The 106,830-nt window shown below is 41.2% G+C and overlaps 1 protein-coding gene across 3 annotated transcripts; it reads left to right on the top strand.

The window, feature by feature from the left end:
* Nucleotides 1-10,543: 10,543 nt before the first annotated feature.
* On the top strand, nt 10,544-105,876 carry MCUB (mitochondrial calcium uniporter dominant negative subunit beta). Of its 3 annotated transcripts, XM_024993090.2 has the most exons (9): nt 10,823-11,309; nt 22,560-22,676; nt 85,536-85,611; nt 86,128-86,298; nt 90,150-90,254; nt 98,215-98,375; nt 103,292-103,495; nt 104,154-104,270; nt 105,649-105,876. In XM_024993090.2, the coding sequence occupies exons 2-9, from the start codon at nt 22,674-22,676 to the stop codon at nt 105,724-105,726; spliced, it is 915 nt and encodes a 304-aa protein (XP_024848858.1). In that variant the 5' UTR covers nt 10,823-11,309; nt 22,560-22,673; the 3' UTR covers nt 105,727-105,876.
* Nucleotides 105,877-106,830: the final 954 nt, after the last annotated feature.

Below are 106,830 nucleotides of genomic sequence, written 5' to 3'. Positions count from 1 at the left end.
GAGACCAGAGGGAATGAACTGGAAAGACAGGAAGTGGCGGTCAGGATATGGGATGCTTGAAATTGAGGTTTGGGGAAGTTTAATCTAGATGTCTACAAATGCGCGGAGAGATGCCTACCTGGGGTTTGAGATCAAAAAGAGCCACCTTGAAAAGCCTTGTCCTCTAAAGGCAGCCAGACTTCAGTCAGAGAATGAAGATTGACATCAGTGGGAACATAGGTGAGGAGGTGAGGAGGTTGATCCTAATGGGCTGTAGACAGATTATCTATCATCCTCACTCCCTCCTATGGGACAAGTCTCTGGCCATTTGTTTTCTGAGGAGGGGAGTGATGAGAGAAAGGGGCATGCTCACCAGGAGTTCTCTGAGCCCCGTTTCACCAAATTGAAACTGTCATTAAAGTTAACAGTTTAGGGGTATCCCAGGTGATGTGAACGTCTGCTAATCTGCTATTCAAACCATTGATTCATAGGAACATACAATTTGATTTATAGTTTACACACTACTCTTAAGGAATATATCCTAGCACAAATTGAGTGCATTGATGGAAAAATAATTCTATTTTTCATTTATACATTAATGTATATTTGTGTGCTAAAAACTATTTGAAATCTGTTTATAGATAGGAATCTGTTGTAGTCAACCTGTGAGGCTATGAAATGCATATATTAATAGCAAAGTGTTAAAGAAAAGCATGACTCCTCTGTTCAAAGTAACTTTTGAAGACACTGAAAATACTTTTAAAGGCCAAAAAAGATGAAAATTAACGAGACTGAAAGCAGCACTGCAGGTATTATTTAGGTGGAATCTCTACTGAAGACATGGTGGAATAATTACTGAAGACAGTTTAAAATTAAAAAAAAAAAAAATCTTTGGCACATGAAACAAAGACCTCCTGAAAAATAAAAATAATAGATACTTCATGAATCACTCACCTTTTATCTCTAAATTCACAGATGGGATCTGTGTCAAACAGAAAACTGGGCATCCTCCTCCTCTGCCTTCTTAGGATCCCTCCGAGAGGCAGAGAAGTGAGCCATGATTAGGGGACACAGAGGCTTTTAACCCATTGCCTTCTCATGCATCTTGAGTGGAGCCAAAAATGAAAGCCCTTTCTTTAGTTCCCATTAGTTAACAAGGCACAGTTTTGTAGATTTTCATTTCAATTTTGGGGCTGAAAAGCATTGCTTACCAACAACCCACGAAATGAGTTTGCTGAAGATTGCTAAGTTTGTAGTCAAGTGAAAATCAGTTTTTATTAGAGATTACTCCTAAGAAACCTGGTTCCTGTGCAAGTTTGTCATTTTGCAAAAACTCCCCAAAGTGCACGTATGCAGATTCTGGGTTGCAACCTTAGAAGCTTCTTGGGTAGAATCTGGAACACACCCTCACATGTGCAGAGGACAGGAGAAGTGGAAGGAAGAGGCTGCTCCAGATGGGTGGGTGGCAGTTTTCATAAACAAAAACACGGCTTGTCTTGGGTGGCCGTAGTCACGCATCCAGTCCTCAAGACCACACTTCTATTTCAAGGCTAGATCCTTGGAACAGCTTCTGGCAGTAGGGCAGGCAAGCAGGATCCAAGGACTGGGAGTGAGTGGGTTTGAGAGTTTCCAGCTTTTAGGTCAATGGCCTGTCAGACAATTGACAGAAACTACCCTATAGTCAGTGACGGGCCAGTTTTTTATGACTGCATCATCACTGCTCAGAGATGTTCATGGTTTTTACTGCTGTTTTTGCTTTTCAGGTACATATTATTTTAGCTTATTAGCCAACTAATTTGTTGATTATTGGATTAGTGTGTAGTGACGCATATGCTTAGATTTACACTATAATTTTCTAAAACTAGATTTTAGAATGCATTTTGGGTAGACATAAAATGATTATACTGTCATTGTTAAAACAGAAATATATGTAACCTGCACTTCTGCCTTGCTTGTAAACTGTACTGATGATGTAGCTGGTACATATGTACGAATTTAAGTAATTTGTAAATAGAATTAAGGTAAGTGCAAAATAATTACTGGGTTCTTTTAAAGGTAGTAGGCAATGACTTTATAATATTAACTCATGTTGTCTTTAGAAATAATAATAAACAATTATCATGTTTCTCTCAGTTCTTTATTACATAGAAATTTACTTTAAATCAGGGTATTATTTAGTCTTTTTAGTACTCTCAACTACATATTAACCTTTCTTACAATGGAGGAATTTCAGAATGACCCTTGGAAAAGCTGTGAAACATTGTACCAGTTTGGAAAGCTGGTACCAGTTTAGAAAGTACCAGTTTGGAAATTTTAATGAAAATTTTACAGAAACTTTTTCTGTATTTCAGTTTCAAATTCTGCTCCTTTGGGACTTAATGTTTTATGATTTGCATAGTAACAATAGGAAAGGCCTGTTAGTATGTGCTTCCTATTGAAACCTGAGTAATTCTACTAGAATGAAAGGTACCTTCTATTATCGGAAACTGATAAGTAATTTTTAGAGTTAAGAATAACAGGGAGACAGAAAGATGAAAGAATTCGATGTTTAAGCAAGAAAGATCAAAGCTTAAAGCCGTCAAAGGGCATTGAACAGAGGGGTGATGTGATCTGACCCCAAAAGGTGACATCTAGCCAGCCTACCATCGGAGGCTGAAGAAGGGAAGGGAGGACACGGTGAACAAACAGCCCCCAAGCCTGGTTTAGATGGGGCGTGTTTGGATTAAGAGAACGTGAAATTTGGAGATTGACCTTGGCAGCTTGGATGAATTTTTACTTGATCATTCTTTTGTTACACTGCTGGGTTCCATTTGCTAATACTTCATTTAGGATCTTTTATTTACTTTAGAAGACTGGTCTGTGACTTGCTTTTACAGTGTGTACTTTAGTTTTGATATCTGCATTATGCTAGTTTTGTTAAATGAATTGGATAGCTTCCCATCTGTTTTGAGGTTTTGGAACAGTTTGTAAAGAAGTTAGCTAAAGTCTAGGTATGTAAGATAGGTATTATTTATTCTGGAACTTTTGGTTGAAATTGCTCAGTAATCTCTGGGCTTGGGGCATTTTTCCAGGTGTATTATTAACCACTGTTACAATCTGTGACCGTTGATCTCTTCAGGTTCTCTTTGTTGAGCCAAGGTTAGTTTTTATAGTTTTAACTTGATTGATACAAGCAAGTATCTGGGGCTAGTTTTTATATCCTTTCTGTTACGTTTATGTATTCCTTCTTTCTCTTAATCATTCTTGTTTCAGGTTTGTCGGTCTTGGTGCCTTTAAAAAAAGAACCTACTTTTGGTTTTATTGACTCACTATTTCTGAGAGAGGTTGCGTTGGAACAGACAGGAAGTTTGATTCGTTTTCTGATTTTACCTTTATCGTTTTCTTCCCACTACATCCTCTAGGTTTATTTTTGCTGCTCTTTTTATAGCTTCTTAGATTGTAAGCTTACTTTCAGACTTCCCTGTTTTCTAATAAATGCATTTAAGACTATACATTTTCCTGAATAGTGAAGATCTTAATGTCAAGTGCTTTCATTGCTGTGTAGTTTAAAAATAGCTCTCAACTTCTACTTATTTTCCACTTAATCTATGAATATTTATAAGTTTGTTATTCAAATTACAGTGGTAATGATGCTTTCTCTTTTTGTTAATTTCTAATTTCATAAACAGAGCTTATATGTTTGCAAGTTAAAAAAAATTTTTTTTGAGATTTCCTCTGAGGCCTCAATTATGGTCATTACATTGTGACTCTTCCATATGAGCTTGAAAATAATATGTATTCTTATTGGGCACAAAGTCCTTTGTGACTCTTAATTGTTGAAAGCCAAAGCCTTGGGCCTGGAGGCAGAATAGGGAAGAGGAGTATTCTCAGGTCACTACTAGAATTCCATCAGTGTGGAGGCCTCTAAATGACGTACTTGAGGGGACCTAGTCTCAGGGATCTGCCAGTCTGCTCTGCAAGCCAGTGCTGTGAGCATCTGCAGAGGATGTGGTGAAGCTGCTCCGTTCAGAGGATTTTACAAGACCAGGTGACATAAATACAAAACTTTCTGTGGAAATTAACTTTCCTTCCACCTTGACCGAAGCTAACTCCTTTGCCAGTGGCTGGCAAGCGGTCCCATCAATAGATAATCCAATATTATTATTGGTCAACTTATCTGTGAAGAACTGAGTTCTCAAACGGTAGTTTGAGGACGTAAGTGAATAAACTGCAAAGACAGATGGTATGAAAGTCAATGGATGAAATTTGGGTCCTGCCTTCATTAGAAGTTAAAGCATGAAGTGGATGTTCACATCTTCATTCAGCGTGTCACACCAGGCTAAAAGTAGGACATGTCCAGGGCACCAAATACATCACAAAATTCAGCCATTGAGATAACATTTTAATGTAATATTTTTTAAATCACAATTAATGGAAAAAATCCATGAACAGAGTATCAAATGTTAAAGAAAGAAAGGATTTGACTCTGCAGCTGATTCACCTCACACGCTGACCCCAGCTATATCTATGAGAAGGTCGGTGGTTAAGTGATGTCAGAAGAGACAGGCAATGTAAGGTCAAGGTTATCTTGGGGTCTTGGAGTGGAAAACATGGTGTCATAGCTACATGGTTCCAGGCTTGAATTCTGACTGTGTGTGTGCTTAGTCACTCAGTTGTGTCCAACCCTTTGTGACCGTATGGACTGTAGCCTACCAGGCTTCTCTGTCCATGGGGATTCTCCAGGCAAGAATACTGGAGTGGGTTGCCAAGCCATTCTCGAGGGGATCTTCCCAAACCAGAGATCGAACCCAGGTCTCCTGCATTGTAGGCGGATTCTTTACCAGCTGAGCCACAAGGGAAGCCCGAATTCTGACTGTATGATTTTAAATAAGTTACTTAACCTATTAGCTACTTTCTTCACCTGTAATGGGGATCTAATAACAGGTATCCCATAAGGCTTTTATAATGACTAAACAAGATAACACAAAATGCTTATGCCTGACCCACAGAGGCAGATCCAAGTTTTGTGGAGCCTGAGGTTATATAATTTGGGAGAACTTCTTTTAAGAAAAATACTAAAAAATTAGCAATGCAAAGTTGGCATGGTAAGGAATACTTAAGAGTGTATGAATGCTTAAGTGTAATGCTTAAGTGTAATGAATACTTAAGAGTGTATAAGATAAATAACAAACTTTTTAAAAGCACAACCCCCGCCACAATAATTTTTTAAAAATTAGTTGCCGCTCACATTACTGTAACACCCTTTTTTCCCATGACAGTTTTTTGGTTATGTTTCCTATAATTGCCTTTTCCTAGGGCAGCAATTTTATAATGTTTTCTATAGAGAGAACAGAAAAGATCATCTTCTCTAGCGTGTTGTTTTCTCATCATTTTAGTTTAGAAAAGTGTCTCTGAACTTTATAACTCAGCACTGATAATGTCATGTCAATTCTTGAAGTGTTTTTCATATGTGAGCTGTAACATTTGAAGAATATTCCACAGGCCGGTGTCTGGGCATTCATGTCGCATGTTGCTTCTTTTTACTGGCCACACAGTAACTAGTAACTTGGGGAGCCGGCAAAGTGAGAGAGCTCTGGACGCTGCAGATAGACAGGCTCCCGGGCTGTCCTGTCCACACAATGGCTCATGTGCACAACACACTTCACCACCATGTGTGGGAATCTTGGTGAGACTGAACGATTACTCACAGCTAGTTCATTAACACTACTGACACATTACAACCTCTTCGCACTTGAATCTTAGTTTTCCCTTTTCAGAAAAAAAAACCTTAAACAGCTGTATTGCTATCATTTATATATCATAAATTTCACTCAAAAGTGTACAGATGATTATTAGCAAATATTTAAAGACTTAAACAACAATAACCACAATCCAACTTAGGTCATTTCCAGCACCCCCAAAATATTCCTCATGCTCATTTATTTGCCTCACTCCCAATTCTACCTTCAGCTCCAGGCAACTACTAATCTACTTTCCATCTCCATGAATTTTCCCCTTCTGGACATCTTATATAAATAGAATCACCTTGTGGCTTTAAAGGTCCTTCCTGTACCTGTCTTACCCTTCGTTAGTTCTGAGGTCTCTGGTCCTCACCCTCCAGCACTTGCAGGGCACTTCCTTCTCTGAATATTGTTATCCATAGCACCCAAACCTTTCCTCCGTGGCATCTGTCTTAAGTTCTTGCAATTTATCTTCCTGCCCTTTAGCAGTTTCATCCGTTCCTCACTGATTGAGTGTCTAATTTAAAGCAAGTCTTGTGCTAGGCACTCTGACGCAGCACCTGCCCTGCTGCTGCTGCTGCTGCTAAGTCGCTTCAGTCGTGTCCGACTCTGTGTGACCCCAAAGACGGCAGCCCACCAGGCTCCCCCATCCCTGGGATTCTCCAGGCAAGAACACTGGAGTGGGTTGCCATTTCCTTCTCCAATACATGAAAGTGAAAAGTGAAAGGGAAGTCGCTCAGTCGTGTCCGACTCTTCGTGACCCCATGGACTGCAGCCCACCAGGCTCCTCCATTCATGGGACTTTCCAGGCAAGAGTACTGGAGTGGGGTGCCATCGCCTTCTCTGCAGCACCTGCCCCCTGCATTTCTAATCTAGCTGTAGAGTTAACTCATAGTTAACTATGAGTGTAACTAAATAGTGTGACAAGTTCTATAAACTATGCAGGCGCTAAGTGCTATGGAATGATTTGGAGTAATAACATGTTTTGAGGACTTAAAAGTCAGTCAGTCAGTCATGTCTAACTCTTTGCAAGACCATGGACTGTAGCCCGCCAAGCTCCTCTGTCCATGGAATTCTCCAGGCAAGAATACTGGAGTGGGTAGCCATTGCCTTCTCCAGGGGATCTTCTCAACCCAGGGACTGAACCCACATCTCTTGGGTCTCTTGTGTCTCCTGCATTGCAAGCAGATTTCTTTGCCACTGAGCCACCAGGGGATCCCTTTTGAGGACTTAGGTGTCAGCAAACTTGATTTAGCTTAAACTTCAGGGGTCTTCACTTGCATAAACCCTTCCCAAGTCCCCTGTGGGGGGCAAGCCCTAGTGATGCATTCACTTGGTGATGTGTTTCTTAATATTTGTAAAATATTTTAACTGGAAAAAGACCACTGTCACTTTCCTATCCAATCACCCTTCTGTCGTATGTTCCCTTGTGCTAGGTGGCTGAGTGGCCATGGCCATTTTCAAAATCCAACAAAAACTGAGTTGAAAATACATTTAGTTTGGGTTTAGTGGGATAGTTGTATGTGGCTCACCATCATTTCCAAATATTATTAAATATCATGAGCCATGCCCTTGTAGGCATGACTTCCAAGAATACTGTCCCCTACTGTTGTGACAGAAGTGCAGGACCAGAGAGTGCACTGAACTATGAACGTTCCCTGCAGTGCCACGTGACCAGTGTGTGTGGCTAGTAAAAAAGAAATGATGCTTGGAATCAGTGGACTCAGAAGCTAGTCTGCGAACTATGCTTCCAACTGTTAATAGCTCAGGTATGAAAAACACTGGATAGAAACTTTTCCAAATTAAAAAACAATCATAAGAATTTTCATGACATTACCAATAGTGAATTGTAATGCTTAAAGACTTTTCTAAACTATTAATGATATGTAAAAACAAATTAATGTGCTAGAGAGAAGACGATTATCTTTTCTATTTTCTCCAGAGAAAATATTACAAAATTGTTGTCCCATAAAAAGGCAACTGAAGGGAATGTAGCCCCAAAAAACCTGTAGAAAAAAGAGTATTACAGTGATATAGCAGCAGAATCTGTGCTCAAAATGAACATTTTCTCCTCTTCTCCATTTCCCTCCAAATAAAATTCTTTTTTTCTCCCCATCCCCAGCTCTACTGAGGTATAATTAACTGACAAATAAAAAGTGTATATATTAACTTGAACAAAGTGATGGTTTGATATCTGTATACATTGTGAATAATAACCACAATTAAATTGATTAACACATTCATCACCTCATAAAGTTGTTTTTTTTTGGTGTGGTTAGTCCAGTTAGGGAGAAGGCAATGGCAACTCACTCCAGTACTCTTGCCTGGAAAATCCCATGGACGGAAGAGCTTGGTAGGCTGCAGTCCATGGGGTCGCTAAGAGTCAGACACGACTGAAGCGACACAGCAACAGCAAGCAAGGAAGTCCAGTTAAGAACTGCTGAGTCACTTCAGTCGTGTCCGACTCTGTGTGACCGCATAGATGGCAGCTCACCAGACTCCCCCGTCCCTGGGATTCTCCAGGCAAGAACACTGGAGTGGGTTGCCAGTTCCTTCTCCAATGCATGAAAGTGAAAAGTGAAAGTGAAGTCGCTCAGTCCTGTCTGACTCTTTGAGACCCCATGGACTGCAGCCTACCAGGTTCCTCCATCCATGGGATTTTTCAGGCAAGAGTACTGGAGTGGGGCGCCATTGTCTTCTCCGAGTTAAGAGCTGCTCTTAGCAAAATTTCAAGTACTACTAACTATAGTCACCGCACTGTACATTAGATCATCAGAACTTATTCATATTATAACTGAAAGTAAGTTTTGACCAACATCTCCCCACTTTCCCCATCTCCCAGTCTCTGGAAACTACTGTTCTACTCTAGTTCTGTGGATTTAACTTTTTTAGGTTCCATATATTAGTGAGATCATATAGTATTTGTCTTTCTCTGACATTTCATTTAGCATAATGTTCTCTCCGTTTATCTATATTGTCCATATGGCAGAATTTCCTTCTATTTTATAGGTGACTTATATCCCATTATGAATATATGTATGTCATCTATATATAATTTTCTTTGGTCATCCCTTGGACCTGTTGAATTATTTCCATATCTAGGCTACTGGAGAAAAGGGAACCCTTGTACACTGCTGGTGGGAATGTAAATCGGTACAGCCATTATGGAAATCAGTATGAGTTTCCTCAAAAAATTAAAATAGAATTACCACAGATCCAGCAATCCCATTACTAGATAAATATCCAAAAGAAATGAAATAAGTATCTCAAAAACATATCTGCACTTGCTCATTTATTGCAACATTATTCACAGTAGACAAGCTAAATCTCTCATTGGGAGTACTAGCAAATACTAGCAAATTTCCTTCTAGGACTCAGGTAAAGTAAATTACTTCCCATGCGGACTTATTGTTTAATGTGTCACTCTCAGTGAAGAGCAATGGTATTTTGAAATGCAGATGCTCATTAACACATATGAATAAGCCTTGACTGATGACAGTTTTTGCTATCATAGAAACTTACCTTTTTTTTCAGTAAAGAAAGGAGATAGTCATCAGGTGAGATTTGCCACTTGTTGGATTGTTTGCCAACTAATTCATTATTCAAGCCTCTTGCAGATTTAGCACATAAAAATGGGGCATGCCCAGTTAAATCTGAATTACAGAAAAGTAATAAATAATTTAGTATAAGTACGTCCCAAATATTCTAGGAAAAAAGAATGTGTGACCCATGCAATACTTGGGCCATGTTTATACTAAAAAAGGGCTTCCTCATAGCTCGATTGGTAAAGAATCCGCCTACAATGCAGGAAACCTGGATTTGATTCCTGGGTGGGGAAGATCCACTGGAGAAGGGATAGACTACCCACTCCAGTATTCTTGGGCTTCTCTGTGGTTCAGCTGGTAAAGAATCCGCCTGCAATGCAGTAAACCTGGGTTCGATCCCTGGTTTGGGAAAAGCCCCTAGAGAAGGAAAAGGCTACCCACTCCAGTAAACTGGCCTAGAGAACTGCATGGAGTGTATAGTCCATAGGGTCGCAAAGAGTCGGACACCACTGAGCGAATTTCACTATACTAAAAAAAATTATGTTGTGTATCGGAGAATCATATTTAACTGGGCATCCTGTGTTTTGAAAGTTGGACTAGGCTCCTTTTAGATGGTTTGTGTTTGTTTTTACAAACAAAATGTCTCCAAGTCAAACATGAGATCTCCCAATCACAGGGAAGACTAAGAACTTTCACCTCCTTCAGTTAAACCCGTGCTTCAAAGAAGAAGCCACTTGGGCTGTGGGAAAGACTGTCCCAAAGAGCTCTGGGTGGGTCACCATTTTAGTGAACCGCAAACCTCTGGGGCCTGGGACGACCGCAGCCCAACGCCTTAAGCCAACTGAGAGGCGGCGCCTCGGTGGACCTGCTTGTCTTCCTCCTCTCTGCTCAGTCCACGAGGGAAACTTCCACAGAGCCCCCGCCTCTCCCCAGATGGCCGTGGCTCTTCTCCGCTCACCCCGCCTCGCGGGCTGGAATGGAGCAGACGGCCCCTAGGGCACCGAGGACCCAGATTTACTCGCGAGTTTTGAAATCAGCCCGCAAGGTGCAAGGGGGCCGGCCGCCTTCATTCCAGAAAGGGCTTACGCGGCAAGGAGGCCGGCCCAGCATCCGCGCTCCCCCTCGAAACCCGAGATGTGGAGGGCGGCTCCCTCGCGCTTCATTTCCACCCCTCCCTCACCAGCTTTTCAAATTTTGGTCGGAGGAGAGAAAACAGCCTCGCGCCAGGGTGCGCGCGAAGACGAGCCGAGGGGAGACGGACACACCCTCCGGTCAGCCCTCCCCGCGCTGCCTGGCGCCAGGAGGCGGGGGCCTGGCGAGGCTGCGCGGACGGATAACGTCGGCTCCCAGCGGCAAGGCGCCGACGATGGCCCGTTGACTGGAGCAGGAGCGCTGCGCCCGGCGGGATGATGCTCCGGAGGGGCCCCTGGCCCTGGCGCGCGCGGCTGCTGCCGACCCCCGGAACCCAAGGCCATGCGCACCCGCGGCCGCCGATGCCCCAGGTAAGCCCAAGCCCGGGGCGAGGCAGGCGACCGGAAAACTTTGCGTGGGGCAAGTTCGGCGGGCGCGAAAGCCCGGCGGAGGGACAGTCCCTGCGTTTTGCTGGCCCCTCCACCCGGCTCCGCGCGCGGGAGGACCCCCCGGCAAGTGGTCGCCCGGGCTGCGGACGCGGGCCGGGTGTCCACAACCGGAGTCACCCCCGGGAGCCCAGGGCGGCGGGGACGTGCGCCGGCGCATCACCTCGGTTAAGTTGGGGTGCAGGGACCGTGAGGCTGCGGCCCGGGGGTGGGGGGCAGCACAGATACCCCGGGAGGCAGTTTGTCCGCGTCTAGACTGCTGTCTGGAATAAGTTTTCAGAGCCGTTCTGCTGTCGGCTGGATCATCGGTGCCGAAGGGAGCTAAGGAAGCGGTAGGGCGAGCTGGAGTACTGCCCCGAGTGAGCACTGTGGTAGGAAAGCGAAATGTCCATCCTGAAAACCAGCAGCACCTCCCTTTCGAAGGAGGGAAGAAAGACTCGCGTTTTGTTCCGAGACTCGAGAGACGGGTGAATCATGAGTGTGTGCTGGTGAGTAACAGTTGGCCTGACACGGTTGTATGTGGTCTGTGTGGAACCGTCGCTTGGAGGAGGAGGGGCGAATGGATGTGCCCTAAAAGAGGCAAGGAAGACGGGGAGACAGTGCTGGTAGTAACTGGGATTGCGGCGGAGCGGATAGGAGCTCAGGTGCCCTAACTCCGAGCCTCATGAGGAAAGACAGACTTTTTAAATCGAGCCTCCCAGGTGTGTGCGGTTGGGGAGCGCGTGGTTTGAGTTTGAGTTCCTAACAGCGCCTCCCCACCTCATAAATCAGTTTCAGATTGTTAACGAGAAAAAGATGTGTTTTTTCCCTTCGGTTGTGCACTGTAAAAGAAAAGCGAAAAGTGATGCCGTAACCATTTTCTTGTCACTTTCACTTCCTGTTCATTTTTTTCTTTTTTCTTTTCCTCTCCAAGTCTCTCAGGGCTTAGAATGATGAAAAAAAAAAAAATCTTTAAATGCATTTTTAAATGCCTTCCCTGAAAGTTTGAAAGAGAATGAGGAAGGACATTTTGTTCCTTATAACTAGGAAAGGGGCAAACTTCTTAAGATGTGAATTGGTAGACTTAATTGGAGAGAGGCTTTTTTTCATTTTGTGAAATTTGTGTCTTAGTATAAATGTTGTACTTTACAGTCAAAAATATACCAAATAGTAAAGCAACCCAGTACAAGGACCGCCCCCCACTTCATTATATACCATTTAAATTTAAATAACTGAGTCAGTTTTCTGTTAAATCCATTTAACATTTTGAGTAGAATGTTTATGGGTCCTCAGACTGGCTGCTGTCTCTCAGATTGTCAACTCTAAGCGTTTTTCTCCATGTTTCCCACCTGATGCTATCCAAGGAGTGCCATTGCATTCCCCAGCAGGAATTGGGTGCTCTTTTAAAGAGGTCGAAAATGATACCGTGGGGCTTACTTGGCTTAATTATAGGAGAACTCTGGTTAGCACTTTGCCTCTGTGTAATCATCTGAAGAAGCCTTATGTTTGTTTCTAATTTGCAGATTTTTAAGTCTTCACTGTGCTGTTAAGTCAATTTGCTGAACTTTAGAAATGGAAATGCTTCCATCGTTTTACTTGTCTAATTGAAGACCCCCAAAGAATAAAGAGAAGTTTTGGGTGTACTTCTTTATATGCTCTTCGAAATGTTACCTTGAAGAAACTGACAGAAATATCTTGGCTTCCTGGAGTTTTAGTTAGGGCTACTAAACCATTTTCTGTAAATCAAATTAACTGATTGTGAAGGACATATTTCATTCTAAGATCTCACTGATTTGTGATTGCCCCATTTGATATGAAAAGTCCTGTGACTAAAGACAAGCATTATTTCTCTTTATATCTTGTTGTAAACATTCAGATCCCTAGAGCCTCTGAAAGCAGCAGGAAAAAAAAAAAGTGATGTATGTGACCTGACAGCTCATAAAATCCTAGCTTGCAAGGACTTGTCATTAATAGTATCTCAAGTAAGCATTCCCAATTATATTTGGCCTTTTCTGAAAGTATGAATGTGCCTTACAGGAGCATTTGGTGACTAGAAAAATAGTTTATATGTTTCACATGGTAGGTGAGTAATTGTAAGTATTTGGGGGGTAGAAAGAAAGTTTGTCAACATGAGTATGTTTAGTATAGCTGAATTGCTTTTTAAAGGACACATTTAGTCTGAGGCATAAGAGAGCCAGAGCATGCTGTGTTGCCTTTGGCTGGGCATGGCCTAGCATCCACAGTCATGTTCCGGGGGTTGGGGGGAATGGGAGGGTGTCCCACATCTCTGCTTGTCTCCTGCGCTGGCCGAGTGGTTGTCGGGGCAGCCCACGGCTCCTGCTGGCCTTTCTGTTTTCTTCGAGGACACAGCTTCGAGTGATCATGCTGCCTAATGAATTAATCACTAAACAGAAAGTGCCTGCCTTATTGTGCCTTCCTTAATTTGGGTCTTCTGTTACTTAGCTGAAGAGATTCCCTGATGTGATTTCAAGCCACCAGCACTGTATGTGGGTCTCTACATAAGCTACGTTTAAAATTTTAAAAATCAAGTGTACTTTGCAGAGGAGTTAAGTATTGCCTATGCTTCCCCCCCCCCAACCCCTAGAAACAAAGCATAAACATGTTTCAACTCAGTTGTGTCCAACTCTTTGTAGACCCCATGGATTGTAGCCCACTAGGCTCCTCTGTCCATGGAATTCTCAAGGCAAGAATACTGGAGTGGATAGCCATTCCCTTCTCCAGGGAATCTTCCCGATCCAGGGATCAAACCCTGGTCTGCAGTATTACAGGCAGATTCTTTACCATCTGAGGCACCAGGGAAGCCTTTAATGCCACCAGCAAATGTCAATTTAGAAGTTGTTTTCATCTTTAATAAACGTGTCATTCTTTTGATACTTTCCTCTGATTCTCTGTCACGTGTTTGTAATTGGCAAGTTATAGTGTATAATCCTGATTTCAGAGCTGTCTCCTGGTGACTGTACTTACACTGTGGAAAAGACATGGATGCTTTGGTCTCAAAGTAATTCTAGACCAATTTGCCTATTAAATGTTAAACATTGCTATTTTCCCCACGCTTAGGTATTAGTGCTGGGTTTTATTTTTTTTTTTATTTTACTGTTTATTGCAAGGTAACAGGATTCTGTTTTACAGCAAGTTCTAAGTTGAAAAATCATTTTGTAGCTTGACAGATAAATATTCAATATTTGTTGAATGCGGTCCTTATGAAACTGCAGTAGAAAACCAGAGGCTAAATATTGGTTGATCAGTAGCTGTGTCAACGAAATGTGTTTACTTCATAGAATAAAAATGAGCAGCTAATTTCGTTGGTGTTAAGCAGTTGGAGCGTTTGACGGTCAACCCGGCCCTGCTGCCACTTAGCTCCTGACCTTAGCCAAGTCATTCAGCCTACATGAGCCTGTTTCACTCCCTTTTCAAAACAAGATTTGTCTAAGTGGTCTCAAAAGCCTTTTTCATCTCTCAAATTGCCATTTTATTATTTTTACCGCGGGTTGTAAATACACTGTTGAGTAAAATATTGTCAGTGTCAGAATGTCTTAGTGGTTGCAAATCCTCTTTTATGATCTTAGGCAGTCAGTAAAGTGGCAGTTTTAACTAATGATTTTAATAACTGTTTTCCCCTTTAAAAAGAAACTGGAATTTATTTGACACGGAGTGAGCATGGCATAGTAGTATTAGGAATTATGATTTGTCGTGTTCTAATACTTAATTCTGTCATTGCTAGTGATTTCATCTGTGAAATGTTGTTTTTCAAGAGAATCTAGCTTTAGAACCGTAAACCCATTATATAATAGACAACTTGGCCTAACCTACAGGCTATAAACCAATAGATATTAATAATAAAATAGCATTATCTGTGCTGTATTCGAGAAGTATTTGATTTTTGATCCCATTTAACTTACCACGGTATTAATTTTCCTGGTTTTTAAAACAAATGCCAGCTGTTTTTTCTGAACTACGTGTTTAGACTGCATGGTGTGGGATCCACCACCCAAATATTTTACTCAACTTTCTTCACTGGCATACCTTTTAAGAAACAGCACTGTAAAATGTGGTGGTCAGTTAAGAGGCGCCTTTTCCAAGGACCTAGGGAAGATCCTACTGTCTAGCCTTAGTCTTAGAATTGGGTTTCCCCTGAGCTGATTTGGGGTTTATTATGCACTCAGTGAAGTATATAGCCAGGGGTGTTCATGCTATGCTCTGGCTGCCAGAAAGCCTTGAGTCAGATTTTCAATCCACCTTCTGCTGCTGCTGTTGCTAAGTCGCTTCAGTCGTATCCGACTCTGTGCAACCCCATAGATTGCAGCCCACCAGGCTCCCCCGTCCCTGGGATTCTCCAGGCAAGAACACTGGAGTGGGTTGCCATTTCCTTCTCCAACGCATGACAGTGAAAAGTGAAAGTGAAGTCACTCAGTTGTGTCCGACTCTTAGCGACCCCATGGACTGCAGCCTACCAGGCTCCTCCGTCCATGGGATTTTCCAGGCAAGAGTACTGGAGTGGGGTGCCATTGCCTTCTCCAATCCACCTTCTAACAGATGTTAAAGATCTTATGACGTGCCTGCCTTTTATGTATTTACCATACTCATTTACTATACTCAGAGAGGTTTCATCATCTCTGCCTTCATTTTTCCTTCCATTCATATCTTAACCCATTTTTCTATAATTAACTTTTAATGGGGAAAAGTGGTACATAAAGAAGGCTTTATTAAATTTTAAAAATCAGCTCTTTGGTGTTTTAAACAAATATGTTCAAAGGCTTCGCTGATGGCTCAGTGGGTGAAGAATCCACCTGCATTGCAGGAGACGTAGACAGTCCCTGGATCTGACCCCACAGGTTTGATCCCTAGGATGGGAAGATTCCCCTGGGGGAGAAAATGGCAATCCATTCAGTATTCTTGCCTGGAAAATCTCATGGACTGAGAAGCCTGGTGGGCTACAGTCCAAAGGGTTGCCAAGAGTCAGACCCGACTGAGCGACTGAGCACAGCACCATTGATGACAGAAGCATGGCAGATCAGTCTGCTGTGCAGTCTCCTTGGTGCTTCACCCATAGAAAGTGCACCGCACATATTGATTGTATTGAGTTGCCTTAAGGATCTACTTTTGATGCCATGGTTCTCTTTTTTGTTTTGAAACATAATTGACAAGTGTGATTGTCTCTTAAAGGCAATGGTACTGAGGTTGTTGACTCTCGTCTCACCTTTTTGCTTCTTACTGCCCTTACCTGTCCTAAATCTTCCTAGCTCCTTCTTACCTCCACTGGGTAAGCCTCACCTGGGTAAAAAATAGAGTTTGGGTCAACTCTTTATTCTGAGTTTCCTTTTTAACTCATAAATGGTGCCATTTGATTTTACATCGTTTTTACCTTCGTTTACAGGAACAGAAAGCGTGCAGTCCAGGCATTTGTTCAGCAGCTTTTTGGGGGACAATTAGAGCTCTATCTAGGATTCATCAGCTCGATGCTGATGGGAAGTGATGTGTGAAACCTGCACTGTCAACAGAGTCCATTGAAGAGACTTCTCTAAATAGATTTGAGGGCAGGAAATAGGGAACAGTGGAAAGAGAGGCAAGAAATGGAGCAAGAGTTGAAATCGCAATAGCCTGTGCGCAGAATCAAGAAGTGGCATGAAACATTGAACCTCATATCAGGAAACTGACAGATGCACAGTTTATTGTGGCAAACTTAAGGGCAGAAAAAGTCTTCAAGATTGACCAGGGTCACAATGAGTCTGGCTTTTCTACCCTAGGTTCTTATTACCTGATTGAGTAAGGTGGTTTGGTTTATAAAACTGCTGTGGACACAGGTGGTAATTTTAGTATATTTAACTCCACTGGGAACTCGCAGTTATTTTGTTGTTGTAGGAGTGTTTTTATACTGAATGTGCTGCTTAAATTACATTTCTGAGACTAAAGGATGAATTCTCTTATCTTAAAGCCATTAGGTATGACAGTAAAAATAAATGCCCTTAGCCTGATTGGAGGAAAGAAGTTATACATTTTCTTGACAAATCCTTGTTATTTTTCTGACTGCATGTTTATTGTGTGTGTGTGTGTTCATGTGTGGCTGTCTCTTTGTGTCAGATATTTTGTTTGTTTTGGTATGAGTTTCACTGGTAGCTCAGTTCAGTTGCTTAGTCACGTTTGACTCTTTGCGACCCTATGGACTGCAACACGCCAGGCCTCCCTGTCTATCACCAACTCCTGGAGTTTACTCAGATTTATGTCCATTGAGTTGGTGATGCCATCCAACCATCTCATCCTCTGTCGTTCACTTCTCCTCCTGCCTTCAATCTTTCCTAGCATCAGAGTCTTTTCCAATGGAGGCCAAAGTATTGGAGTTTCAGCTTCAGCATCAGTCCTTCCAGTGAATATTCAGGACTGATTTTCTTTAGGATGGACTGATTGGATCTCCTTGTAGTCCAGGGGACTCTCAAGAGTCTTCTCCAACAGCACAGTTCAAAAGCATCAATTCTTTGGCACTCAGCTTTCTTTATAGTCCAACTCTCACATCCATACATGAGTACTGGAAAAACCATAGCTTTGACTAGATGGACTTTTGTTGGCAAAGAAATGTCTCTGCTTTTTAATATGCTGTCTAGGTTGGATATAACTTTTCTTCCAAGGAGCAGGTGTCTTTTAATTTCATGGCTGCAGTCACCATCTGCAGTGATTTTGGAGCCCCCCCAAAATAAAGACAGCCACTGTTGCCACTGTTTCCCCATCTATTTGCCATGAAGTGATGGGATCAGATGCCATGATCTTAGTTTTCTGAATGTTGAGTTTTAAGCCAACTTTTTCACTCTCCTTTCACTTTCACCAAGAGGCTCTTTAGTTCTTCTTTGCTTTCTGCCATAAGGGAATCTGTAGAAAATCTGCAATCATCTGCATATCTGAGGTTATTGATATTTTTCCCAGCAGTCTTGATTCCAGCTTGTGCTTCATCCAGCCCAGCATTTCTTATGATGTATTTTGCATATAAGTTACACAAGCAGGGTGACAATATACAGCCTTAACATACTCCTTTCCCGATTTGGAACCAGTCTGTTGTTTCATGTCCAGTTCTAACTGTTGCTTCCTGACCTGCATACAGATTTCTCAGGAGGAAAGTAAGGTGGTCTGGTATTCTCATCTCTTTAAGAATTTTCTACAGTTTGTTTTGATTCACACAGTCAAAGGCTTTCGCATAGTCAATAAAGCAGAAGTAGATGTTTTTCTGGAACTCTCTTGCTTTTTCGATGATCCAATGGATGTTGGCAATTTGATCAATGGCTCCTCTACCTTTTCGAAATCCAGCTTGAACACTAGTAGATGAATGGGATATTTGAAGAGGGGATTTTTAAAAGCTGTTGATGAAAACTGCTTTTTCAGCCAGTAATGTAGCTGAAATACAAGTGTGCATTTTTATTAGAGAGACTGACAGTAATGTGACCATAAACCTGAAATTTTGTTTTAGAAACTGTGTGCAAACAGAACAGCCTAGTGCTGGCTGTCTAAGCCCTTGCTTGAGGATGTTTGTCCTGGCGTTTTACAGTCTGATGACTCATTTCTGTAACTCTGCTTTGGGAATGTTTCAGAGAATGTACCATGTATCAGTTTTCATTTTTTCAGGCGAATGTATGGTTTACTTTGTAATATTTATTTACTATGTAATACGTATTTACTATGTAAATACGCTTTTGTGGGTTTGCTGTTAGTGAAACCAAGGTAAGCAAGCTTTGAACATAAGCTACAGTTGACCCAGAAATCATGTGTTTTCATCTCTCCAGTCCCAGTTTCTACTGCATGCTCTGCAAGGCCCACATCAGCCACAAGGGACTCCTACCTCTTCTTGTCGCTTGTCCCTGTGGCCTTTATGACGTTCCTCTGGCAACATTGCCCCTGATCACTCTCTCTTTCACCTTTTTGAAGTCTCATCCTCCAAGGCTGAGTTCCAGTACCCGCCCACCCTACCCCAGTCTTTATGCAGTCTCTGTAGGTCTCTGCCAGCAGAATTAATTACACTTCCTTTTCACTCCCATAGTACCTGCTGTACTGGAGAAGGGAATGGCAAACCACTTCAGTGTTCTTGCCTTGAGAACCCCATGAACAGTATGAAAAGACTTCACTCTAAACTGCATTAGCATTAGTTGGGTTCATATGATTTTCCCATGTGGATTCTCTCAGCCCTTTGTGGTCAGAACTGTTTCTCCTGATCTCTGGCTTCTGCCCTGTCACAGTAGGTACATAATAAATGCTTATTGGGTAGAGGAATGAAGGGCTGAATGATAAAGAACTCAATATTATGTAGGTTACCTTCATGGTACATTCTCTCCAGATCTGACCTTCTCAATTTCCTCTTCCCCACTGACTCCAGCCAGGGAGACACCTAAAGTATTCTTACCTACCTCTTGAGATTTGACCCTTGAATGTTGAAGATTGTTTTAAGGTTAATCAAAATAATCTTCATATATTATATTTATATTAAAGCTGTGGTTTTCAAGTAGATTTTGGTTCATTGTTTTGTTTCAGATATGCTTTCATGTTAGGCTTTTTAAAGGAAAGTCAACATGCTTTAATGAAACATAAATTTTGTCAGGATAGCCTGGCGTGTGTTTTCTTGGCTGTTCTGTAAGTGTGGTGGTGATTTTGGGTGATTCCTTACATTAGGGAAGGCAGCGCTTTTCTCTACTGATGAGGATGTTCGTAAATGGAATTCTTAGCGCATTAAATCATATTGGTTTTTGTTTTGTGACATGCTATTTTGTGATTGCCCAAAATTATTAGTGTTGATACTAAAAGCTTTGGAGAAGAAAATGGCAACCCACTCTAGTATTCTTGCCTGGAAAATTCCATGGACAGAGGAACCTGGAGGGCTACAGTCCATGGGGTTGCAAAGAGTCAGCCACGACTGAGCACATCAGCACTAAAAACTTAATCATTAAAACTTCAATATTTTAAAATGATAATCCCCTTAAAATCCATTATGAAGTGGGAGTTGTGGTTCGTGCTAGGTCTGAAAGCTTGCAAAAAAGATCCTTAAAAATTACATGGAAGACAACGTAGCTATACATAAAAGAGATACATGTTGATTCACCATTTGGCTTACGAGAGTCAAATATCAGAGACAGTAAATACTGGAAGAATTCAGAGAAGAAACAGCATTAGAAATTGAAGAGATGAAAAGAGGTGAGATTTCAACTAAGCTCTGAGAGCAGGGGGTGAGGAAGAGGTTAGCAGACACATCTAGAGTAGGAAGAAGGGGTATAAGCACAGAGAGTTGGACTCTCAGAGGAACTGGGGGTCTAGTAGGCCCTCTGATCAGGTGGCAGGAAGCTTTCTCTGTGAAGTATGGTCCTTGATTTGACTTGGACTAGAGTTTTAGATGCCTATGTTAAAACCTTGTAGAAATTATGTTTATTAAATTAAAGTGTATCACAAACTGATATCCTGTAGTTGGACATTGATTCCTAAGGTGTTAATAGATGATATAGAAGAAACAAATTGCCTGCTCTTTTAAGTCTGAAGAATTCTGGGCTAAGCCATACCAAGTTAGACGTGTTCCTTCGCTACACACCTTTGCTGTTGGGCATCAGAACAATCTGAGAGTGGGAAGGAAGTTGATCACAGCCCTCTGTTACTCCATAGCATTCCTAATAGCTTCTCTCAGAAGAGTGGTCTGTAGGACACAATTTGGGGAACACTGCACTAAAAAATTCGATTGGGGATGGAATATGTTGGAAAAAACAGGTGAAATCCTCCTAGGTCCTAGCCTGCTTCCTCTGGCATCACTGTCTTGGCACTCTGGCTCTAGTGTATTGGACCATTCTGAAATGTGATGTTCTTCAGCCTTCTTTGCAGCCAGCACATGACTAAGTTCTGGATAGCCCACATGGCATAAATGTGTAATTTCTGGTCTACATCCTTAGTTGGGAGACTGATTTCTGTTCTTTGTTCTACGTTTTTCTCCCTCCCATGGGCTGGAATGTGGATGTGGAAGGGATGGGCCAGCTGGACCCTGTGGAGGCACATCACCCTCTAGGTGATGGTGGAACAACTAGATAGAAGGAACCTGGATCCCTGGAAGGCATTAATGTCCTCTTTCCCTCCACTGCCTACCTACCAGAAAAGGAAACATTTCTGGAGCCCCATGTGCTTTTCAGTCTCTTTGTTACAATAGCTTAGCTTGTGCCTTATCTTGTCCAGTGGAAGAGCAGCCCGGCTGGAAGTCTCTGAATGGAGAGATTAAAGCAGAAGAGAGAGAAAAATGGGGAGACGAGCCAGAGAAGTTATGAAGCGGATGCTGTTGGAGGCTCTCAGAAAGCAGTACTCCAGATGCCCAAAGCATCGTTGCCAGTGAAACCTGAAGTTGAAAAACAATATACGGATGGAATATGTTTTATAGACTGTAACAGTTTACCTTGTGCTGCCTTCATCTGCTATGCAGCCGCTCCATTCCTGGTTAAAAGTCTTCCTTTGGCTTCATCATTTTCATAAAACCTGTCGTGATTACTAGATGGAAATCACCTTTCCTCCTTTTTTTGAAATTGAGATATATTTGATCTATAACATTACATTAGTTTTAGGTGTATAACATAATATGATATTTGTATGTATTATGAAAAGATCATCACAGTAAGTCCAGTTAACATCCATCACCATGCATAGTTACAAGTGTTTCTTCACATAATGAGAATTTTTAGGAGTTACTGTTAACAACTTTCAAATTCACAATGCAGCATTATTAACTGTAGTCACCATGCTGTGCATCACATGCCCAGGACTTATTTATTATATAGCTAGAAGTTTGTACCTTTTGGTCTCCTTCATTCATTTTACCTACCCCTCAAAGAGCAGTACTTCCTTCTTTTTATGGCCAAATAATATTCCATTGCAGTGTCATTATCCATTCATCCACTGATGGACAGTAAGCTTATTTCCATGTCTTGGCTACTGTAAATAATGCTGCAGTGAGCATAGAGGTGTAGATAACTTTTCTAATTGGTGTTTTCAAATTGCTGGATCATAGGGTAGTTCTATTTTTAATTTTTTGAGGGCCCACCATACTGTTTTCTGTATTGACCGCACCAATTTATGTGCCCACTGACAGTGCACAAGGGTTCCCTTTTCCTTACATCCTCTCCAATACTTATTTCTTGTCTTTTTGAATGGAGTCATTCTAATAGGCGAGGCTTCCCTGGTGGCACAGTGATAAAGAATCCCCCTACCAATGCAGGAGACTCAAGAGATCCGGGTTCAATCCCTGGGTTGGGAAGATCCTCTGGTGTAGGAAATGGCAACCCATTCCAGTATTCTTGCCTAAAAAATTCTAGGGACAGAGGAGCCTGGTGGGCTATAGCCCATGGGATTGCCAAGAGTTGAACATGATTGAGCATGCATGCGTGCAGGCACCATTCTAACAGGTTGAGGTGATTCTTTGTTGTAGTTTTGATTTCCATTTCTCTAATGATTAGTGATGTTGAGCACCTTTTCATGTCCATATTAGCCATCTGTATATCTTCTTTGGGAAAATGTATATTCAGATCCTCTGCCCATTTTTTCCCTATCTTTCCTTCCTGTGTCTGCCTAGTTGACTCATTTTACTACTCATTAGGGCTTTTTGTGTATATATCTTACCAGCATGAGTACTCATTTTCTATGTACACTAATAACTCCTGAAGAGTAAGTAGCATATCTTTTATATCCTTGGTAACATGTATATACATGTATATGTTTGTTTATCTTTGGTTTTCTTATTCTGCTAGTTCGGGTGCTTGTAATGGTGCTAAATGAATGAGGCATAAGAAGATAACTGCCATTGTCTTTATGAGAAATGATGTTGGCCTGTACCAGCTGTTGGTAAACTTGTAAAGGTCCAGATGGTAAGTATTTTAGTCTTTGCAGCCTGTGATGTCACAGCTACTCAGTGTTGCCATTGCAGTACAAAAGCTGTGTAATAGGGCATGGCCATGTTCCAATAAACTTTATTTACAAAAATGGCAATAGGCCAGATTTGGCCCATAGACCATAATTTGCCAGTACCTAATCGGTAGCCCCCATTTTTGGCAGTAGTCATAGAGATGCTATTCTAGGCGATGAATCTGGATTTAGCAACCCAGTATATGTATAATGGGATGAGACCAGTGACTTCATTAGTAAGGAACAACCACAAAGTCCTGGTCACTGTACATGGAGCTAAAATAACAGGAACTGGTAGAACGGACAAACAAGAGGAAGAATATGGAAACATGTAGGAATTCCAGCAGTTTTCCGTGATTAGGCTGGTACCTAACCATGAAGCCATGTGTCTGGCACTTGAGAGCAGGGAAAGAATCCATGGCTGGGACTAAGATGATGAGCTGCCATCTGAAGCCAAAGGAAGAATCACAGTTCTGGGGTGAGTTCTCATTCCTGTGGGAGATGTGGCATGATGGGTGAGAAGGTGAAGATGTGGCTGAGTGATGTTCAAGAGGCAGTGCCCTGGCTCAGGGTTTATTCCAGTAGGTTATTTCCCTTTGGGATTATTAAACCACGGACGCCACTTATTTTTTGTCTGAACCCAGTGTTAGAGTTTGCAGTCATTATGTATGTTTCTCCTCACTTTTCCTTTCGCAGAAGGTTTGATGCAGGATACAGGAAGCTTGGGGCTGGTGCGCTGGGATGACACAGAGGGATGGTACGGGGAGGGAGGTGGGAGGGAGGTTCAGGATGGGGAGCACGTGTACACCCGTGGCGGATTCATGTTGATGTATGGCAAAACCAATACAATATTGTACAGTAATTAGCCTCCAATTAAAATAAATAAATTTATATTTTAAAAAACCCAACAAATTACAAAAAAAAAGGAATTTTCTGTTACCTAAGCTGTTCTGCTGAAACAAAAGACCCAACAGTCCATGAACTTCTGTATGCTTTAAGTCACTCTTCCCTCTCTCAGGAAATGCATCTGCAGTAAGCTTTGCAGGTCAGCAGTAACTGCTCCATGTAGTTGCTCAGGGACCCTAACCTGACCAGTCCCTCTGCCGTCTTCAGAATGTGGCTTCCAAACTCAAAAGAGCGTGGAAGGGTTTTTTCAAGGCGTTACAGGCTGGGCCTGGCAATGCCACATAATGCTGGTGCTCATGTTCCATTGAATATTTCATTGAATGGGTCAGATGCCACCCTGAGCTGCCAGGGGGGCTGAGAGATGTGCTGGGTGGGAACCACATTCCAGCGAACACATGAAAAGCGTGGAAAAAGGGAGATTGAATTTTAGTGGGCGTTTAGCTTTTTGGCTGCAGTCCCCCTTGGCCAGAAACAGGACAGTTTTGCTTTTTTGTGGGCGCTGAATTGTCAAGGCTCTATTCTGCCTTGTTTGTATGGTATTCTTCAGCAGCAGAGATTTTCAGAGAAACTTTATTTCCCCCTGGAAAACTTAAAAAGGAAATGCTGGAAATGGAGCATTTTTAATTTGGGTTAGAGCAGGAACATTTGACACCTGGTCAGCTTCATATGAGCTGCCCTCAGGGCTGCAAGTCAATAGGAAAGGGTGTGGTCTCACTTATACTTGTTAAACTAAGGAAAAGAGAAAAGTAAATTCTAATGGTTCAATTAGGATTTGAAGCCAAGTTTGTGCAGTGACACCTGATGAGGAAAAGAGGTGAAGATGCTGACAATGTAAGTCTCGGGGAAGGACTTACTGTAGAGGAATTATGGTCATTAATAGATAAAGGAGCTGTAGTGAAAGTTATGAAGTATCGTGCATATCTAATATTTGAGTTTAGTGGCACTTTGTGGGCTAACCTATTATAAATATGGTCTAAAACAGGGAAATCTTAAATAGATGCGTGTGTGTGTTAATCAGTCATGTCCGACTCTTTGTGACCTCATGGACTATAAGCCACTAGGCTCCTCTGTCCATGGAATTCTCCAGGCAAGAATACTGGAGTGGGTTGCCATTTCCTTCTCCAGGGGATCTTCCCAACCCAGGGATTGAACCTGGGTCTCCGGCATTGGGGGCAGACTCTTTACTGACTGAGCCACCAGGGAAATAGATGCTTAGGATAGTTGAAAGATGGCAACTGAGTCTTAGAGTAAAATGTATCTTAGTATATAACATAATGGCTTCCCAGGTGGCTCAGTAGTAAAGAATTGGCCTGCCAAGTTGGAGATGGAGGTTCGATCCCTGGGTCAGGAAGATTCCCTAGAGGAGGGCATGGCAACCCACTCCAGTATTATTGCCCGGAGAATCCTAGGGACAGAGGAGCCTGGAGGGACTGCAGTCCATGGGGTCACAGAGTCGGACATAACTTAGCGACTAAACAACAACAACAATATAACATAATACTGAGACTAATCTACCATAGGTCAGGACATATTCAAAAAGAGTTATTCATAGGACCTTGTATAATGTCTCCTCACCACATTATTTACTGAATCACATCTTTGTAATCACAGACTTTTAAATTTTAATTTGTCAGGTTTAGTGATACCACTGCTAAGTCACTTCAGTTGTGTCCGACTCTGTGCGACCCCAGAGACGGCAGCCCACCAGGCTCCCCCGTCCCCGGGATTCTCCAGGCAAGAACGCTGGAGTGGGTTGCCATTTCCTTCTCCAATGCATGAAAGTGAAAAGGGAAAGGGAAGTCGCTCAGTCGTGTCTGACTCTTAGCAACTCCATGGACTGCAGCCCACCAGGCTCTTCCATCCATGGGATTCTCCAGGCAAGAGTGCTGGAGTGGGATGCCATTGCCCAGTGATACCACTGTGGAAAGTAAAGTGTTAGTCGCTTAGTCGTGTCTGGCTCTTTGAGACCCCATGGACTGTAGCCCTCGGGGCTCCTCTGTCCATGGAATTCTCCAGGCAAGAATGCTGGAATGGGTTCACATTTCCTTCTCCAGGGGATCTTCCTGACCTAGGGATCGAACCTGGGTCTTCTGCAGTGGCATGCAGTTTCTTTACCATCTGAGCACCAGCGAAGCCCAATAGCACTATTGATCAACCTTAAATGCAAAACTTTGACTTTGGAATATTAGAAATGTTTCACTTTCTCATTGCTTTTCATGCATTTCAACACAGTTATTGCTTTATATAATGAAGGACAAGATTTTCATAGATTCCTATACATTCCTTGAACTTGGACAATATATTGTCCATGAAACAGTAAATGAGACTTTAATGAAAGAGTTGTTCAAAGGGCTATTTTGGGAGCCAGAGAATTTATGCCTTTGAACTCTGGTGTTGGAGAAGACTCTAGAGAGTCCCTTGGACTGCAAGGAGATCAAACCAGTCAATCCTAAAGGAAGTCAACCCTGAATTTTCATCGGAAGGACTGATGATGAAGCTGAAGCTCCAGTACTTTGGCCACCATTGGAAAAGACCCTGATGGAAAGACCCTGGAAAGCTTGAAGGCAGGAGGAGAAGGGGATGACAGAGGATGAGATGGTTGGATGATATCACCAACTAGATGGACATGAGTTCGAGCAAGCTCCTGGAGATGGTGATGGTCAGGGAAGCCTGATATGCTGCAGTCCATGGGGTTGCAAAGAGTCAGACATGACTGAACAACTAAGCATAGCACACAGCACATTGCTTTAAGAATAGTAGGGGAAAAAAACAATTTAGCAGTGCTAGAAGAAAGCAGTCTCTCTCTTGATGGGGGAGAAGGAAGCATACGATCAGTAAATCCTACTTGATAGTTGTGTGCAGAGATCTGGGCGTTTCAGTTGACCCGCAAGCCACCTTTGAACACTGAATTTCCAGAATGCTAGTGTGGCTCCTAACTCATTGAAGGGAGATGCAGAGTGTTAACCACAAGCAATGGTCCTGTTACACTGCACCAGGCTGTCAGACCATAGGAGGAATTATGTTTTGTTACTGGGGCAGGGCTTTGGAAGGGATGCTGCCAAGCTGGTGGGAGGGAGGTGCATCCAGAAGGCGGTTAAGATGATAAGGATTTATATCAGAGATGATTAAAGGGACTAGATGTGCTTAATCTGGTGAAAAGAAGGTAAAGCAGAAGCAAAATCTTTGTTTTCAAACATTGGAGAAGGTATGTGAAAGATTTGTCATTCTGTGTTGCTTCAGAGCAAGGAAATCACTCCTAAGATTGGGCAGAAATGGTGGGCAGAGTTCAGCTTAGTTTAAGAAATCACATATATTCTGCCTGTTCACTGCTTTTAATTGAAGTGTAGTTGATTTACAATCTTATGTTTGAGATGATTTGGTATTTTTATATACTCCATTCAGAGTTATTATAAAATGTTGGGAATATAAAATATATTCCCTGTACTGTACATCTTTATATCTTATTTTAGACCTATTAGCTTATACCTCTCAGTCCCCTTCACTTACCTTGCCCCTCCCCTAACCCCTCTCCTCACTGGTAACCACTAGTCTGTTTTCTGTATCTGTGAGCCTGTTTTTGTTATATTCATTGTTTTATTTTTTGGATTCCACATATAAATGAAAAGACAGTATTTGTTTTTCTCTGACTCATTTCGCTAAACATAATACTCTCCAGGTCCATCCATTTTGTTACAAATGGAAAGTTTTCTTTCTTTTTTATGGCTGAGTAATGGTCTATTATATATTTATGTGCTGCATCTTCTTCACCCATTCATCTGTTGATACACTCTGAGGTTGCTTCCATATCTTAGCAACTATAAATAATGCTGCTGTGAACATTGGAGTGCATATGTTTTCAAACTAGTGTTTTCATTTTCTTCTGATTTATACCAGGAAGTGGAATTGCTAGATTATGTAATAGTTCTGCTTTTAACTTTTTTTGAGATCCTCCATACTGTTCTCCATAGTGGCTATTCCAATTTACATTTCTACCAACAGTGTACTAGGGTTCCCTTTTTCCATATTCTCACCTGCATTTATTTTTGTTGTCTTTTTGATAATAGTCATTCTGACAGGGGCAAGATGATACAGCTCATTGTGGTTTTGATTTTCGTTTCCGTGATTAGTGATGTTGTTGAGCATCTTTTCATGTGCCTGTTGGCCATTTGTATGTCTTCCCTGGAAATATGTCCATTCGGGTCCTCTGTCCATTTTTAAATCAGATTGCTTTTTTTAATATTGAGTTGTAGGAGCTCTTTGTATAGTTGGGATATTAGTGCGTAATCAAACATCATTTTCAAATATATTCTCTCGCAGTAGGATGTCTTTTTGTTTCCGTTGATGCGTGATGTCTGATTAGATCCCACTTGTTCATTTTTGTTTTTGTTTTCCTTTCCCAAGGAGACAAAGTCAAAAAATATTGCTGGGACTTATGTCAAAGAATGTACTGTATATGTTTTCTTCTGGGATTTTTGTGGTCTTAGACCTTTAATCCATTTTGAGGTTATTTTTGTTTATGGAGTGAGAAAATGTTCTAATTTCCTTGTTTTACACGTGCCTGTTTTCTCAGCATCTCCTATTGAAGAGACTGGGTAGACTGCTCTTTGAATTATCAGACAAACCTCAAGCGGAAGCTAGAGAGCACTGGAGGAGCCTCTGGTGCTGCAGGAGCCTGCTCAGTGCGAACACCGGGAACAGGAAGCAAAACTCCTTTTCCTCCGACAGTGCCTCTTCAGCACCTCCCACTCACAGAACTTGAGGGCCAACCATCAAAGGAAAAACAGTGAAAGAACTCAGGTTCATGTTCATAGAGCAGTGAAAGAGGGTGAATCTGGAGCTTACAGGCGTGAGCGTCTGGCCGTCACAGGCGGGGCAAGGCAACGCCTGTGCAGTGCTTGCAGTGCTTGCAGTGCGGCCGCACTCGTCGGGCAGGCCAAGGTGCGCTGGGAGACAGGCCAGGCTGCGGTTGGCGTGGGTAAAGCAGTGGTCGCTTTGATTACAGTGCGATCGCCTAGACCAGGAATCGGGGAACTTAACTGTTTTAGGAACAGAGAGTGCGATCCAAATGAGAGCAGGTAAGGCAGAGAGAGATTAAAAAAAAAAGTATGAGACGTGTAAGTGCAGGGGGCAGTTAGACTGATAGATAGGACGGCAAGGGGTGAACGGTGGAGAAACCTAGAAGTAGGCTGAAGTGGGGGTGGTTAAAACCTGAGTGGGGTCCAGGTCAAAATGGGAGGTCAGCTGAGGTGAACTCTGAGGTTCCTTTCATATCTATTGTTCTGTGTGTCTCAGGTCCACAGCCTCTGATATTCGTCACAGAGTCAGAAACTGCTGTAGCCTGAGGGTTGATAAACCCAAACATTTAGCTAAATATTGGTCCACTGCTGTATATCCCTTGCTGACCACCCCTGCCATCGGCCTTCCCCACCAAGAAGCTTCGGATTGCTGATAGTGTATTAACTACTTAGCTGAGGTGGTTTGTGTTTTGACTTTTTATGTAAATGATATTAATCTTTCTGTGAAGGCTTGGGTTTATGTTTGCTGTGAGGTTTTGCTGGAAGTGACCCGGGTGTGCTGTTGACAACTGGTGTCCACTGAAGCTTTAGGCGGGGATGCTCTTCTAACAGGCTGTAACAGTTTTTCACATGCAAAATTCACTTTATAATGAATCTAGGCAGTTTCATTTAATTAGTTATTCTACTTAGTGGGATTGTGCCTCCATTTAATTAGTGAAGTCTGAATTTGTGGCAGTGACTAAGCTTTGTAATCAACAGTTGTTTTGATGCCTTGCAGTTATGTGGAAACATCCAAGTGTAACCTCTCTTGCAGAGTAATTATATCACCTGAATGTATCTTTGGAACAGAATTAGGATGAAATATGTTATTATTTTTAATTATCCTGCTTACTGAAAGCTGTTAGATCTTAGAAAAGGTTTCATAGGCACAGCAGTGATTGTTAAAACTACCAGTATTATATTTTAGCATAGTAATGGTCTTGGTTTTGAAATTTTAGGAACCGCTTTTGTGGTCTCAGCTAGTCAGCTTGCTTTCTCTGGAAATTTCCTTGCTCTTAAATACATGGTTATAACAGAATTGGTCATCTTAGTAGAACAAGGCTTTCACTCAGTTGGTCACCTGACTGAGGAAAGTGGCTTGCGTGCAGGATTACCATCTCTGCTGCTGCTCCTTTGAATATGGAGTTACACACTTGGAGCTGCTCGGTAATGATCGTTTTCTATCATGTGTACCTGGAAGCAGTGCAGAGCATTTTGTAGTGATAAAGCAGAATGACACTGACATGCAGAGAAAAGGAGGAATGAAACATGGATCAAGAGGACTTCCTAATCTCAGTGTGACACTCCAGTCCCTAGTTCTAGTCCATTCCCAAGGCTCAGCTGAATCCTTAATTTAGGCCACATGAGAGACTGCAGCCATGAAATTAAAAGACTTAATTTAAGAAAAGCTATGACCAACCTAAACAGAACGCTAAAAAGCAGAGACATTACTTTGCCAACAAAGGTCTGTCTAGTCAAAGCTATAGTATTTCCAGTAGTCATGCATGGATGTGAGAGTTGGACCATAAAGATGGCTGAGCATCGAAGAATTGTTGATTTTAAACTGTGGTGTTGGAGAAGACTCTTGAGAGTCCCTTGGACTGCAAGGAGATCCAACCAGTCTATCCTAAAGGAAGTCAGTCCTGAATTCACTGGAAGGACTCATGCTGAAGCTGAAACTCCAATACTTTGGCCACCTGACTCAAAGAAGTGACTCATTGGAAAAGACCCTGATGCAGGAGGAGGAGGGGATGAGAGAGGGTGAGATGGTTGGATTGTATTACCGACTCAATGGACATGAGTTTGAGCAAGCTTCGGGGAGTTGGTGATAGACAGGGAAGCCTGGTGTGCTGCAGTTCCTCGGGTTGCAAAGAGTCGGACGTGACTGGGTGAGTGAACTGAATAAATGTATGAAAAACAGTAAATGTAGAAGTGTTAGTCACTCACTTGTGTCCAACTCTTTGGAACCCCATAGATTGTAGCCCACCAGGCTCCTCTGTACATGGAATTCTCCAGGCAAGAATACTGGAGTGGTTTGCCATTCCCTTCTGCAGGGCATTTTCCAGACCCAGGGATTGAACCCAGGTCTCCTGTGTTGCAAGCACATTCTTTACCATTTAAGCTTCCAGAGAAGCCCCAAAAAATGATAGTCAAAAAATACAAAAACAAGAAATAGCAGAGAAAAACAGATACTCAAAGCGTAAAACATGTCATGATGCTGGAACTCTTCTGTACTGTTAGTGTGTGCAGTGATTGTATAATTTAGTCCCAACAGGAAACAGATGGCTCAGTTAGATAAGGCTAATTAGAGGAGGATTTATACATAGAGGGCTGTTCACAGCATTTGGGGTACAGGGGAACCACAAGGGCTGGTGCAGTAATCCTGGGATGGTGGTGGTGGAGGTTGGGGTGAGGTGGAACCAAGGCCACCTCAAGGGGTGTAGTGGCCCTGAATTGAAGGGCCCAGCCAGATAGTCACTCAAATTATTTTCTTATTGGACCTTTAAGTATTAACATTCATTAAAGCTAAAATTGCAAAATTCTCAATGTTACTGGTCCAGCTTAAGACTTACTGTGTTTTATTAACTCATTTTTAATGAAGAAGCTGGCTTCCCTGGTGGTTTAGATGGTAAAGATGCAATGCAGGAGACCCATTTTGATCCTTGGATTGGGGAGATCCCCTGGAGAAGGGCATGGCAACCCACTCCAGTGTTCTTGCCTGGAGAATTCCATGGACAGAGGAGCCTGGCAATCTATAAGTCCATGGGGTTGCAAAGAGTCAGACAGGACTGAGTGACTAACACTTTCCTTCTAAGTCAAACCTCTAGGTATCGTTTTCCCTCTTTGACACTAGTGGCAGTGGAAGTCAGCACTGCTTTCGTTCGATGCATACTGTACGTGACACTGGCTCAGGGCAGGGCAGGGCGCTGGTGTCGGCTCTCTCCCTGCCTTAACTCACAGACGTTCCTTGAAGTCCTATGGGATGGTGCCCAGATTACCCACCATTCATCATCGAAGGTAGCAACTTAGGTGCTTAGAAATTCACAGTGTGGGGGTTGATTTCTGGTTCTCTTCAATAGCATATTTTATTTGTTGGATTGATTAAACCTCACATTTAAATAAACCTCACATTTAAATAAAAGCGGGGCTACCATGTAGAGTTATGTAGGCTCTGTATTATTCAAGGGAACACGTCTGAGTGGTGACATTTTATCATAGACATTGTGATGTCAGTTACGATGCTTTTCTGATAAATGGTCATAAATGTATCTGAGCAAGGGGAAGAGAGTTTTAAATTAATTCATAGGTAACTATGGGTCAGTGCAGAACTTCTCACCACTGCCACATAGAAGAGATTTATGTATTGTTGTTATTCAGTCACTCAGTCGTGTCTGACTCTTTGCAACCCCACGGACTGCAGCACGCCAGGCTTCCCTGGCCTTCACCATCTCCCAGAGCTTGCTCAAACTCATCTCCATAGAGTCGGTAAAGCCATCCAACCATCTCATCCTCTGTCGTCCCCTTCTACTCCTCCTGCCTTCAATCTTTCCCAGCATCAGGGTCTTTTCTATGTATTATATTCAACTTTAAATTCATCCAGAGGTTGAGTCAAAACAAAAATATTTGAAGCCTGACTGAAAATGACAATTAGATGGAAGGAGAAATAACCAAATCCCTGTAACAGAACAAAAAACTTTTGGAAAATTACTTTTACAACAACCTTGAAACAAAAGTTTATGGAACTCAGAGTATTCTCTTAAAAGAGTTCTAGGTTTTAATAAGAAACAGTGACTAAATGACTAGTTATAAAACCATATTTTAAGTGTTCCATCATTATTGAGATCATAACATTTTTTGAAGACCTTGTTATTGTTGGTTAGTCATTAAGTTGTGTCCTACTCTTTTGTGACCCCAAGGACTATAGCCTACAAGGATCCCCTGTCCATGGGATTTCCCAGGCAAGAATACTGAGTGGGTAGCCATTTCCTTCTCCAGGGGATCTTCCCAAGCCAGGTATCAAACCCGAGTCTCCTACATTGCAGTCAGATTGTTTGCCACTGAACCACCAGAGAAACCCCTTTCTAAGACCTGGGCACATATGAAAACACATAGAAGCCTATGCTGGAAGCTTTATAAATGAATTAATTTCCAAAGTATTTATTTCTTTTCTCAGACATTTTAAGTAGTAATTTTGCTGCCTTTGTTGTACTGGAAAAATTATCACAGTAGAATTGAAAACTTGTTAACTATTTCAGTTGATATATTTGAAATAATTAGAAGCAAAATCCTAAATGGTTAATAGCTATGATATCTAAAAATCAGAAACTTGAAAGAGCTACATCCAGTACCTAAGGGACAGATATTAAAAGGTTCATTTGTTTGTCACGTAAGAAGTTAGTTTTTTTTTTTTTTTTAATCAGTAATCTTCAGTTTATATTCATAGAAGCCAAACCACAACTTTCACCTTAATGTCCCAGCTGAAGGGCCAGGTAGAATTGTGACTGAACTGGCAAGAATACATCTTACAGAATATATCACCTGTTTCTCATAGGCATAGAACTTTCAAGTACCTGGAGCTTCAATAAGTATCTTCCTTCCTGCTGCAAACATGGATGCCATGCTGGATAGCTTAGTTTCACCCCCACCCCCCATTTGCTTTAGGTGAAAGCAGTAAAGAGAACCCTTCAGTTAGGCGTCTTGGGCAAAGTTATACAAATAACCTTCATTTCAGTCACCTTCATTCCTATAGGAATATGGAAATTGAGATGTAGACAGACTTTCTTTTATGGAATTGTCTTTTCAGTGGTCTTAAGATTAATCCCTGGGTGAATGTTAATCACTTTTCTCATGGTATTTTTCTTTCTTTCAGTTCTGCTGATCAGGGGTCATGTTCATTTCGTATCCCCAGGGCCTGGAGTAGTGCCTGGAGTAGTACCTAGCACATTACAGGTGTGCAGTGCCCTTGGCACTCTTTCCGCATGCTAGCAAGGTTATGCTCAAAATCCTTCAAGCTAGGCTTCAGCAGTATGTGAACTGAGAACTTCCAGATGTACAAGCTGGGTTTCAAAGAGGCAGAGGAACTAGAGATCAAATTACCAACATTCGTTGGATCATAGAGAAAGCAAGGACATTTCAGAAAAACATCTACTTCTGCTTCATTGACTATGCTAAAGCCTTTGTCTGTGTGGATCACAACAAACTGTGCAGTGTTCTTTAAGAGACCACCTTACTTGTCTCCTAAGAAACCTGTATGCAGGTCAAGAAGCAACAGTTAGAACAAGACATGGAACAACTGACTGGTTCCAAATTGGGAAAGGAGTACGTCAAGGCTGTATATTGTCACCCTGCTTATTTAACTTCTATGCAGGGTACATCATATGAAATCCCGGACTGGATGAATCACAAGCTGGAGTCAAGATTGCTGGGAGAAATATCAACAACCTCAAATATACAGATGATACCACTCTAATGGCTGACAGTGAAAAGGAACTAAAGACTGTCTTGATGAGAGTGAAAAAGCTAGCTTGAAACTCAACATTCAAAAAAACTAAAATTATGTCATTTGGTCCCATCATTTCATGGCAAATAGAAGGGGAAAAACACACAAGCAGTGACAGATTTTCCTTTCTTGGGCTCTAAAATCACTGCAGATGATGACTGCAGCCATGAAATGAAAAGATGCTTATCCCTTGGAAGGAAAGCTATGACAAACCTAGTCAGTGTATTAAAAAGCAGAGACATCACTTTGCCAACAAAGGTCCATATAGTCAAGGCTATGTTTTTTCCAATAGTCATGTATGGATGTGAAAATTGGACCATAAAGACGGCTGAGTGCTGAAGAATTGATGCTTTCAAGCTGTGGTGCTGGAGAAGACTCTTGAGAGTCCCTTGGACTGCAAGGAGAACAAACTAGTCAATCCTAAAGGGAATCAACCCTGAATGTTCCTTGATAAGACTGATGCTGAAGCTGAAGCTCCAATTCTTTGGCCACCTGATGGGAAGAGCCGACTCATTGGAAAAGCCCAAGGCTGGGAAAGATTGAAGGCAAAAGAAGGGGGCGGCAGAAGAAGAGATGGTTGGATAGCATCGCAGACTCAATAGACATGAATTTGAACAAACTCTGGGAGATAGTGGAGGATAGAGGAGCCTGCTGAGCCACAGTCTGTGAGGTCACAGAGTCAGATATGACTTAGCAACTGAATAACAGCAACAATATGTTACTTTGCTGTCTGACTTTTGTCTATCTGCCTAATCATGTAGGAATCCTACTATTTCTTAGACACAGAGCTGCGTTATCATAGGACTATTTTGTGTTTCTTCACTCTAGTTGATACGGGTGCAAAAAAATTACCATTGACGATTTATCTGGTAGTAAGCTCCCTACATTGTTTCTTTTCTTTTTTTTTTTTTAACTAGGAAGACATTCACCTCAAGAGACAAATTTTCATCAGTTATCTTTTTGTTTTTGTCATTTAGCAAGGAGGGAATATCCTTTTTTGTAACAGGTTTTTAAATTGAAGTATAGTTGATTTACATTATTGTGCCAGTCTCTGCTATACAGCAAATAGAGTCAGTTCAGTTCAATTCAGTTCAGTCTCTCAGTCGTGTCCGACTCTTTGCGACCCCATGAATCACAACACGCCAGGCCTCCCTGTCCATCAGCAACTCCCGGAGTTCACTCAGACTCCTGTCCATCGAGTCAGTGATGCCATCCAGCCATCTCATCCTCTGTCGTCCCCTTCTCCTCCTGCCCCCAATCCCTCCCAGCATCAGAGTCTTTCCCAATGAGTCAACTCTTCACATGAGGTGGCCAAAGTGTTGGAGTTTCAGCTTCAGCATCAGTCCCCATATATACATTATTTTTTATATTCTTTTCCATTATGGTTTAATCATAGGATATTGAATGTAGTTCCCTGTGCTATACATGATGACCTTTTTGTTTATCCATTCTAAATGTAGTAATAATTTGCACCTACCAACCTCAGATTCCCAGTCCATCCCTCTCCCTCCCCACATCCCCCTTGGCAACCACAAATCTGTTCTCTATGTTTATGGGTCTGTTTCTGTTTTGTGGACAGGTTCATTTGTGCCATATTTTAGATTCCATATAAAAGTGATAGCATATGGTATTTTTTTCTCTTTCTGGTTTATTTCACTTCGTATGATAATCTCTATTTGCATCCATTTTGCTGCAAATGGCATTATTTCATTCTTTCTTATGGCTGAGGAACATGCCATTGTATGCATGCACCACTTGCTGCATTCATCTGCTGATGGACATCTCGGTTGTCTCCATGTCTTGGCTATTGTGAATAGTGCTACTATGAGCATAGGGGTGCATGTATATTTTTGAATCATAGTTCTGTCCAGGTATAATCCCACGAGTGGGATTGCTGGATCATATGGTAGCTCTATTTTTAGTTTTCTGCGGAACCTCCATGCTGTTTCCCATAGTGGCTGCACCAACTTACCTTCCCACCAACAGGGTAGGAGGGTTCGAGGAAGGAACATTCTTAAATTTTTTTCTACTAGAAGGCTGCTAGAATTATGCTAAGAGTAATATCATAAGTCTGCTTTCTCTTAGTTCTTAGGGTAAGTTAGTAACTTTCTGATCCCCAGTTTCTCCATCTTTGGGTATGTCTATGAATACAGGTATGTTTGGAAGTATTCTGCTAACAGTAAGGTGCTTGCAATGTTGTCATTGGTCTGTACCTGACTTCCTTTTGCTTTTGTTTGCTTATAGTTTGCATCCTTTCTAATCTAGTTTTTAAATATTGTTTGATCAGAATAGTGAAAAGTACATCTAATGTGGTCTCATCTTATCTATCTGTTCTATGAGATTTTAAAATTGAATTTCTTGGAAAGGCTGTTTAAAAAAAAAGGGTAAATAAAAAAACCAATTTTTAAAACTTAGTTTTTATTTTTATTGTGTTTATATGTGCAGTCATTAGAAGTCAGATAGTTATACAAGTTGCTGTGAAAAATATTACTTCCTAAAAGCAGACACTTAGACTTTTTAACTCATAAGTTTCATTTACCATCATGGCTGTGAAATCATTCACAAATGCTTGTGTTGCTCTCCTTGGATATTTCAGTTTGAGGCATTTCCTGTTGACTTCTGTGGAAGATGAGAATTCAGCTGTCCACAGTTATACGTGGCTCAGTGTTCAGGGCTTACTTTTCCTTTTCTGTCCAGGATTTGTCTTGTCTGAAGTTACCAATTGCTGGTCTAAATGCATGTGTGCACACACACTTGTGCTGAATTTTCTTCCTACTCCTCAGTAATTCAGTCTCAGACCTCCCTTTGGTTGGGTGAATCTCCTCTCATTGTGTGGACGCTCATTAGAGGTGCTTCCAGTTGTATCTTCCTGCAGAGCTCTTTCTGAGACTTCTGCCTGCAGCTGCCCTCCTGATCGTCCCTTGCTGTCTTCCTCTTGCATGTTGGAGAGCTTTCTTGGTTTGTTCAGTCAATTTGGTAGAGCAGCTCTTCCAGTGGATTTGTACATATGTGAATGATAAATGTGTTAAAGACTTTACATTGAGTAGTTTGCTTGCATTGGCTGTGTGTTAAACTCTGGATCCAGAGCACTTTCCTTGAAATTTTGGAGGCATTTCTCCATTATATTTTAACTTCCAGTGTGTTAAATCCACTGTCATTCTGCTTCTTGGTTCTTAGTATGCAATCTTTTTTTTTTTTTTTTTAACCTTTGGAAACTTATGGGGCCTTTTCTTTGCCCTAAAAGAAATTTCACATTCAGAAATTTCATAAAGATGGGCCTGTGGCGGATAGCTTCATCATTGTGCTGTCAACTGTTCATTTCCCTTCAGTTCAGCTGCTCAGTCATGTCCGATTCTTTACGATCCCATGGACTGCAGCACCCAAGACTTCCCTGTCCATCACCAACTCCGGGAGTTTGCTCAGACTCATGTTGAGTCGGTGATGCCAGCCAACCATCTCATCCTCTGTCATCCCCTTCTCCTCCTTCCTTCAATCTTTCCCAGCATTAGGGTCTTTTCTAATGAGTCAGTTCTTTCCCTCAGGTGGCCAGAGTATTGGAGCTTCAGCTTCAGTCCTTCCAATGAATATTCAGGACTGATTTCCTTTAGGATTGACTGATTTGATCTCCTTGCAGCCCAAGGGACTCTCAAGAGTCTTCTCCAGGGGAATTCCCTGGTGGTCCAATGGTTGAGACTCTGTGCTTCCAATGCAGGGGGTGTAGGTTTGATCCCTGGTTAGGGAACTAGGATCCCACATGCTGGGAGGCATAAAAATTAAAAAAAAAAAAAAATAGAAAAAAAAGTCTTTTCCAAAAAGCATCAATTGTTAGGCCCTTTGAATCTGGAAATTGTATCCTTGAGCTCAGGGAGTTTTTTAATTGGTAGGTTCTCAGATTCTGGGTGCTGCTTCAGCTTGTAGTGTAGAAAGATGTTCTAGGGTGTTCTAGGTTGTATTTTTGTTGCCATAACCTTGGACTAGCTTTTTCTCCAAAGAATCCGGGTTTCTTTCGGTTCAGTTCAGTTCAGTCGCTCAGTTGTGTCTCTCTTTGCGACCCCATGGACTGCGGCATGCCAGGCCTCCCTGTGCATCAGCAACTCCTGGAGTCTACCCAAACTCATGTCCATTGAGTCAGTGATGCCATCCAACCATCTCATCCTTTGTTGTTCCCTTCTCCTCCTGCCCTCAATCTTTCCCAGCATCAGGGTCTTTTCAAATGAGTCAGCTCTTTGCATCAGGTGGCCAAAGTGTTGGAGCTTCAGCTTCAACATCAGTCCTTCCAATGAACACCTAGGACTGATCTGCTTCAGGATGGACTGGTTGGATCTCCTTGCAGTCCAAGGGACTCACAAGAGTCTTCTCCAACACCACAGTTCAAAAGCATCAATTCTTTGGCACTCAGCTTTTATGCAGTCCAACTCTTACATCCATACATGACCACTGGAAAAACCATACCCTTGACTAGATGGACGTTTGTTCGCAAAGTAATGTCTCTGCTTTTGAATATGCTGTGTAGGTTGGTCATAACTTTCCTTCCAAGGAGTAAGCGTCTTTTAATTTCATGGCTGCAGTCACCATCTGCAGTGATTTTGGAGCCCCCCAAAATAAAGTCAGCCATTGTTTCCCCATCTATTTACCATGAAGTGATGGAACCAGATGCCATGATCTTAGTTTTCTGAATGTTGACCTGTAAGCCAGCTTTTTCACTCTCCTCTTTCACTTTCATCAAGAGGCTGTTTAGTTCCCCTTCACTTTCTGCCATAAGGGTGGTGTCATCTGCATATCTGAGGTTATTGATATTTCTCCCAGCAATCTTGATTCCAACTTGTGCTTCATTCAGCCCAGCGTTTCTCATGATGTACTCTGCATATTGAGTTAAATAAGCAGGGTGACAGTATACAGCCTTGACATACTCCTTTTCCTATTTGGAACCAGTTTGTTGTTCCATGTCCTTTGGTGGCTAATGGTAATTTAAACACCAAGATCTGGTGGCTATGTGTCTTCCTTCCTGCCAATTGAAGACCAAGCTAGTAAGAAAAATAATAAGTGAGTGTATGTATATTATTCCTGTATATTTTATAAGTATTTTATATAACACACAACACACACACACACACACACATACCGTAAGTTCATATTTGATACCAACAATTGCAGTCTAACACCAGAAGTTGCATATTTAACAGTGAGGAAACTTTCTGCCTCATTTCAGTTTATTTAATCATTTGTTCAAGCCTTGAATACACATAAAAATAGAAGTTCTAAAATAAGCATTCTGTGCCACTGCTTAGAAAATCTAATCCCTAGAGTTCAGTATCTGTTTATAGTTCTTTTTTAGGTAAAATATACATCCAGTAATATACACACATCCTCTGTGCACAACTTATGAGTTTTGACAGGACACAGATCTGTGTAACCTGTCCCTCTATAAAGCTGAGAATATTTTCGTCACAGCTGAAAGTTCCCTTAGGCTTTTTCCTCCATTAGTCATGAGAAGAATATAAAAGCAGTAATGTCCACATGGAGATACTGGAAGTAAGAGAGCCAGAAAAAACATTAAGGTATGTTCTGTGTTACACATTCAGTCTGTTTTAGACACTTACTTGGGAGATTCCACTCATTATTTAATGTTTGCTTTATTATTTGCAGACAGCAGACTAATGTTTCTTTCAATGCTGAAACGTGTCAGTCTCGCTTCAGTGCCAGAGCATGTGGCTCTGTATATGTGTGCAAGTATAAATACACACATCTTATTTCATATTGAAAATTCAGTATGAAAAATTTCATACCAAAAATTCATATCAGCATTTTCCTACATAATTAAGAAAAATAGGTGCTTTCACTAAAGATTGGGGCAGTGTGCAGGGAATCACTAGAGTGATATGACACACTCAAATCCAGCCTTTTGTTGAAAAAGACTTGAGAAAAGTACCAAACTCTCTTAATTTCCAGTTTTCTCATGAAGTTGGGTAAAGCAGCTGTTGGAACTTGAAGAGTCATCTGCTGCAGCCCTCTTGCTTTTCAAGTACATGTAAGGCAGAGGCTGAATGATTATCTAGGGTCACTTCTGATGGCAACCCTCTCCAATAAGCTTGCCTGGAAGATCCCATGGACGGAGGAGCCTGGCAGGTACAGTCCGTGGGGTTGCCAAGAGTCGGACATGACTGAGCGACTTCACTTTCCCTTTCCCTGGGCTTTCTGGGAAGTGTGTCCCATTCCTTTCTGTGTTCTCGTGTAATAATAATCAGGTAAAGTGTCCAAAGTATGAAATGATAGTTTTTAGTAGAATTTATTTAGAACACCAAGGTGAATCTTCTTATTCAGAATGACGGAAAAGACTTCTGGTGAACAGACCCTGTAATTGAGAGACCTTGGTTCAGATTGTTAGTGTATTATACACTTAAATCTCCTACTTTGCATCTGGTCATAAAGTGAGCTAGTGATACCACAGTAGCAGTTTTAGCCATTTTAAATTTTTCTGTAATTTGTCATCTTCAGTAAATATATTTTCTGGATCATTTAGTCCAGTTATTCCCTGGCATTTACCAGAGAGATGCAGTTAGGGAGGCAGAACTTAAGTCTGCCTAATCTTCCCTGGCATTGCCTGTCTGCCTTTTGAACAGTGTAGTCAGTGCAGGGGTGATGTCAGCCCTCCGGAAGTACTTGTCAACTTATCCCCAGATGCAGTTACTGGCCAAGTGTTGCTTGTCTCACTGGAGGAGAAAAAGCCTGAGGGAAGAGATGTAGCCTTCTTCCATTTTCATTTGATGACGCCTGCTGCCACTTCTAAATTCAGCAGATTGTTGAGAATTTCTGCAACAGGGCACTTAACATGGCGTGCAGCCTGTGTGAATTTTGGGCACTCAGTAAATATCTGCCTAAAAATCACTTCATGGATTCTCTGCAGGTTGTGTGAGTATGGTTCTGTTGTGAGGGTTACAGTGGGGACCAGTTTGTGTGTGTGCTTCAGGAAGGCCACAGCAGTTTACCTGCCGGCCTATTTGCCTGAGATTTCTCAGCTTTCTGGGAGCACCGTGATGGGCACCATGGGGCATATATCAGGTTACTAGACTCGGGCATTAAAGAGAGGGAGGGAAAGGCAGCTGTCTCGCTAGTCCCTGGAGAGAATGCCTTACAAAGACATGGCAGCTCAGCCTGCAGTGGGGATGGAAGGGGCGACCAGAAGTGTCCCAGGCTGGGACAGAGAAACACTGGGGAGGACCTGTGAGCCAGGGTCTTCCGGGTGAGCTTAAACTTGGGAACACTGGGCCAGCTTCTCTTTTACTTACAGTCTGGGGCCTTGATTTTTCATATTGGCAGTGAGGCTTGATTAAAAAGAAAAGAATTTGTCTGAGAACTTAAAGCTAAGACTTCTTTCATTTAACTCCTTTTAAAGTACATATATGCAGTTGTCTTTCCATAGTCAAATGGTGAATGTTGTTTTGTTCTCTAAATTGGCATCAAAAGAAATAAATTGTGAATGTATTTCAATATGCCAATTTATGTCCAGCTATTCAGAATATAGTCAGTCAGTGATTCTATGTTAGCCAAATGTTGTGTCAGAATAAATAGGGTGGACATTTATCATCTCTGAACAGTGCTTAAATTTTAACTTTTGGATAAAAAGGATTGAATATCCATGACATTTAATATATTTAAAAAAAATCCAATCGGCTGTCACTTCATTTGGAGAAAAAAAGGTGAAAGTGGAGAAGGTAGAAGGTATTCTTAATCGGGCTTCCCTGGTGGCTCAGACGGTAAAGAATCTGCCTGCAATGCGGGAGATCCTTGGGTACTTCATTTGCAGAAAAGCGAAAGTGGAAGAATAGAATTGGATATCATGGCTTACAGTAGCATTCGAAGCCTTACTTAATTAAGTACTGAGCTTTACTGGGATTGAATGTCAAGTCAAGTGAAACCTGTAATACATCATTTTCACTGAGGACTCCCTTCCACCCCTCCCAGAGTTGTGTGATTCTCATGGACCTCACTGTATATCTTGTATGAGAGAGAAAGTCTCAGAAGCTATGGCCAACACCAGAACTACTGGAAACAACTTTTCAGTTTTTACTTCCTTTTTTGATCTTAAATATTTTTAGCCCCAAAGTCTGTGTTTAGAGTATCTGAAGTCTTTACAGCACTGTTGAGGCAAAGGAGAAGGGAAAAGGGAAAGATACCCAACTGAATGCAGAGTTACAGAGAATAGCAAGGAGAGATAAGAAACCCTTAAGTGAATAATGCAAAGAAATGGAGGAAAACAATAGAATGGAAAAGACTATAGATCTCTTTTAAGAAAATTTGAGATAACAAGGGAACATTTCATGCAAAGATAGGCACAATAAAGGACAAAAATGGCAAGGACCTAACAGAAGCAGAATAGGTTAAGAAAAGGTGGCACAGAACTGTACAAAAAAGCTCTTAATGACCCAGATAACCACAGTAGTGGGTCACTCACCTAGAACCAGACATCCTGAAGTGTGAAGTCAAGGGCCTTAGGACGCATTACTACCAACAAAGCTAGTGGAGGTGATGGAATTCCAGCTGAGCTATTTCAAATCCTAAAAGGTGATGCTGTTAACGTGTTGCACTTATTATGCCAACAAATTTGGAAAACTCAGCAGTGGCCACAGGACCGGAAAAGGTCAGTTTTTATTCTAATTCCAAAGAAAGGCAATGCCAAAGAATGTTCAAACTACTGTATAACTGCACACATGCTAGCAAGATTATGCTCAAAATCCATCAAGACAGGCTTCAGCAGTATGTGAACTGAGAGCTTCCAGATGTACAAGCTGGATTTTGAAAAGGCAGAAGAACCAGAGATCAAATTGCCAACATATGCTGGATCATTGAAAAAAACAAGGGAATTCCAGGAAAAATCTACTTCTGCTTCATTTACTATGCTAAAGCCTTTGACTGTGTGGATCACAACAAACTGTGGAATATTCTTCAAGAGATGAAAATACCAGACCACCTTACCTGCCTCCTAAGAAATCTGTATGCAGGGCAAGAAACAACAGTTAGAACTGGACATGGAACAATGGAATAATTCAAAATTGGGAAAGGAATACATTAAGTGTGTATATTGTCACCCTGCTTGTTTAACTTATATGCAGAGTACATCATAGAAAATGCTGGGCTGGATGAAGCACAAGCTGGAAGCAAGATTTCTGGAGAAATATCAACAACCCCAGATAGGCAGATGATAGACACCATTTTAATGGCAGAAAGTGAAGAGAAACTAAAGAGCCTCTTGATGAAGGTGAAAGAGGAGAGTGAAAAAGCTGACTTACAACTCAGCATTGAAAAAATGAAGATCATGGAATCCAGTCCCATCACTTCATGGCAAATAGATGGGGAAAAAGTGGAAACAGTGTCAGATTTCATTTTCTTGGGCTTCAAAATCAATTCAGATGGTGACTGCAACCACGGGAATTAAAAGACACTTGGTCGCTGGAAGAATAGCTATAGCAAACCTAGACAGTGTATTGAAAGCAGAGATATCACTTGCTTTGCCAACAAAGGTTCATACAGTCCAAGCTATAGTTTTGCCAGTAGTCATGTATGGTTGTACAAGTTGAACCATGAAGAAGACTGAGTGCCAAAGAATTGATGCTTTTGAACTGTGGTGTTGGAGAAGATTCTTCAGAGTCCCTTGGACTTCAAGGAAATCAAACCAATGAATCCTAAAGGAAATCAACCCTGAATATTCATTGGAAGGACTATTGCTGAAGCTGAAGCTCCACTATTTTGGCCACCTGATGGGAAGAGCCAACTCCTTGGAAAAGACCCCCGTGCTGGGAAAGATTTTAAGGCCAAGAGGAGAAGGGGGCGAAAGAGGATGAGATGGTTGGATGGCATCACCAATTCAATGGATATGAGTTTGAGCAAACTCCGAGAAGTAGTGAAGGACAGGGAAGCCTGGCATGCTGCAGTCCATAGTGTCACAGAGAGTCAGGCATGACTTAGTGACTGAACAACAAATTGAGCAAAGACTGTCTAGAAGGTCCTTGGAGGTGACTCTGCCTTAGACTGTTCTTCTCTACAGGATCCTATGAGAGGTCTCAAGTTGTCAAAAACCTTGGTTTTATCCGTTCCCTGGGCTGGTCCAGTTCCAGTAAGAAGTGAGCTGTACTGACCTCTTATTAAAGCCATGGAACATGACTTGGTAGTTAGAAATGCTGTATGTCAGATGTGCGACAGTGTAGTATTGAGGTACCTTGGAGGTACCAGCCAATCAAGAGGTTGCTCTTTGGACAAAGGCTTAAGGGCTGTATTGTCCAGGTTGTGATGAACAATTCATTTCCACTATAGGAAATGCACCTTTTTAATGATTAAATAGCAAATTACTTTATTGTGATTCAAGAGACCTGGGTTCCTTTCGGCCTTAGCACCATCTTCTGAGAAACTTCTGCACCTTGAGAGGGAAGTGGAGAAAGAAGTGAATGTGCAAGCTGAAGATCAAAAGAAGAAAGATGAGGCCCAAGTAAACTTGTGCACCCATGGAAGCCACAGGAGCAGAAACAAGGGGAGCCAGAGGCCAGGGACATTGATACAAATTGTTGGACTATATTCCTGCTGTTTAGAATTTGTCTCAGTGGATCTAGGACATCTGTGGCCATTGTGATCACCTCAGCCACCTTTGAGAGACCCACCTTGCTCTTTCAAAATGGTTCCATTTGGTCCTTTGCCCTGGACCTGTGACATTCTGGACTAGGTCTCAGTTGCAGCTGTATGTAGCACATGTATGATAAATCATCTCTTGTTGCCTTAGCTGAAGGGGAAACAAGAAAAAAGACCTGGGTTCTAGTTGTAATTTTGCCACTACCTTTATGACCTTTGGCATGTGCATTCTCAGTGGTGTCTGACTCATTGTGACCCCACGAACTGTAGCCTGCCAGACTTCTCTGTCCATGGGTTCTCCAGGGAAGAATATTGGAGTAAGCTGCCATTTCGTATTTCAGGGGATCTTCCTGACCCAGGGATCAATCCTGCATCTTCTTCCTTGGCAGGTGGGTTCTTTACCACTGAGCCACCAGGGAAGCCCACCTGTATGATTTTAGCAGTCCTGTTACCTTTTGGGGTCCTAATGCCCTTGTCTGAAAAAGAAGGGATGGAATTCAGATGGCTGGAGTCTGAGCCTTCACAGTTCAGACGCAGCATTTGCCTTGCCTCTAATAAGAGCTTGATGCTTGTAATAAATTCCAACTCTCATCCAGATGCCAAGAGTAGCCTACATTTCCCTCCTTCTGCTCTTTTGGTGCTTATGGTAATAAAATGGTTGACTCATAGATTAAAAGCTGTTTTAAAGATCAGTCCAGCACAGTCATCCATCTGATGCTTGGGGAAGCCCACAGTGACTTCAGAGCGATCAGCTCTTTGGGTCTGAAACACTGCACTAGATGCTTAGACTTCCCTGGGGCCCTCCCAGCTAGTGGTTAGAGTAGATCTGAGAGGGGATTGGAAAAATCCTGGTTCCTGAACTTAGCTTGGAGAACAAGGACTACTTAGAATGGGGTAGAATTGAGACCCATGGCCCTTCCATGGGGAATCTTGGAGGGGTTGAGACATATTTTTAATATCTTGTTTAATTCCATGATCCTATATGACACTCTTACCTTTGAGGAGGCTTTTTCTGGGAGATTTAATGTAAAATATATTGAGGGAATCTCTTTTGCTTCCTAGTGGGTATTCCTTTTCTAACTTGCTTGCTTGCTCTTAGGTTTGTTAACCTGGACTGTTAAGAACTATAAAAGGTTTGAGACACTAGCTTACTGGTGTAGTTATGTGACGTGTGTGTGTGTGTGTGTGTGTGTGTGTGTGTGTGAAGATGGGGCATCTGGGTCAGGAAAGAGAGTTCTTTATTGACACAACCAGATCCACAATCAGAGTACCATTGCTCTGCTGGTCCCCCATAACTAGACCCACAGGCAGCACATGAGAGCTCATGGAATTTCTCTAAGTAGGTGGAAGGTTTCACCCCACTGATTTGAGACAGAGAACACTATTTTCTTCATTTAGAGGCAGTTCCTCCCCTCCCCTCCTCCCCCTAAAAGAGAGAGGAAGACCTTTGCTCCTTTGAGATAGATGAAAGGGTCCTGGGTTCTGACTCTAAACTTCTATTAATAGAATGTAAATGCGTCTTTGTGAGGGCAGGTTAAGCATTCCTGTCTGCACATTCTTATGACCAGGAGATGTCTCAAAGTCCTCGGCTTCTGTAAGAACCTAGAGAGATAGGGATAGCTGTCTGGAGATAGCTCTCCAGTCTTCCTGGCAGTTTGGGAGCTCAGCCAGTGGACCTAGTCTGGAATGTCACCATTTGGCTTCTTGTGGAGATAAAAGAAGTTTTATCATCCCTTTCAGAAGAGAGCAATTAACTAGACTGATTGCTATAGATCGAATCCTCAGGGTATGTGAAAAGTAAAATGGTTCTAAGGATGAGAGCAAGCGTTCGTTATCTTTATATTGTGTGTATTTCTGTGTCTCAGGGAGCTGGGGCCTTTTACAGGAGCACTGAGAAATCCAGGGATATTTTATTTCCCCACATCCACTGATGATGCTTACATGAGTCTGGCATTCCTTTTTTGCTTTTTAAATAGAAACTTAAAAGAGAAGTAAAAGAGAGTAATTCAATTGCTTCTGTATCATATGAGTGGAGATTTCTGGAAATTAGGGCCAAATCTCACTGTGATTCAAATAGAATCCATAGTCTAGGCATGTATTTCTTTTTCTCTGGAAAAAGGGCGGATGTTTGAAGACTATTTCTTTTTACTGGTTTTGCTCTTGCTGGAGAAAATGAAGCAGATGGCAAACTGGGGCATTTTAAATTCCACTGCTGGCTAAAACTATAAGGACATAAAGCCCTCTGATTTGCTACATTGATCAAATGATTAAAATGGAAAAACTCATTTTGTAACAGAATTCTCATCTTCCGTACTAGACTTACGATGTGAAAATTTTAGAATAAAATGACTGTCATTTAAAAGAGACTGCTTGTTAATTTGTCTCATTAATTTTGTCGGTCTCATGGTATCTTAGCATTCCAGGCCGCCATGACAAAATACCACTGACTGGGCGGTCTGAACAACAGTCGTTTATTTCTCAGAGTCCTTGAGACTGGAAGTCCAAGATTAAGGTGCTGAAAGATTTGGTTCCGGGTGAGAATCCTCTTCTTGGCTAGCCTACGGCTGCCTTCTTACATGGCAGAGAGAGAAAGTTCTAGTGTCTCTTCCTCTTCTAAGGGCACTGGTCCCATCATGGGGGCTCCACCCTCAAGATTTCATCTAAATCTAAAGAAAAGAAAGAAAATGAAGTCGCTCAGTTGTGTCCGACTCTTCGCGACCCTATGGATTATAGCCTACCAGCTCCCCTGTCCATGGGATTTTCCAGGCAAGAATACTGGACTGGGTTGCCATTTCCTTCTCCAGGGGATCTTCCCGACTCAGGGATGGAACCTGGGTCTCCCGCATTGTAGGCAGATGCTTTTACCGTCTGAGCCATCAGGGAGAATCATCTAAATCTAATTGCTTCCCAAAGTACCACCACCTTTAGGGTTAGGGCCTCAACATACGAATCTGGGAGCAGGGGAACACAATTAGTTTTTAACAAGATTTGAGAGTGACTTGCAGTAAAAAATGGCAGGTTCAACAAATACATAATGGTTTCCTTCCTGTAACACTAAGAAAGGAAGAATACGGGAATAAAAAAGAGATACAAACCCACAAGGATAAAGAAATGAAGCAACAAAATACTGGAGCCAGAAAGAGGAATTAAAAAAATAAGAAGGCTGTATTAGTTATCTGTCATTATATAGCAAAATATGTCAAAAGTTAGTGGCTTAAAGGTACACACTTTTTTCTGTGGGTCAGGAGTCCATGCACGTTTCAGGGTCTCTCAGGGTGAAGTCGGGTGTCTGCTGGAGCTGAGTCACCTTGGGGCTTCCAAGCTTACTCCCTGGCTGTTGGCAGAGTTCAGTTCCTCACAGGGGAATGGGCTTCAGGCTTCATGTCTCGCTGTCTCTTGGCCAGAGGTCACCCTCAGTTCCTTGCCCTGTGGCCTCTCTCAGGGACCTTCATAAAAGTGTGCAAGCTAAGGGACTGTGCAGTAGACAGAGTCAGTCTTTTGAAACCTAATCATAGAAGTAACTAGCTCAGTCCGTAAAGAATCTGCCTACAATGCAGGAGACCCGGGTTTTATTCCTGGGTTGGGAAGATCCCCTGGAGAAGGAAATGGCAACCCACTCCAGTCTTCTTGCCTGCAGAATCCCATGGACAGAGGAGCCTGGTAGGTTCCCAGTCCATGGGGTCACAAGAGTTGAACATGACTTAGTGACTAAACCACCACCACTTTTGCTGTGTTGCATTCATTAGAAGCACATCACTGGGTCCCTCTCACACTCAAGAGGAAGGGAATATGCAGGGCTGGGGATACCCAGGAATGGGATCTCAGACGGTTGTCTTTGTCTTTTTAATTGAAATATTTATTGAGATATTTGCAGATTCACAGGGAGTTGTTAAGAAATCATACAGAGAGATCTGGTGTGCGCTGCACCCCGTCTCCCCAAAGGTGTCATTTTGTAAATGTAGTATAATAGCACAGCCAGGATGTCGTTACTGTTGTTCAGTCGTCACTCGTGTCCGTGTCCGACTCTTTGCAACCCCATGGACTGCAGCACGCCAGCCTTCTCTGTCCTTCACCAACTCCCAGAACTTGCTCAAACTCATGCCCATTGAGTTGGTGATGCCATCCAACCATCTCATCCTCTGTCGTCCCCTTCTCCTGCCTTCAATCTTTCCCAGCACCAGGGTCTTTTCCCATGAGTCAGCTCTTTGCATCAGGTGGCCAAAGTATTGGAGCATCAGTCCTTCCAATGAATATTCAGGACTGATTTCCTTCAGGATTGACTGGTTTGATCTCCTTGCAGTCCAAGGGACTCTCAAGTCTTGTTATATCTTAACAGTGATACAATCTACCAGTCTTATTCACATTTCCCCGTTTTCCTTGTCCTCATTTGTGTGTTTAGTTCCATACAAGTTTGTATGGTTTTGTTTCACGTGGAGGTTTGTACATTCTCCCCCACAGGGTGGGATTCCTCATGTTGGAGGACCATATTGCAAACCGTGTACCACTGTCCACCTGATGATTCACATCCTTCCAACGTGCAAACATAACTTCACCTCCAGCCAAGGCCCCAAAAGTGTCATCCCGTCCCAGCATCAGTTCAGAGTCCAGGATCGTGTGGTCTGGGTCAGGCCAGGCCTTTAAGAACAGCTCCATGAGCACAGTGCCTCTCCCTCCGCAGACCCATGAAGCTAAAGAGACAGGTTATTGGCCCCAACTTTTGTTGCTGAGCCGATGACACCTCGCTGGTGTGAAGCAGCAGCTGGACCTGGACCTGCTCCATCTCCCCCTGGGTGCTCCTTAGTGTCTCTGGCTCCCAGGCCAGTCGTGTGTGTTTCCCCCTCTGAGGGAGGGCTCCGGCTTCTGCAGAGAACCCTTGTCACCAAGGTCAGAGCAGCAGGAAATGATACAGGTTTTGAGAATGATACAGATTTCACAGGCTCCAGGTTGTGCTGTGGTTTTTAGCTTTTCTCTCCCCAACTTGCCTCCATCTTCCTTGACTGCCTGCTTGCTCTGTGGATCTTAATACTGGAGTGGGTAGCCTTTCCCTTCTCCAGGGTATCTTCCCAACCCAGGGATCAAACCCAGGTCTCCCGCATTGCAGGCAGATTCTTTAGCAGCTGAGCCACACACACAAACACACACACACACACACACACACACACACACTCACACACACACACAGAGACACTCTCACACACACACACAGTGGTTTGCTTCTTTGGTTGAACTCCAACTGATAGTCATTCCAGAAAGCTTATCTTTAGGCTATGGCAGGAAAGGCAACCCTCAACCAGACTTAAGTCAATGCTGCAACCTCCTGTGTTCCAGATGGAGAATCCTGGGAGATATTTAAAATGCTTCTCATGGGTCCTGGCAGAATCCATCCCCTATTGTCTCTAGCAGTGAGTTCAGTAATGCTCATAGTTTCAGCTTTTCTTCCTTCCCTGTCTCATACCTCCCCTCTCTCACTCCTGCTTCATAGGATCCCCTCCAAAATAAATGAATACATCCACATCCTTGTCATAGGCTCTGCTTCAGAGAAACCCAAACAAATTCTCATAGAATCATTGACTTTTTTGGTTACTATGTTTATTAAATTATTGCATTTTTACCTAACCAAATGGCAACTGAGGAAACAGCCTAGCAACAAATTAAAATTAGCAAAGATACAGAAACACTAGGCCGGAGTCAAGTAGGAATGGTAGAAGTAAAATAATCATATGGCCTGACTGAGGGTATGATTTTTCTAGTAAATGTCGTTAGTCTTTAAATAGTTACATTGTCTAAAATGTACTTAATTTTTTTCCATGCGCTCTTTCTTGCTTATGAGTTGCATGCAGCAAAGAAAATTATCAACTGAATAAGTTTCTTAAAGGATGTGCTTACTACCCTCCCTAAACCGGTGTCTGATATGCCAGCCATCCCGGTTGATTTCAAGTCCATTATTGATCTCTTTCTGTGTTGTGCTCTTCTTCCTGAAATTAACAAGGGCTTTTAGGTTATCAGTGGAGTTTGCCCATAATTGTGTTTTGGGGTCATGTTGCTTCTGCCTGAGAGCTTACAATCGTAATAACGAGTCATGGTGGTGATGTTGGACTGACTGAGTGCTCAGGTACTTTACACACCTGCTCAGCTTTAATGCTTATGCAAACCCCAAGAGGTAGCACTGTGGTCCCATTGTGTAGGTGAGCACACTTGAGATTCAGAGAAGTTAATGCACCCAGATCACAGAGCTACTGAGTGACAGGTTAGATGCTCATCCCCGTCTGCCTGTCTTAGCTCTGCCTTTAAATATGTCATCCTTTCTCATCAGATAGTGTCTGAGGCCTTTGGAGACTGACATGATGTCCCCGAGGACAGTGTTATAGGCACCGCCTCCTCCACTTTTTGTGCACAGGCCCTGCAAATGCCAGGCAGATGCCTTGACAGCCTCTAACCCTAAGGTCAGCTTGAATTCTGGAACGCCATAGCAGGGGTTTACAGTGACTCCTTCCGGCTCACCAGCCTCAGTGACAGGATAGGAGTGAGGCCTGCCCTTATCTCTTACTGATTTCTGTCTTATCACACATTGTGGGCAGGAAATAGTTCATCACTGGAAGTACTAATTATAAGCTATTGCATCACAATTACCTTCCTTCTAACCTTATTATTCAAGGTTATATCATAGGGGGATTTTAGTTGGTCCTATTCACTGATATAATTTATTGTACCCGTGCCCTAAAGGGCTACTTACGAAGAAACTCCAAATAACTTATTCGATGTAAAAGAGAATGAGGTTAAGAAAAAGGAACGTTTGTTGAGAGCTTCCTCAAATGCCAGGTATTGTAATCTCACACATGCTCACATTAATGTTCTGTTTTTATTGTAACTGATTCTGTGCACCAGTGATTTGATGGCAATACCTGTGTTTTTTCTGTTTATTATTGATAAAGAGATAGGGAGTTGAGTAAGAATAAAGAGCAATTAACCAAAAATCAGGCCTTTGGACAGGTGCATAGCATAGTAAGTTTAGCTTATTTCTTCTATTTGATTGTAATAACAATGTTCATTAGAGTATTTTTGGTCATGTTTGAACTAGATATGCTTTTAAAATTGGTTTCAAAATTTTACCTTAGTATGGGATACTTTTCATATAAACAGAATACCATAATTCACATTGTATGGTGATACAATAAATATTTTTAAACAAACAAAGTAAAGAACATTTCTTATATTAATCAGTTCAGTCGCTCAGTCATGTCTGACTCTGCATCCCCATGGACTACAGCATGGCAGGCCTCTCTGTCCATCACCAACTCCTGTAGTTTCTCAAACTCATGTCCATCAAGTTGGTGATGCCATCCAACCACCTCATCCTCTGTGTCCTCTTCTTCTCATGCCTTCAATTTTTCCGAGCATTAGGGTTTTTCCAGTGAATCAGTTCTTCACATCAGGTAGCCCAAGTAATGGTGTTTCAGCTTCAGCATTAGTCCTTCCAATGAACACTCAAGACTGATTTCCTTCACAATGGACTGGTTGGATCTCCTTGCAGTCCAAGGGAATCTCAAGAGTCTTCTCCAACACCACAGTTCAAAAGCATCAATTCTTCGGTGCTCAGCTCTTTATATAGTCCAACTCTCACATCCATACATGACTATTGGAAAAACCATAGATGGACCTTTGTCAGCAAGGTAATGTCTCTGCTTTTTAATATGCTGTCTAGGTTAGTCATAACTTTTCTTTCAAGGAGCAAGTGTCTTTTAATGTCATGGTTGCAGTCACCATCTGCAGTGATTTTGGAGCCCAAGAAAATAAAGTCTGTCACTGTCCATTGTTTCCCCATCTATTTGCTATGAAGTGATGGGATCAGATGCTGTGATCTTCATTTTTTGAATGTTAAGTTTTAAGCCAGCTTTTTCACTGTCCTCTTTCACTTTCATCAAGAGGCTGTTTAGTTCTTCACTTTCTGCCATAAGGGTGGTGTCATCTGCGTATCTGAGGTTATTGATAGTTCTCCCAGCAATCTTGATTCCAGCTTGTGCTTCATCCAGCCCAGCATTTCACATGATGTACTCTGCACATATGTTAAATAAGCAGAATGACAATATACAACCTTGACATACTGCTTCCCCAATTTGGAACCAGTTTGTTGTCCCATGTCTGGTTCTAACTATTGCTTCTTGACCTGCATACAGATTTCTCAGGAGGCAGGTAAGGTGGTCTGATATTCCCATCTCTTTAAGAATTTTCTGCAGTCAAACATTTTGGCATAGTCAGTAAAGCAGAAGTAGATGTTTTTCTGGAACTCTCTTGCTTTTTCCATGATCCAGTGGATGTTGGCAATTTGATCTCTGATTCCTCTGCCTTTTCTAAATCCAGCTTGAATATCTGGAAGTTCTCAGTTCACGTACTGTTGGAGCCTCGCTTGGAGAATTTTGAGAATTACTTTGCTAGCATGTGAGATGAGTGCAATTGTGTGATAGTTTGAACATTTCTTTGGCATTGCCTTTCTTTGGAATTGGAATGAAAACTGCCCTTTTCCAATCCTGTGGCCACTGCTGAGTTTTCCAAATTTGCTGGCATATTGAGTGCAGCACTTTCACAGCATTATCTTTTCGGATTTGAAATAGCTCAACTGGAATTCCATCACCTCCACTAGCTTTGTTCATAGTGATGCTTCCTAAGGCCCACTTGACTTCACATTCCAGGTGTCTGGCTCTAGTGTGAGTGATCACACCATCAATTATATTAATAACATGTATTTATGATGCTTGATGAATTCACAGACCCTCTTCCTCTGTGCTTTTAAGCACCTCCAGGTGGTAAAGAGGCAACTTGATCCCCACTTACAGGTGGTGAGACTGAGGCTAAGAGGGACTAGATAACTTGCCTAAGAAGCCACAGTGTTGACATCTTCTAGCTGAAAGAGTAAACCTCACCAGTTTGGTTGAATTTTTTCTTTGATTTTCCATAACTATTAATAGACTGGATTGGTTGGAAAGAAAGAATGTGTTGAAGAGGAAAGATTGAGACTAGAAAGAGTGTTGATTCTGAATTGTACAATCAAAGGCTTGGAGTCTGGGTGGTACAAAGAGATTGTATACTGCATCATCTTTATCCTACATGTTTGAGAGAAGTTAGTGATTACTCCAGTTATTTCTAACATGCCCTGCAGAAATCTTACACCAGAGATGAAATGAAGGCTTTCTTAACACTGTGAAATGCTTAGAAGACAGAGTATGTTATTCTGAGTATTGAATTATAATACCCTGAGAGAAAGGAACACAGTATTCTACAGTAGCTGCACACAGAAGAAATGAAGCAAATTTTATCCATCAAGAGTTTATAGAAAATACTCTAATAAAATAAGGGACAGAGTACATAAAATGGAGCAGGATCATTTTGTGCTTGTTTCTGCTTAATGCCAAGTCACAAAATTACAATATCACCACCAGAATTATTACCCAACAATAATTAAATCACAGTGAAATGATTCTGGTGTACTTGCATCTCTGTAGTTGATCCATAGAAAATATGAACATAGTGTGTGGATTTTGTGGCACTATTAATAGATGTATATGTTTCTGAATTACAAAAGGAATATGTGCTTATTGTAAACAACTTAAAAAATCATTCTCCATGTTCCCTCTTCCTTCCCACACCCAGTGGCAACAAATAATAATAAATGTTTGTTTATTTTAAGGTGGGATAAGGAATATAAAAGCTAGTGTTTTTGAAACTTGAGATGAAATGTGTAAAATAATGAAGTTATTTATTGGCAAAATATTTCAATGGATGGAAACTAAAAAAGTTAAAACCTACTAGGAAAGATCTTAAAGGAACTTTAGGATTCTAGAAAGTAATTGTGTGACTTCAGGGCTGTTTTATTTTTAACAGAAATGTCAGTATGATTTAAGAGTGAGGACCATCTGAGGCATTTAAAACACCAATTATTTCATTTTATTAAAGCATGCTCTAATTACTTGAAGATTTTGCCACGTATGTGTCTCTGTGGATGAACTCAGAGCACTCTGACCTATCAGACTTTATCACGCAGCATTACAACTGTTAATTTACTCATCTGTCTCACAGTATAGGGATTATATTTTGCTTACCAGTGTATTTCCAGGGTCTGGTAAACCTTATATAGCAAATATAATCACTCATTAAATGGTTTGGGATGAAGGGGAAGGAGGATGCAGGATAAAAGCACCTTGTCGTTCTGAATAGAATACAGTTTTTCCAGTGGGAGTAGTCAGAAATAGCTTCATGTAGATTATCTGGCCTAGTCATTTCCTTCGTGGTCTTTTCAGAATGCATTGGTCCTCAGTGTTACAGCTCAGAAGGGATTCGGTCTTTTTCTCTTCTGTTGTCATTTCAATTACAAATGCGTGTCCTAGATTAGGGTTCATGTTAGCCTGTGTCCTACCTTCTGAGGTAGCACCCCAAATGTAGTATAGATAGATGTCTGAGACTCTGCCAATACTGCCTCATCAGCCCTGATTACTCTTAGCACTGGATCCTTCCTACTTCACTAATTCTACAATTCTCCCCTATCCCAAATGTCTTCTAGAAATTTCTTACAGGAAATATATAAAAATTTAAGATTTTTCTAGCAGAGAAAATTTACAAGCAAAAATGTTTATCACAGTTTTCTTATCCTTTTAAAAAGAAGCTATGTTGAAGAAGAGTACAAAGGCTTTTTAAAGAAGAGATTTAGTTAACATTCAAAAATTTAATATTCAGAATCATGGCTCTAGTACATAAGTGATATCATATCAGTTGCCACATGAATAATTATAATTCTGAGTACTCAGATTTATGATAAGTCCTTTTAAATCCAGCAAGTTTTGAAAGTAATAATATTAAAGACACTGTGGCCTGGTGACCTTGAAGTCAGACGAGCCTGCATGTGAATGAACTTGGACCTTATGACTTGGGCCCTGCAAGCTACTTAATCCTTGGAGTCCTATTAGGGAAACAGGAAGAACACCTACCTTATGAGATTTAGTTGAATACTGAATCATGCTAACACAGACAAGTGCTGCTATTAATATATAGATTTTCAGCACATGGTAGCTCCTTTCTCTACAGTAATGTTAGAGCAGTACAGCATATTTGTATTGTTCATACTTGGACTGCAAGGAGATCAACCAGTCGATTCTAAAGGAGATAAGTCCTGGGTGTTCTTTGGAAGGACTGATGCTAAAGCTGAAACTCCAAAACTTTGGCCACCTCATGCGAAGAGTTGACTCATTGGAAAAGACCCTGACACTGGGAGGAATTGGGGGCAGGAGGAGAAGGGGGCAACAGAGGATGAGATGGCTGGATGGCATCACCGACTCAATGGACATGAGTCTGAGTGAACTCCGGGAGTTGGTGATGGACAGGGAGGCCTGGCGTGCTGTGATTCATGGGGTCGCAAGGAGTTGGACACAACTGAGCGACTGAACTGAACTGATACCTTTCCTGTATTAATCATGATTAATCTTGGTGGAAAAAACAGAATCCAACTCTTTCTTAAATGAAGAAATCTATTGAAAGAACATTTTAGTAGCTTCTGGAAGGAATAGCTGGATAGATACCTGTCTTCTGGAGGGAGGGGAACCAGAGCAAGTCCTTGAACTTTGCAGCAGGGAGTCATCTGTCTCTCCAGGGCTCCCCCATGAGATGTTTCAGCCACCTCTGTCACTTCCTGCCTGTTCAGATTTTCACATTCCCAGGAGAAGGTGGAGGCCCAACTCAGGTCTTACAGCCCTGCTCAGCCAAGAAAGCCAGAGAGAGTCTGGCCACTGGGAATCACTCTAGACAGGACAGCTGCCTAACTGTGTCTCCTCTATGTAACATTTGAAGTATTTTTGAATTTTTTCCATTTTAATTTGTAAAATGTAAGCTCTTGAGGTAAGAAGCCAAACTGTGTACGTATTTGTCTACTCATTTATTCATTTAACAAACTTCTGTGTGTACTTACCCTGAGCCAGTCCCTGTGCCTGATTTAACAAATGACGAAGGATTTATTTCTCCTAAGACATCGGAGAAGGCAATGGCACCCCACTCCAGTACTCTTGCCTGGCAGATCCCATGGACGGAGGAGCCTGGTGGGCTGCAGTCCATGGGGTCGCACAGAATCAGACATGACTGAAGCAACTTAGCAGCAGCAGCAGCAGCAGCAGCAGCCTAAGACATACGCTTACCGGCAGTCTGACTGTTTTGCAGTTTACTTCAGAGACATAATCAGAGTAACTTTGAAATTTGATCACCAGTAGGCACCCAATATAATCTGTTCTTCACTTCCCCCTACCATCCAGCAGTTTCAGTTTCCTTGTGAAAACACTGCATCTCTTTTCTTAGGAAATGATGGTTTTATTTATTGACATTCGTGTTTTCTGAATTTATTTGTAGTATTAATTGTTGTAATTATTTATGATTTTCACAAGGACAGAATGTCAAAGATGATGGTAATATAGAAATCATCTTGTGCCCATCCCATCTTTTTCAGATGAATAAATTGTGGCCCCAAGTGGTTAGGTGCTTGTCAAAGTCATTCATTTTGTCCCACAGTCAGGATTGGTGCTCTAGCTGTTACTCATTTCAATCCATTTCAGAAATCCAGTATTTCCTCCATGTATGAAAATGTTCAAATAGTTTGGGATAAAGATTTGTGGGACAGAAATGAGAGACTTTTGAAATAGGAAGGTATAGCAGATGCTGAATTTCTCTGGGAAAATGCTTATACTATACCTGCCTGTTTGGAGAAGGAAATGGCAACCCACTCCAGTATTCTTGCCTAGAGAATCCTTGGACGGAGGGGCCTGGTGGGCTGCTGTCCATAGGGTCGCACAGAGTCGGACACAACTGCAGCGACTTAGCATGCATGCATGCATTGGAAAAGGAAATGGCAACCCACTCCAGTATTTTTGACTGGAGAATCCCAGGGACAGAAGAGCCTGGTGGGCTGCTGTCTATGTGGTCGCACAGAGTTGGACACGACTGAAGCGACTTAGCAGCAGCAGCAGCACATCTACCTATTATTATTAAATGCTCACCTTTTTTAAACTTGTACAAACTTTGATCTTAATATCTTATATTTTCTTTAAGAAATCATGACTATAATGTATAAGTGACGTATGTTACTTACCAATCAAGTGCATAGTTACCAGTTCAGCTATTTGGACTTCATTATGCTTTCAAGGTAGTGTTTGAGTGCTTTGCCTAATTTGTTTTCATTTTGTAGGCTAGGGTTTGGGTTTCAAAGAAACAGCTGAAATTCTAAAAGGGTGGATGCTGTTTTCTACAGCTTTTGGAAGTTACAGCTAGGTTTTAAGATGAAGTTAAATGGGAGCTGGCAGAAATGTTAGGAATTCACTGTTAATTATTTGTGTTTCTAAGAAGAATTCTATTTTGAGGATGCCTGGATAGCAGTCATACTTGCAGGACTGAACTGAATAAGTTGAGGTATATTTGCTGTTTTATTATATTATGATTAAAACAGGCTCATTTTTTCAACCATCACACAACAAGTTGTGGATATTTGTTAAACACTGAAGCATAGAGATGAGAAAAGGAAGAATCGTGGGGATTAATATGTAAAAAACAACACTAGTATTACATGTTAGAGTAATGGATAAATGATTCCATTATACACTTTTGCTAGGGATATCAGTTTTTGTTGTTGTTGTTTAATTTCTAATAAAATTAACATAGCTCAAGATGCACCACAGCTTTCAATTCTTCTGACCATTATTATCATTGTTTCTAAAGTTCAGTTCAGTTCAGTTGCTCAGTTGTGTCCAACTCTTTGTGGCCCCATGAATTGCAGCATGCCAGGCCTCCCTGTCCATCACCAACTCTTGGAGTTCACTCAGACTCATGTCCATAGAGTTGGTGATGCCATCCAGCCATCTCATCCTCTGTCGTCCCCTTCTCCTCCTGCCCCCCATCCCTCCCAGCATCAGAGTCTTTTGCAATGAGTCAGCTCTTCACATGAGGTGGCCAAAGTTTTGGAGTTTCAGCTTCAGCATCAGTCCTTCCAAAGAACACCTAGGACTGATCTCCTTTAGAATGGACTGGTTGGGTCTCCTTGCAGTCCAAGGGACTCTCAAGAGTCTTCTCCAAAACCACAGTTCAAAAGCATCAATTCTTCAGTGCTCAGCTTTCTTCACAGTCCAACTCTCACATCTATACATGACCACTGGAAAAATCATAGCCTTGACTAGATGGACCTTTGTTGGCAAAGTAATGTCTCTGCTTTTGAATGTGCTATCTAGGTTGGTCATAACTTTCCTTCCAAGGAGTAAGCGTCTTTTAATTTCATGGCTGCAGTCACCATCTGCAGTGATTTTGGAGCCCAAAAAAACAAAGTCTGACACTATTTCCACTGTTTCCTCATCTATTTTCCATGAAGTGATGGTACCAGATGCCATGCTCTTAGTTTTCTGAATGTTGAGCGTTAAGCCAACTTTTTCACTCTCCTCTTTCACTTTCATCAACAGGCTTTTTAGTTCGTCTTAACTTTCTGCCATAAGGGTGGTGTCTTCTGCGTATCTGAGGTTATTGATATTTCTCCCTGCAATCTTGATTCTAGCTTGTGCTTCTTCCAGCCCAGTGTTTCTCATGATGTACTCTGCACAGAAGTTAAATAAGCAGGGTGACAATATACAGCCTTGACGTACTCCTTTTCCTATTTGGAATCAGTCTGTTGTTCCATGTCCAGTTCTAACTGTTGCTTCCTGACCTGCATATAGGTTTCTCAAGAGGCAGGTCAGGTGGTTGGTATTCCCATCTCTTTCAGAATTTTCCACAGTTTATTGTGATTCACACAGTCAAAAGCTTTGGCATAGTCAATAAAGCAGAAATAGATGTTTTTCTGGAACTCTGTTGCTTTTTTGATGATCGAGCGGATGTTGGCAATTTGATCTCTGGTTCCTCTGCCTTTTCGAAAACCAGCTTGAACATCTGGGCATTCACAGTTCATGTATTGCTGAAGCCTGGCTTGGAGAATTAGGCTTTTGAAATTTAAAACAATTTCCTCAAAAGATACTAGTTTTATCCCCAAGTAGATCTTAATCCTTCCAGTTTTTCTGTGACCATTGGAAGATGACCTATGTTTACTGGCATGTATCTGGAAGCATTTTGGAAGAAATAACAAAAGAAGTTTAATTTTTTATTGAAATATTTAGTGTAACCAAAAACACCTATAGGTATTGAGGAAGAATTAAATTAATCTCAGTAATTGAGTATAAGTTGATGTGCTGCATGATTTAGGAGAATCAAAGGGCTCAGGTTTTGCCTCTTCAAATGGAATCCATTAAGTAATTTAGGAAGTGAATAGCTTTTGATGAGGTTCGGGACGCATGACCCCAAAATATGACTCCTTGACAAGAGAACACAAGAGTCAAGGTCCCTGTTCTCTTGAACTTTTCGTGGGGATAGGCCAGTGAAAAGTGAATCCCTAACTGATTTAATTGCAGGTCAAGAGAAGAACTGGGAAGGAATTAAAACAAGGAAAGATGAGAGACAAGGAGTCCTGCGCAAGGAATAGCCTTGAACAGCATGATGGGAAGTCCACTTGAGGAGGCAGCGTTTGAGTGAGAGCTGAATGACGCATGTCAGCGATGCACAGACTAGATGGAGGGCTGTTCCAGGCAGAGGAAGTAGTGTGTGCAAAGTCCCGGGGCAAGAACGAAATGGATGAATTTCAGGAGGAAGCCTGTATGCCTAGAGAGCCTAGAGCAAAGAGAAGTCAGAAAGGGAGACAGAGGCCAGGCATGGGAAGACGTCAGATTTTATTCTAAGTGCAATGGGTGGTCTACTGAGCTCTTAGCAAGGGTGTGACAAGATTTAATTTATACTTTTAGAAGATCATTTTGGCTCTTGTATAGATAACAGATTGAAGAGGGCAGGAGTAGCCATAGAGATGTGCTGGTGGCTTGGAAAATGTTGACAACAGTGGAAACAGGGAAGAATTCGATCAATTTTGGGGTTTGTTTTGGAACTAGAGCAGATAGCACTTGCTGAGGGATTGTATGTATGAAAAGAAAGGGCAGTGAAGACGACTTCTTTAATTTTGAATAGCTGAGTGGATGGTAGTAGATTTATTGAGATGGGAAGAGTCAGCAGGGGCTGATGTGGGAGAGAGAATCATTTATCCCCTTCTCCTAAATTGGGGTTTTCTTGAGGGAGACGATGAGGACTAGAAGGTTAAGACCCTGAGCTTGGGTCCTGTGGACAGGACCAGGAGTCGAATTCAAACAGCCCTGCTCCTGTCTTTACACCCTTGTTTGGCTTCATGGCTAGAATTTTAAGGATGGAGTCAAGGAGGGGAGGGCACTTAGGGCTGAGGGAACTGTGGGCCACAAAGTGTGAAGCCTTGGAGCAGCAATTTGGGATTTGTCACTGGAGAAGAGTTCTTTGTGGGTCCTGGTTGGTTAGGGTCTCAGAGAAACCTAGATCTAATTTCCTTCTTAATCTCCCTCAGTTAAAATCTAGTCCATCCTCTTGAGAACTTTTAAGACCTGAATCTAGAGTATTTGTCCAGGCTGGATGGTTTACTCGAAATTTGATTTGGGAAAGTGAAGTAGCTCAGTCGTGTCTGACTCTTTGCGACCCCATGGACTGTAGCCTACCAGGCTCCTTCCTCCATGGGGTTCTCCAGGCAAGAATACTGGACTGGGTTGCCATTTCCTTCTCCAGGGGTTCTTCCCCACCCAGGGATCGAACCGGGGTCTCCCGCATTGCAGGCAGATAGATGCTTTTAACCTCTGAGAAACATGGCTTTTTTTTTTTTTCTTTCTTTTTTCTTTTATCAGATTAAAAAAGAACCCTTTAAAGGTTTTCTTCTGAAGGGTTATTTTTAGCTACACAAGTTGTCCTCTTTTCCCTGTGAATTATATGAACTGCCTTCCTTGGACTCTTCTGTTATATGAGCTAACTTGTTATTTGTATGGTTCCTGAGCTTCTTCATTTCACAGATTTTGGAGCATTTAGAATTGCTTTTAATTCTTTATGCAGTAGTTTGCTCTCTCCCTTCATCTTCTCTGCCTAAATATTCAATCTATGGGTGAGGTCGGTGGCATCGCAGATGTGACCAAGCTAGCGTATTTTGCCATACAGGAAATTCTTTCAGAGGAAGCAAGCAATAAATAATTTCTGCTCAGGAAACGACTGAGTCCGCATCCAGCCTCTGTCATTCTGTTTAGTGTAGCATTTACCACCACACCATACACAGACGGTTGACCTGCAACTTTCTGATGATAAAGAGCGTATTTCTGATTTATGAGGATTACTCCGTCTCTTATGCTTTAGGACTTAGGAATTTGTTTTTCAGCTATCACACTTCCTCTCCCCGCTCTCCCAACACTGGATAGCTAGATAGGGAATGCAGTACTCCTTCAATTCACTTGAAGTCTTTCTAACTCTGAAAATAAGTTTCAAATAGAATGAATTTGAGAGCCTTTGGCTTGTTTACTAACTATAGTGGTAAATATTGAATCTCACAACATATGCTTATGCTTTTCCTTTAAAAAAGGGGGTGGGGCAAAGTGGATGAGAAAAAAGAGAAAGTACGATGGCAGTGGTGCGTGCATGCTCAGTCTCTGTGACCCTGTGGTCTGTAGCCCACCAGGCTCCTCTGTCCATTGGATTCTCCAGGCAAGAATACTGGAGGGGGTTACCATTTCCTCCTCCAGGGGATCTTCCTGAGCCAGGGATGGAACCTACACCTCCTGTGTCTCCTGCGTTGGCAGGCAGGTTCTTCACCACTGAGCCATTTGAGAAGCTGCTGACACTTGGTAGCAGTTAATAGTTTATTATCCACCCACTTCCAGCCTCCACTTCTTTGCTGTGTGATCTTGGGATTGGACCTGTAAACCTTGCCCTCTTGCCAGCTGGTGCGTTGTCGGCAGAGGGACTAGAGAGACGCTGCGAGCTGTATGATCGTGGCACTCAGCGGGCTGTCCTCTTGGTCTCTGTGCATCTCAAGCCCCACCACTGCCTGCCTCACCTACACCCTGCTTGCACGACTGGCCTTCTTACATTCTTGCCGCAGGCCCCAGCGAGCGACCCGTCTTATCAAAGGGGTGGCCCCACTGCTGGTTTCCCTGGTAACTGATGAGCCAACCTGATGCCAGTTCCCTGCCAGTGGAAGTGCGGAGTCCTAACCACTGGATAGCCAGGGAACTCTCTACGTGTAATTGTTGTTAAGTGTACTCAGTGATGGTTACTAAGTGTTGACAAGAAGACAGTCTTGCAAACCCAGCTCTTTATCTAGAAATTCAATTAATGAAATAATGTATAATTAACACACAATTACATATAAACAGCAGCTTCTAAAATACTTAATTTAGATGGAATTAAGCACAGTAAAAGTGCTGTCTCCTACAGGAGAGTTCCAGGGTGGTCCAGTCCCTGGGCTGTGGGCTTCCTTCCTCATGTGTCTATTTTATACATTCCTCCTGTGTAGGAATGGATTTGGATGTATAAGGGTTTCACAATTAAAAAGAAATATTTGAAATGACTTGTCTACTTATTAATTATACCCTTGAACAGGTCCTGGAAGAAGGTGTGGGATTTGCCCAAGGGAACATAGGTAGAGTGAGTCAGTGAGAGAACCAGCAGGAAAAAAGCCCTAGGGAGCTGACGCCTCTACATGAATTTCCTGTTTCACCATGCTCTGTCTCCTTGATACATTAATTTCTGAGAGAATTCTTTTTATTTTCCATTCTTTCCTTTCCAAGTCTTTTAACCTTATATTGTATGTACATAAACTCTAACTGCCTCTTGGGAAATTCAAAATTCAACAAATAGAAGTCTAACGAGCTTTTACTATTATACTGAAATAACAACTTGCTGTTGTTAAAAATGATGCTGTTTTGACCTATCCTAGAGCAACACTAAACTGGAGTCTATGTATTAAACACTTTATTTCATCTTTTCCGGCATCAAACCCACTAGTTCTCTGCTCTCCATTCCTCACTGTGCGAGTGCCTGCTTCTCATCTCTTGGCTCTGCTGACCCTCCACTAAGTACTTTCCCCTGGGCCTTTCTTCTTTACACGTCTGCCTGTCTTGCACTAGTAATCTGCCCCATGCCCCTTAACAACCAATTACCTGCTTTTTTTTCCGAGGTTCGGTTGTCTTCACAGCCAGAGGGCTGCTTGCTTGAGGGTGAAGTGTTCAGTCCCTACTGTGGTCCTAGACTCATATACATTCTGTCTTTATGTGTTGGGCTAATTGTCTGTTGGTTTACATATAATGGTTTCACTGAATCCCCTTAAAAATAAGCATCTTTTCTATATTTAATTTGAAAGAGCTCAACTGGAATTCCATCACCTCCACTAGCTTTGTTCGTAGTGACGCTTCCTAAGGCCCACTTGACTTCACATTCCAGGACGTCTGGCTCTAGGTGAGTGATCACACCATCGTGATTATCTGTGTCCTGAAGATCTTTTTTGTGCAGTTCTTCTGTGTATTCTTGCCACCTCCTCTTAATATCTTATGCTTCTGTTAGGTCCATACCATTTCTGTCCTTTATCGAGCCCATCTTGGCATGAAATGTTCCCTTGGTATCTCTAATTTTCTTGAAGACATCTCTAGTCTTTCCCATTCTGTTGTTTTCCTCTATTTCTTTGCACTGATCACTGAGAAAGGCTTTCTTATCTCTCCTTGCTATTCTTTAAAACTCTGCATTCAAATGGATATCTTTCCTTTTCTCCTTTGCTTTTCGCTTCTCTTCTTTTTACACGTAATTGTAAGGCCTCTGCAGACAGCCATTTTGCTTTTTTGCATTTCTTTTTCTTGGGGATGGTCTTGCTCCCTGCCTCCAGTACAGTGCCACAAACCTCCATCTATCGTTCATCAAGCACTCTGTCTATCAGATCTAGTTCCTTAAATCTATTTGTTACTTCCACTGTATAATCATAAGGGATTTGATTTAGATCATACCTAAATGGTTTTCCCTACTTTCTTCAATTTAAGTCTGAATTTGGCAACAAGGAGTTCATGATCTGAGCCACCATCAGCTCCTGGTCTTGTTTTTGCTGACTGTATAGAGCTTCTCCATCTTTGGCTGCAAAGGATATAATCAATATTTTGGTGTTGGCCATCTGATGATGTCCATGTGTAGAGTCTTCTCTTGTATTGTTGGAAGAGGGTGTTTGCTGTGACCAGTGCATTCTCTTGGTAAAACTCTATTAGCCTTTTCCCTGTTTCATTCTGTACTCCAAGGCCAAATTTGCCTGTTACTCCAGGTGTTTCTTGACTTCCTACTTTTGTATTCTAGTCCCCTATAATGAAAAGGATCTTTTTTGGGTGTTAATTCTAAAAGGTCTTGTAGGTCTTCATAGAACCATTTAACTTCAGCTTCTTCAGCATTACAGGTCTGGGCATAGACTTGAATTACTGTGATATTGAAGGTTTGCCTTGGAAATGAACAGAGATCATTCTGTTGTATTTAGGATTGCACCCAAGTCCTGCGTTTCAGGCTCTTTTGTTGACTATGATGACTACTGTATTTCTTCTAAAGAATTCTTGCCCACTGTCATAGATATAATGGCCATCTGAGTTAAATTCACCCATTCCAGTCCATTTCAGTTTGCTGATTCCTAAAATGTTGATGTCCTATTTGACTACTTCCTATTTTTCTTGATTCGTGGACCTAACATTCCAGGTTCCTATGCACTATTGCTCTTTACAGCATCAGACCTTTCTTCCATCACCAGTCACATCCACAACTGGGTGTTGTTTTTGCTTTGGCTCCATCTCTTCATTCTTTCTGGAGTTATTTCTTCACTGATCTCCAGTAGCATAATGGGCACCTACCGACCTGGGGAGTTCATCTTTCAGTGTCCTATCTTTTTGCCTTTTCATACTGTTCATTGGGTTCTCAAGGCAAGAAGACTGAAGTGGTTTGCCATTCCTTTCTCCAGTGAGGTGATGGAATTCCAGTTGAGCTATTTTAAATCCTAAAAGATGATGCTGTGAAAGTGCTGCACTCAATATGCCAGCAAATTTGGAAAACTCAGCAGTGGCCACAGGACTGGAAAAGGTCAGTTTTCATTCCAATCCCAAAGAAAGGCAATGTCAAAGAATGCTCAATCTACCGCACAATTACACTCATCTCACATGGTAGTAAAGTAATGCTCAAAATTCTCCAAGCTAGGCTTCAGCAATACATGAACCGTGAACTTCCAGATGTTCAAGCTGGTTTTTGAAAAGGCAGAGGAACCAGATATCAAATTGCTAACATCCGCTGGATCATGGAAAAAGCAAGAGAGTTCCAGAAAAACATCTATTTCTGCTTTATTGACTATGCCAAAGCCTTTGACTGTGTGGATCACAATAAACTGTGGAAAATTCTGAAAAAGATGGGAATATCAGAGCATCTTACCTGCCTCCTGAGAAATTGTATGCAGGTCAGGAAGCAACAGTTCGAACTGGACATGGAACAACAGACTGGTTCCAAATAAGAAAAGGAGTACGTCAGGGCTGTATATTGTCACCCTGCTTATTTAACTTCTATGCAGAGTACATCATGAGAAACGCTGGGCTGGATGAAGCACAAGCTGGAATCAAGATTGCCGGGAGAAATATCAATAACCTCAGATATGCAGATGACACCACCCTCATGGCAGAAAGTGAAGAAAAACTAAAGAGCCTGTTGATGAAAGTGAAAGAGGAGAGTGAAAAAGTTGGCTTAAAACTCAACATTCAGAAAACTAAGATCATGGCATCTGGTCCCATCACTTCATGGCAAATAGATGGGGAAACAGTGGCTGTCTTTATTATTTTGGGCTCCAAAATCACTGCAGATGGTGACTGCAGCCATGAAATTAAGACGCTTACTCCTTGGAAAAAAAGTTATGACCAACCTAGACAGGATATTAAAAAGCAGAGACATTACTTTGCCGACAAAGGTCCATCTAGTCACGTTTCCAGTAGTTATGTATGGATGTGAGAGTTGGATGGTGAAGAAAGCTGAGCACCGAAGAATTGATGCTTTTGAACTGTGATGTTGGAGAAGACTCTTGAGAGTCCCTTGGACTGCAAGGAGATCCAACCAGTCCATCCTAAAGGAGATCAGTCCTGGGTGTTCACCGGAAGGAGTGATGTTGAAGCTGAAACTCTAATAATTTGGCCACCTGATGTGAAGAACTGACTCATTTGGAAATCCCTGATGCTGAGAAAGACTGAAGGCAGGAGGAGAAGGGAACGACAGAGGATGATATGGTTGGCATCACACTGACTCAATGGAGATGAGTTTGGGTGAACTCCGGGAGTTGGTGATAGACAGGGAGGCCTGGCGTGCTGTGGTCCATGGGGTCACAAAGAGTCGGACACGACTGAGCGACTGAACTGAACTCAGCTATATTTAATTTGACCTTTGTGTCAGTTTCCTTTGAGTTTTCTTTCTTTCCTAAAATAAATTGCTGGATGCCAGTAGACCTAAAAGAGCATCTTGCCATTAGATTTGTTCTGCCATATAGTTATTTCCAGGGGTGACTTACTGCGTGGTGATAGTATTTTTAGTTGGTTTTTATTTTTTATTCCCTTTGAGTCTTCTGTCATTGCCAGTTTCTGTTTCAGCACCATCTTGATAGGTGTCAGGGTGTGGTGGCCAAGTGAATGTCAAGCCCTGAGGCTGAGACTACAAACTGATGACTGTGAGACTGTGATGGAGGCAGTAGGATGTGAGGTTAGAAAGTATCGAGCTTTAAGAGGCGGACAGAAGATAGAAATATATCCATTGTGTTTTAGGAAGGAATCCAAAATGAGATATATAATTACAGATTCATAACATTATAAATGACAGACGCGAAGACATGCCTTTTAAAGTTTAAGGCATCCTGGTTTTAAGCTGATGTCTTTTTGCTTTTATTAAAATAGAACATGATATTTTACGAGAAATTAAAAAAAAAAAAAACCTCTAAGTATGCCTGCAGTGGGATAGATTGAAAGCGTTTTGTGTGTTAGTTTGCAGAACTTGAGTGGAGTTGCCAACCTACCCCCGGGGGCCCTCAGCCTTCTATCATCCCAGACATCCAGGCATCAAAGCCAGGAAGACAACTTGATTAGCTCCATCTGGTCAGGCCTTTCATATCTTGATTCTCTTCCTTTGAGATAATTCTGGATAATAATTAGCTTAGATAAGGAGCAAACAATTGGTAAATGTTCTTATCTGAAAGGCACCTCCCATAGAAATTTTTTCTTCCTAAATGATTTGTCTGGGCTCTATTATACTTTATTTGTTCTCTCTGTTATACTCTCTCTCATTATCCCTGTATTAAATCTATTATTGTAAGAAATTACAAATGTCATTTTGAGAGTCTAGTTCAGATTTAGCTGATAATCTTGGAGAATAACATGCATATAGAAAATGCCCTGTGCCTAAGTTTAATGCATTTTCAGAGTGGACATACCTATGTTATTAAAACCCAGATAAATAAACAATATTATCAACACCCTGGTGCTGCTGCTGCTGCTAAGTCACTTCAGTCGTGTCCGACTCTGTGCGACCCCATAGACGGCAGCCAACCAGGCTGCCCCATCCCTGGGATTCTCCAGGCAAGAACACTGGAGTGGGTTGCCATTTCCTTCTCCAATAAATACATATAAATATACATAAATATATACATATATGTATAAGACATACTAGACCAGACCAAACAGTATCTAAAGAAATATCTTTAGTTTGGGAAAATTACATAATAATTACATTGACTTGGTAAAATATTATGACTGCATTTTTGGAGTTGTTTTTTGGCCATGTTATTTTGAATATCTTGTAAAGGTGGTAAGAACTCACCACTTGATAGTTTTGAACAGCCAAATGTTAGGAACCAAGTCTGTTGCTTTTTCTTATCCAGCTTCTGTCTTAAATCTTTTTACAGTAAATTACACGATCTAATGATATCTGTGGGATACACTCACGCAGTCCCTGAAAGAAGCAGTAATAATGGAGTTTACACGTGTGGCTGTGGGAAGGGCAGAGGTAGGACCACACTGATGCTGAAAGCCTGCTGCTGAGACTAGTGTCGCATGGAGTGCTTTTGTAGCGGCGTAATTAAAGTCCTCCTAAAAAGGCTTCTATTTGGAAGTACTCAGATTTTATTTTTTCAGTGTATCACTGTCGCCTTTCAGCTCAGAAATTTGAATAAACTGCTGCTCTCTGATTTATATTCGTTATACAAACCAGGCTAGTTCCTGCTACTGACCATTATACACCAGTATCTCTTCTTCACCTCACGTGGAAAAGTTGTTTCCTTTGCAAATGAGCTAGACTTCTTTTTAGGCCGTATTTTCTACTTTCTTGATACTTGTCATTTTCTTAATATATTTAGAATATAAGGTTGGAGCACAAAAAACTGCTACTGCTACTTTAAAGGGATGAAAACAGTGAATTTTTTTAAAACTTAATTTTTTTTCCTTCAGTCACACTCTCTGACTTACTTTTAGTGAAATGCCATGTAGTGGAGTTATTGTGATATACACACTCTACTAGACTTTAATACTGAAAATACTTGGCCGTTTGTTAACATTCAAGAAAAGCAATAGTATTCAAATTTGACTGTATAGGTCAGTTTATTTTACAAATAGCTGATGCTGTCCTGGAAACGTGAGGCCCTGACTGGTTAGTAACTGACAGACTCCTCAAGATGGGTCATAGATGGGATGTAAATTGAAAGAAGCAGCTGATTTTGTGCTAATCAATCTTCAAATAATTAAACTCTGCGTGTGTGGTGGGCTTGTGTAAGATTTTCAGAATGATCTTAAATAATATCCTGCTAAGAAACGGTTGTCATACGATAAATACGATAGTTTCTCTTTTAAGCTTTACTAACATATGTCAGAAGAATAATGGTAGTGTTTGAGTTCCTAAGTAAGAACTTGTAAAGAGTACGAGTTTTTGTGCTTTTTTAAAAAATTTTGTAATTAAAAATTTTTTAATTCTTTAAGTAACCATAGTTTCCCAGTGATGTGCAAAAAAGTTTTTTTTAATGTTTGACTTCTTGTTAATAGGTCACTTCTCTACATAACTGGCAATCTTGGTGTTTCACTAAGCCTATTACTCTTAGCATTGTTTTACTTTGAAACAATCGCCAACTGTAGAAAAGTTGTACAAACACTTTGTATCTGAACTAATTGAGAATAAGTTGTTGACATAATGCCATTTCCTCTCAAACTCAAGAACATTCTCCAACTTAACGATAAATGACCATCAAAATCACAAAATTAACCTTGCTGCTGCTAAGTCGCTTCAGTCGTGTCCGACTCTGTGCGACCCCATAGACAAAAGCACTATCTAATTCTTAAACCCCATGCAAATTTTGCCAGTTTTCCCAGTAATGTTTTCTGTTGTGAAAAGTTCAGAATCACTGTTGAGTTTAGTTATCTCCAGTATGAAACAGTATCACATTTTTTCCCTTGACTCGTGATGGTTTTGACTCTTCTGAAGATTACAGTTGTTCTGTAGAGTGTCTCTCTTTGGGCATGTCTGTTGTTTCCGTCTGGTTTGACTCAGATTATACAGCTTTGTCAGGAATATCACAGAAGTATTACATGTGTTCTCTCTCACTGCATGACATCAGTTTGCCCTGTGACTGATAATGTGCATTTTGATCGCTTAATTGAGGTCAGACTTCTCTTTTTTGCAGTCACTATTTTCCCTTTGGTATTAATGCCTTTGTTTGGAGGCATATTAAAACTATGTAAATATCTTGTTCTTTATCATTTGTTTACTTCAGTATATCAGAGTGGGCTCATAGTTTCCTATTCAATGGATTATAATCTTTTACAATCATTTAATGCCCAGATCATTCCAGATTTGATCATTGAGACTCCTTTTAAGCTGACTGATGCAAAGAAAGTAGGGAAAACCACTAGACCATTCAGGTATCACCTAAATCAAATCCCTTATGATTATACAGTGGAACTGAGAAATAGATTTAAGGGCCTAGATCTGATAGAGTGTCTGATGAACTATGGACTGAGGTTCGTGACATTGTACAGGAGACAGGGATCAAGACCATCCCCATGGAAAAGAAATGCAAAAAAGCAAAATGGCTGTCTGGGGAGGCCTTACACATAGCCGTGAAAAGAAGAGAAGTGAAAAGCAAAGGAGAAAAGGAAAGATATAAGCATCTGAATGCAGAGTCCAAAGAATAGCAAGAAGAGATAAGAAAGCCTTCCTCAGTGATCAATGCAAAGAAATAGAGGAAAACAACAGAATGGGAAAGACTAGAGATCTCTTCCAGAAAATAAGAGATACCAAGGGAACATTTCATGCAAAGATGGGCTCGATAAAGGACAGAAATGGTATGGACCTAACAGAAGCAGAAGATATTAAGAAGAGATGGCAAGAATACACAGAAGAACTGTACAAAAAAGATCTTCACAACCAAATAATCACGATGGTGTGATCACTGACCTAGAGCCAGACATCCTGGAATGTGAAGTCAAGTGGGCCTTAGAAAGCATCACTACGAACAAAGCTAGTGGAGGTGATGGAATTCCAGTTGAGCTATTCCAAATCCTGAAAGATGATGCTGTGAAATTGCTGCACTCAATATGCCAGCAAATCTGGAAAACTCAGCAGTGGCCACAGGACTGGAAAAGGTCAGTTTTCATTCCAATCCCAAAGAAAGGCAATGCCAAAGAATGCTCAAACTACCGCACAATTGCACTCATCTCACACGCTAGTAAAGTAATGCTCAAAATTCTCCAAGCCAGGCTTCAGCAGTACATGAACCGTGAACTTCCAGATGTTCAAGCTGGTTTTCGAAAAGGCAGAGGAACCAGAGATCAAATTGCCAACATCTGCTGGATCATGGGAAAAGCAAGAGAGTTCCAGAAAAACATCTATTTCTGCTTTATTGACTATGCTAAAGCCTTTGACTGTGTGCATCAGAATAAACTGTGGAAAATTCTGAAAGAGATGGGAATACCAACCACCTGACCTGCCTCTTGAGAAACCTATATGCAGGTCAGGAAGCAACAGTTAGAACTGGACATGGAACAACAGACTGGTTCCAAATAGGAAAAGGAGTACATCAAGGCTGTATATTGTCACCCTGCTTATTTAACTTCTATGCACAGTACATCATGAGAAACGCTGGACTGGAAGAAGCACAAGCTGGAATCAAGATTGCCGGGAGAAATTTCAATAACCTCAGATATGCAGATGACACCACCCTTATGGCAGAAAGTGAAGAGGAACTAAAAAGCCTCTTGATGAGAATGAAAGAGGAGAGTGGAAAAGTTGGCTTAAAGCTTAACATTCAGAAAACGAAGATCATGGCATCCGGTCCCATCACTTCATGGGAAATAGATGGGGAAACAGTGGAAACAGTGTCAGTCTTTATTTTTGGGGGCTCCAAAATCACTGCAGATGGTGACTGCAGCCATGAAATTAAAAGATGCTTACTCCTTGGAAGAAAAGTTATGACCAACCTAGATAGAATACTCAAAAGCAAGGACATTACTTTGCCAACAGAGGTCCATCTAGTCAAGGCTATGGTTTTCCCAGTGGTCATGTGTGGATGCGAGAGTTGTACTGTGAAGAAAGCTAAGCACCAAAGAATTGATGCTTTTGAACTGTGGTGTTGGAGAAGACTCCTGAGAGTCCCTTGTTCTGCAAGGAGATCCAACCAGTCCATTCTAAAGGAGATCAGTCCTAGGTGTTCTTTGGAAGGAATGATGCTAAAGCTGAAACTCCAGTACTTTGGCCACCTCATGCGAAGAGTTGACTCATTGGGAAAGACTCTGATGCTGGGAGGGATTGGGGGCAGGAGGAGAAGGGGACGACAGAGGATGAGATGGCTGGATGGCATCACTGACTTGATGGACGTGAGTCTGAGTGAACTCTGGGAATTGGTGATGGACAGGGAGGCCTGGCGTGCTGTGATTCATGGGGTTGCAAAGAGTCGGACACAACTGAGCGACTGAACTGAACTGAACTGATGCATCCTTTTAATATGTTGCCCATCATTCATTGAGCATTTCCTTGCTTTCCAAGCTCATCTTGTCCTTTTCATGCCCCAGCCCTGGAATTAGCCATTTCTCCAAGGAGCTCTGGTTCCTTTTGGATAAGAATGGTATTTAAAAGCCAAGATCTTGATGGCATGTTTTCATTATTGAGAGTGGTACTGTCCCTTTCAAAAAATATTGTATATATTTTTATTTATAGAAGAATATATAAAACTTAAATCTTTTACATTTATATATACATACACATTCAGTCTTTTTTGAAGTTTTGTATGTATTTTGTTGGTTTTATTTATATTTTTAGATGTTAAAAACCATGAATTCATACCAGTACTTCCAAATTCATTCCAGTACTATAGGGTTTATTCCAGTTTTCTCCCTTTCCATGGTGTAGCTCCCTTCTTTGACAGAATAAATCTGACTTCCGTTATTCTTGATACTAATATATTTCCTCATTTGGTCAGTTTTCTGGTATGTGACAGCCTTTCCTTGCATGGATGCCTTCCTCACCCGATGGGCTCCAGCATCTTGTTCTGAGCCTTCTTCCCATGCAGATGCCCTCTTCACCCCATTCAGGCTCTGCTACTCCATACTAACCCCCTTTTCACCGTGTGGACACCCTCCTCACCATGCTTAGGCTCCGATACCCCCATGCCAGCTGCCCCTCTGTGTGCATGCCCTCCAGCCACACTTGGATTCAGACTCCCAACCTCACCTCAGGCCCCTCCTCTCCCCATGAGAACCCTTCTCAGAAATAATCTTTAAATGAGTCCCAAGCATAAAAATGAACTTAGACCTCTGTCTGACACACTTCGGGGAAACTGTGGAATCCCAGAAGCAGAAAGATGAAAGAAAATCTTTCAGAAAATCTTAAATTTATAGAAGATGTGTTTATAGACGTCAGAAGGCAAAGGAATAGCTTCAAAGTTCTGAGAGGAAGTAACCATCTGGAATTTTATATCCAGTAAACTATACTTTTCAACAGCATTAAGTTTGAGAGATTAAAAGATTCTTATTGAAAGTTCTCAGGAAGCATGAAATTGAGCACATGAGTGAACAGGATGTAAGAAGAAATGGAGAGCAAAATAGTTGGATAACTTACAGGTGACTCCAAGAAACAGCCACTGTGTAAAACAACGTCAGACGCCGTTTAGTCAGTGAAAGAGAGTTGTGTCCGACTCTTTGTGACCCCATGGACTATATGGTCCATGAGTTCTCGAGGCCAGAATACTGGATGGGTAGCCTTTCCCTTCTCCAGGGGATCTTCCCAGCCCAGGGACTGAACCCAGGTCTATTTGGGGGAGGGTTCTAAAAAATAAGGTCAAAATAATTTGTTCTTAATTGTGATTGGTACTAAGATCCTGTTGTTCAGCCATAGGATAGAGAAATTTACACCCTAAGCCAAGTAAGCATATCTGAGAATGTAAAGGACAAACACTAAAAGGACACAGAGAAAAAAAACCCGAATACTTCAAACCAACAGAGAAAGATAACGGAGTCTAAAGGAACAGATTATTAGAAGATAAAAAAGAAGGAAGCAAAAGACAATCACTGTAAGCAGAAAGCACAAAATAAGATGACAGATATCCAAATTTACCTGATACAGCAACAAATATAAACAGATTAAATTCAACAGGAGAATGACAGAAGTTGAATTTATAACATAGACGAAGGGTTTACTACTCTACATAGGCTCTCAGTGAAAGCACTGACCAAAGCTCTAGTGAGCAAAATTTAACATGAAAGGAATAAGGATGCAGAAGAAATGTTGAACAAGGAAATGGGTAAAAGACAAGCATCGGAAAGAATGGAACTCAATAATTTTAAACCGTATTTTACGTACCACGTACGGTGCAGTTTTGTGGAATGTGTGAAGCAAGCAGATGAGCTCCGCGGTTATATAACTGTTCTGCTTTGAAGCTCATCCTTGGGTTCGTTAGTTTTCTACCTGTGGTGCATCATGATTTTCTGCAGAACCTCACACTGAGTTCCAGGCTTTCATGATTTCTTTTTTGCTTCCCTGGACAAAAGCAAAAATCAAACTGCTGTATAGCAACTTTCTTTTGATGAACTCTTCTGACTTGTCTCTAGATTTATATTTTAAATCTGCCCAACAAAAATTGCATTTTGTTGCACACACTAGGCATTCATCTTAATTAATGTTCCAGTCTCTTTCACATGCTACATGAATAATCACTGTTAAAATAAATTTTTCTTTTTGATCTGGGCAGACTAAGAAGCGTAGTTAATACATAGCAAGATTGAAACAGAAAAGATACAGGCATAATGCATACAGTACTTTATTCGTAACCAATAATAACTTTCACCTATTGACTGTAGAGTCTCAGCCAGGCCCGTTTACATCCCTGTAAACACTTGGCGTTTAAGCCAGTCATCCTTTGTTCCCTGGACTGACCTCAGCAGGACCCCTGAAATTATATTTTTGTGTGTGTCTTTATGTGTGTTTCTTCCTCTCTCCCTGCTTCCCTTCTTCTCCTTTCCTTCCTCTCCTCCTTTCCTTCCTTTCTCTCCTTCTTTCCTTCTTTCTTCCTTTAACAAGGAAATGGCTTTTGAGAGCAAAATTCTAAAGAAGGATTACAACAGAGAGAGAAGAAATACTAGACTAATTTGCTTGTCCCACTCTAGTCTGTTGCAAAACATATCGAAACATTAGACTATATTGGTGGAAAAATAAATTACAAGTAATAAATTGGTTTCAACATTATTGTGTGAATGCAATTAAGGTTTGTAATAGAAGTAGCAAATATTTTATTCCTCTGGTTCAGTTCACTTACACCTGGGAGCCTTCTGTACAAGGGTTTCAATAGTGTGGAGCCGGCATTAACTGTTGTTTCTGTCCTCCCAGGACCCCCTTCTTTAGTCTTCATCTGAAGACAGAACCCACTGCTCCGCACAGATGTGGGCACAGCAGGTGATAACCTGAGCCAGGATCCCTTTTCCCACAGGATGACAGTGCAGTGAAGCAATTTAAAAAGGAGGGCGGGGTGGGGGTGGGGGGCTCCTGATAGCTTTTCTGTGCTCACTCATTAGCTGTGTGACTTCAGACAGATTACTTAATCTCCTTGTGTTCCAATACTCTGATAATTAAAATCTGAGAAGTAACCTGCACATGGATGTTTATAGCAGCCTTATTCTTAATTGCCAAAACTTGAAGCATTCAACTAAGTTAATCAATAAACTGTGATACATCCAGACAAAGCAATATTAAAGCACTAAAAAGAAATGAGCAATACAGACAGTAATATTGTGTTAGCAAGTTCCATGATTATAAGAAACTAGATCTTAGTTAGTCCTACCACAAAAAAGAAATAATTATGAGATATGATAGCGCTGCCAACTGTCATGACAGTGGCAGTTATATTACAATATATAAATGCATCAAATCAACATCTAAACACCTTAAATTTACAGAATGTTATGTGCGAAACATATTTCAATAAAAATTTAAAAGAACGAAGAAATGAGCTATCAAGCTATGAAAGGACATTGAACCATCTTAAGTGCGTATTACTAAGTGAAAGAAGCCAATCTGAAAAGGCTACATACTATATAATTCCAACTACATGACATTCTGAAAAAGGCAAAACTATGGAGACAGTAAAAGGATCTTTGGCGGCCAGGGGCTAGGGAGGAAGGAGTGAGTGTGAGAGGCAGTGATTAAGGGGGGGTTAAAGCTTTGCAATGTGTAAGATGAAGAGTATCTGAGGAGGGACTGGCCTTTGTAAGGGGTGATCCCCTGACTTCAGTAGGAGGGACGGGTGCAGTGGGGGGCTCAGATGAAGTTCTGTAGGCTTTATAGAGGGAACATGAGAGCTGACGTGCAAGGCGGGTACACCAGGCAGGGCTTCCTAGGCAGGAGGGGAATGAGTGCGCAGACCAGGAAGTATGAACAGCGTTCCTTACTTGAGAAACACCCTCGGCATGTCTGAAGTAGAGGGTTGGGATGGGCAGAGCTGGTGTTGGTAAGGGGAGGTGGGAGAAGCTGATGAGAATCAGCTCATGGAAAGTGTACTTTGGAATGGTTTCCCTTTGCAGCAGAGAACAAATAGAGGTTTTTAAATCTTGAGCTAGTTTGACTTTATGTAATTTTAGAAAAGTAGCGATCTTCACCTGGAATGGATTGGTGGGAGAGACTGGTTAGGAAGCCATCACGGTGACCTGGGGAGACAGTGAGGATCTGAACTGGGGCAGTGGAGGGGGGAGGGGAGGGTGGAGCGGGGGCGCCACGAAGAAGCGGAGCTGCTGGTCTACCAGCTGACTTTATGGAATATCAGCTGTTTGAGTAACACTCAGGCCTCTAGTTCTAATGACTGGTAATTAGTGGTGAGTCCATCAAGGAGAAAACTGGGTCCATGGAGGAAGAAGAGAGAGCTCAGTTGAGGAGCTGCTGAGCTTGTGGAACCCGTGGGCTGTCTTGGTGAATATGTCTGGTGAGCCTGTCTGGGGATGCACCTCCAGAGGGAAACTTCTCCTTCCAGGGATGCCCAACTGGGTCTGTTATTGTTTGATTCTGAACTTTATGCAAGTTTGCTTGTTTGGATTCAGATTAATTATTTCATGGTTATACTGAGTAAAACAACATGAAAAAAATAAAATATTACTCCCAAAGTTTGATAATATGATATCAGGATCCTAAAACTATTACTACTTTATGATTCAGTCATTCTGCTGTCTACCCTAAAGGAAAAAATCCTAACAAAGATTTACGTGCAAAGATGTTTTGAATCAGTTTAGTTGTAATGGTGAGAACAAACAGTATACTTAGAAAATAAACTAGAAGGTATATAACTGTGGTGTGTGCATGCTAAGTTGCTTCAGTCGTGTCTGACTCTTTGTGACCCTATGGACTGTAGCCCACCAGGCTCCTCTGTCCATGGGATTCTCCAGGCAAGAATACTGGAGTGGGTTGCCATTTCCTCCTCCAGGGGATCTTCCTGACTCAGGGATCAAACCTACGTCTCTTATGTTTCCGGCATTGGCAAGCAGGTTCTTTATCACTAGTGCCACCGGAGAAGTGAGACTCTAGATAATAACCTTATTGGTGACTTTTATTTTCTTCTTTTTGAGAGTCTGTGATTTATAGATTTTCTAAAATGAGCATGCATTATACTCTCTGACATGGAAAAAAATGTGTAGAAATGTATAAAATGTCCAACAATAGGTAAATAGTAAATTCTGCTATACCTATAGGATATGTGGTTATGGAGCTATTTATTTTGTTTATGAAAAGTATTTAATGAAGAAAATACTTATAAAACACTAATGATCAGCTCTATGATTATATGAAGATATATATCTCTGGAAAGGCTGGCATAGGCTAGGGGTGGTGGGATTGTGGGTGCTCATTTTCTCTATTTCCAAGTTTCCACAGTGATTTTTATTATATTTCTTTTCATCTTTTTTTTTTTTTTAATTTTCTGGTTTCTGTAGGGCTTTTTGCTTCTTTCTTCTGCTTTTCTTGAGAAAGTTTGTTATTTTTTCCTTTTCTACCACTGTAGAAACTACAGATTGTGTATGAATGGTTTCCTTTAAGTGTTTAACATACTCAGTTATAAGTTTCCTAACAAAGTCTTGATTTCTCACTATTTTGCCCTTCTTCTAATGTGATGAGGATCTTTACCTGTTGTAAGAATCCACAAAAGATAGCATGCCACATCTTGTTTAGCTTTCCACTCATTTTAACACACAAAAAAAATGGTTTAAAATTTCTTACCGTAAGTAGTTTGTTTATTAACATTTTTTACAGCTTTGGTTCTGTATTAGTTTCTTAGGGCTTCCATAACAGAGTTCCTCAGATTTTAAACAACAGATTCATTTTCTCACGATTCTGAAAGCCAGGATTCCAGGGTAAAAGTGTCTGCAGGGTTGGTTTCTTCTGAGGCTTTTCTCCTTGGCTTGCAAACAGCCACCTTCTGTTCGTGTCCCCATAGGGTCTTCCTCTGCATGTGCGTGTCTGTGTCCAGAGCTCTCCTTGTAAAGACACCAGTGATGCTGGATCAGGGTCCACACTCATGACCTCATTTTAACTTAATTATCTCTTTCAAATACAGTCATACTCTGAGGTCCTGGGGGTTAAGACATCAACATATGAGTTTGGTGGGGAAGGGAGGACACGTTTCAGCCCATAACTGTATTCTCCTGCCTGGGTTTAAGTTCCCTTCTTTCTAGGAAGTTCTTTAGCAAAGATTTGTGGGAAAGAGACTATGTACATCTCTGTACATCTGAAAATCTCTTCACTTCCTTCAACCTTAAGTAGCGTTCCTAAATATAATGTTTTAGGTTGATCGTTATTTTCCCTTAGCACCATGAGAATCTGTATACATCCATTTATCATGTATTTATTGAGTCCCTATACTGTGTCAGGTACTGTACAGGTGCTGGGAATACACTAGTGAACCAGGGAGTATTCAACTCTAGAGGGAGGAAAAAGCATTTGTGCAGTTGTGTGAACATACGTTTTCATTTCTCTTGGGTAAACTGGGAGGAGTGGGAATGCCTGGGTCACATGGAAGTGTGTGTTTAATCTTATATGAAACTGCTGAAAGTTTTCCAGAATGGTTGTACTGAAGGGGATGACAGAGGATGAGATGGTTGGATGGCATCACCGACTCAATGGACATGAGTTTTAGTAAACTCCAGGAGTTGGTGATGGATAGGGAAGCCTGGTGTGGTACAGTCCATAGGGTCTCAAAGAGCTGGACACGACTGAGCAACTGAATTGAACTGTACCATTTTACGTTCAATGTATGAGATTGATTGCTTTTTAAAGTTGTAAAGTTTCTATATCGTTCTGTTTTGTACCTGGGTGAATTATTGTCTAATTCACTAATTCTCTTTTCTGTTGACTTTATCTAGTCTAGAATTTATCTAGTTCATTAAACTGGGTTTTTTACATGTATATAGATTTTTTTCCATTTCTAGAAATCTTAGATGATCCAACTTACTAATATTTGTTTTATTTCTACAAGTTTAATATCATAATTTCTTATTAGTTTTCTGGAAGCTAATTCTCCTGTTTACCTCTTTGAAGACTCTATGATTTGTGTTAAAGTCAGTTTTGGATGACTCTCTTTACTTTCTCTAAATGGAATTAATCTTCTTAGTAAACTTGGTTCCTTCTTAGCATTTAATTTCTCATATAGTAAAATTCTGGGTTACAGACTCTAAGTAGAAGTTTATTTTTCATTCTGACCTCACCCCTTTCTGACTAGTAATTTTATATTGCCTCCAACTAGGCTTTTGTAGCCAGAGCTCAGAAATGGTTCTTAAATTGCCACCTAAAGGTCCCTGACCAGGTTACAGTGATATTGGATGTATCACAGATTAGGTCATCAGATCACTGGGAATCTTGACTCAATCTTGTCATGGGCTACTTTAGTCTTTCCTACCCCCAAAGAGTCAAGTTCTCAGTTACTCCTATTCTGGACTATTAAAACACAATTTTGGGGAAAAGATAAAAATATGACTCTCATACAGTTATAAGAATGAATATGCATTAAAAAATTTATTCTACTCTTATGATATGAAGGAACCAGGCACATGTTTTATCCAGTTAAAAGGAAAAGTCAAACCATCACAAATTTATATGGAGGAAAGAATGTTAAGGTGAACTGCAGGTAGAGATAAAACTGGTGTTTGGGTTGGGGTGGGGAACTCATAGATTACTACCAGATTGGACAAAATTTGTATACCTACCAATTACCTACAGTTTACAAATAGTTCCAAAATGGCTTCAAACCAGCAGACAGGGTTGGAATGTGATAACTTGAAAAAGCAGGCCGTACATTCTTCACAATAGCCAAGGCATGGAAACAACCAAACAACCTAAGTGTCCACTGAAAGACAAATGGATAAAGATGTGGTACATATATGCAATGGAGCACTACTCAGCCATTCCAGAGACGACATACAGATGGCCAAGAGGCACATGAAAAGTGCTCAACATTGCCAATTATTAGAGAAATGCAAATCAAAACTACAATGAGATACCACCTATTACTAGTCAGAATGGCCACGATCAAAAAAGCTGCAAACAGTAAATGCTGGAGAGGATGTAGAAAAGTCACTCCTACAGTGTTGGTGGGAATGTAAGTTGGTGCATCCACTATGGAGAACGGTATGGAGGTTACTCAGAAGACTAAAAATAGAATTACCATATGAGCCAGCATTCCCACTTCTGGGAATATATCCAGACAAAACTATAGTTCAAAACGGTACATGCACCCTATGTCCACAGCAGCAGTATTCACAACAGCCAAGACGCAGAAACGACCTAGATGCCCATCAATCGATGAATGGATAAAGAAGATGTGGCACAAATATATACTGGAAAATTCTCAGCCACAAAAGGAACAAAATAATGCCATTTGCAGCAGCATGGCTGCAACTAGAGATTACCATACTAAGCATAAGCAAGCCAGAAGGAGAAAGACAAATACCATATGATATCATATGTGGAATCTAAAATATGACACAATGAACCCATCTACAAAACAAAGTCCCCAGGTCGCGCTAGTGGTAAAGAACCCGCCTGCTAATTGCAGGAGATGTAAGAGATGTGGGTTCAATCCCTGGGTCAGGAAGACCCCCTGGAGGAGGAAACAGCAACCCACTTCAGTATTCTTGCCTGGAAGATCCTATGGGCAGAGAAGCCTGGCAGGCTATAGTCTGTAGGGTCCCAAAGAGTCATACACGACTGAAGCAACTTAGCCCATGAAACACACTCACAGACATAGAGGACAGACCGGTGGTTGCCAGTCGGGGGGAGAGGGGTGGGGGGAATGGAGTTGGGGGCTGGGGTTAGCAGATGTAAGCTTTTATATACAGGATGGATAAACAAGGTCCTACTGGATAGCATGGAGAACAATATTCAATATCCTGTGATAAACCACAATGGAAAAGAGTATGATAAAGAATATATAATATATATCTTATGTACATATATATATAACTGAATCACTTTGCTGTACAACAGAAATTAACACATTGTAAATCAACTGCACTTCAATAAAAATATATTGATTGAAAAAAGAAACTAAAATCATTAATACTCCCTTCCCCAAGGAAAGTGTGGTATAAACAGTGCATCATTTTCCATTGAAACCCTTTTCCTATGAATAGAGAACCTTAGTGGACTCCCTACTTGCTTGAGTCTTGCTTATCACATTGTTTTGCTCTTGGTGTTGCTACAAGGGGAATGTGTATTCTTTTTGAACATGGAGCAGAGGTGTTGCTTAAGTATTTATACTGTCTTGAGTGGGAAGTACATCTTGTTTTACTTAATAATAAAGATACATAATCTAAAATATGTTAAAACTCTCAAAGCAATCTGATCTTGTTAATTGGCCCAACATGTGATCATAATACATTTCCTTTCCACTAACACCTGCCTCCCTTTTACTTTGAAACTCAAACAGATCTTTCTCATGTTAGTGCTGTTTTCCTTTTCTTACTAAAGCCCTGGCTCTTTTTCTCTTCTTTTTTTCTACTAGCAAACTTACCCTTTTCTTTCTCTCACAACCCATTTCTTCCTGAAACTTCCTCTGCATGTCAGAGATCATGGCAGTTAGTGTATCTTGAAGCTGGGATTCCAACTTGGTTCTGATGGCAAAGCCATCACACTCAACCATCATGACCCTGCAGAAGGACTTAGAGCTGGGCATGGAGGGAAAGACAGGGTCTGTTAGGCAGAAGGGAATAAAGAAGGCATTTCAATATGTCAGTGGCACACAGCTTATCTGGCTGGGGCCCAAGTTCCTGCTGAAAGAGAATAATAAGCGATGGGGCTGTAGAGGGGAGGGGGCCTGTACTGCTCAGGTGAGGCTCACAGACTGTACTGACCCTTGCTCGATACTTTGTGTTGTTTAATCTTTATATTGACTCCACAAGACCCACAAGATATGGGTATCCCCACCTAAGGCTTCAGAGAACAAAAGCACAGTCCTATGACTTATCTGTAATCTCCTGCCATCAGAGAATACCAGTCTTTTCAACTATGGGGTCACTGTGCTTTCTATCAGTACTTTATATAAGCTATTGAAGTCTTCAGGGTTTTAAGTGAAGTGGTTAGGATTGTATTTAGGAAAAAGATGCGATGAAAGAGAAGCCTGAGTCTTCTTTTGACCTGATACTGAATATCATTTGAAGGCAGTAGCCCTTGTCCAGCACTAAAATTGGGATTTCAAAATGATTCTATGCTGAAATTTAGAAGTAGTGACCTGAAAGCCACAGAGGGTCTTCTAGAACCCAGCTACTCTGAAGTATGGTCTTCGCGCCTATAACTTGAGTATAATCCTGGGCTTATTAAAAATGCAATTTCTCATCCACACACCTATGGACACCTTATCTTTGACAAAGGAGGCAAGATATACGATGGAGAAAAGACAATCTCTTTAACAAGTGGTGCTGGAAAACTGGTCAACCACTTGTAAAAGAATGAAACTAGAACACTTTCTAACACCATACACAAAAATAAACTCAAGGTGGATTAAAGATCTAAACGTAAGACCAGAAACTATAAAACTCCTAGAGGAGAACATAGGCAAAACACTCTCCAACATAAATCACAGCAGGATCCACTATGACCCACCTCCAAGAATATTGGAAATAAAAGCAAAAATAAACAAATGGGACCTAATTAAACTTAAAAGCTTTTGCACAACAAAGGAAACTAAAAGCAAGGTGAAAAGACAGCCTTCAGAATGGGAGAAAATAATAGCAAATGAAGCAACTGACAAACAACTAATCTCAAAAATATACAAGCAACTCCTACAGCTGAATTCCAGAAAAATAAATGACCCAATCAAAAAATGGGCCAAAGAACTAAATAGACATTTCTCCAAAGAAGACATACGGATGGCTGACAAACACATGAAAAGATTCTCAACATCACTCATTATCAGAGAAATGCAGATCAAAAGCACAATGAGGTACCATCTCACTCTGGTCGGAATGGCTGCGATCCAAAAGTCTACAGTCAGTCAGTGCTGGAGAGGGTGTGGAGAAAAGGGAACCCTCTTACACTGTTGGTGGGAATGCAAACTAGTACAGCCACTATGGAGAACAGCGTGGAGATTCCTTAAAAAGCTGGAAATAGAACTGCCTATGACCCAGCAATCCCACTGCTGGGCATACACACCAAGGAAACCAGAAATGAAAGAGACACGTGTACCCCAATGTTCATCGCAGCACTGTTTATAATAGCCAGGACATGGAAGCAACCTCAATGTCTATCAGCAGACAAATGGATAAGAAAGCTTTGGTACATATACACAGTGGAATATTACTCAGCCATTAAAAAGAATACATTTGAATCAGTTCTAATGAGGTGAATGAGACTGGAGCCTATTGTACAGAGTGAAGTAAGCCAGAAAGAAAAACACCAATACAGTATACTAACACATATATATGGAATCTAGAAAGATGGTAATGATAACCCTGTATGCGAGACAGCAAAAGAGACACAGATGTATAGAACAGTCTTTTGGACTCTGTGGGAGAGGGTGAGGGTGGGATGATTTGGGAGAATGGCATTGAAACATGTGTATTATCATATGTGAAACGGTTCAGGTTCAATGCATGAGACAGGGTGCTCAGGGCTGGTGCACTGGGATGACCCAGAGGGATGGGATGGGGAGGGAAGTGGGAGGGGGGTTCAGGATGGGGAACACATGTACACCCATGGTGGATTCATTTCAATGTATGGCAAAACCAATGCAATATTGTAAAGTAATTAGTCTCCATTTAAATAAATTTATATTAAAAAAATGCAAAATCTCATACCCCTACCTCAGACTTAACTAGATCAAAAATCTCTGGGAGTGGAGTCCAGGAAGCTGTGCTTTTAACAAGCCCTGTTTATTTAGCAATGGACAATATTATGGTGCCCACATGATTATTAGGTATGCAGAAGCTTGAGAAAGCTTTGATATTTTCCCCTGGGCACTTTACCTGCTTTCAGCATTTCCTGGTTGTCTAATGACTGCCTCTAAAATGATTTCTTCAATAGTAGTACAGAAACTTCATCAGCACATTAAACAATAAGTACTTTATGAGCAATGTATCATCATTGGCATCTAGGAAGCTGACTTATAAACTGTCTTTAGCATTAAGTTTAACTCTAGCATAAAATTTAACTTGCACGTGAAGGTGGCAGCATATGGAAAAACATTTGGGAGGCTATACACCAAAACTGTGAAAGAGGAAGTTATTCATGACACTTGTTAAGGAATGTGGGGTAGACTTTATTCAGGGGGACTGCCATGGGAAAAGTGGGGATTTGTGTCCAAGGAGCAAAGTTGGGCACACGTTGCGGGGAGGTGGTAGATGGGAAATTACTAAGAGGATAGGGTAATTTTTTGCTAACTTGACCTGGCAGGATTCTTGTTGAAGACAGACTGGGGTGATCAGATAATACCTGGGGAACGGTGGAGGACGAGGAATTTGATCAGATACTGAGGGCTGTGTTGGGGGGGAAGGGGGTGGCTAAGCTAACTTGACAATATTCTTGCTTAACTCCCAGAGGACATGCGCAGGTTGGGATTTAGTCAGGCTCAGAGGATCCCAACTCAAGTTTGTCCAGGAGCGAGTCTTCGTCATCTCTACTGTGATTATCTTTGGGGAAAGTTGGGGGACTGTGGAGAAGTAAAGGGAGGGGCTTTAACTTTTACCACCTACATTTAAAAAACATTTTATAGGAGGGTAGTTGCTATCTTCCCCTACCTTTTATATTATACTCTTATACATGGATAATCATTTATATCATTACAGGTTTTGTGTGTGAAACTGTGTGGAAACCTGAAATTCTATCAATCAAATCTTTATAGTACACTGGTGCCATCTGATGGTAAGCTTTCTTATCACTTCTGTGATTTCCCCAGGCTAATTTTTCATCTTTCTAAATTAAGTGAGAAATGTGAGTTTTGAGCAAAACAGACTTTTCTTGTGTTACCCCTTCTACTCTTCCCCATCAGAGTTCAGTTTCTGCCTTCTCTGCTCCCATAAGATCTGATGTCTTTTGGCAAACTCCCATCCCAGTAATCAAAGGAGTTAGAGATGACTTGGAAGTAGTTTCTGCCCTCAGTACATTTTTACCTGGCAAGACTCTAAGCAGATAATTATAACAAAGTGTGGTACACACTTAATAAAATGTTAATAGAATGGTGGGGGGAATATGTTAACTAGTATAATGAAAGCACTATAAGAGTGATACAAATTATTACAGGAATTCAGAGGGTTATGAATTCCATATTTAGGTATACCTTCTAGAGTTTTTGTTCATAATGGTTAGTAATAATTTTAAAGTTATTTTAAAAAGTACATTTTATCCATCCTCTATTATCAACTTTTTTTTTCCTAACAGAAATCACAGTTAGTTATAAACATGGCCTTCCCTTGATAACACTTACTCTGCCATCCAGAAAAGAGCGCTGTCAATTTGTAGTCAAGCCAATGTTATCAACCGTGGGTTCATTCCTTCAGGACCTACAAAATGAAGACAAAGGTATCAGAACAGCTGCCATCTTCACAGCAGGTATATATATATATTTTTCCAGCTTTGTCTTTTTTTCTTCTTTTGAACCTTTGTTTTGTTTCTTTACTTTCTACAAAATTATTATATAATAAATGGTTGGTCTTTACTGAGTCCTTCATTTTTGAACATGAGTGATGTAAAAAAAATGAACTCTAATGGATAAAAAAGAAATGGAAGTTTAATTCATGTTTTGGTTATTTATTTCATAAACTTAGCCCCCAGATTTTTCTCTGAGAAAATTTTAATGACATAGTAATTATCATCTAGTTTTCTGTAAGAAATGTGAATAATTAGAAAATGAAATGCAGGCTCCATGATTGAAATAGACAGTGAATAATACACAAAGAGTTCATTGATCTTTGTTATAAAGCAGTTTTAGAGTGTTTTTTGACAGAATTAATAGGCAGAATTAATTCTCAGGAAACTAGTATGATACCAGCAGAGGTAGTTAATCAGATAGACTTTTAAATAAATGTAGCATATAGCTTTTATATTTGTATGATCTAAGGACATAAAAGCAGGCCCTACGGCCCCTAAAAGAGAATAAAGAATTCTTACCCCAGCCCGATATACCAGGCTACTATAAATATAAACAAATGAATAAATTTGCACTGTTATTTTATTGTAGTATTTACATTCTTAGAATAAGCTTATTTAAAAGTTAATGATTACTATGACAGTTTTGGAAAGGAAATTAACTTGGTTCTGTCCAAGTTCAGAACCAATTAAGGGATAGATATAAAAGTTGGAAGAGTAGAGATTAACAACTAATTTACTTAACAAGCATTGAGCAGCTAACAGATGTGACCTGAAACAAATAGACTGCCAGATATTTCTCCAGCAAAGATGGCTTTATTGCAGAGAGTGGAGAACTGCAGTTCAGTGTCTGCAGCCACTCACACGAGTCACGTGTGAGGATTTGCAAGACGAGGGAAGGAGGACGCTTCTGAAGAAGGAAAGGAAGCGGGGAGGACAGCAGCAAACAGAGGGTCCCTGGCTTTTCACTGGCTGGGTCCTTGGTAAAGAGGAGGCGCCCTCTTCCTGCTGGGCAGTGCCCACAGGGTGTGAGAGCTCCCCCTTCTGGTCTCCAGACTCTATTTAATTGAAGTTCCTGTGTATTAATCCTATATGCCAGGCCTTGTTCTAGATGCTAGAGACAGCAAAGAACAATAGAGATTAAACTCCTGTTCTTATGGAACTAACATTTTACAAGGAGAAAGAAACAAAATAAATAATTTATAAATTATATAAACTTTAAATTTGTATATTAGATAATAAGTGTTCCAGTGAAAAGGCAGAGTCATGGGGAGGTGGGAGTGTGTGCGTTTGGGGGAGGTACTCACTAAGGTCACATTTGAGTGAAGACCTGGAAGAGATATGACAGGGATGGGAGAAGAGCTTTCCAGACAGAGACCCTCAGGTGGGAGCTAACTCCACCCTCAGCCGTAAAGGGAGGGAGCTGGATACAGGTAGGAGGGGTAGGGCAGACTAGGGAAAGCCTCCATTGTAGGTTGTTGGAAGGACTTTGGATTCAACTGGAAGGGGAGTTTCTTCCTGGTAAAACCAAGGTCAGAGAAATGAGGATTTAGCCCTGTGGCCACAATGGCCTAATACTTCATCCTTGACTGGACGTATTCCTGCCAGTCGCAGGAACACCGAATCCCCGGGGCCTTCCCTACGGGGCAAGGCCTGCCTTCCTCAGAAGAGGCAGAATTCAGAAGGGCACCAAACACAGTGCTCACATGGAGTGGGGCCAGAAAAGCACCAGCATTCTTAGAGTACAGGTGCTCTTTGGACTGAGTGAAAACACTTTCTTGGGGTTCATGTCAGTACTTGCCCAAGAATAGGTGAAAAATTCATCACTGTATCATGAGCTCCTTAAAAGTGTTTCATATCCGTCTCTAGCTGATCCTGTATTAGTATAAAGGAGAATGTAGTACTTCAACTGAGAAATCATACTCGGCTGATTTCTTTTTATTATACTATTTTAAGGAGCAGTTTTGAAGTCATTTAAATGTAAATTTTTAAATGACACTTGCAAATCAGATAAAATGGATTTGGTGTGTTGCTGATCTTTTTTTTTTTTTTTTAAGAGGCTCTGTGGGTGGAATTTGCCGGCATTTAATTTGGGCTTGAAAAGAGTGTTCTAAGCTTGTCACAGTTTTGCCCATAACGTGGGTGGAGTTATTTGGCAATTCCTGGGAAGATGATCTCACCCCAGCTGATGAACAGGAACCCAAACAGCCATATTCTAGGAACAGACCCAGGTGCAGACTTGACTTGCTGCCTTCTGGAACAAAAGAACTGCTGAGAACCAGACAGGAGGCAGGCATCTGGGTTCTTCCTGATTTTACTAGCAGTGTTACTCTTACCATGCGTATTAGTGTAGCTGAAACCTCTCTGGTTGAATGCAGCCAAGCAGATACCAGGCCAGGTGAGAATATATGTCTTGGACTTTATATCAGGTAATCATGTACAGACTATTCTGAAAGAATAATGATAGAGGAAACCCCTCCCAGCACTTTTTTTTGCTTATTATTCAATGAGTTTGAATCTTAACCCCTGGGTTACATTAAACTTCAAAAATATAAGAACAGCTAGGCTAGATAGGAAGCTGTGCAAAGCACACTGACGTTGAAATTTTCCTAGAGATTTTTTTTTCTGAAATGTTCCTAGGATATTTGAAATCACTGTTAGAATCTCTCCTGCCTCTCTCCAGCCTTTAAACATGCCACACAGGTGCATGCTTGCTCCTGCCACAGTTTTGCCTCTTTTCATCTTTCCTAAGCTAGAAAGGGAGGCAGCCCTGTGTGGTCGTGGTTTGAGGTGGTTTAAACAATACAACTCACTCATCTTTAGTAATTAAAAATAAAAGTGTTAGTCACTCAGTCGCATCTGACTCTTTGCGACCCCGTGGACTGTAGCCCACCAGGCTTCTCCGTCCGTGGCATTCTCCAGGCAAGAATACTGGAATGTGTTGTGTTTCCTTCTCCAGGGGATCTTCCCGACCCAGGAATTGAACCTGTGTCTCCCTCACTGCAGGCAGATTCTTTACTGTCTAAGCCACCAGGGAAAGCAAAAGTTACTCAGTTGTTTCTGACTCTTGTGACTCCATGGCCTGTATAGTCCGTGGAATTCTCCAGGCCAGAATACTGGAGTGGGTAGCGTTTCCCTTCTCCCAGGGGTCTTCCCAACCCAGGGATCGAACCCAGGTCTTCCACATTGCAGGTGGATTCTTTACCAGTTGAGCCACAAAGGAAGTTCGAAAAAAATAAAAGAAAGGTGGGCTTTTTTAAAATGTTAACTACCTGTGTTCCTCCACCACGAAGTCAGGGGCTTGGCCATAAGCCACAGAGATGGACACTGGCTGAGCTGAGGAGAGTGTCAGCAGGCTTTCTAATTGGAACTGGCAGAAAACCAGGCTCAGAAGACGGCAGGAGCCACAGAAGGCCGTGGGTGAAGAAGTTAGCCTGGGAATGGTTGGCGGGCTTTGCTGCTGGCACCCCGTCCCCCAGCCTCCACCTCTGCCTCCAATGGCCTTGCTGCGATGAGTCCCTGCCTCCCTCCCCGGAATCTGTGCATGACTGTCTGTAGGAACTGTCCAGTCTCACCAGCAGCGTCAGTCTGGACCCCAGCCCTGCTGACAGAGAGGGGGTGATGGGGGGTCTGCTTGTTCGTCTTGGTCCAGGGTAACGGGCAGTATTGGGAGCATTACTCCCAGTGGGAACAGTATTGGGTATTGGGGAGCTTCTGCCCACCCAAAAAGGCAAATGTCCACTGCTGTATTATAAAGACCTGTTGAAAAATGGTTCTTATTATTCTAAAACAAGGACATATTTTTGCATTTTCAGATGGCACTGAAATTGCAGCTTCAACCTTGATGGAAATTTTGCTAAAGAATGATTTTAAACTTGTTATTGATAAAATAACATATGATGTACAGTGCCCTATGAAAGGTAAGAAGCACAGCTGTGAACTATCTTCACATTTCCCTGTTGCTGTGGGCCTTTTTTCAGGGAGCAGGCTTATCCTGAGAATCTTTTTAATTAACCGAATGACCAAGAAGGCTTTGGAGAACCAGTATTTAAGCTTTTCTAGCAGGGTAGAAGTGATCGGTAGAAGTTGGGTGTCAGGGCTTAATGTAGTCTCACATACTCTTTTTAGACTTTTAAGACTTTGTTGTAGGATCTTGAATGCTTAATCTGACATTATTGGGTTAAGAAGAAGTGGACCTGAAAATCAGGAACTCAAGTGTATACTGTTGTACAGTTTTTAGCTCTTTTTTTTTTTTAAGTAGGCTTTATTTTTTAAAGGGCAGTTTCGAGTTCATAGCAAGATTGAGCAGATAGTACAGAGGTCCTGTATACTAATGTACCCATTCCCCGCAGACTCCCCTACTGTAAACACCAGAATGGAACATTTCTTTTTGTCATGAACCTACATCGAAACATCGTTATCAGTCCAAGTCCATACTTTACATTATGGTTTGCTCTTGGTGTTGTATGTTTTATGGGGTTTTAAGGCTATATTTTATTACTGAACTGTAGTTGCTTTACAGTGTTTCAGAGTTCCACACAGTGATTCAGTTGTGTGTGTGTGTGTGTGTGTATGTGTGTGTATATGACTGAGATTCTTGTCCGTTATAGATTATTACAAGATACTGAATGTAGTTCCCTGTTGCTTTATTGTTGTTTTCCAGTCCCTAAGTTGTGTCCATCTCTTTGAGACCCCATGAACTGCAGCATGCCAGGCTTCCCTGACCGCCACTATCTCACAGATAGGATGAGATGGCTGGATGGCATCACTCACTCAGTGGACACACGTTTGAGCAAATCCTGGCAGATAGTGTTTATTTTGTATGTAGTAGTATGTATATGTCAATTCCAGATTTCCAATTTATCTCTGGCTTGTTTTATGGGTTCTGATAAATGTATAATGACATGGATTCACCATTCCATTGTCATTTCACACAGAATAGTTCCACTGCCCCCAAAATCCTCTGTGCTCCTCCTTCATCTCTACCTAACCCCTAACTTCTGGCAGCCGCTCATCTTTTTCCGGTCTCCATAGTTTTGCCTTTCCAGAATGTTGTATAGTTGAAATGGTACAATATGTAGCTTTTTTTCAGACTGGCTTCTTTCACTGAGTAGTATGCATTTACGTTTTCTCGTCTTTTCATGGCTTTACAGTTCATTTCTTGTGAGCGCTATTATTCCATTGTCTGGATGTATCATAGGTTATGTATCTGTCCACCTACTGAGGGACATCTTGGAGGTTTCCAAGTCTTGACCATTACAAATAAAATGGCTACAAATGTGTATGCAGGTTTTTATGTGGACATAATTTTTCAGTTTTTTTGGGTAAATGCCAAGGGGCATGATTGCCCGTATAATGCATATATTTCGTTGTGTAAGAAACTCTTCCAAACAAGCTGCACCATTTTGTATTCCCATCAGCAGTGAATGAGAGTTACTGTTGCTCTACATCTTTGCCAGCATTTAGTGTTGCCAGTGTCTTGAATTTTGGCCTTTCTTAAGGTGTGAAGTAGCAGCATTTCCTTGTTTCAGTCTGCACTTGCCTGGTAACTATTTCACATGTTTACTTACTATCTATATATCTTGTTTCGTGTGGTGTCTCTTCAAGCCTTTGACCGGCTTTTTAAGCATGTTGTTAATTTTTAAGGTTTCTTTGTATATTTTGGGTAACAATTCATTATCAGATCTCTATTGTGCAGGTATTTCTCCCACTGTTTTTCATTTGGTTGTCAAGGTCTTTTGCAGAGAAGGGGTTTTGTTTTAATGAATCTGAGTTTATCAGTTATCTCTTTTGTGGACTGTGCTCTGGCTGTTGTATCTAAAAAGTCATGGCCAAACCTGTTCTTGCATGTTGCCTACTTTTCCCATCATGGGCCTTACCATATTAATCACATCTGTCTTGATTTCCTGGTCTGATAATTCCAAAATCCCTACCATATCAGATTCTGATGTTTGCCTTGTTTCTTTTTTTTTTTTTCCTTAAAAATCAAATTTATTCTTTTTTTTTTTTTTTTTTAGTCAGTGTAATTTTATTGGCAGCAGTTCTTCCCCAAACGAAAGCCAAACTTAAGGATTACAAATCACAAAAGTTTTTCAACAATTTGCATGTTGGGCTGTCAGGTTGCTCACCCTTAGTACTTGGTCATTTTCCATCCAGCTCTAGGATTTTCTCAGGTTGAGAAATACTTCTTTGTCATCAGTTAGGCTGACGGGTCTGGAGCAGGACAAAAATCTCTAGAGATTCAAATGTCCACATGTTCAAGAATTCTTTTTTTTTTTTTTTCACCTTTGCCAATAGGTTATTTTTATTTTATTTTTTTTTATATTTTTTAATGTAATATTAATTTAATATTTGAAATCAGGCAATGTAATTCTCCACATTAACAAAACAAAGGGGGAAAAACATGATCATCACAAGAGATTCAAAAAGTGGTTTAGACAAAATGTAATACCAATTCATGACAAAAACTCTCAGGAAACTAACAATAGAAGGGAATTTCCTCAGTCAGGTAAAGTACTTTTAAGAAAAATCTGTATGACATAATAATTTTTTTTTTTTTCCCCAAATCTTCCCACCCTCTCCCTCTCCCACAGAGTCCATAAGACTGTTCTATACATCAGTGTCTCTTTTGCTGTCTCGTATACAGGGTTATCGTTACCATCTTTCTAAATTCCATATATATGCGTTAGTATACTGTATTGGTGTTTAAAAAGCCATTAAAAAGAATGCATTTGAATCAGTTCTAATGAGGTGGATGAAACTGGAGCCTATTATACAGAGTGAAGTAAGCCAGAAGGAAAAACATCAAATTTATTCTTAAACCATCTAAAATCTAAGGAATATAATAATCCAATCAATTACAGTGAACAATTGCTTTAGAATTATAAAATGTTCTTCTATATCCTTAAATTTTAATGAAAATTAACCTTCATTATTAAACAAAAAAGTTTTTTTTTTTAATATGAATGTTTACTTGAGATAATTACAGATTCATCTATTCAATATTACTCTCAATAGCTTTTGGGGGGACTTCATAAAGTGTCACAGTTGCAGTTGGATAAATGAGTACAGTGATATCTATTCAGTGATCTATTACATTTTTCTAAGTATTAAATTTAAAGCTTCTTATTTTCATTTAATTGCTCATGCATCAGTTTAACAGTTCAGACAAAATTTCCAATTTATCAGTCACAAATTGAAAGTAAATAGCTTAGTGGGAGTTTGAGAAAAATAAAATTCTTCAGAAATAGTAGTTTCTAAAGACTTTAAAGTTCATAATTAAATGGACTGAGTTATGATATTAACAAGATGTACACAGGAAGTTTAAAATATCACACAAGCAGAAAGTTGAAAGGAGCTTTGAGCTCTCATTAAAGTTCTTAAAATATATATTGAAATTATTTATTACCAGTCTCTTGTTGTCAACTTTACATTTATTTTACCAATTATCTGAGCACCCACTTGCAGAGTAAAGCTCTGCGTCCTTGATTCCCTTACAGTGAATTGTTCCTGTTTTAATACTCAATTGGTTTTGACTTTTTGAAAAGTGTATTTTATATTCACTGTGTGTAAAAGTCGCTCAGCTGTGTCTGACTCTTTGTGACCCCATGGACTATAGCCTGTCAGGTTCCTCTGTCCATGGAATTCTCCAGGCAAGAATATTGGAGTGGGTGAAGTGAAGTGAAAGTTCTCAGTCATGTCCGGCTCTTTGTGACCCCATGGACTATACAGTCCAAGGGATTCTCCAGGCCAGAATACTGGAGTGGGTAGCCATTCCCTTCTCCAGGGGATCTTTCCCAATCCAGGGATCGAACCCACGTCTCTCTCATTGCAGGAGGATTCTTTACCAGCTGAGCCACAAGGGAAGCCCAAGAATATTGGAATGGGTTGTCATACTCTCCTCCAGAAGATCTTCCTGACCCAGGGATCAAACCCACGTGTCTTATGTCTCCTGCACTGTAGGCAGATTCTTTACCATTGAGCCACCAGCTCTTCCATTCTCCAGGGGATCTTTCCAATCCAGGGATCAAACCCAGGTCTCCTACATTGCAGGCTGATTCTTTACTCTCTGAGCCACTGGGTCATTGCTGCTGCTGCTGCTGCTAAGTCGCTTCAGTCATGCCCGAACTCTGTGTGACCCCATAGATGGCAGCCCACCAGGCTCCGCCGTCCCTGGGATTCTCCAGGCGAGAACACTGGAGTGGGTTGCCATTTCCTTCTCCAATGCATGAAAGTGAAAAGTGAAAGTCAGGTCGCTCAGTCGTGTCCGACTCTTAGCGACACCATGGACTGCGGCCCACCAGGCTCCTCCGCGCATGGGAATTTTCCAGGCAAGAGTACTGGAGTGGGGTGCCATTGCCTTCTCCACTGCCTTGTTTCTTTAGATGGTTTTTTTCTTGCCTTTTACCTGCTTTGTAATTTTTTGGTTGAAAGCTGGACATGATACTATTGAAAATAGAAGCTGAAGCAAGTAGGTCTCTATTGTGAGGTACTACGTGAGTCTGACCAGGAGTTCAGCTGTTTGCTATAGCTGTAGGTATCAGAGGCTTCAGTTTCTTCTAGTGACCCTGTTTTCTCTCCCCTGTTATGTTCAAGTTTCTCCAGAAATTCTTACTTGAATAGAGTCTGTGTCTTGCACAGAACTGGAGCCCTATTGATGTAATGTTAAGGTATTGGGGAGGAGAAGCAGTGTATAATCTTATGATTAAGTCTCAGGGTTTTTACTGGGCCAGGATTACTGTGCTGTGACCTTCAGAAGAGTTTATCTTTTTTTTTCTCTTTCCAATATGAGACAGGAAGGTTAGAGGGGCCTGGAGTTGGCTAATTGCCCTTCCTCCAGGCCAAATTAGGCTCTGGTAGAGCACAGTGATGGAGAAGGCAATGGCACCCCACTCCAGTACTCTTGCCTGGAAAATCCCATGGACGGAGGAGCCTGGTAGGTTGCAGTCAATGGGGTTGCTAAGAGTCGGACACGACTGAGCGACTTCACTTTCACTTTTCACTTTCATGCATTGGAGAAGGCAATGGCAACCCACTCCAGTGTTCTTGCCTGGAGAATCCCAGGGACGGGGGAGCCTGGTGGGCTTCTGTCTATGGGCTCGCACAGAGTCGGACACGACTGAAGCGACTTAGCAGCAGCATAGCACAGTGCATCCTTGAACAGCACAGGTTAGAACTGTGTGGGTCCACTGACATGCAGGTCTGTTTGAGTGAGCACTGCAGTACCACGTGGTCCACAGTTGGTTGAGTCCATAGAATCATGGACACAGAGGGCCAGCTATGAAGTTACATGTGGATTTTTGACTACGTGGGGAGTCGGTGCTCCTAACCCCAACGTTATTTGAGGGTCAACTGGTTATTTCCTAGGTATAGAGAAAGTAATGCTCAGGTCTATTTCAGAATGGTTAATTTTCTACTGTCTCTGCTGGAAGCAGATCTCTGACCTTCACTGTGAGAAGCTGATGGGACTGCTGGAGATAAAACTCATCAATGTGAGTGTGTTTATTTCTCAAACTAGTCAGCACTGAGCCTCCAGCATTTCAACAGTTGTAGTTTATTGTTCCTACCTGTATTGGCTCCAGAGGATTCTGCTTAGTTAACTGTGATTGTGGACTGCTGAGGGTAGGGTGAATAGTGAGTCTGTGCCTTAATAAACAGATGATGAGACAAGTAAATCAACATGTAAGGGAGGGCCCATGTTTATAATTAGAATGCCAGGTTCTGACTGGTAAATATGGGAGGGCTGCTGTAGTTGAAAAACCATTATATTGCAGCCAAATTCAGGCAAGAATCATCAACAGATACCAAGGGGATTGAGAGGAGTGGGAGGAGGTGATTTAGATAAAATAAAGAACAGTGAAGAACTATAAAAACAATTGAAAAACAAGTAATAAAATGGCGATAAGTACATACTTATCAATAATTACTTTAAATGTCAATGGACTGACTACGCCAATCGAAAGACATAGGGCAGCTGTTTGGATTAAAAAAGACAAGAACTTTTTGTATGTGGCCAACAAGAGACTCACTTGAGAGCTAAAGACACATAGAGACTGAAAGTAAGGGATGGAAAAGGTGTTTCATGCAAATGGAAAACGAGTGAAAGACCTCAGTAGCCATTTCTCCAAAGAGGACATACAGGTGGCAGCAGGGACATGAACAGATGCTCAGCATCACTAGTTATCAGAGAAATGCAGATCCAGACAATGCAGTATCGCTTCACACCTGCTAAGAGTGACTGTCATCAACAAGTCTACAAATAACAAATGCTGGCCAGGACGCAGAGAAAAGGGAACCCTTCTGCACTGTAGGTAGGAATGTAAATCAGTGCAGGCATTTGGGAAACTGTGGAGGTCCCTCAAAAAGCTAAAAATAGGACTAGCACTAGCATGTGCCCCAGCGATTCCACGCCGGGTATGTATATGGAAAAAATGAAAGCGTGAACTGGAGAAGATACATGCGCCCCAGTGTTCATAGCAGTTCTGGTTACAGTAGCCAAGATATGGAAGCAGCCCAAGTGTCCACCAACAGATGTGTGTGTGTGTATTGGAATACTGCTGTATATACTCAGACCTCAGTAGACATTTTGGAATGTCTGCTCAGCCATAAAATGAATGAATATTGCTCAGCCATAAAAAAAAAAAAGAATGAAATTCTGCCATCTGCTGCACCATGAATGGACCTAGAGAGTATTATGCTTAGTCCGACAAAGACACATACTATATGATATCATTTATATGTGAAATCTAAAAAACAAAGCAAATTATATAGCAAAACAGAAGCCGACGCACAGATATAGAAAACAAACTAGTGGGAACCAGTGGGGAGAAATAAGGGGCGGGGAGGCAAGACAGGGGTAGGGGATTAAGAAATACAAACTACTATGTATAAAATAAGCAAGAATACAGCACAGAAAATTACAGCCATTATTTTCTAATAACTTAATGGAGTGTAATATGTAAAAATACAGAATCACTATGCTGTACACCTGAAACTAATATAATATTATGTCAACTATATATATATGGCAGTAAAAAAAAAAAAGAGGAAATGCTGACAAAAATGGGAGTAAGTCATAAGGACACAGGAGCCAGCTGGAGGGTCTCCCACTAACCATATCTGGTACAATTTGAACATCCTTGGCTCCCATGCTTGTGACTTGCCTGCCCCTTTTTATTTTAAACATTTTCTTTCTTTCTCATGTAACTAGATGATTCAGGCTGATCTTGTACTCCAGCACTGATACCAGCCTTTTCGCTGAAGATACCTCCAAGAAAAATATTTCTAAAAATGTAAAAAAGAAAAAATTTAAATAATTAAAAAAATCAGAAACTGCGGTTCCCCTGAGATCTATATCTTATTGAAAATAACTTACACTTGAATTGCTTTTCAAATGTATACTGTACTGTTGTTTACATGTTTGTACACCAGCTTCCCTCCCCAGTGGACCCTAAAATGATTTTGGATAGAGAGCTGAGGGTTAAGAAGGATCTTAGGTTAACTCAGGTATAAAAGTGAACCTGTAAACTGATGTGTGACAAACTCAGGTGAGGTATTTACATGGGTTCTGGTACATGGATACTCCTTTTTCCTGTATTACTCTTCCTTTTTTTTTTTTTTTTTAAAAGAAAAGAAACAGTGCTGGTCATATTACAAAAGAAAAAAAGACAAAAACATAATGTATTTTAAACCTACTGTCTGGTTATTATTATTCCAGAAAGAGATGAATGTCCTCACCTGAGACAGAAATAAAGGCCGATATCAAATGCCCCTCAGGGAGTGGGGAGCACCCAGACAGGCAGCCATGGGGGCGCAGATTTTGTTCCCTGAGGAAAAGATGTGGTGGCTGCCTCACGTTTCCTCTGTGTCTTCTTTTCTCAGAAAACCTGAGCAGCGAGCAGGCTACTGAGATGGAAAACATGAAATCTTTGGTCTACAGACTGTTCACCGCCTTGCATTTAGAAGAGTTTCAGAAGAAGAGAGAGCACCATCTGCTGGAGAAAATCGACCACCTGAAGGGACAGCTGCAGCCCCTCGAACAGGTTTGGAAGCATCTCAGTTGAGTCTGTTTGTAAATAATCATCGTTTGGTCACAAAGTCGTGTCTGACTCTTCAGCGACCCAATAGACTATAGGCCGCCAGGCACCTCTGCCCATGAGATTTTAATACTCAGTATTGGTATAACTGCTCCATCTGAGCGTTTTTCTGAATGCTTCACATAGGTTTATTTTCTCCTTTAATCCTCGCAGTGAACCTGTGAATTCGGTATTATCAGCCTCATTCTTTGCATGAGGAAACTCAGACAGCAAAGGTACATAGTTACTATGTGGAAGAGAACTTAGCTCTGGCAGTCTGACTCTGCTGCCATCTTAGACTCTGTGCTGTGCGTTCTGTCTGTGGATGGGCCAGGGTCTCAGTGAGTGTGTATAAGATCAACTGCGATACACTAGCTGGAGCACTACCATTTTTTTTTTTTTAAGACAATGGGCCCTCCACTCCCACTCTGCTCAACTGAATTGCAATTGGAAAGTTAGCAGTGGCTTCCGAACATCTGAAGTTAATCAGTGGTGGAAGGAAAACAAAACCACAAACTTTTCTAGGGAGGAGGGGCAGGAGTCTGTTTTAAGGGAAAAATGCATTTTTTTAAACCTCGTGTTCCTATTTGTGATTTTTAAAAATGGGTAGGTATATGTGTATCTTTGTGTATGAATAAAGAGTTTCTAGAGATAGAAAAAATATTGTTTTATTGAAGTATAGGTGATTTACAGTATTATAGTCTCTTGTACAGCAAAGTGATTCACACATTCTTTTTTACATTCTTTTCTATTATAGTTTGTTATAGGATATAGAGCTATGAAGGGACAGGCTACCCACTCCAGTATTCTTGGGCTTTCCTTGTGGCTCAGCTGGTAAAGAATCCACCTGCAATGCAGGAGACCTGGGTTCAGTCCCTGGGTTGGGAAGATCCCCTGGAGGGTAGGGTACGGCAACCTACTCCAGTATTCTTGCCTGGAGAATCCCCATGGACAGAGGAGCCTGGCAGGCCACAGTCCATGGGGTCACAGAGTCAGACACGACTGAGCAGCTAAGCACACCCATATTTTCATTTTATCTTTACTTAAAGTTGATAATACATTGCACTTGTGTTAAGATTAAAAAATCTAAAAAAATGGCTAATAGAAAGCTTTCCTTCTACTGTCCTCTCAGCACCATATCCCTGAACTGTGAATCATTTCAGACTTTATCTGTGTACAAATACATGATTTTGTTCCCTTTTCCAGTAAAGAGTATATGCTGTTGTACACTAGTCTCACCTTTTTTCACTGACGGTATATCCAGGAAAGATCTCCACATTGTACCTAGATAGTTTTTGTTTTTTTACGCTTAAGAATGAACCTATAACGAATCATGTGTGTGCAAGTATTACCTGTAGGATACACAGAAGTGAAATTGCTGGGTCAAAGAAAGTAGACATAATTTTAGCTAGGTTTAGAAGGTGACTTCTGGGCTTTTCATTGTATACCCTTCTGTTTATTTTTTCCATGACCAGGTATTACCATTATAATTTAAAAAATGGTTGACTAATGAATTGATTTGGAAATAAGTGATCACTCATGAACGTACATGTTTTATAAATTCTGGTTTTTCACAAATCTTACCTCTTTAATGCAGATGTGTATTACTTTCATTCCTTTGCTTTTTTTTTTTTTTAAATTGGTGCACTGTAAACAACTAACACTGAAACCATACTCACAGAAAACTAGTCAGTCTAATCACACTAGGACCACAGCCTTGTCTAACTCAATGAGACTAAGCCATGCCCGTGGGGCAACCCAAGTGGGCGGGTCATGGTGGAGAGGTCTGACAGAATGTGGTCCACTGGAGAGGGGAATGGCAAAGCACTTCAGTATTCTTGCCTTGAGAACCCCATGAACGGTATGAAAAGGCAAAATGATAGGATACTGAAAGAGAAACTCCCCAGGTCAGTAGGTGCCCAGTATGCTACTGGAGATCAGTGGAGAAATAACTCCAGAAAGAATGAAGGGATGGAGCCAAAGCAAAAAGAATACCCAGCTGTGGATGTGACTGGTGATAGAAGCAAGGTCCGATGCTATAAAGAGCAATATTGCATAGGAACCTGGAATGTCAGGTCCATGAATCAAGGCAAATTGGAAGTGGTCAAACAAGAGATGTCAAGAGTGATTGTCAATATTCTACGAATCAGCGAACTGAAATGGACTGGAATGGGTGAATTTAACTCAGATGACCATTATATCTACTACTGTGGGCAAGAATCCCTCAGAAGAAATGGAGTAGCCATCATGGTCAACAAGAGAGTCCGAAATGCACTACTTGGATGCAATCTCAAAAACGACAGAATGATCTGTGTTCGTTTCCCAGGCAAACCATTCAGTATCACAGTAATCCAAGTCTATGCCCCAACCAGTAACGCTGAAGAAGCTGAAGTTGAACGGTTCTATGAAGACCTACAAGACCTTTTAGAACTAACACCCAAAAAAGATCTCCTTTTCACTATAGGGGACTGGAATGCAAAAGTAGGAAGTCAAGAAACACCTGGAGTAACAGGCAAGTTTGGCCTTGGAATACGGAATGAAGCAGGGCAAAGACTAATAGGGTTTTGCCAAGAAAATGCACTGGTCATAACAAACACCCTCTTCCAACAACACAAGAGAAGACTCTACACTTCGACATCACCAGATGGTCAACACCGAAATCAGATTGATTATATTCTTTGCAGCCAAAGATGGAGAAGCTCTATACAGTCAACAAAAACAAGACCAGGACCTGACTGTGGCTCAGATCATGAACTCCTTATTGCCAAATTCAGACTTAAATTGAAGAAAGTAGGGAAAACCACTAGACCATTCAGGTATGACCTAAATCAAATCCCTTATGATTATACAGTGGAAGTGGGAAACAGATTTAAGGGCCTAGATCTGATAGATAGAGTGCCTGATGAACTATGGAATGAGGTTCGTGACATTGAACAGGAGACAGGGATCAAGACCATCCCATGGAAAAGAAATGGAAAAAAGCAAAATGGCTGTCTGGGGAGGCCTTACAAATAGCTGTGAAAAGAAGAGAAGCGAAAAGCAAAGGAGCAAAGGAAAGATATAAGCATCTGAATGCAGAGTTCCAAAGAATAGCAAGAATAGAGAAGAAAGCCTTCCTCAGCAATCAATGCAAAGAAATAGAGGGAAAAAACAGAATGGGAAAGACTAGCGATCTCTTCAAGAAAATTAGAGATACACTCGATAAAGGACAGAAATGGTATGGACCTAACAGAAGCAGAAGATATTAAGAAGAGGTGGCAATAATACACAGAAGAACTGTACAAAAAAGATCTTCATGACCCAGATAATCATGATGGTGTGATCACTCACCTAGAGCCAGACATCCTGGAATGTGAAGTCAAGTGGGCCTTAGGAAGCATCACTATGAAAAAAGCTAGTGGAGGTGATGGAATTCCAGTTGAGCTATTTCCAAATCCTGAAAGATGATGCTGTGAAAGTGCTGCACTCAATATGCCAGCAAATTTAGAAAACTCAGCAGTGGCCACAGGACTGGAAAAGGTCAGTTTTCATTCCAATTCCAAAGAAAGGCAATGCCAAAGAGTGTTCAAACTACCGCACAATTGCACTCATCTCATATGCTAGTAAAGTAATGCTCAAAATTCTCCAAGCCAGGCTTCAGCAATGTGTGAACCGTGAACTTCCTGATGTTCAAGCTGGTTTTAGAGAAGGCAGAGGAACCAGAGATCAAATTGCCAACATCCACTGGATCATGGAAAAAGCAAGAGAGTTCCAGAAAAACATCTATTTCTGCTTTATTGACCATGCCAAAGCCTTTGACTGTGTGGATCACAATAAACTGTGGACAATTCTGAAAGAGATGGGAATACCAGACCACCTGACCTGCCTCTTGAGAAATTTGTATGCTGGTCAGGAAGCAACAGTTCGAACTGGACATGGAACAACAGACTGGTTCCAAATAGGAAAAGGAGTACATCAAGGCTGTATCTTGTCACCCTGCTTATTTAACTTATGTGCAGAGTACATCATGAGAAACGCTGGACTGGAAGAAACACAAGCTGGAATCGAGATTGCTGGGAGAAATATCAATAACCTCAGATATGCAGATGACACCACCCTTATGGCAGAAAGTGAAGAGGAACTCAAAAGCCTCTTGATGAAAGTGAAAGTGGAGAGTGAAAAAGTTGGCTTAAAGCTCAACATTCAGAAAACGAAGATCATGGCATTCGGTCCCATCACTTCGTGGGAAATAGATGGAGAAACAGTGGAAACAGTGTCAGACTTTATTTTTTGGGGCTCCAAAATCACTGCGGATGGTGACTGCAGCCATGAAATTAAAAGACGCTTACTCCTTGGAAGGAAAGTTATGACCAACCTAGATAGCCTATTCAAAAGCAGAGACATTACTTTGCCAACAAAGGTCCGTCTAGTCAAGGCTATGGTTTTTCCAGTGGTCATGTATGGATGTGGACTGTGAAGAAGGCTGAGCGCTGAAGAATTGATGCTTTTGAACTGTGGTGATGGAGAAGACTCTTGAGAGTCCCTTGGACTGCAAGGAGATCCAACCAGTCCATTCTGAAGGAGATCAGCCCTGGGATTTCTTTGGAAGGAATGATTCTAAAGCTGAAACTCCAGTACTTTGGCCACCTCATGCGAAGAGTTGACTCATTGGAAAAGACTCTGATGCTGGGAGGGATTGGGGGCCCGAGGAGAAGGGGACGACAGAGGATGAGATGGCTGGATGGCATCACTGACTCAATGGACATGAGTCTCAGTGAACTCCGGGAGTTGGTGATGGACAGGGAGGCCTGGCGTGCTGCGATTCATGGGGCCACAAAGAGTCGGACATGACTGAGCAACTGAACTGAACTGAAACAACTAACAGTCATTTGTTTTTCCCTCAGATGAAAGCTAGAATCGAAGCTCGCTCAGAAGCCAAAATCAGTGGACTCCTGTGGGCTGGATTAGCGATGCTGTCTGTTCAGGGCGGAGCAATGGCCTGGCTCACCTGGTGGGTGTACTCCTGGGATATCATGGAACCAGTTACATACTTCATCACATTTGCAAATTCCATGGTCTTTTTTGCGTACTTTATAGTCACTCGACAGGTAAGTAGAGTGTTTAGAAAATGGTTAAGTTATAACGTCTTTTGTAAATAATTCCTCACTCAAGTAATGAACAAAAAAATCCTTCTTACTTATTGAATTACTGCTACCTGGGTTCTTTTCAGCTGTTAAATTTTGTTGTTTTTCCAGATGGAGATTTATATTAGCATAGAGAAAGTGTGTATAACCTCTATAGTGAAAATATAGTGCAACTTAAACCCCTCCTTTGAGATACACACATCAAATTTGTGTACTCTGAAAATATAGTGCAACTTAAACCCCTCCTTTGAGATACACACATCAAATTTGTGTACTCTGCGTCCTGTTTATAAATGAATTTCTATTTCAAACCACCCAGAAACTTTAGCTTTGTCTAGTGATTGTTTTGCCAAAAGTATCCATTTTCCATTTCCTCTCTTCTATCCCTGCATGTGTGATTTCTCTTCTCTGCTTGCTTGCTTTTGAAAGGAACAGTTGATCTCGAGTGAGACTAAATGTTTCACTTGCGTTGCCTTATGCTGGCTCTGATGGCTACAAATATGATGGCAAATATTGTACTGATGTGCCTTCCTCTGCTTTATTGTTGCTAAGACAAGTGTCTTTCTTGCTGAGGTATTATGTTCATTTAAAGCATGTTCTGTTTTGCTTTGCTTTTTTTTAGGATTATACTTACTCAGCTGTAAAGAGTAGGCAGTTTCTTCACTTCTTCCATAAGAGATCAAAGCAACAGCATTTTGATGTGGAACAGTACAACAAGCTAAAAGATGACCTTGCTAAGGTACCTCATTGCAAATATGACATCTTACAGCCAGTCTTATTTGGGAGCCAGAATTTAGGGTCAGGGAAGCATCCTCAGTGGCTCACTCACACAGGTTAAATCTTGGTCCTACATAGGCTTCTCTGTATTTTGGTTTGTTCAGTGAAACAGCTGACATGTCCTGATACTAATTTCCTACAGTTTTTTGGTCATCTGTATTCTACATGGGGATAGCTTTAAATGTAAATAGGAAAAGTCTTAAATGACTCTGAGATAATAATAGTTTTCAACAGAAATCTATTTCTAAGTGAAGATGTGTTTTTAAAGAAAGAAGTCCAATATCAAGCTCAATTGCAAATTTTGAACCCATTAAGAACATAAGACTTTTAGGAAGGTGAGCACTCTGTTAAGACAATTTTGAACTCTAAATACTTTCCAGGTTTCTTCTTCTTAAAAACAGAAGCCATATGGCATTCCTCCTTTCATCTTTTCCTTCTTTCAGATGAGAAAACAGAGGTGTATACCCTGTTGCAAAGTGGGGAAACCAGGGTATGAAGCCAAAAGTTTGGCTCTGGAGCGGTACTCTGGAGCACTTCCATATAATCTGATTCCTAGGCAGCTGTTATCTCTGGCCTCTCAGCAGACCCATTAGTTTTTTAATTTTTCTTAGCAATTTTATAACAAAGTTTTAGAAAAAAATGTCTTCTACTGTTCAATACATAATCATTTAATAGCCAGTGATCAATCATATCTTTTGTTACCTGTATCTTCTAAACTACCCATCCCTCAAATTTTTAAAAAAGGAAAGATATAACAGGAATTTATAGTCCAAAAATTGGAGATAAAGAGGCTTTAAAAATACATTTACATTCCATATAATCATTCCTTAGGAAAAATGTAATGATGCTTTTTGGGATACTTACATTTAAATGATCCAATCCAAGAAGGCTGAAGAATGTTCTCCTAACTAGTTTCCAGCACTGGGCATTGAAGATTTAGATCTTTAAGGTAATAAAGTTGAGAAAAAGGGGAAGCTAATAGGTCAGATTAATGGAGTTTTTGTTGTTGTTGTTTTGTTGCTGCTATTGTTTTTCATGAGCTAGAAAAACCACTATAGAGGGGAAAATGAACATAATAACTATAAGGAAGTACTATAAACTCACAGTTTATTTACTATATATAATATAGTATAGTGTATATACATATAGTATATAAAGCATATACTATAAACTCATACTATAAAACTCTTCTACAAAAGCATCCACATAAATTGAACTATCGTGGGCAGTTGCCACTTGTCGTTTCGGTCTGTGTGTTGGCCTCAGGAGATGTTAGAGTTATGAGCTTCCTTGCAGCAGTGGTTCTCTCTGATCAGTGCCCCTCCTCTTCCCTTGGACAGGCCACTGAAGCCCTGAGACATGTGCGCCGCTCTCTCTATTTGCGGATGCAAGTAGAGGAACTCGATGAAAGGAAGTAATCTTACATTTTTATTAATCTTACATTTTTAATGTCAGTGAATTTTTCCATGATGTGTTTATTTTGCAACTGGAACTTTTTGAATCCCACAGTTCATTTGCATTTGACTGTTTCAATCTCTTGTTAATTAAAAAAAAATGCTTGCAAAACACAGGTATTCTATGATGCTCTCATTTGAGATTTTCGGTTTGTGGATTTTCACGGCTTGTTGAGGTTTACTGCTGGAAGGATCTGGGCTGCACCCATCAAAATCAACGCTGCTGCTGTTACAGGTCATCATTTAAGCAGCTCTGTCAGCCTGTCCCGTGTTCCTTCCTGTGCGGACGTGAAACGGTCAGTGTGCCTGGGTTCCCTTTCTTAGGCTTCATTTAAAATCATCTGGTCATTAATTTCTTTTTAATTCACAGTAGTTGGAAAATTTTTATCATTTGATAGTTAAAATTATTATAAAATATCATTTGAAATGTTTCATCTTAATATTTACTCAAGTTACTCTTTATCATTTGTTGTCAAGTATTGTTCTAGACACTTTACATATAATTATTTGTAATCCTATAATCCTATGAGGTTGCTGTTTTTAATCCCAATAAGGAAACTAAGCTTTAGCATGGTTAATTTGCCCAGGTGTACATAGCCAGAAAAGATTTAAGCACCTACTCAGAGTAGATGATAAATCTGTATAAATGTACAACTCATGGTGTTCAGTCCATTACCTAGGATGTCACCTTTTCAGTGATTGACTACGGGACAGAAAGGGTAATGATGACACCCTGATACTGAGATTTGCTTTAAGAAAAAGAACACTGTTTTAAGGGTATACCTTTCAGTCAAATCAGATTCAAACTTCAAACACCTTAATTAGAGCAACACCCAGTGATCAGGGTGCTAGTCTGTATCAGTATCTCTGAAACCCGCAGAGTCTGGATTAGCAGTATGTTAAGTGTTTTATTAACAAGCTAAGAATATGCACTTATGACAAGCACTTAGGACATGTTCTGCCTTTGAGGAACCCTGTTCCCAGGAAGGGCCAAGATCATCAATACAATGAAAGTTAAGAGAAACCAGTTGGGCAAGGTGGGCCTTACCTCTTGGGAGTGCCGTTTGC

The sequence above is a fragment of the Bos taurus genome, chromosome 6 (assembly GCF_002263795.3).
Source record: "Bos taurus isolate L1 Dominette 01449 registration number 42190680 breed Hereford chromosome 6, ARS-UCD2.0, whole genome shotgun sequence".
Lineage (NCBI taxonomy): Eukaryota > Metazoa > Chordata > Mammalia > Artiodactyla > Bovidae > Bos > Bos taurus.
Note: the sequence above shows the minus strand (reverse complement) of the source record. Positions and strands in the feature narration are given on the sequence as shown.

What these genes read in the sequence shown, in the direction of transcription:
- MCUB (XM_024993090.2), top strand. An exon ending in AGCTGCCATCTTCACAGCAG is followed by an intron (nt 86,299 to 90,149) that starts GTATATATATAT and finishes TTGCATTTTCAG; the next exon opens with ATGGCACTGAAATTGCAGCT. An exon ending in TGTACAGTGCCCTATGAAAG is followed by an intron (nt 90,255 to 98,214) that starts GTAAGAAGCACA and finishes TTCTTTTCTCAG; the next exon opens with AAAACCTGAGCAGCGAGCAG.